The following is a 144,179-nucleotide window of genomic DNA, read 5'->3' on the forward strand; positions in this document are numbered from 1 at the left end:
ACTGGTTTCCTTCCCCATTTTCTCTCTTCTGGCTTCCATAATGCTCCATACCCTACCTCCTTTCCTGGCTGTCACCTAACCCTTCCTTCCCAAGTCTTCTCTGCTAGTTTTTCTTCTGCCCACTGAGTGTCCACTAAGTATTGGTGTTCCTCAGGGTTCTCTCCGTGGTGACGTATTTTTTTCCTACGTGCTTGCTGCTTCTTTCAATTCCAGCAAAATGTATTAAGTGCTTACTATACCTCGGATTATGGGATAAATGCTCAGGAGATAGAAGACAAAGACAGGATGCTTCTCCTCAAGGGACAGAGCTGTTGTTTCAGACCCCTATAAAGAACTGATCACTATACCTCTCTGCCTTAATGACCTACAAGAACCTCAAACTCAGTATTAACCTTTCCTTCAACGCTATGTTCCTTCTACAGACATACCTGTTTTATTGCTCTTTGCTTTACTGCACTTCACAAATACTGCATTTTTTACAAACTGGAGGTCTGTGGCAACCTTGTGTCCAGCAAGCCTATCGGGGCCATTTTTCCAACAGCATTTGCCCACTTCACGTCTGTGCCACATTTTGGTAATTCTTGCAATATTTCAAACTTACTATTCTGTTTGTTATGGTGGTCTGTGGTCAGTGATCTTTGATGTTACTCCTGCCAAAAGATCACAACTAGCTGAAGGCTCAGATGATGGTTAGCGTTTTTTAACAATAAAGCATTTTTTAAAATTAATTTTTTTGAGTATAGCTGTTTTTGAGTAATGTTAATTCCTGCTGTGTACAGCAAAGTGAATCAGTTATACGCATACACATATCCCCTTTTTTGGATTCCCTTCCCGTTTAGGTCACCACAGAGCACCGAGTAGAGTTCCCTGTGCTCTACGGCAGGTTCTCACTGGCTGTCTATTTTATACACAGCAGTGTATGTGTGTCAAGTCATTCTCCCAATTCATCCCACTGCTCCCGCAACAAAGTATTTTTAAAGTGTGCACATTGTTTTTCAGACGTGATGCTACTGCATACTTAACGGACTAGAGTGTAAACATAACTTTTATACGCACTGGGAAACCAAGAAGTTTGTGTGACTCGACTTATTGCGATATTTGCTTTATTGCGGTGGTCTGGAACTTAAGCCATAGTATCTCTGAGGTAGGCCTGTATATTATCTTGGTAAACAGCATCATCATTCACAATTACCCAAGCCAGAAACTAAAGAATTTTATGATAATCTATTTCTCGCATCTGAACCCCTCTCTACCAAATCCTCCTGACACTTAAAATATGCTGCATTTGTAAAAACTAGTTGGAATCCATAACACTCTCCAGCTACCATTCTACCTTCTCTTTCACAACCAACTTTCCAAAAATAGGTGTTTCCACTTGCTCTCTACATCTCTCAAAACTGGCTTCCGTTCAAACTATGTAATTGCCAAGGTCACTGATTACTTTCTTACCACTAAAGCCAGAGGATGCTTTCCATCCTATTTGTCTCATGATTTTTCCTATCTCTTAATCTACTTTTAAATACTGAGTTCCTCGGAGTTCAGCCCTGGGCCCTTTTCTATACACTTTTTCCTAGCCAATCACCCATTCACAAAACTGCTCCTCTTCCAGTCTCACCTACCTGAACAAATGGTATTTCTTCAACTACTTATTCAAGGCAAAACCCTGGAAATCTTCTCTACTTCTCCCCTCCTCTTCCTTTCCCATAACTCATAATGATCAAGTCCTGTCAAATACTTTTGGTCTCTCCAGTCCATCCACCTTTCTCCTTCAGCCATCACCACTCCACACCGACAGTATCCTCTCTCCCCTGGATGACTTGGACAGCCTTAACTGGTCTACTTGAATTCCCCACTGGAATGCTCTCACCAGAGTGAACTTTTAAAACTGCAAATGTGGGGCTTCCCTGGTGGCACAGTGATTAAGAAACCGCCTGCAGATGCAGGGGACATGGGTTCAATCCCCTGGTCCAGGAGGATCTCACGTGCCGCGGAGCAACTAAGCCCGTGTGCCACAACTACTGAGCCTGTGCTCTGGAGACCGCATGCCACAACTACTGAGCCCGTGTGCCACAGCTACTGAAGCCCGCACGCCCTAGAGCCCGCACGCCACAACTACTGAGCCCGCATGCCACAACTACTGAAGCCTGCGTGCCTAGAACCTGTGCTCTGCAATGGGAAGCCACCACAATGAGAAGCCCGCGCACCACAACGAAGAGTAGCCTCTGCCCAAAAATAAATTTAAAAAACCCCACAAAACTGCAGATGTAAGAATCTTATTCTTTTGCTTGAAACCCAAATGTGAACCCAGGATAAAGTCCAATACAATTAGGTCTAAGACACAGTGTGATGTGGTCCTTGCTTACCTTTCCTTGCTCACTTCAAACGCTATCAGTTTTGTTTTTTTTTTACCATTTCCTCAAAAGTTATTCCCACCAGTTTTTCAGTTTCCCCTTAGTCTGAAGCTTTCTCTGCCTTCCTTCCTCCAATACCTCCTTCTTTAGTGAAGTCTTCATTAACTGCTTCTCCTCACTACAGACCATGCAGGATCATATTCTCACCCTATTATATATTCTTACAGTACCCCTAGAACTAGTAATGATAGTAATTGTGTACTTCTGAGCTCCATGAGAGTTTGAGTCAAGTTTTCTTCAACTTCCATTTAAGCATTCAATAAAATTTTACTACTGCTAAGTACCTATTATGTTTAAGGTACTGGACTAGGTGCTTGGCATAAAGCAGTAGGTGATCTAACTAGAAAGATTTCTGCCCTTGTGCAACCTATAGGTTGGTTTTGCTGCAGTGGTGGTGGTGGCGTGAGATTTAAACACAGCAGAAAAAAAGCCATTACAACTCAAGATGAATGTTATCAAGGAAGTTGAGTGCTGTAATGGAGTAACTGGCCATGGGGCTAGAGAACCTAACTTGAGAAACCTAGGTAGTGACTTCAGAGTACTGAGAAAGGAATAGGTTGAAGGCGGGGTGGGGAAAATGACTTTGATATGACATGATATGCCTAACTATGAGGTAGGCAGCTGAACATGAAAGCCTGGAACTATAAAAAGTTTGGTCCTAGGGTTATGTGTTCAGGTATGACAGGTACACTGATAATACTAAGCTCCACAGAATGGAAACCATCCAAAGAGAGTGTAGAGTCACACAAGGAGCCAAAGGTCCAGGTCCTGGAAGAGCAACTAGGATTGGAGTCAGTGATGGAGCAGCCAGAAACGGTAAGGATAAGGAGAAAGCCAAGAGACAATGCCAAGAAAACCAAGAGAAAATACTTCAAAGAGGAAGTCATCAACCCTACTGAATGCTCCTGAGGCAGTAAATGAGGGCAGAAAAAGAACCTACAGGTATGACAGCATGGAAGAAACTGGTGATCCTGATGAAAGCAATTTCAGCAAAGTTGTAGGGACACACAAAGTGGTAGTAAATGAAAAATGGAGGCAATTCAGATTAGTTATGATGGGAACTAAATAAAAGGGGTTATAGTTGGATGGGATCAAATGACCACTCTCCACACCCCTTTCTTTCAAGAACAGTAGCTATTAGGGACATATTATGAGCTGTTGGAAAGGATCTAGTAAAAGATTGATGAAACAAGAGTAGTTAATTCCAAGTTTTTGAGAAGGTGAGGAGGGATTGGCTTTCAACAAGTAGAAGAAAGTGCAGATATAGATGGGTTTGTAAATTTAGTGATGAAATTTGAGAAAGTTCCTGTCAAATTTTTGTATTTTCTCAGCAGAAAAAAAAAGTACATAAATCATTTAAGTTTGTGCAAACAAGTTGTTATAATAAAACTGCAGAAAAATTGCCAGTTTTGAGCCTATTTAAGTTTTGAGATTATAAACCTGCCTGTTGTTAACAATTTTCTCCCATTCAACTGCTCAAGAGTAGACAGAAAACTGTGATTTTTCCAGATCATGACATAAAGGGAGGTGCAGGGGTATGGTCTGAGGATATTTGCAAAGTGGGATCTAGTCTCTAAGCCAGACAAGTTGAGGACAGGGAGTGAACTGATGAATAGTGAGCAAGTGGTAGCATTAACTGTTAGTCGTGATGAGGTAGAAATACCTTTTAATGGAGGTATCTCGAGCAGATGAGCTGGAGAAAGATTGTGGTTGGAGAAAGGGAATCTGAATTCCAGATTTGGAAGTGATACAGGTTTCGATTATGTCAAAGCGTAGGGCTCCCATTTATGGAGCGATCACTGAAATGAGAGGTACCTCTAATGAGCAAGGTCATCAGGAAATAAAACAAATTTTGTTCACTGAGTGGTAGTGTTGGGCGGCATAGATAGTGACAAATATAAAAATTAAAAACACTGGTATGGAGAATGAACATGTGACATTTCATTACAGAGTGATCCGGGTGGCTCTCTGATGAGGTGACATTTAAGCTTTACTATACAAATGGAGGAATAAGCATTCCAGACAGAGGAGTAAATATGTGTAAAGGCCTTGAAGTGGTGGTGTTGGTGATGGGGAAGCTTAGTATGTGCTCCAGAAGATGGAAGCATCTGGAAAATGGGAAGTAGCATAAGAATGTCTGGAGAGGTTGGCAGGGACTTTGAGTAAGGAGACTGGATTTTAATCAAAGTGCACTTAATGTTCAATAAATATTATTTGGATGTAGGGTGATGAAACATTAACAACCAATACAGCAGGAGAATCAATCCAATTGGAATGGATAAACTGACCAATCAGAATATAATCACCACGTGTAAACAGCTGGTACAGGTGCACTGGTGCACACCTGCTGATCATCAGCTCTGGCTGAATGAATGACATTTTAGATGGCTGTTTCCCAAAGCATGTTCCTTAGATCACTAACTTAGTGGGATATACCTAAGTATTAACATTAAAAATTTTTTTAATGTTCACGGTCATTTAAGTCTGAAAAATTCCCACTTTAACAGTTAACATCTTTTCTGTACAGCAGAACCTCTCAGTCTTCAATATGCTGATGTGCACTGGATTCTTTAAGGGGAGCTACAGCATGCAGTTTAGAAAACGCCTTTCATCACTGCCATCACCTTCCCACCCACTGATATCACACTACACTAAACATTTTGAAAAAGGCTGCCTTACTGCTCCACTTCTTAACACCTCTCACATTCATTAGTCTCTTTCTCAACTCCAGTAACATTCTTTTTTCTGGCGCCCATCAATTTTTGCACGGGCTATTTCAAGTCTCCCTGCTTTTAACCTCCAACTTATCCAACCTATCCTCTATACAGTGCCAATTATCTTTCTAAAATCGGTACCTGATCAAACTGTTCAATTGAAATGCATTCAGTAACCACTTAAAAAACAAAACATGATAAAGACTAAATGTGGCAAACAAGAACCTTCACGACCTGGCCCATCAGCCTCCTCAGCTTCAGCTTCTCCAACTCCCTATCCTTCCACACAGACCACCTGCAATACTGCAAACGCACTATGCCGCTTGCTACCTCCTGCCTAGAATTCCCCTTTCCCCTCTGAGCAGCCGCCGACCACTCATTGATCTTTCAAGACCCATCTTTCTAGAAACACTCATAACCACCTACCTCTTTTTCCCTGAAAAACAGAGCATTCTCTCCTTGATGTCTCTAGCTTCCATGTACTTTTGTCTTAATAACTATAGCAACTGTTTGCTAACCTGATGATCAAAATTTGCCTTTGTAAAACTCTGTCCAGCCATTTAAAATAATTAATTATGCTGAATTTAACATCGCTGAAAATTTCTCAAACTGTTATATTTCACTTAATGATGTATTCTGAATAACATGTTCTGATCTGTAAGATTCAAATTCTCTGCATTTAGAAGAGGGAAAAAAATCCACGTTTCAAAGGATGAAAACTTAGGCAAATTTACACTGTAGGAAGAAAATATCTCAAAGACAAGAGATTGCGGAAAATTATACCATGAAAAATACATACTTTTTGATACTTTTTTAATACTTAGGCATTACATTCTGTATCAAATTTTACCAACATGCTGTTGTTCTATAAATTCATTATTTATTTTATACCATAATTTGATTTTTCTGTTCCATGCTAAAAAGCCCACTATTCCATAATTACTTTTAGCATACAGTACCTGGAATATAAAAAAATTAACTCAATGTTGGCAAACTGCCCCCCCCGACATGTAGGAGAACAATTACAGAAGTTCTAGTGGTTAATTTTCTTAAGCTAATGAGCAAAAGAAAAGCCCCAGTACACTGGCATTTTCCCTTAACAGGCTCTTCACGACATTCATCAGAAATAAACCTACTTACTGCTGTACTACACAGGGCAGTTTGCCAAATGCCTACCTTTAAGATCTAGGTCAACTTCTAAGAAAACTGTACGGAAACATTCAGTTGTTAACAAAAATTTAATATTAAAATGACTCAAAGTTAAGTTATTATTAATTTAGAAAAAAACATGTATTAATCACCCATAAGAACAACTTTTATTTTAATAAATAACAGTGGGCTTACCAAAGGATAGGGATTTTAATGTGTCAAGTTTTATGCATATTGGTAATAAACCTTAAGGAGGTGAAACCAACTATTCAATATAACCCATTCGGCCCTAAAAATAAAACTATAATACTTTAATAATAAAACTTAAAAAAATATTTTCCAAAAGAAAATAATTCACTCCTTGACCATGCTTATTTATTCAGAGTACCAGCAATTTCAGTGAATGTTAAGTGCTTCATTTTTCCTGCAAGTCTGATGTTGCAAAGAGAATATACACATTTTCAGATCACAATATCTCAGGCTAATAATATTGTGAATGCAACTGGTTTATAACAAAGTCAAAAATCAATGCTACTATTTATGGCAAACAGAAACAAAAGTAAATTTGAAAGGATGTTTTCTTTTGTTTCCAGTACTGATTTTAATTGGAATTCAAAGGAAGGTCATAAACTCTCCTGAAATAACCTCTATCTCTGGCCGTAAATCCACAGTATAAATATGGTGAATAAAGCTAATCTATAAGAGCTAACTATATACTGAATAACCAAAATAATCAATTATAACAACTAATACTGCTCTGAAAGACCAATCTAATGAAAAAAGTATCATTAGATACGGTGGGAAAATACAGACAAATCTGTACAATCTAACATCTATAAACAGTAAAATCAAAACATCCAACTTCCTTATAGAAAGTGTTTCATCTATGTAATTATAAATGTTTAAGGACTCTTGCATTTTATAAACACAAGATGGGCTCACTTTGATGATACCAATTTTAAGATTTATAAAAATGTTTAAAAAAATCTTTCCACAAAAGTTTATACAGTTTAAAGCTATACACCAATCTATAAATCTCAGAAAATGGGGGGAAAAAAAACAAATAAAACCCAAAAACCTTTATAAGATCACATGTATAAAACAAGAAATGAAATGTGATTTTATTTAAGGCAATACTGGGCTACTTCACAAATCACCACCTCAAATATTTACACTGCTCCACACTACTAGTTTCTATCACATTCACAAAGGATTTTTTTTTAAATACCAAATGTTTAAAATCTTTGATGTAGTAAATTCTTTATTCACATTTCCATTATATTTCATGGAATCATAATAACTATATCCAATTAGAAGCACTGAAAAGAAAACTGCAGCTATAGGAAACTGCTGAAGAATCTGCTTTAATTTCACATGAGTACCACCCAAAAAATCCTGGAGGGTAAATTTACAAAGCAGAGCAAGGTGTTGATATAATGTGCCTACTTCGTGAAAAGTAATTTTTTGAGATAGTCTTGTAAATAAATGTTTTATGTAAAAATCAATGAACTATGGCAGAGTTTCTAGTTTTAGTTAAAAAAATTCTTAATTTAAAACAATAAAAGAACAGTTTTAAAAACTTGATCACTTAGTTAAAAATTAAAATTCCAAATATAAATGTGTCATTTAATAGTTTAGACTTACACACTGCTGGTGGCAGCAAATGATTTACAATAATAAATATATACAAAAAAGGTATCTACAAACAGAGTACTGTTACACATGAGCAGTGACCCGGTGAAACATATCAATCACACAGACAATTCAGTTTAGTTCATGGAAAGGGCAACTGGCTGATAGAAATTTGAGGTTTAGCTCAACTATTTACAGTAACTGAAATACTGATTCTGTTCCTCAAGTCCCATAGGGATAAAAAAAAGTTTTACATGACAAATGTCATGTTGATTTTTTTTTCCTTTTCTTTTTTTCTTTTTTGGCCAGGTTAATTCATGTCAGCAACAACAAAAGAAAAACAAAAAAGTTACACAATTCTAGCATGCTTGATGGCTTCCTATTTAAAATAAAACTGTAAATAATGTATTAATAGCACATGTGTTATTAGTTCTGCCCTCTCCCCGTGGCTTTGCCCATACTGATTTCTTTCATAACAGACACATCTGGATCATTTGAATGCACTTCAAGTTTTTTCAGACTGACGGTAGGTTTCATTTCCTGAAGTTGCTTTAAGACAAGCTCAGTGCAATCTTTAAGAGTCTTGTCTAAAACAATTTTTACATTATCACTGCACTGAAGCTGTGATGGATTGGCAAACTGTACAAAGGTTTCACTTTCTTTACAAGAACATATATGATTTCCACTAGTCACAGCAGTCTTGTCAACATTTTTTCTTGCATTTGAATGGGATCCTTTTTTATTCCCACTATTTGGATGGTCTTTGTCAGTATTTTTCTTCTGCTTCACTGCAGACTCCTCAAGAAACTTCAGAAATGATACTTCGAATCCCATTGGTTTAAATGAGCTCCAGTCAAAAGATGCAGGATGCTCCTCAGTGGTTTGTATTGCAACAGCGGTTTCTTCTTCCTTGTGCATACTACTCAACTCAACTGCCAGTGCTGGTTCAGCTTTTTCAACTTTCCTCTTTTTATTTTGGGAGACATTTTTTTCTTTATTAACTCTCTTCAAATTACTTGCTTTTTGTTTTTCTGACTGGCAGGGGTTATCTTCCTGAAAATCTTTACTAACATTTGAAGAGGTCTGAGCTTGGGTCTCCACACTTGTGTTGTCTTCATTTATTAATTTGGTAATAAATAATTCTGTTAGCTCATCCACTTCATCTTTTTCATTTTTTTCAACTTCCTTCTGTGGAACTACAGTTGTTCTTGAGTTATCATTGCTCTCTGATATACCTGTGTCAGAATCTTTCACATCACTCTTTTCAACTTCTTGCTCAGAAGTTTCCTTTAATTGTGAGTTACAACACCGTTTGAAGACAATGAGAAGATTGCGGTGTTGTGATGTAAATGCCTTAGATAATTTATGGCATTTATAATGTCTAATTATATTGCTTTCACTTGTAACAACTGATGTACACCCCTTTATCATACATGGATACTGGGTGACAAATCTGCTCGTACACTCAGATAAGGCATCATTTCTAGCCTTTATAGAATATACATGCTTTCCACGTTTCAGAGAATAAGGCTTATTTTCTTCAATCTGCACAATCTTTGCAGTCTTGTTTTCCAAATTATTTTTTTTCTTTCGTTTGGTCTTAGGCATTTTGGTTCCTTCCCTTCCAGATCTGTACTTTGTCCCCCGATGTTTAGACTTTGTCTTTTCTTGGTTTGCCTTGCTTGATATATTTTCCTGACCAGGTGTTAATCTTCTTGGCCGAATCAGATGAGCTTTATGTTTGTCATTATGCTTATTAAAAATGTGTCGGAGGAGATTAGACCGGGTTGCATATATTCGGTCACAGCCTTCACAATCACACTTGTATATGCCATCTTCTTCAGTTTTACTTACCCTTGCCCCAATTCCATGATCTGCCTCAAGATGAACAACATAGTTCAAATATGTGGTAAATGAAGATTTACACTCTGACTGATCACATGGAAATTTCCCAACATCCACCGAAGCAGTCATACTTTCAATTTCCTCAGGAGACATCTCGTGAAGTTTCATGTAGTGTTGTATTAGGCCAGTAATTGCTTGGAAAATTCGAGAGCAGTCACTCACCTGACATCGAAATTCTTTCACAGTTTGTTTAGTTTCAATTTCTTCACTTTCTTTACCAGCTTCGCTTTCCTCTTCAACCTCTGCAGAAAATGCAGGTAGATCTGATTTGTGCACAGCCTGGTAATGCAGAATTAAGTTTTGCTGTATTGTAAAGGCGGCAAAGCAACCCTGATGAACACATCGATAAGGTCTGTAGGGACTGTATCTTGTGGGAAACTCAAGAGATTGAGAAACTGGCTTCTTGCGTTTTCTCTCCTCCTTTTCTTTTTTATGTCTCCTAACTTTCCGTACTTTGGTTTGTACATTTGTGAGAGAATTTGTATTACATTGTTCTGAAGTAACTGTAATCACTTGTGAAGAACTTTCTGTTTTTTCAGGATTTTTTTTTTCTAAAAGTTGTTTTTCTGGGATCACTGCTATATTACTGAGGGTATTTTCTTTCATTGCTCCCAATTCTAAAGCAGGCTGGAATTCCCTTTTATTTTCCTCTGTTGTAGCTAGCTGTCTTTTTACTTGTGTAATTCGTGGGGCTGACGAATTTTCACTCTGAGATTTTCTTCCATAAGGCCTTTTTATTTTTAACTTTACCATTTCTTCTGTGGTAAAATGATGTACCAACTGACAGTGTGCCCGGAGATTCGAATTTCTTGTAAATGTCTTTGTACATGTAGGTACTACACATTTAAATGGAGCAAATTTCAACTGATTCTTCTTAATTTCAAGAATCATCTCTGGAGTGTATTGATGAATTTTACCATAGTGCTTAAATAGTGCATCTTTTGTCATAGCACTGTAATTACAGCCTTGGTTTTGACACACAAAGGGTTTATTAACTCTGTCATTAAACTGAATGTTGCTTATCATTTCAGAAACTGGCTGAACAAGTGTGACATTTGGAATTGATTTAACAGGAGTGGGAGTCAGTGTCACTGATGTATTTATCAGTACACACTGGGGTGCTGGAGAGGACAGGTCGTTTTCTAATTTTAATTTCTGTAAGCCTTCTAAAATCTCCTGTACTTGATCCTCCTTATGTAATATTTCAGACTGAGGAATGTTACTTTTTGTCGGCATGACACCTATGAAGGAGGAAAACTGAGAAGAATCAGATAATTTGTTATTTTGTACAGTGTTTACTGAAGGAAGCTGAATGTTATAATTTATTTGAGCATTCTGTGATGTTTCACCAATACCCTGAGATCCACTTTTTACCTCAAGTATTTGAGAATTCATAGCACTTTTAATAATTTCAAGAGTCTTTTCAAAGTTTTGTATAACATTGTCTTCAGAAATCTGCAAATCAGAAGTTATTGAAGGTGTGCATGAATTCAAAGCCATCATTTGGGAATCACCATTTTCAGTTTTTAATGTTAAGGGAGCTAACACTGTATGGGACTCAAGACTGGTTTTAAAGTTTTCTTTCACATCAGTTATAAACAACTGATTGTCAACATTATTTAATTTCTGTGTTAGATTTTCCACCAAACCCTGAGGTTCACAATTGGGAATTACAGTTGAATGAAGGTTAGTAGTTGGTATCTCAATCCTCTTTGCTATAAGTCCCATTGCCGTTAAGTCACTTGTTACCAAGTTTTGGGGAGCATTAGGGGCAATTAGCGGAGGAGCAACTTTCTTTCTTCTCTTAGAAGCACTGTTTCCCTTTTTATTTAAATGACTAGACCTTGTGTTCTGAGGACCACTTATAACGGAAACTCGTGAACTGTTACTGATAAAATTTTGTGATGGCCCACTAGAATTAGGGAATGAACTAGAGCACAGACCATTTTCAACAGTCTTCAGTAGTAAGTCATTTGCTGGAAAAACAGGCAAACTGTTGCATTCCTCAATGGAGGAAGTTTTGGAGTTTCGTGTCCTATTCTGGTCTGTCAGCAGGGGGTTTGCGTGGCATACAGTCTGCAGCAGGGATGGCACAGGTGGATTTGGCATCACCGTTGCATTTACTGGTGCTGGGTCTGAAACACAACCTGGGGGGACATGAGAGAGCACATCAGCACCCTCAAATGTACTGGGAATGCCGGCAGTTTCCAAAGCCTGTTTAATAATTTCACTTCCCTCTTGACTAACACTTGTATTAAAGTTAGTCACACCACTCCGAGGAAATGTATTTGGTAAAAATGCTGAGGAGCGATTTTCAGCAGCAAGAAGTTGCAGGAATGATGGATCTTTAAAGCATGCTCCTGGACCGAAGGCAGACTGCTGCGGCTGCTGTGAGTTTACCGCATTTGTGGAGAGAATCATGCTGGCAAGAAGGGAAGGCTGCCCGTTACTCTGCAGAAGTTCTTGAGCAATTTCTGCCCCGTCCAGTGGTTTACAGTAAGATCGCTTAGACAAGTGTCCACCCAGAGATCTGGGGTTAGTAAAAGCCCTGTAACACCTGCTGCAAATAAATTTCCCGTCTCTGATAATTGCCGGCCACTTAGCCCTTTTGTTGTGCTTGGGTTTTCTTTCCTTCCCATTTGGGCCCTGCCCACGGTCTTTTTTCACTTTTTCCAGTGCAGACTGTTGGGCACTGGTGCCACTGAAGTCATCTGCAACATTGACTTGTGCAGGAAAAACTGCATTCTCACCATTACCTCCCTTTAGAAAAGGGGAATTAGTGTTTCCTTCAATCTGTGAGGAAAAATGATTTGTATTATTTTCCAGCTGGGAAAAAACAGAATTAGTCCCACTATCTGCTGGTGAAGGGAAGAGAGACATTGAACTACTTTCTGCAGGTAACGGAAGGAAAGGATCTGAGCCGCTGTCGATATTCAAAGGCAAAACTGTTTTGGTTAGATCTTCCATTTGTGCTGGCAAGGTAGTACTAGATAAATTTTCCATTTGGGAACATAACATACCACCTTGTTCATTTTTATCCTGAGAAGGTATATTTGGATTTATGACACTTTCCACTGAGGGCAACAGTGGAGCTGACACATTTGCTAAATGAGCTGGGAAAATGGAAGGTGAGACGTGCTGCAACTGATTAGAACAAGTAGGATTCCCATTGGCTTTGGTCTGTGGTGTAAAAAATGCATTATTAGAGCTGCTCACCTGTGATGGCAAAAAATAAACAAACTTTCCATTATTTGGTGTACTTAAGTTGTTAGCCTTCTGACCCCTTTTGCTTTTGCGCTGCATTTTGAATGCTGCATACTGGTCGGGGTGTGCTGTCTTCATGTGTTTCCCAATACTCTGTGAAGAGTTATAGGTTCGAGTACATCCCTCAACCTGGCAACTGAATTTCTGAACTGGTGCTTTTGGAGGCACTGATGGAGTTCCTAAAGAATTACTGAGGTTGGGCTGTGGTGGAACAAATGTGATACTTTCTAATGTCTTCAGAGGTAAATTATAAAGATTGGACGATGTTTTAACATTACCTCCACATTCAAACTTGGCAGTTGGTAAATTGCTTTGAAATCCTGCCTGATTTTGCACAGAAAAGGTCATCAGGTTGTTCACTTGTCTTTCTAAGTTTTGTGGAGTAAGGTCATCTATTTTGAGGGCTTCCGAATCTACTAAAGAATTCTGAGTAATCTGGGCTTCGTTAAAACAATCCTGTTCTTTTCTCTCTTGGAAACCTGTATGACACAAATCATTACAAGGATCTTCAACTGGTGTATGTAAGTTTGTGACCAGTGATTCACCAGTGCCTTGCACAGCTGAGTTTTCTTGCTTTCCAAAGTTATCCTCAATCCCCTGATTGAGGGATACCTTAATGGACACAGCGACCTCACTGGCCTGAAGCAGAGGAGCAGGAGCAGGGTTTTCCAAACCATCTGGCAATGGTCCATCAGCTTGCCTGAGCTCTGAAGCAGAAATCCGGTCTTGTCTGGTCACAGGTGATTCTGCCTTGCTTTTATCCCAAGCATCACTTCTATCTGCTGGGAAGGTGTTTTCAATGTTATTTTCTGAAGGAAGCACAGATCCTCCTTTCTCAGTGTTCCCTTCTGCGTTCTGATTCACTCTGGAAGGCTGAACAGAATCTCCAGATGAATTAAGTTGGTCTTCAGGAGGCAGCACTTTTTCAGGAGTACTGTGATCATCCAGATGCTTTTCTAGTTCACTCTGAGAACGATAAACTTTACCACAACCTGTGAACTTACAAGTATAGGTATTATAATGTTGCGCTTCATGATCATATAGTAAATAAGCTTCTGAAAAAATTCTGCCACATTTAGGAAACATGCACTTTGCTCTAAAAACTTGATGCTCCTTTCGGTGGGTTAAGAGCTCTGCGTAACTATTAAAACCGGCCTTACATTTCATTTGTATACAGATATATGGTTTACTGCCACAGTGCATTTGTAAGTGATCATTGAGATGAGTAACACTTACAAAATGCCGTCTACAGTACTGGCAAATAACTTTTTTGCTTTGCATTTCAAGAAAGCGCTTGGCATCTTCATTATCCTTATGTCCCTTTACATGAGCAATTAAATTTTTAAAGTACTTAAAGCCCTTTTTACAAAAAGTTACAGGGCAATTGAATTCATTAACAGGTACTGGTTTCTGGACTGGGATCACCTCTGGCTCATAAGATTTGTCTTTGTCATCAGTTTCATCATCTGAACCATCATTATCATTAAACACTATGAAGTCTGTTGAATAGAGACTATTCTTCTTGATAGGCCGCTGTTCCTGCTTGGCCACAGCATTAGTCTTCTGATTCTCGTTGGTAGTTGTGATCTTAGGAGGCCTTCCCAACCTCCTTAATGGTTTCATAGCTGCTAGTCTCTCTTTACTAGATTGTTTAACATGCAATGTGACGTGAGGGACAAAAGTTTCTTTAGAATTAAAGTTCTTTGCACATATGGGGCAACTGTAAATCCCATCTTTGTAATGTTTTTGAGCATGTCGTACTATTCGATGACCAAGGAATTCTTTGTCACACAGCACACAATACTGCATGTAGGCTTGCCAGTTCCTGAACCTAGCAGATATAAATCCCCTCTCTCTTAGTTGTTTTATCTCTCTCTTTTTCTGCTTTTCATCACAAATGTCTCTAAGAAGGCCAGAATTAGCACCAATTCCACCATTCATGGAAGTTTCTTTACTCTCTTCCTGATAGTCTGCTACTTTCTCATAAACCTCACTGTCATTTAGTTCATCTATTGAAGACACAATGGATGCTTCTTCTCCCATTAATGCAAGACACTGTCGTTTTAAGGTTTTCCAATCCCAGAATTCTGGATCAAAGGGCCACTGAGTTTTCAATACAAGTAAGAGCTCACAGCGTAGAGAATTTGGTATTGGAAGATTCTCTTCATCATATTTCTGGTCTGGTTGGTTATACAACATTTCCACAGCATAATATGCATCTACTGTAGGCTCAATAAGAAATTCACTCAGTTGACAAGCACGTTTAACTTCCAGATCATCAGGCAACAAGCACGAAATGGTCTTGCAAATAGATATTTTCACTTCAGTATTTTCTGTAGATTCCAGGCGAAGAGCTTTTACACATAGTTCTATACAAGTGGCAAGTCCAGCCCCTTCAGTCTGTGAAAAAGCAAGTGAGAAATGTTATCTTAATTTACACTCATCAACACAGATTCGAGAATTTAGTAATTTTAAAACTGAGGTTTGCTTTTCTCAAATTTTGCAATAGCCAATATATGCAGATACCCCTTCCAAAGCATTGTAGCTTTGTGTGTGTGTGTGTGTGTGTGTCTATGTGTGTAATGAACTGTAGAGAATAGCAGAAAAAGCATAAACTTCGGGAGCTAAGTTAAGACATGAGTATAAAATCATCTAACAGCTAGGCAAATTTGGACATTATTTAACTTCTCTGACCTTTCATATCACAATATAAAATAGAGATCAAAACAACACAAACTTCATGAAACTGCTGTGAGCATTAATAGATATCGTGTATCTAAAGTAGTTGGTATAGTTTAGTATCATGTCTGGCACACAGTAAGTGATCAATAAATATCATTAACTTTATCACAAATTTCATTTCCTAAGTTTATATTTACAATCCTTCTGAAACAAAACCCTTAGTCCAATTACAAAACTGAGAATGTCCCCATAATTCCTAACTCATTAGTAATGAAAGGAGATTTTCACATTTAAGAGAATAAAGTTATTTGTTCCTTAATATTGGGAATTCTAGTTCTATCATAAATTTGAATGCCAAATCACCTACCTCATGGCTGGACCATCTATTTTTTTTTTTAAGATTTTGTTTGATGTGGACCATTTTTAAAGTCTTTATTGAATTTGTTACAATATATCTTCTGTTTTGTGTTTTGGTTTTTTGGCTGTGAGGCATGTGGGATCTTAGCTCCCTGACCAGGGATCGAACCCACGCCCCCTGCACTGGAAGGCGAAGTCTTAACCACTGGACCACCAGGGAAGTCCCTGGACCATCTTAAGAATTAGTAGTAGCAGGAGACACAATAAACTTTTTTCCTTTTGAATTAGCATCTTGAACTATTATTATAATATAGCAGTAATAAAGGTAAGACTCATTTGAAAGATACATGTAATGAAGAAATAAAAATGGGTTTTAAAAGGCTAAAAGAGAACAAATATATGAAAAATAAGCCAGTCACAAGATGTGGCCACATTCATGGGAATGAAATATGTGTGACATAAGATCAAAGGGCAAGAAAGTCAAAAAAAGTCCAAAAAAGCTGAGAGGATCTGTATTTTTACAGGTTAAGAAGGAAATAAAATATTTTACTAAAACAGAAGCTTAGATTTGTGGGCCAAAAGGAAAATGAGTAAAAGAGGCTGAGATGCTGAACTGGCCATCTTAATGTTATAAATACATTTGAAACCTTAAGAAATAAGGCTAACAAAACAAACTATGTTAAAATTTTTATTCTTCTGAGTTTTCATCTTTGTGTGTGTGTGATTGAAAATTAAGTTTATAGGTAATATTCAGATCATAAACTGGTTATGTAACAACTGTTTTTAAGAGTTGAGTTTGAATTCACAATTTCCCATACGTACAATGTGATTAAACAAGTAATTAGCCCATAAAAACCTATTTAGTAGTATCAGTTAATAAAAGTACTGATAGCACCAGCTTGAATTTATGAGTCACTGGAGCAGAAACCTAAGTGAGATCCATTCAGAGAAGGAATAGAGACTCATCCCCCTCTCTAGCACAGGCACAGCAGCAGGCAATCTTCTGAAAAATGCAAGGTTTTATCTTTGGTACCCCCCTTTTCTATTCCTTTCCTCTGGGCTGCCTAATATCCTTGACCCAAAGCTACCCAAGGCTTACATGCTGATATTCCTTCCCCATTAACATCCCATTCAGCTCTTCCCTATCCACCCACAGCATCATGGCTTACCCTGCTTTAAAATTCTTAAATGGTTATTACCCGTGTCTTTCAGAATTAAATATAAACTTCTTAGCACAGAATGAATACAAAAGGGCCCTCACAATCTGACCTATGCCTCATCTGGTCTAGCCTCATCTTTTATCTTTTCCCTACCCAAATAGCCTACACTCCAGGCAATGTGAACTGTAGTTCCCCAACTACGCCATTCTCTCACGTCTTGATACAACTTGTGATATTGTAATATACTGCTAAGAAATATATATTTTGGTCTCCCCCCACCCCCAGTTCCCACATAGCTCCTAAAACCTTTGTAATTTCCTAAGTAATAATAGCTATAGGGGCATCTTTTGTTCCCAGCTTTTGAAATAGGTGAAATGAGTGTTTTTTGGTTATTCATAATAAGGCCCTTTCGATCACACTGGAGTTTATTAATGAGATGATTTCTGAAAGCCCCTAGATAACCACAGGCTGGGGGCTGGCTGTCAGGGGAACCAACCTGTGATCAGAGGGTTGAAACTTTCAGTCCCCCTCCTCTCCCTCCAAGGAGGAGAGAGAGGATGGAGGCTGAATCTATTACCAATGGCCAAAGAAGTCTCTATAAAAACCCATAAAGAACTCGGTTCAGGGAGCTTCTGGGTTTGTGAACAAGTAGAGGTGGGGGAGAGTAGCTCACTCTCTCCCCCATACCTTGCCCTGTGCATCTCTACCATCTGGCTTTTCCTGAGTTGAATCCTTTTAAAATAAACCAGTAATCTAGCTGGTAAACTGTCTTCCTGAGTTCTGTGAGCCACTCTAGTAAATTAATCAAATCTGACCAAAAGTTGTGGAAACCTCTAATTTATAGCCAGTTGGTCAGAAGCACAGGTGACACCCTGGACTCAAGACTGGTAGTTGACGTTGGGGAAGGAGGGCAGTCTTGTAAGACTGAGCCCTTAACCTGCGGATTCTATGCTATCTCTAGGTGAACAGTGTCAGAGTTGAGTTAAATTGTAGGACACCCAGCTGGTGTTCGGAGAATCAGAGGACTGCCTGGTGCGGAAAAAAGTCTCCACACACTTGGTGATCAGGAAGTATTCAGTGAGTAGTGAATAGAGGAGAAAACAGTTTTTTCTTTACACTACCTTTCATTCTTTTTCTGTTACTAGGAACACTCTCCCTCTCCAGCTTTGTTTAGCCATCACTATTTGAGAGTCTGAACAGACCAGCGGGTTAGAGGGCCCTCTTCTTTTATTCAATCAGCACCTACTTTATACCAGGCACTATGCTCAGCAATGTGCTCTCCCTCTCAGGAGTCTCGATATTCCACTATATTTGAGAGACCCATATTACATTGCAACTGTTAGTGTGTCTCCATCAATAAATATGAGATCCTTAAGGGCAGGGCTATATTTTTCAACTCTCTGACTTCAGGGGTCTAGGAAAAAGCATAAATAAAATGATGAACCAAGCTATCTGCTCCATTTCCTTTGCAGATCTCAATTAGAGTTTAAGAAGGAAACAATTATTTTAGGTAATATGTGAGTAGCTAGGCAATAATTTTCAACAACTCCTGGAGTTTTGGGGAGAAAAAGGGGGGGGGCACCAGTTAACTCAAATCATCAACCTTGAGGCTAAATTTCATCATGTTAAAAAATGAGGAGTTACACTAGAATGCAGTCACTACAACATAACTTTAAGGTCTCTTTCATAGTCCTAAAACAATAATCATCTATGAGTCTACTTTTAAGATAAAACCTCTGTTTGATCAGATTTCAGAAAATAAAAACAAAGGGAGACATTTCATGCAACGGGAACCAAGATTTTGGGGCAGAGCAATTACCACATTGCACATGATCCTGCTCCCCTGGACAACTTTCCCAAGCTATTCACGCTTTAAGTGCTTTCTTATGTGCTTTACTTCTGAGCCCAAAGTCTCTCTAGAAAAGCACTACTCAATAGAACTGTCTGCAGTGATGGACATGTTCTTTATCTGTGCTGTTCAATATGGTAGCCACTAGTCACACGGAGCTACTGAGCACCTACAATGTGGCTACTGTAGCTGAAGAACGGAATTTTATATTTTACTTAGATTAACTAGCCATAAGTGTCTGATGGCTACCATAATGAACAGTGTAGCTCTTGTCCAAGATTTTTCCCCCCTCTCCAACAAGGTCTCCTTGTGAGCAGGGTGTAAGGTTGAGGGAGGAGAGTCCCTTTTACCTAACCTCCTCAATTCCACTGATTAAGAAATGAAATCCAAAGTGGTTAAGGTTACCAGGTGGTCAACAGCAAGTCAAGATTTATACCCAGTTTGTCTGGCTTCTAGTTTCAAGTTCCATCTACTTTGCCATGCTGCTCTTTAAGTTAGATATAAAGTAGTGGCACAACCTATATTTTAAAATTACATAGTAATTTTCTAAGAAACTTATTGTTAAGTTTATTTTTTAACTGCAGCGCTACGACATATAAAATGAAAAAGCAGGATGAGTTAACAAGGTCAATAAAGAAAAACTGGAAAGCAGAAGGATTCATTCCTGTTCTTTACTCCTGAAAATGAAGAGAAATTATTTCAGGAGAAAAAAAGCAAAGATACATATAATATTTTCTGACCAGCTATAGATCTTAAAAGACATTTTTTAAAAAGAATAAGAATGTCTTTTGGTTCCTACTTTCAAAAACAAAATTCAAGGATTCCTAAGACCTGTCTGGCATACCATTCCATGCAGTGCTAGCAACTTTGGAAAGTGACTTCCATGTACATTTAAAGGGGAAACCAAGTGCATCCTACAAGGGTTACTATAAGAAAAATTAATTTTGTAAAAGTTGGATTCTGATTTTTGCTAATAGATAAATGGAAACACGCAATCTCTGCTCATCACTTCCCTTTTGAATTGTGTCTAATCTACTGTTTAATCCATCTATTAAGTGTTTTCATTTCTATGACTATGTTTTTATATTTCTAAAAGTTCTTTTGATTCTTTTAAAAATCTGCTTGGTCATTTTTATAGGACCTCTCTTTCTTATACTTCAATTCCTTATTTTATATCTTTAAATATATGTGTTTTATAATTTATCCATAACTGTATTATTTAAAGTATTAGGCAAATAATTCTATCATTCTTTCTGTCTACTGAAATTCATTCATGTCAGACTGTTTCATATGTTTAATTGAGCTTGAGGTTAACTTATTTATGTCTTTAAATATATGTAATTTATCATTTTTATCCTTGCATGTTTAATCCTATTGTTAGTTCTCTCTGTTAAAATTCCCTCATGGCAGACTGTTCTATGTTTTGTAAATCTTGATGGTGAACCCATCTTAAGAAGGGTTTTATCTAAGAATCCTGTACTGAAGGTATGTCCCTCCAAAGCAGTTCTTCATTTGCTTCTGCCAGGGATCCCAGGCATTACCAGCTCAGGACTCCATCCTTACCTTCTTAAATACCACTTACGTAAGGGAGCAAAATCTGCCACCACCAAATGCATCTCTTTGACGTGAGGATTATGTTAGGCTGATTACTTTTAAGAAACAGAAGACTAAGGAAGTTCTTCCTGTTACCCGCCACCCCTATCCGTTACTGCCTAAAAGAATTTAGACAGAGGGCCTGTTCCTGGAATAGAGCTGTCACCAGAGATCTCTGCAAAGAATATGGACTAGGGGTGGTGGGGAGAAACTCTGCAGGGCCGAGAGATCAGAGTCCACTGTGTCCGGTAGTCTCTGCATGGCCCAGCACACCACTGGTTTACCAAACATTGTTTTTCCATCTTCATGTGAATTGCCTTCCTCCCCTCTGAAGTCCTAAACCACTACCCCCAACATCCTCTTGTCTTTAGCTGAAGATGGTATTTAAGGTGAGAGTTTCGGCCATTTTGACGAGTTACTCAATTTTCCTGGGTCTCTCCCATGTATACATGTTATTAAACTTTTGCCTGATCTTCTCTTGTTAATCTGTCCTGTGTCAGTTTAATTCTTAGACCAGCCAACATAACTAAGAAGAAAAGGGAGAGGAAAAGGTCTTCCTCCCTGACACTCACTTGGTGTGGGGATTCCTGGTTATATGGAAGGGTAAATGTGGACCCCAAATCGTGTGAGGGCAGACCTATGGTTACAATTTATTAGGGAAAACATTTTCCTCCTCTGACCCACAGTCCAGTCGGACATGCACACGGTTCCCTATCATCATCTGTGTTACAGAGTATAATATTTTTCTAGTCCACTTTTCAATGAAATTATAGTACTTCAAAAGTTGGTGGAGGGAAGAAGGGGAACACGGAACTCAGTTCTAACTCCCCAACTTGAAAGGGCCCAAGATCCCATCTCTTACCTTATCCCTGTGTGGATATAAAAACTCAACCCCCTTAGTAACATACCCCAATCCTCACCAGGTTAGGAGAATCCTAGCATCAGCTCAAATTTCTACTCCAGTTTTTAGGTTTCTCTTCTTTTTGAGCCTAGGGATTTCCCCAATATTCTTGCAATCTCAGCTGCTATACATTAAGAACAATGTTTGTTTTATTTTATCAAGTATTTTTGAGTCTTTTGTAGGATTTTTAGATACCGTAATCTGCCAGCCTGCTAGCAAAGGAAGCTATCTCTATATTTCTCTTTACACTTTCTAAATTTCTATAGAGCCAAATTATCAAAATAGTATAACACCTGGCAGTAAAAATTGTGGAATGATAAAATGCAAGTATTAGGTATATTGCTTTTCTTCAGGCTAAGAGCAAGCCCCTGGCTCTCATTTGCATTTTTAAGTTTCTCTGTATCAAGTATCATCAGGACTAATAAGAAAATCAATGTTCAAAGCACTAAATGAAATAAACAAAAATCACTGGAAGAGGTGCCAAAATAATAAAGTTAAAGTCTTTTATTAAAGGTAATTTACGTATTTGAAATTAAGATACCTGGATCATTCTTACCTCTGAATTAATAACTTTAATCAGGAAGAAAATGTGATATACCGTCTTGGTTAACAAAGAAAGTTGACGACATCTTTCTAGGTACACTTGTATAGATGGTTCTACTCTTTGCTGTAATTTACTCCAAAAGAGAGTGAGTTCCCTTAAAAAAAAAAAAAAAAAAGTAAAAAAGTAAGCTGGAGCTATAATGTAAAATCACGAACATGTCAGGCTAGTAATTACATGTGAAATTAAAACTGGTTATAGATTCCAATTCTATATGTGGAATGAGGTTTAAAAGAAAAAAAAAATCTCAAATTTCTGAAGACTTATTAAATAAAAATCAAGATATGACTTATCATTTTACTGATTAAGATTTCTGAATCTCAGAGAAGCACTCACTACCTTTTACTAGGAAAGCACCTGACATTTAAACAAGTTATACAAATGGTAACTTTGGGCCACATCTGAACTTTAAAGTAATAAGAAAGTGCAAAATGTGTGTGTATATATAAAAAGCTTCAATGGCATAATGATTTTTAAAAAGCATTTAATTTTTACCTTCTAACTTAAATTTAAATTATTAGATAATGTTAAGAATCAAGGATGACACAGAGCCCAGAAGAAAATAACTAATCTGTGCCACAGCAGTGGAAAAAAAAAGAAACTTTGAAAAATAAACTTTGAAATTTATTTCAAATGCAATTACACTATATTTTCTTAGAAAGTAATCCTACTGAACTGATGAACTTTCCTCCCTTTTACCTATTGTCTTATTTCTCTTCTGTCCTCCATAGTTAACTTCCACAAAAATCTTCTTCCTTGCTTCAACTTCCCCCCTCAAGTATTCTCCTCCATACAGGCCTTTCCTATTAATTCCTCAGGTTCCACTCCTAGAAACTGTGCCCTTTCTACCATCAACTTGAATAACTTGCTCATTTACTGGATTTTAACCTTCATACTGAGGACTTCAAAATCTGTCTCTCCAGTCTTGGCCACTTTCACCTCTCTAGTTCTTTATAAGACTTCCCCACTTTGATCTCTTCTGAAACCTGAAACTTAATATATGAAAAAGATGATTAACATTCTCTCCAGCTCACCGTTCTTCTAATTTAATGCATCATTATCACTGATCCTATCTATCAGCCTCTGCTTTTTACTATCCTCAAGACTGTTATCTTCAACATTTCTCTCACCCCACCCCACATCCACAGGAAACCTTCGTAACTTCCCAGCTGGACTATTTACTGGCTTTCTAGTTGATTTTCCTATCTCAACTCAATTACCTGTACTGCCACTTCCTACCCCCAATTGGCCCTCACTGTTCAGGCTCCAATCCATTCTCAACTGTTAGTCTTAAACAGTGTTTCTTGAACATAAACTTCTATTTTGCCCTCCTTCTACTAAGGGCTTTTAATAGACTGCTTTTGCTTTTCATATAAAACCCAGACTTTGATGCCTTTTGTAAACCAATATAACACATTAATTTCTTAGTCATCATTAATATTTATGTTATATAGAAAACCTACTTGTCCTCAATAAATACATGTTATTTATTCTCCCTTCAGAATCCTTCTACCTGCCTTTTATCTCAATCCTCTCTGTATTGCATATACAATTTTTCCTTCATAACTGAGCTCAACTGTTCAGAAAACCTTTATAATTATGAACTTTAGTCTTTTTGATTATACAACCATTTATTTAGCTTGCCTGTTCTATATTCATTTATATGACGTGTGTCACTTGGTAAATATCCTTAAATATCAGAACGTTGTAAACTAAATTTTCTTTTGTTTTTCCACAATACCAACACAACACTGAAGACTAATAATGCTGTCGACTGACCACATAAATTGTCAGTTTTAGCTAACACTAACTTAAGACAGTTGATCTTAAGTTTTTTGAGTTAACTGAAGTCATCATCTCCATTAGCTGTGTCCTCCCAAAGGATTATATATAACAGGTTTGCCCACTAGGAAATGTACTATGAAGTTAGTGAAGTAGAATGATACCTCACAGAAATGAACTATATTTCTATACATAAATGACTAGCAGCTAGTTATGTAGTAAAAAAGTCTGCAATATGCAGAGGAAAAATACAAACATTAAATCAGAGGTTGCTTACATGTCTGAAAAAATTTTTATTGTGGCATTAGACATAAGCCCTTCTTTCATCTTCCAACATTTAAAAATTAATCATAATTGATCATTATATGATCATTGCTGGTATACTAAGGAGTTGTGTGGTCCTTAATATAAAGTTTTTAAAGTTATAATATGAACTACTTGATAATCAGTTTGCACAGCATATAATATCTGAAAATAAGCTTTTTGTCTTTGTAACACTAAAAAGATTTTTAAAAATGTGTTCTTAAGCTATCTGCACAACCTATCCTGTAATCTTATTGAACAAACTTCTCTCTTCAAAATAAAATCAACTCACCAAGCACAGTACATATCTCCCTGTTGAAGCTGACGTGATAAAAATGCAGTGCATAAGACAAGAGCATTTTTTTCATCACCCTCAGATTCTAAGTTACAGATCATTTCTAGGGCATCTTTGCAATCAACTTCTGAAATCTACAGGGAAAGGATATAGAAATATGCCATAAAATGGTTTTATGTTAGAATATATAGTAATATACTTTACAATTTTTATTAGATATTTACAGATCATGTTCATCAGTAAAACCTCATTAACTCATACACTATCAATTCACAGTTTGTCATGACTAGGCTGCAGTTTAAAGAAATAATCTTTCTTCAAGTCAGAGAACCAACGATTTTCAAGACCTTTATAAGCATTCATTTACATGTAAATAACTAATGCTAATTATAAGCAACCTCTACCCATTAAATCAGGTCTATAATACTGAAAAAGAAAAGCTGCTACTTGTATTTCTTCTCCTTTACCCAGTAATTTAAAAAGCATTAGAGGGCTTCCCTGGTGGCGCAGTGGTTGAGAATCTGCCTGCTAATGCAGGGGACACGGGTTCGAGCCCTGGTCTGGGAGGATCCCGCATCCCGCATGCCGCGGAGCAGCTAAGCCCGTGAGCCACAAATACTGAGCCTGTGCATTTGGAGCCTGTGCTCCGCAACAAGAGAGGCCGCGATAGTGAAGAGGCCCGCGCACCGCGATGAAGAGTGGCCCCTGCTTGCTGCAACTAGAGGAAGCCCTCGCACAGAAACGAAGACCCAACACAGCCAAAAAATAAATAAATAATAATTAAAGGTGCTAATAATTAAAAAAAAAAAAAGCATTAGAATCAGCAAAAAGACAGAAATGTCTACTGGATATAGACTAAAAAAACAAAGTGTCTATTTATTGGAGGGGAAAAAAGTATAATATGAAACATTTTATGTAGCTATACCACTTTTAAATGAAGCTCACCTCAGTTTTCTATAAATCTCCATTATTTTTCTTTTCATATAAATTCATTCCATCTCAAAGCTTGTCAACAGTCATGCATGCATAAGTATAACCTAGATGAAGGCAACTTGCTTCATTTAATTATGCACTTACATCTAATGCTTTTTTTTTAAATTAAAATTTATAACCTCATTACAATGATTTACTACATAAAACAAACAGAATTTACCTATGATCTCTACAAGTATTTGCTGTAAGATAAGGATTTGACAAACAGCAAACAGTCACAAATCACTGGTGTTCCACAGAATTAGAAAGATTAATTCCAACATGGTACAACTGACAAATGGCAAAAAGAACTGAAGATTAATACAGGCCACTAGCACCCATGTACCACAGAGGTAACTATACACCTCCTTGTTGACTTTCTATGTCTCCTCATTACTTTTTGAGTACAGGAAAAGTGTGTGTGTGTATGTGTAAAATGTAACGTGTTTAGGATTAAACAAGTGTCTGAATGGGAATGAGGGTAATCTTGAGGTTGATCTTTGATAATGAGGATAAAGATTGCATGGGGATAGATTCAGAGGTTCCATTTTTTACATTACACTGAGCTAGAAAACACTAAGATAAGAAAAGACCCAACTCCAAGTCTATGTGTTTAACAACAATGATTTCTTAAAGGAAGTATGAAGTTAAGTGTCAGAGTTACGACTGAAACCTAAGTCCTGGAACTCCCTGGCACGGTACTCTTTCCACTACTCCTCTGTCTGCCTCTTTCTTACAAATCTTTATCTCTAAGTGACCCTATGTAAACAAACACAAAAAGGGCTGAACAATATATATTTATACAATTAATATTTTCAAATATCTACAATAAGTTAAATGCATTGTTAGACATTTTATATATGTATGTAATTATTATTTAATCATAACTTTTCTACTAGGTAGGTATCATTAACATTTTATACATAAGATGTCAATAAACACAGTAAACAGCAGCTACTATTATTCATTTGTGTCAGCTTCTTCAGAAATAGCATTGTTAATCAACATGATAGCTTGCCTGGTAAATACTGTTTCTTTTTAGGGATAAGGCTCAGAGAGGTTAAGTTACTTGCTCAAAGTTACATCCTTAATTAGCAGAGTCAAGATTTCAACCCAGGTCTCGCTTCAAAGTCTGTGCTCTTTCTAGAATTCTACATGCACAAGCATATTGAGGGTCTTTCTTGCTAGATATTGATTTTACATGTTCAGGTTTAACAAAAACTCTTACATCTTGTAAGTCTGATTTATTTTGAATCAAATATTTTTTTGTTGTTCTTCTAAAACCTAAGTCATTCTTACTGAATTCTCATATAATGCAAAATGTGTACATTATATATAAGGAAAGAAATTTATTTTCCCAATGATATTACCTACATTAGCCTATACTTAATAGTTAAAAATATATATTTGTATCTATGTAAGGTAGCCTCTATAAATTTATCCACTTATATACAACATACCAACTGAAACATCTGCTATATTCAATACTACAGAAAACCTCACTTTTTATAGGTATACTAAGGAAACAAGTTTTACTATGTGCTATTTGACAGCCTTCATTCCCGATGTGCCACTAGATGGCCCACTTGGAAAAAATAGGGCACTAAAGCGAAAATGAAACCTCAACTAATAAATGGCTTAATTAAAATTGTGCAAGTGAAATACAGGTCAAATTTAGCCATCAGTGAGCAAGAATTATTTTTTATAATCCAAGGCAGCATAAAGTAAGGATTACCAATATATTACCTATATAAGAACTATTTATACATTATAGATAGCTATTTTGTATTGCTTTGAAAAATGAGTAAAAATCTAATACCAGAAAATTTAGAAATATGAATAAAATTTTTAAAGCCAATTAAAATGATCTGTTTGTTAAAGATATACTATGCTAAATCCCTTTGTAAAGCATAAAAATCATTTCAAAAATGTGAATAATGACTTCCATGTCTTAATATGGCTCTTTCTGCAAGATATTCAAAAAATAAAGAACACTTCATCAATATTTTACATACATTTACCAAGTGTACTTTTAAAATGTATTAGCTTTAACATATTTTAGGAATAGTCTTTTGCTTATCAAAATGAAATTGCTTTCCGTCTAGAAAAGGACTTAAATGGTAAACCTGTCACATTAAAATAATTAGCTAATGGTTTTTTTTTTATACTCTCAGGGTAGCAAAATCTTAGGCTAGATTTAAAAGACGAATAATCTATAGCGTTAGGAAAGAAAAAAACTTCATATACTGTTTATGGGAGTATACACTGGCATAATCTTTTTTTGGATGGTAGTACGGCCCTATTAATTAATTTAAGATGTGTAGGTTCTTTGATCCAGCAATTCCACTTACAGAAATTTACCCTACCAGTATACCCCCAAGAAGAATGAAAGGATGTATGGACAAGGCAACAATTTAAATGTCCCCTAGTTTGGCTAAGATATTATTACAAATCTATACTATGAAATTATGCAGCCATGAGAAAGAATGAGGTTGATCTATAAGAAATGATATGGAAAGATGTCCAAACTAAGAGGAGGAAAAGTGAACAGCAGCCAGGGTATGTGTAAGTATGTTTAAAGTGTGTGTGTGTATATGTAAAAATATCAGAAATATCAAATTTCACACTTAATGATTAGTCAGAGGAGTATTAAACGGGGAAATAATGGTTAGAGAGACAGAAGGTAGAAGATTTTACTTTTTTAACATCTATGTGTTTATTTTGACGACAAAACCAATAGAAATACTGGATATAAAATAAACAATGCTAACTTCATTTTTACACCTACACCAAGAATCCAGGCCAAAGTCCATTCCTTCTATAGAGAAGCCAGATAAACATTCATCTCAGTCCCATTCCTCTGCTACCTCTATCACACTGAAAGGGTCCTGAGAAATAGTCAATCCCTTGTCTACTGGCTCACTTGGACAAGGATTTCCTCAAAAGGACTACAGATCCAGACCATGGTTGACTCTTTCCAATATCTATTCCTGCCTACTCTAAGGAATGGGTAAAAACCTCAAATGTTTACAAGAACCAGACAGGTAAAGTGAATGTTTGAAGTGGGTCATGTAGCATACCTCTTCTGAAGGGGGCAATGTCTGGGCAATTGTTCCAAAGTGATTACCTTTCCTTGGGGCAGAAATAACGAGACAACTTACTCCACTTGCAACAATGAAGAACCAGTTTCTATATGTTTGTAATAGAAACATAAAAGAGTAATCAAACAATCTCTAAGCAAAAAGGGATTTTTAACAAGGAATGTGTAGACTTACACCTATCCCATCCCGTTCTACACTATGTGATCTAGTTTTGTTCCTGGGGTGGGAAAGAGGCTTTAGTGAACTCTGCTTAAAGAACATGAAATATCTTAATTCCACCTGCTTAACAAGAGAAGGAAAAAATAATTTCATATGACATCAGAGATACCCAGGGTCCTCAGAGAGGATTTTTCTGAGGCTCTCCCAGAGCAGGCTGGGCTGCTGCTACTTAACTCTGGATAATTAGACCAAAAGGGAATTTAGGTTCAGTATTGCAAGATTTTTTGATTATTCAAGACAGCTAGAAATAGAGATTTTTCCTGGAGATTACAAATTCATAGTCTTCAACTTCAAACAGGACTTTCAAAGTTAACCTAACCACCCTGTCTTTAGATAGATTCCTACTAGAAGGCATGCTTCTTTAGGGTAGGACCTATGCCTTACTTTTAAATCCCCTCAGTGTTTAGACAGCACACATCTAATCTCTTACTTAATAAAATCTGCTGAAGGAAGGATGGACGGATGGACAGATTGACCTAAGGGCTGGGACTGAACTGATAATGAAAACTTTAGTGGAGCTGAAAAATATCTAAGATGCAGCATTACAATAACTAATTTATTTAAAGACTAAAAAACAATGTTACACACATTTCAAAGGCTGTTATCCCAAGAAACTTGATACATCTGCCAATGAACTTGTCTACAAAGTTATCCTGAACTAATACGAAAATTTCAATCTTCTATTTAGCTCCTGTTATACAGCGATTAAAAGGCCATTACCTGAGACAAAAGAGAAATATTAAAGAAAAAAACAGCTAAGGTCTAAACTAATGATATCTCCCCTAAGCTAGAGCCCTTGGCTCTACTCTACCTGGCCTAGAAATTACCAGGCATCACTCTCCCAGTATCCTCATTATCCTCAACATACACAACAGGCTTATTTCTAATCTCAGTCCAAGGCTATCATCTTCCTCTTTATTTTCTATTCTCAAGAAAAGTCAATCACCATTATAATTACAACCTCTAACCTCATGTGGGCATTTAGCTTTCTGTCTGAGGTTATCCTTCTTCTGGACTCTGATTACAATCTCTCTCTGACTACTCAGGGGATCATGCATGCTCTGTTAACTGTCTTCTCTGGTGTTTATCTCAGCTTTTCCCTTTGTATATCCTAAAATCTGTCCCACAATCCCTTTGTTCTCCATTCTCTATTGCTCTGGAATCGAAAGATACTTATATTAGAGATATAAGACACATGTACATTAAATGTTCACACAACACTGTCCAATGTATTATAGTTTATCTATACTCTTTATATACATATTCCCTGTTTTTTGATCAACAGCTTTCAATTCTCCTACCCTGTCTCCAACTTCATTTTGGAATTATGAGTCCTCCAATTGCAAAATTCCCATTTGGATCATGATTCTACTTTTTGAATTCTGTAGTTTAAAATACACAAATACATGAATACTATGCTTTATGCCAACTAGAAGTAAAAAAAAAAAAAAAAAACCAGAATCACCTGTCTTACAAAGAAAAAGTTTTACATTAAGTATGCAAATAAAATATTTATATATATAGATAGATAAAGAGAGAAAGATATATATAGAGAGAGAAAGAGAGAGAGAAAGTACTCCTAGCAGGAAGTCATATAAATTTTTTAAGTTACTTAAATTAGCCAGTTAGAAAAAAATCTGCAAGTATCCTGAAGTCAGGTAAAACTGAAATTAAGGCCCAAACACTAATAAATATAAACATCCTAACTAAATTAAGCTACCACCATCTTTCCCATAATTTAGCCAAAGCAGTTAAAAGAGCCAAACTATTTAAAATAGAAGCCAGATGAAACGTTTACGTATAACTCTGAAAGCTGCTTAGAATCACTATCTAAGAGCACACCCCAGATTTAAGACCGACAACAACGGCTCTTCACTAAGAGAAAGGGAAGTCAAAGACATTCTAATCTAATTAAAAATTATTTTCTTGACTTTAAAAAATAATTACTAACAAAAGAAAAGATACTCACCTCTTCGATTAACTTTTCATTTGGTGATGATGTACAAAGACAGACAAGGTAAGTTTGCTTAAAACTACCTTTTGTACCAATCTCTGGATGGTCAGAACACAGCTTTGCTAGAGCAGTTGCTTGACTTAACTGATCTGTTTTGATTAGATGTTTAATTCTCATATCCAACAAGATGGGACCCTCAAAAGCTAAAAATTCATTCACTTTAAAAAACAAGACATAATAGATTATTAACATTTGGTAATAGTTCATTTGCAATACAAATATTTATAAGGAATATTTTTTTAAAGCACAGAAACTAAAACTCCTTTTTGTTGTTGTTGCAGTTTCCTATTAGTCTCAGGCTATCACAAAATACTTGACCTTATAAGCAGAAGGAGTTATGCTGCTAACTTTTTAGAGCTGCATTAAATATTTTTGCCCCTGAAAGTACCATTTACAATGAGGCGAGTTAAATTCCTGATTTTAAAAATAATTTTGCATTGAATTCTGAAACTCAGTGTTATTAAAATTATACTAAATTCTTTTCCCCACAGCATTTATTCTTGAATACCAGGTGTTAGCATTTCTAGAAATTTGCAGAGTTAGGACATTACACACTTACATGGGAAACCACAAAAGGATGTTTGGATATTCAAGAAGATGAAATTCAGCTAATATTGTGTTCAATACTGTTGATGTATTTTTCATTTTACAAAGGTGAAGTCTATCTTGCCTTAATGAGTGTTTCAGAACAAATTTAAATATCTCCAGAAAAATAAATAAGGGGGTGGGGGTAGTCTGCTGAAAGTTCTGTGGGTTTTTAAAATACCAATCAACAAACCTCAACACTTGCATAATAAAATTCTATTCTGTTGAAATCTTAAATTTCCTAGTGCTTGTTTGATCAACTACAAATAAAAATTTAACTTTTTTTTTTTGGTGAAGGAGATTTTAAATTTTAACAAATGCAAATTTAAACTTTTCCCTAAGTTTTCTTTACCAGGATGAAAATCGTGTTTAAAAATTTACTTGGTGATGGCTAGCTGGAAACCTTTGGAAGGCTTTCAGTAATAAAATTTTAAATGCCCTATAAATACTATAAAATACACAATTTCTCACTTGTGAACAGACTGGAAGACATGTCTAGTAAGTAAGTTGTGGGTTAGAAGATGGAAAATAAGAGATGTTCTTCCCTTCTTTAAATATCCTTTGCTACCCTCTAGTACCTTTATTATTTAGATCTAACTGTACTCCACTATGAAAATGCTCTTCTATAAAATAGTATGATTACGGCTCCTCAGTATTAAAACCATGAGCATGTAAGCAATTTAACACAGGATCACAAATTTCATCCTTTTCTTGAAGTCTAGACCTTTGTATCTGCTACTCTCTATTCTTTACATATTAAACTAAACCAAAAAGTATAAAGACTGAACACAGATAAATAACACTATCTGCATAACCCTCTGGTGCCTCTGATGATATGTCTGACACATACAGGGCATTACTTTTCTTTTTTTAATATGACACGATCCTGGTTAAGACAGTTATATGGCAAATACCTTTTCACAGTTTAGTTCAATGGCCAAAGTAAAATCTGTAAAGATTTTCAATGACAACTTTAAGGAAAGAAGAGTTAAAACAAAGTTATTCCGGCTATAAGTCACAGACTTTAAAATACAGCTTGAGTTTCCAGGAAACTCTAGCAATAAAAAGTCTGGGAATTATTTCAAATACTCCCACAAAAACTCATAATCAACAAACTCTGAAGATCATGGCAAAGACATTATTTAAAGGTGGCAAGATTTTTAACAAAACTAATGACAATTGTAATAGGAGGAATTTCAAATAGTCCCTAAAATCTCAAAGAGCAGCATGTATAGTTAGAACAACAAATTATACAAAATAATTTCTGTACTAACAAGTATAGTAAAATATATGCTATTATTATACCTTCCAAAAACATACTTGTGTGTGTGTGTTTTTAAACAATGGGAAACCTTTGCCACACTTAGGGCAAAATTGATTTCAAAGAAATACAGAATATTAGAGCAGAAGGAACTTTATAGATCATTTTGTCCAGCTCCATCATTTGGCAGATGAGTAAACTGAGGCTCACAGAAGGCAAGTGACCTTCTAGGGTCATAAAGCCAGTTAATGACAGAACGAGGACCAGAATAAGGGGGTCTTGCAACTTCCGCCTTAACACAGTGGTGTGATGAGAAAAAAAAAAAAAATCTTATTTAACTAGTGTGTCTACTAGTTATCAGAACAGCACTACACAGCAGTAAAGAGCTGTGAAGTAGCATTAGCTTTTAAAGGAAAGTAATAATGTATTCTGAAGCTCATGTTTCAAACAGATCAAAATTAGATTACATTCAACAACACTCAATTCAGAACTTCTCCCTCAGGGGAGGGAAACTCACTCCCCTCACTCCCCCTCTCTTTTCTCCATTTTTCTTTTACTGCTTTCCTTGTCCCAATTCCTCTGTATCTTTCCCTATTTCTCTCTACTCCAGGACATGTTTTCCTTACAGAGTTATAATAGCACATCAAAGACTACCAGACTTATGAAACAAGTTTTCTTATCTTTATCCTTGAGTACCTAGTCACATAAAATTTCACTCCCTACCCTGCTTTACCCATCCCCATCCCAGAAAACGAAAAAATACTTTGAATTTTACTTGTGTAGCCTTTTTATCTATTTTGTCTGTATTTATGTACTTGGGGGAAAAAAGCAGGTTTTACTACATTCAAGCCTATCGAGAGCTGGATGACATAAAATGGCAATGTAAATGAATGATACCCAGCCAGTTCAATTAAGAAAGTAATAATGGCCTTCTTCCCATAAAATGCTACTTACATAATAGTAAAAAAGAAAAACATGGAAGATAATTTTAAATATATTACAATATGTAAGTTGAATATTTGTGATAAATCTTTATCCAAATATTAACTGATCATGTACCATGCACCAAAACTTAGGACTAGGTCCTGGATTCCCCCCCCCAAAGTGGAGTCAACCTGTTTACTGGGTATATATCTCCACACTCAGATTTGCTCACAATTCCCCTTGCAGTATCTCCGGGTAGCTGTTTCACAAGCATCTCAAACTCTGCATACAAAAATCTCTATACCACAGTATGTGGTATCTCAACCCAGAACTAAGAGTTGGCATTAAAATTGTTCTCTTCTGCCTCCTCCTCATCCTAACCTACAATCCACCATATAATCCTGTCACTTCTAACTCCTAAGTACTCAATCCTATTCATTTTTCTCCATCCCTACGCCAACCACTCACTGACCCCCATCTCCCAGCCCAAATCATTTATCTATCAGACCACTTTGTTGCACTCTACTAGTCTTCTGCAGCCACTCTTCCTCTTTCCATCACATCTCCACTAGGACTGAGGGTGCCTTTTCTTTTTCCTAAAGCACACACTCGACTGTCTTCTCCTAGTTAAAACCCCCAAGTGGCATCCCTCTGCCTTCAAAGGGTAAATTCCAAAATTACCATCATGGCCTACATGAATCTGCATCGCCTATTTCTTTTTAAAAATACAATTTATATTTTCTTTTAAAATTTATTCAGCAAGATTGATTGGGCAAGAAATAAAAGGCATCCAAACTGGAAAGGAAGAAATAAAATCATCTGATTGCAGATGGCATCATCTTATAGGTAGAAAACCCTAAAGATTCTACCCAAAAAACAAAAAACTATTAGAACTAATAAACGAATTTAGCAAAGTTGTAGGATATAAAAATCAAAACACAAAAATAAGTTGCATTTCTATTCACTAACAATGAACAATCTGAAAAGGAAATTCAGAAAACAATTCCATTTATAATAGCAACAAAAAGAATAAAGTACTTAGGAATACACCTAACCAAGAGAGTGAAAGACTCGTACACTAAAACCTACAAAACATTGCTGAAAGAAATTAAAGACGACACAAGTAAATGGAAAGATCCCCATGTTCATGGACTGGAAGACTTAATACTGTTAAGATGTCCAACTACCCAAAGCAATCTACAGATTCTATGTAATCCCAACAAAACTGCAATGGCTATTTTGTAGAGATAGAAAAATTTATCCTAAAATTCATATGGAATCTTAAGGGACCCCAAATAGCCAAAACAATTTTGAAAGAGAACAAAGTTGGAGGTCTCACACTTCCTCACTTCAAATATACTACAAAGCTAATCAAAACTGGCACACAGATAGGCATGTAGGCGATGCAACAGAATAGAAAAAACCCAGAAATAAACCCTCACTATATGATCAAAGAATCTTCAATGAGGTGCCAAGACCACTCAATAGGAAAATGATGGTCTTTTCAACAAATGGTGTTGGGAAAACTGGATATCCACATGCAAGAGAATGAAGCTGGACCCTTATCTTACACCATATAAAAAAACAAACCTGAAATGAATTAAAGACCTAAATATAAGACCCAAAACTATAAAATTCCTAGAAGAAAACAATGGGGAAAAGCATCAAGATACTGGATTTGGCAATGATTTACTGGATATGATAACAAGGTATAAACAACAACAACAAAAACAAATGAGACTACATCAAAGTTAACTTTTACATATCAAAGGACAGAAGCAACAGAGTGAAAAGGCAACCTACAGAATGGGAGAAAATATATGCAAATCATATATCTGATAAGGGGTTAATATCCAGAATATATAAGAACTCCTACAACTCAACAACGACAACAAAAATCAAATAATCCAATTGAAAATGGGCAAAGGATTTGAATAGACATTTCTCTGAAGATTATATACAAATGGCCAACAAGCATATGAAAAAATGCTCAACGTCACTAATCACCAGAGAAACACAAAGCAAAGCTACAATGAGATATCACTTCACAGCCAAAAGAATAGCTATTATCAAAAACAAAGCAAAACAAAACAAAAAAACAGAAAATAAGTGTTGGTGAGGATGTGGAGAAATTGGAACCTTTGTACACTATTGACAGGACTATAAAATGATGCAACCTCTAAGGAAAACAGTATAGAAGTTCCTCAGAAAATTAGAAATAGAACTACCATGTGGTACAGCTATCCCACTTCTGGTTATGTACACAAAAGAAGTGAAAGGAGGGTCTCAGAGAGATATCTGCACTCCCATGTTCATAGCAGCACTACTCACAAGGGCCAAGAGGCAGAAGCAATCCAATGTCCATCAATAGATAAATGGATAAACAAATGTGGTATATACATATGATGCAGTATTATTCACCTTTAAAAAAGAAGGAAATCCTGTCACATGCTACAACACAGTTGAATCTCGAGGACATTATGCTAAGTGAAATAAGCCACTCACAAGAAGGTAAATACAGTATGATTCCACTTCTATGACATATCTAAAGTAGTCAAAGTCATAGAAACAAAAAGTAGAATGTTGATTAACCAGGGGCTGGGAGTGAAGGATGGGGAAAGGGGGCAGTTGTTGTTTAAAACAGGGCTTAATTTTGCAAGATGAAAAAGTTCTGGAGATCTGTTTCAAAACATTATGAACATACTTAACACTACTGAACTGTACACTTCGAAATGATTAAATGGTACATTTTATGTTGTTTTTTTACCACAAGAAAAAAATGCATTAAAAATCAATTCAGCATTGTTAGACAAAAAATCCAAATTCAGAAATTTAATAAAAACATAACACTTGGGGCTTCCCTGGTGGCGCAGTGGTTGGGACTCTGCCTGCCAATGCAGGGGACACGGGTTCGAGCCCTGGTCTGGGAAGGTCCCACGTGCCGCGGAGCAGCTGGGCCCGTGAGCCACAACTGCTGAGCCTGCACATCTGGAGCCTGGCCTCCACAACTGGAGAGGCCGCGATAGTGAGAGGCCCGCACACCGCGATGAAGAGTGGCCCCCGCTTGCCGCAACTAGAGAAAGCCCTCGCACAGAAACGAAGACCCAACACAGCCAAAAATAAATAAATAAATAAAAATAAAGTAACTTTCATCTTTAAAAAAACACAAAAAAACACATAACACTTTAAGCTCTACATCAGTGGTTCTTAACCCTGGCTGTACAATTATCTTGACTTCTAAAAAGTACTAATACCAGGGGCTCAAACCCAGAGACTCTAATTTAATTGGTCTGTGGTAGGCCTCCAGCACAGGTATGTCTAAAAACTCTCCAGGCGATTTAAGCACTGCCAGGATTAAGAACCACTGCTCTAAGGTAAGTATATTTCAGCGTTCAAATTACCAGTTAGGGACAGTCTTAATCTTCACCTGACCTCTCACCTTTTCCTGGAAGAACAAGCTACATACACAAGAAATAGAATTTTCACTTGAAGATTTCAGAATTTCTTAAATCATGTTGCTTGCTTTGTCATTAAGTCTGAAACATTATGATCATAACTGATTCTTTGACATGACTGATATAAATCAGAATTTTTAAACATTAAAAAAATGTTCCATAATATAGATGAACCTAGTAAATATGTAACCCTAAAATTTGTGTGAAATAAGACTGAATTATTACTATTACATTTGATTAAATTCTGACAACTTTATCCATGTAACATCATTATGAAATACACTCATTAGAACAGAAATAATGAATTTTTCTAGGATGTTTAGAAAAGCCAATTAGTGTATGTTTTAAAATCATTTTTAGTAAAAATAAAATCTTGGTGGTCACCATATTATATCTCATTATGTAATAGTAGAATATTATTAAGGTTAACAAAATGCAAAATAAAGCATAAGCCTGAAATGGGAGAGTGAACACTTTCACAATTTTACTGCAGTTAAGTTCTATCAGCTTAATTCTATCCAGAGTCACTGATCCTCAATGATCTAATAAGGGTTATACACAAGTAAAACCTAAACACAAGGCAATCTAATTTAGCAGTGATTTTTAAAAATAAAATCTAAAATGCTCCACTGATTTATTTTTTATAACAAGGTCAGTTAAGAGCAAAAGGGAGAGACAAGGCAAAACAAAAAGACAACCAAATAGAAACAAGTTAAGAAAACTGTATTTCTAAGAGTACTAAATGTATATAGTCGATAAGGTGTTCTTTTTAGTGACTTTCTGTAAGAAATGTCCTAACACACACAAAAAAACCATCAACAGATGTAAGTCTAGGTCTCAGAATCACCCCTTTTGGTATTCTCTACATAGACAGGTAAAGATATAAACACACACATGAAAAATATAGGAAAAGTATCAATGAGCAAAAGAACTGGAGATTTACTATTAGAAAACAAATTCAGCTGCATGGAATCAGATCTGGCCTCACACTATTTACCTGGAAATTATTAGTTATCATTTGTTCTCTCCTCCCATCTCCTCTCCCTTTAAAATATTATTACATTTTACGTATGTTAATATCGGGTAAACCTAGCAGCACTTTTTCCCTGCTCATTTTAAAATGCAAAGTTTATTACTGAAAAGAAGACATTTTCTCACAAAGCTCTGGAGGATTTATAAGTACTGTGGAAAAGCTGAAGCTTTAGAAATTTCCTTTGAAAACCAAGGGGTTCAAAAAAAAGAGAGAGAACCACAGGGCTTAGGATTCAAGAAAGAACAGGCAAGCTGATAAAAATACAATTTATGCAATTGCAAATTATTCCACAATGGAAGTGGAAGGGAAAGGGCTGAAGGAATTCAGTGTGACTGTTAATAGGGAGCTCTTTCAGAGTTTTAGATTTTACAATAATGACATATACAAAAGAAGGAAAAGCAGCAGGCTCAGGACCAAGGATGCGTGCACCATGAGTGTCAGCACCTGGTACTAACCTATGCGAACTGTTATTACAGCTAAAACTCAAGATGACCCCTAGCTCACCAAAAAAGTTGAATGTGATCAAATTGGTGGAGATGGGTAACTTCTTCAGAAGGGCCTGCTCCTTGGGTTTGATTATGTATTATTTATGATGACAGAGAAAAAGAGGATTCCTTTATTCTTATGGTGGTTCTGATAAAAAAGCTTTAAATTGAAAAGGTAGAACAAACAATGGAGAAAATGGAAATAGATGGGAAGATGTAATTTTCAAAATGGGGCTTAAGGTACATTTTGCAAACTGTAGACTAGAGGAATAGATATATTCCTAAGAGTCTCAAAATTAATATATTAAAAACATGGCTTGTGAGTGGTCAGGAAAAAAAGCATGACTGTTAAGAGCCAAGACAGATTCATCAAACATAAATTAGGTTACACTTTTATAAAAGTTAATTCAAAATGTATCACAGATCCAAATATAAAATGCAAAACTATAAAACTTCCGGGAGAAAACAGGAGAAAAATCTATATGACCTTGGGTTTGGTAATTATTTTTAGATAAAACACCAAAAGCACAATCCATGAAAGAAAAAAATGATAAGTTGGACTTTATTAAAATTTAAAACTTCTGCTCTCTGAAAGGCACTGTAAAGAAAAAGGACAAGCCACAGAGTAAACTGAATATATCTGCAAAACTCCTATCTGCTGAAGGACTTGTATCAAAATATAACAAAGAACTGTGACTCAACAATAAGAAAACAATGGATGGACCTAGAGATTGTCATACTGAGTGAAATAAGTCAAATATCGTATGGAGAAAGACAAATATCGTATGGATACGCTTATATGTGGAATCTAAAAAAATGGTACAAATGAACCTATTTACAAGACAGAAACAGAGTCATAGATGTAGAAAACAAACTTATGGTTACCAAGGGGGAAAGGGAGAGCAGGGATAAATTGGGAGATTGGGATTGACATGTACACACTACTATATATAAAACAGATAACTAATAAGAACCTACTGTATAGCACAGGGAACTGTACTCAATACTCTGTAATGACCTATATGGGAAAAGAATCTAAAAAAGAGTGGATACATGTATATGTATAACTGATTCACTTTGCTGTACAGCAGAAACTAACACAACATTGTAAATCAACTATACTCCAATAAAAATTTTAAAAAAATAAGAATACAACACAATTAAAAAGCAGGCAGAAGATAAATGGATGCCTCTCCCAAGAAGATATACAGACGGCAAATACTCATGTGAAAAGATGTGCAGTATCACTTGTCAGTACAGGAACACAAATTAAAACAACAATGGGATATCACTACACACCCATTAGAATGGCTGAAATTCCCAAAATAGACAACACCAATTGCCAGTGAGAATGTAGAGCAACATGCAGAATGGTAGTTTGGCAGTTTCTTAGAAAGCAAAACATAGTCCTACCATATGACCTAGCAATCTTACTCCTAGGTATTTACCCAACTGATGTGAAAACTTATGTTCACACAAGAACTTGCATGCCAATGTTTATAGCAGTTTTATTCATAAATGCCCCAAACTGGCAGCAAACAAGATGTCCTTTAATAGGTGAATGGATAAACAAACTATGGTACATTCACACAATGGAATACTATTCAGCAATAAAAAGGAACGAGCTATTAAGCCACACAAAGACATAGATGAATGTTACATGCATATTGCTAAGTGAAAGAAGCTAGACTGAAAAGTCTATAATTATATGACAATCTCGAAAGAGCAATACTATAGAGATAGTAAGTGGATCAGTAGTTGTCAGGTGTTCTGGAGAGGGCTGAATCGGTGAAGCACAGTTAATTTTTTTTAGGGCAGTGAAACTATTCTGTATGATACTGTAATGGTGGATACATGATACTATGCATTGGTCAAAACCCATAGAACTTTACAGCATGAAGAAGGACTCAAGGTATGCAAATTAAAAAAAATATTTAGGAGGTTGGGAAGCCCAGGATAGAACGTAGAATATGGCAAAAGAATCTGTCTTACAAATGTAATGAAAGAACTTCACTGAAAGAGGTGAGAAAATGGGGTGCTCATCTAACTTTGGATGAGTGGAGTCAGCAAGAATAATGGAAAGAGGAACCGTACCCACAGGGGTAGAGGTTATCAATTCTGAAACCACTATACATGTATACTAGGATTGATTAAGTATATGGATGGCCAATGGTAAGAGAAGTAAGTCTGAAAAGGCTACATACTGTATGATTCCAATTATATGACATTCTATTGAAGTGAGAGGTTACAGGTAAGCAAGAAGAGAAGGCTAGAATGATACATGTGATATAGATTAGAGTTGGAGACATCAGTATAAACTCTCACATTTAGTTTAATATAGATACAGCTGGTTACATATAGAAACATTTATAGATATGTGTACATACACAAATTAGTTATACTTACATATATTTTCTTACTTTGTCTGCCGAGAGGTCCTAGAGGCAATGACATCTCAGTAGCAATGAGCACACCCAATTACCAGGTCTTGGTTTCTAATATCAATACTATTCTCTAATAAAAGGAACTAGGGTTCCTTGGAGAAATAGCTGATTCTAGGATTAGGGCAGGAAATATGCACGATAAGCCTGGAGCATCTTCTAGTGCCAGAAAACAAGGAAGTACTCAAACAAAAAACATAACTCACAATGATGGGGATATGTCAAAGGGTCACAGAAGTTAACTCAAAGAGTTCTTGGGGGCCAAAGCTGAACTATTTGAGCAACAAAATAAAGTAGTACTGGATTATCACCAAAGTATAAAATAAATATTCATGAGTCCATATTGACTAAACAGATAGATAGACAGATAAGGAAGAAAAGACAAATCTCCTGTGGAGAACTCCAAATAATCTGTGTAGATACTGCCTCCTCGAGGAGGTGGAGCTTAACTCTCCACCTCTTAAGTGTGGGCTGTACAAGGTAAGTTCTTTCCCAAGAGTACAGCATGGAAAGGGGGGGAAAAAAGTAATTTCACAGTGGAGAAACCTGACAAACACACTGCCTCAGCCAGGTGACCAACGTGAAGACCAACAGTGAGAAATCATGTTGATTATATGTACCTTTGGTATGATGTGATGACAATGGCACTTTACCTCTGTGGTCTTTCTCCCCTAGACCCATAAGCCCAGTTCTAATCATGAGAGCAGCATCAGACACATCCCAATTGAGGGGATACAAAATACCTGACCAGTACTCCTCAAAACTGTCAAGGTCATCAAAAACAAGGAAAGTCTGAAAAACTGTCACAGCCAAGAGGAGCCTAAGGAGATATGTCAACTAAATGTAATATGGTATCCTGGGTGGGATCCTGGAACAGAAGAAGGACATTAGGTAAAAACTAAGGAAATGTGAATAAGGTATGGACTTTAGTCAGTAACAAAGTATCAATATTGGTTTATTAATTGTGACAAATGTATCATGCTAATATAAGATATTAACAGTTGGGAAAAATGGTTGTGGATTATTTGGAAACTCTTCACAATTTTTCTGTAAATCTAAAACTATTCTAAAATAAAAAGTTAATTTAAAAATTAATTAGGTCAGACTAACCTCAATATTAAACAATCTTACTTTAATACAACTCTAGCCAAATACCTCTTGTGGTCTTTCACCAAATCCTGATAGACAAAAAGAAGAGCCATGGACCAGACATAAGGAAATAGGTTTATTTGATGAAACAACCATAATCAAAGGGCACTGGCTAAAAGACTGAAGGTAAGCAAGAAGATTTCTGTAAGTACCCCATAGGGTAGGTTTTTGGATATGACCTTTTTAATGGTTATTATCAAGAACCTGGATGCCAGGCTTCCCTGGTGGCACAGTGGTTAAGAATCCGCCTGCCAATGCAGGGGACATGGGTTCGAGCCCTGGCCCAGGAAGATCCCACATGCCGCGGAGCCACTAACCCCGTGCGTCACAACTACTGAGCCTGAGCACTAGAGCCCGCGTGCCACAACTACTGAAGCCCACGCTCCGCAATGAGAGAAGCCACCGCAACGAGAAGCCTGTGCACCACAACGAAGAGTAGACCCCGCTCGCCGCAACCAGAGAAAGCCCACACACAGCAACGAAGACCCAACGCAGCCAAAAATAAAAATAAATAAAATGAATTAAAAAAAAAAAAAAAGACCCTGGATGCCAACAGAGTGTATGCTAATAAGATCTGCTTAAACAGGGAAGGACAAAAATCTTGAATTAACAAAACCAAGATTTTAAATGATATTGACAAGTTGCAGAGGCAGAATGGATCTAACAGTGAAATTAAGAAGAAAAAAAAAGACTACTTTGTGTGCCAAAACACAACATATAAAAATGTAAATAATTTAAGAGCAGTTTTTTTTTTTTAATTTTTGTGATTTTAGTAACCTCATTGAGTTGTGAGAGTAAGGCCACCCAAAAAGGTAACGTCATCTTAAGTCACACTAAGATGAAGGGGATGAGAGTACCAATGACTTCAGAGCCTGCCAGATAGCATTTGGGGTACACATAAGTTTTGAGAACTACACATGAGTGAGAACAACAAACAAAATGCACTAAAAGGTCAGGAATCATGACTGTAGATTTAAAATCATGCCACACCAGGACGGCTTTTAGTCTTTAGAATAAAAGAAGACTAAGTGTAGACAGGATGACGATCCTTAAGCATCTCAATTGCTATGGCACGAAAGAGGGATTTGTACTTTGTTAGGTATGGCTTTAGGGGTAGCACTAGATCCAAAGGATGGCAACTCTAAGAATGTAGTTTTTCACAATTTACACAATGAAGATTATCTAATAGCAGGCTATGAACGGACTGAATTACATAGTTACCATTCTCTAGAAGTCTTCAAGCAAAGGCCCATTTATTTATCAGTGATGTTTTAGAAGGGAGTTAAAATTGGGTAAAAAATAAATGTGCATTCAGTGCCTTTCCAATTCTGAGATAACTAAAGAAAAGCAAAAGTAATATGTAAGCCTAAAGATCCTGTGATATTCAATGGACATCTACTTGAATTATGCTGATTTAGTTACTAGAGTTATCTTATTCTAGGATACTAAAACCTTAAGGTGAAACCAGCATTTTTAATTTAGTCCCACACACCGTCAGTCCCTAAATCAAAGAGCATTTCTTGGTTTATCTGGGCTTTAGTAGTTCTACAATTAGTCAATAAAAATTAATTATTTAAAACAAATCAAGATTAAGTGGATCATCTACTGTTCAAATAGTACATCAAACCTTCAAAGGCTTTGCTATAAACAAACTAATGAGCACAGCTTATTACGGTGTACTGATTACTGTCTGAGCTCTAGCTCTTCTCATCAAACTTGCTATAGCCTAGTGTAGGTTAAACCAAGGGGCTGGATATATCATATAAAAAGCTAAAAGTTCCACATGCTGTAGAAGCATCCAATTTGAAAATATAAATCAATTAGCATGTATGTGTAAAATGTTAATTCCCTTCAAGTTTTTTAAAGGAGGAAATAAACATACACTTCTAGTCTATGTGATTACCCACAGACTAACTCCCATCACAGAAGTATTCTAAATAATGGAGGACCAAGTAAAGATTATGGCTGCAGAGTCTCTCAGTCATGTAACATCTCTCTGGTTGCTTCACGAGTGGTACTGAAAGCTGGCTACCTACAATCCATCTGTTATTGTAGAAACTCCTTTTGCCTGCACAGTCCAAATTACTCCAGTAGCTATGCCATGTGAAGACCATGGAATAAAGCAGCACAGAGATAGGCAAAGACATTTGTTAACAGAAACAATGTTAGGCACATTTAAACAAATAAGGAAACTGAGCACATATTCTTTTAAGGTAAATTTTAAATCTCTGCTAAGGTAAAGGTTCCATTTTCCTGCGTTAGCATAATGTGTGAGTTTGGCAAAGACAGTCTTCAGAAACCGACAACAGAAAAAAGGATTTAATTATTTAAGCTAGGTGCAATTTTATTTTATTAGGCTGGGTGCAACGTGGCATAATATAAAAAGGAGAGAAGCTGGGGACCTCACTTCAATTCCTGGCTCTACCTCACATCACTGACAATGTGATGTAGAAATGACAACTAATCTTTCTGAGCCTCCATTTTCTCACCTGTAAAACAGGGACAATAAAGATCCCACTTTTTCCCCAGGATCAGTGTGAAGGCTAAATGAAACCATGCACATAAAAGCACATTTCAAACTGTAAGGAACTATACAATGTAAGTTGATATTATTATTAATATATTATACATCCAATATTTCCAAAGCTGGGAAGACTAAAAAGTATAATTTGGTTAAAAGAATAAAAACATGGTGGTGGTAATATATTGTGGATAAAAAACTAATATGCCAAAGGCAAAACAACCTCTAAGATTCTCAACTTTTAAATGTTGTTGTTGTTCTTCTTATTTTAAATAATGAGGGTCTGAGAACAATGTAGCTAATCTGTGGATATACACAAAGGAAGGGAGGTAATAAAAATAAACTTTTGGTGAAAACTAAGAAACAGATAACACTGCTAAAACTATCCAGAAATGCGGAGAAATGTTAAGAGGGGAGTCAGGTAGGAACAACCAGCTTGAAGAGAAGTTTCGAGATTAGCTGAGAAGCCTTTTGGTAAATATCAAAGTACCAGAAGAGTTAACAAACAATGAACCTACACTCCTTTCTCAGAGCCTTCAGAAATTGCTATCATATAGCAAAATACCTAGAGTTTGCCATCAATCAACAAGAAAACATCAATAAACAATGGAAGAAGCTTATTTACTTCTCTAGTTAAATATCTTGGGAAAACTTGGGGTGAAATCTGGGCACTTTCCTAAATAATCTCAAGAAAAGTACCAAAGACAATAATTGTGCTCTTCTTCGTAGCACATACAATTTTTGAATTCTGAACATTAAGTGTTATACATATTAGTGATTTAGCCATCTAATTCTGATAGGCTACCTGCCAGTTTGAGTTTGACTGGGATCTTTGTTGCCTAAGCTCATACAATAATAACAAAGCAGGATAAAGTAAGTCTGAGAAAAAAGCTGTTTGAGAAAGACTACTAATCTCAGAGACAGAAGATTGGAGAGTTCCCGCATTAATTTCTTATGCTGAGGAAAATCATTTCACTACCCTGTTTCTGCTTCTCCATCTGTCAAATAAGTTAGTTATCAAATATAAGCTAGATTGCCACCTGTCAGGATGTTGCAGAGGGAATTCCTCTGATAAAATAATGTTGAGAAAAAAACTGTTACTCTAAGATTATATAATCCTATAAACACATCTTCCCCCAATAAAAAAAAGGTGAAGGGCCTTAAGCACCTCACATAAAATTTAATTAAATGGTCCTTCTTGGAATATCTTGAGATGAATTATATCAAAACAGTTTTAAGTACTTATTTCTAGTCTAATGATTCTTTTTTTTTCTCTCTGCTCTCTAGAAAATTTACCTTTATCCTTATCCAATGGTTCCTGGGAAAGAATAGTGCACAGTACCGGGTTTTTCCACACCCCAGTCTCTTGAGCTAGAGTAGCTAAAAAATGCAATTCACAGCTGCCATTCTCCATCAGCTTTTCATGAGCTACCTATAAATATTAAATAAACATCCAAAGAATTACAACAGATTTTCAAAAGCAAGCTTATCAGGCTTTAAATATAATACTAAACTTTTGAAAAATAAGACTTTTATCTTAAAATTTTTATGTCACATTACAAAGTGCTGAATCCTTTACTTCTGATTTTTAAAGATGAATCTCAAGGATAAGAATTACATTAATTATAAATTTTAAATAAATAAAATGTATTTCTAGAAATAAGTTCATATTATTTTCTCCCCAAAATCTAAACCAAGAGCAAAGTTATTTCTCAAGGAAGCTATTAGAGTATCCATAGCATGAAAGACCTTACACGTTTTATATCCTCTGTGTTAGTAAAAAATTTTCCAAAAAAACTTCTATCATTAACAAATGACAAATCTGCATCAAGGCCTAAGTGACAACTTGTATACACATATTTCAATAAAAGGGACTTATGAAAAGAAAACAACTAAATGTATGATTTTTCATTTATTCATGATATAGCCTTACAACATCCTATTAAAGCTGACACTGAACCTTGCTTACTTGTTGTTTCCAAGTGTTCATGCAATTAGCATATTCTTCAGGTCACAAAAGACCAACAGTTTTAACTCAATTCAGAAAATGTTTATTGAGAATTTCTATGGGCAAAGTATCAAGGAAGAGAGCAACTAATCCCTGCGTTTATGGGGCTTATCCTCTAGTGGGGTAAAGAGATGCTTAAAAACAGTTAAAACACAGGCAAAATAAAACAAATGCTGTTAAGCAGGTAAAAAATAAGCCTGAGGAAGCTCTGAAATGAAAGCAAAGTGTCATGGAAACTCTTAAAGCTGCACGCTGTATTTGTATAAAAAGTCTATTCCTCAAAACCATAAAAATCTCACTGAACAAGTTCAAGTGCTTTAAGAAATTTTCTCTGAGCAACTGCTGAGAGCTCCATACTGGGATTTAAAGAGTTATTTCCTCCTCATTAAACCATATGAAAAAGTATCAAGTAGTGCTATTGTTTCAAAAAAGAAAGTTGAAAAGTTTACCTTATGTTGACAAACAAAATTAATATGAGGAATTCAGTATTATATTTGTATATAAACTATTTATATAACTAATTCTGTGGTAGAGTGTATCTGAGTGCCAAACAATGAAAAAAAGTTCTGAGATAATCATTTACCTAAAAATAATCACTTGCTGGAAAAAAAACCTGAGACACGTTACTGATATGCTGAAGTACAAATTGCATGATCAAAAAGTTAGCTGCAATGTGACAAACAGGACAAGACACTTTCAACAGTTATTAAGTATCTACTATGTGTAAAACTCTATGTTGAATCTTTTGGAATAAAGATATGAATCCTATCTTCAAGAATTTTGCACTTGATGTAATTTTAATATTTAATATTAAAATAGGAAAGTTGATTTCGCTGCCTAACTATAGTTTATTTCACATGCTTCTAAAGTTTGAGACTAATCCTCTTTTAATATCTCTTCTATGGAAGAACATAAGCCCAAAAGATATTTTAAGAACTCTGGCTAGAGGAATAGAGAGACAACTATACTTTTTGAGACTAGCTGGCAGGAACATTCTTTTTAACTAACCAATTAATCAAAATTTACTTGAAGCTATAAAATATCCAGCACAATCTAGTGCTTAACAAAATTTAACATTCTTGAAATACTCCAAAACAACGAAGTGCTAAACTATGTAGTACTTTTATAAGTAGAATAACAGCCCTAAGTAACAGAGATAAAGCATGTGTTTTCAGATATAGGAGAAAAAGTATGGCCTATGGGGCAAAGAATCTTGGTTCAAATAACTACTCTGATATTAGCTATACAAGTTTGGGCAGATAAGTATTTTAGAGTTGAGCCTCAGTTTCCTCACCTTTAAAATGGGAAAAATATACCTACCCCCACAAAGTCTACATAAGGATTAAATGAGATATGTTAAATTCTTATAAAGCATATTGCAATTTTCAACAATTAGTTAAACTGTTTCTAAATACAAATGAGGGCATTTTCTTTTGTGTTCCCTTACTGCTCTGGCAAAGTTCTAATTATCTGATCTTAAAGAACAGTGCAATATTCAACCAATCTACTTAAATGTACATATTCATTTAGCAAACATCTATTGAGCACTGACTATATGCAAGACATTAATGTTAATAAGAACAGCAATTAATGTTTGTCATTACTTAAATCATTTAAAGTTTAACCAAATAATTTATTAAGAATAAAGAAAATCACCATAAAATATACCTATATTAAATCTAGTAGGTAAATATTCTCACCTGCACCAGTGTCTGAAATTGTTCCCACTGTTTATCAGATAACTCAACAGGCAGACACAGTAAAAGTTCAACACAGCTTCTAAAACACAAAAAGTTGGTAAGGATACAAATAATTACTAAAATTCAAAGTAAAATAAGATGAATAATTCTAATATCATCAGTATACTGTCCATAACTAATCTATTTAAAATTAAACTATCATAAGATCTGAGACACAGAGTTAAAAACAAAAAAGCTAAATCTAATTTTTTATTTACTCAAAGGTCTACTCACAATGCCAAGCGTTCCAGAACCAATGCTACATTTTCACATTCAGAGGTAAGATAAGGTCGGGCTTTAACATAACTTTGGATAGCCACTGTGTATACCTCCAATAAAGGTAAAGGATCTTCTGAAGTTTTCCATTTCTCTGCATATTCAAGGAGTGTCTGTTTGGAAGTAAATAAAAATACATATTGATTAATCAACTGTTTTTCTTTCCTCCCTAAGAAATTTTGAAAAATAACTTTTATTTATAAAAACAAAAAGTAGTTTATACTGATTAAAACATTGAAAGTAATAAAGCCGTAATCTTATTTCCAGCAGCTCTTTGTAGGAGACAAGGTTAGTGTTAATTCATCCAACAATAGCATGTTTTCATGAAGTCTGGTGTTAAATAGTGAAAGCATTATCTCCTCTCTTTTCAAGTCAAAATCCACCCTTTCACCCACAAATTTCTAAGATTTAAAAGTTATTTTAAAAAGAAGACACCTGGGCAAGTAATACTTGACCAGGCATGCAGTGAAGAATTTCAAATATTTATGTGTTCTATTTTTCATGCAAGGAACATAAAATTCAACACTTAACAATAAATTAACCACATACGGTCAGAAAAGACATGTAATTTTTTCAGTTAATAAAAAATAATACTACATAGTATATTACTGGTTTTTATGACGAGCTTTATCATTAAAAATATCATCTAAAGATGTTCAACACACATAAAATCACTATTAAAGAATGATTATAAGGTCAAGAAATTTTTGTAATAAAGTGTTTGTTTTTTTGGGTTTTTAAAAATTTGTTTATTTATTTTCATTTTTGGCTGCGTTGGGTCTTCGTTGCTGTGCGCGGGCTTTCTCTAGTTGTGGCGAGCGGGGGCTACTCTTTGTTGCTGTGCACGGGCTTCCCACTGCAGTGGCTTCTCTTGTTGCCGAGCACGGGCTCTAGGTGTGCGGGCTTCAGTAGCTGTGGCGCACGGGCTTCAGTAGTTGTGGCTTGCGGGCTCAGTAGTTGTGGCTCGCGGGCTCTAGAGCACAGGCTCAGTAGTTGTGGCGCACAGGCTTAGCTGCTCCGCGACATGTGGGATCTTCCCAGACCAGGCCTGGAACCCGTGTCCCCTGCATTGGCAAGCGGATTCTTAACCACTGCACCACCAGGGAAGCCCCTAAAGTCCTTGTTTTTTACAATAAAAAACTCTTCATCAAGAAAAACAAAATGCTGTTTATCCTACAGAATGAAGAGATAGAAGAAACTGGCAACAGTAGTTAGACACCTATGCGTTCTACAACTACTAACATTGTGAGTTACTAAAAACTATCTAAAAGGTTCTACTATTATGCTAAATGAAGTAGAACTCTAATTAAATGTTTTCAGAATATAGAAGACTGCCACAATTAGTCTTTCTCACTCTTCAAGGTTTAAGACTCATCAACATGTGGCAAATTCAGGTGTTATTTCCTAGAAAAGAGGTATCTTGAAGGAAAACTCCGTAAGGCCTTGCTTGTATCCTCTGGCATACAGAAGCAGCTTTCTACAAATGTGCAGGTAGGAAAGTAGGAAGGGAGGAAGGTAGGAAGGTAGGAATGAAGGAATTATATTCTACTATCAGACACTCAAAAGAAAACACTTATTACCTTCTTCTCTCTACAACCCTCTAACTACTAGTAGTAGTAAGTGATCAAAGAGAATATGGAAGAAAAGAAGGATAGAAAAGGTAATCTGGTAAATTAAAGAGCAACATAGTAACAACTTACTCACTGAGTAGTCATATATTCACAAACCCTGACTCTCTCCAAGTTGGATTGAAGGCCCAGTACTTGCAACTGGCATCTGAAGTAAGGGCAGTCTTGTGGGACTGAGCCCTTTTAACCTGTGGAGTCTGAGCTAACTGAACTGTGGGACACCTATTTGGTTGTTGGAGACTTTGAGAAGTGGTCCTGGAAAAAACACCATGTGTTTGGTGTCAGCAGTACAAATATCTCTCAACAGGACTTAAAGAAAAATCTAAACAAAACCTACCAACTGAAGGGGAAAATCTGCATTCTGGAATTGTTTTGGGATTATCCCTCTACTTCTAGGAATAAAACTGGTGATATGATGGAGGATGACCTCACTCACATCTTCAAGGTTTTTGGAATTAACACCAACTATGCATACAGTTCTTACTTTAGCTAGCACCTGTCTTTCTACATAAAATCATTAAATATTATTTTCCTTTTCCTGGAAAAAGAAGTTTAGGTGTCTGGGGAATTTCATGCCTGGCCAATGTACCCAATTTCACGTGGGTTCGACTGAAAGCTTAGGTTTCCCCTATTAGTACTCTTGCAGTAATGAATCAATTTCCCATAATAGTTTTAATTTTTCCTGAAAAAGAAAATATATTGTAGTGATTTCCAAAAAGCTTTGAAATTATAAGCTTCTTCCTTTCTTGTCTCCCAACACCCCCCAAAAAAACCCTAAATGTTTTAGATACCTCTTATATACTATTGCAGATCCTCTAGGACTCACTTGTCTCATTTCACCTCTATGCAAACCCTCATGCAGGCATAACCTAGCAGCTTCATCTCCTGTCATTCTGCAAGCCCTTTGCTACCTGCCGCAGGGCTTCCATGTGACCACTGCTCTGGGGTCCACTCAGTGCCCAGACCCACACATGTGCAACCGGGAAGAATAGAGGAGTTAATAAACTCAAGTGTAGGGGAGTTAGTGCCCTTTGGGGAAAGACTTTGATCAATCCAAGATGAGAACCAGTAGATAAATTCTTCCTCTTCCTTTCCCACCCTCCCACCCCCGAACCCTAGGGGTGATCCTGAAATGCAGTTCATATAGCTTCTAAGAGGTTCAGTCTGATAGATTTAACAGGTGGCCAGCTTGATGATGCATTGTCATATTGGCTGACATATTCCTTCTTTGCTTTATTTCCCTATTCCCTCATTCCTGCTCATTGTGATTGGATTTCTTATTAAAATAATATTACATGAAAAAAAATCATATATATCTACATGTATGTACATATATCTACATTTTACCCAAGCTCTACATTTCTTGATATGTCTAGCTCTGCAAAGGGTACTTATACATTACTTCTTTCCTTTATATAATTGAGTTCTACTGTCCTCAGGTGAAAAAGTTTTTTTGTTTTTTCTACTAAATTTATTTATTTATTTAATTTTGGCTGCACTGGGTCTTCGTTGCTGCACACAGGCTTTCTCTAGTTATGGTGAGCAGGCGCTACTCTTCGTTGTGGTGTGCAGGCTTCTAATTGAGGTGGCTTCTCTTCTTGTGGAGCATGGGCTCTAGGCATGTGGGCTTCAGTAGTTGTGGTGCAAGGGCTCAGTAGTTGTGGCTCGCGGGCTTAGTTGCTCCGCGGCATGTGGGATCTTCCCGGACCAGGGCTCAAACCTGTATCCCCTGCACTGGAAGGTGGATTCTTAACCACTGAGCCACCAGGGAAGTCCGAAAATGTTTTTAAACTTACCTTTAATTATAATCAAAGATGATTTCTTTTGGGTATAACAGAGTCTGAATTGATGAGAAAAATAATTGACAAGTTGCAGAATGTGAGAACCATAAAGCACCTTAAAAATGATATACTTTCACCTCATTTTATAGATGAGGAAAGAGGAGGAGAAAGCAGATTCTGGTGAAAAGCACACCTTTTAGGTGGCTTTTTAATGGTCTGGGAATAATGTAACTAGGGAAAGGGTAGAAGAAAGGGATCACAGCAGATTATAAGAGATGGTAGAAAAAGAAAACTAATGACACGCTCATACTGACTACATATAGGAGAATAAGCTTAAAAGTTGGGTTAAGTATCTATTTTTATAAAGGTATGAGTTGATATTCATAACCAGTAAGTGTATTGATAGTAGAGCTTCCCTTGTTTCTCAAGACACTAAGATTAGTAGAACCATTGTGAAACTGGAAGCATTCCTAACATGACTAGTTAATAAATTATGCTTTCTTCAACTAAAAAAGTTACTTATTTATATCTACTACCTTAATCTATACAAAGGCTTTCAGGCAGGAATTCCAGAACAATCAGACTCATATTTTTTACACAGAATCAGAACAGACCTTAAAGATCACTTAATTCTGTTTTACGAGGTCCAGGGACCTGCAATTCGAATATTAACTGAACTGGTAATCAGCAAAGCCAGGCAGCCTCCTCACTCTCTGTGAAACACTCTGTCCACTACAAATACTCTTTGTGGTAATGTCACAACTATAAATCTGTAGATTACTTTATTACTTCAATTATTCCTCATAGCTCTATGAGGTTATGTACTATTTATCTAGTTTGCCAGCCACAGTAGAATTAAATAACTTGACCTCTTTATTGGTTAAGCTTATTTCAGCTGAAAGTAAGAAAATCCAACTCAAAGCAGCAGAAACAGTAAGAAAGGTTTCCCATATAATAAGAGATTAAGAGGAAGAGCAAGTTCTGGGATTGGTTAGTTTAGCGGCTCAACAACGTCCTCAAGGACCACCCCTGCCTTCACTCTGCCTTCCTCAGGTGGTGCCCCACCCAGTCCCCAGGTCTCAGCAATAACCAGAGAAAAGATGAGACTACCACTTCATGTACATCTTTTCAAGCAACAAAGAAACCCTTCCCGGAAACCATAAACCCAATTTCTATCAGTAAATTTCTCCTCAGGTCCCAACGGCCAGAATTTCATCAGACACCTATGTCAAAAATCACACAGCCATAAAGGAACTCCATGGTTGCCCACTCTCCAAGGTTTCTCCGAAGCACAAAGCCATGCTGAAGAAGGAAAATGTGTGAATAAAATCAGGGTTCTATTAGGAAGGTGGGGGAGGGGCCTAAGCCTCACACTTTGGTTGCCTCTTCAATGGTTTTCACTCCCACATGTGTTCAAGAATGAGTAAGTTAATGTGTGTGTGTGTGGGGGGGGGGTGTTTTTATATTTAAATACACATACACAAATGAACAAAAATAAAAGTCGTTGTGATCTGGTTTGGAGAGGGATATGCGAGGGGATGGTATAGAGGATAAGATATAGGAAAAGAAACCTATAAGTCTTCCTATGAGGCACCAGATTGCTTCCATTAATGAGTAAACTGTAAACTAAGTATAGTAAGAAAAGTTAAAACTGTGTTCTATAAAGAATGATTAATGGAACTAAGGACGGGGTGCTTAATCTGGACAATAAATAACATTTACTGAATATTTACTATATGCTAGGCACTGTTCTGCAAGCTTTACAATACCTATTAGCAATTAGATAAATTACAGTAATATGCTTATATTAAAATGGACAAAGGCATAAAATAGTTAAAGTAACAAATAAGCCCCAAGAGCACAGAACTAGAGGCAGAGAGGAGATTCAAACCTTAATAGTCTGACTTCAGAGCCTGAGTTCTTAAATACTATGCTCTACATTTCTAGAGAAATAAAACTTTGATTCACAGCCAAATTAACAAATCTGAAGACTTGTCACATAAAACAAGAGTTAGTCTTACTCTATGTGCTCTCACAGGACAAACCAGCACCACTAAGTTAAAGTTTTAAGGAGATAACATTTCTGCTTCCTATGAGACTGCATCAAGCAATTACAGTTAACCAAAAATTGAACAGGTTGGCCTCCATCACTGAAGTTACTCAAGCAGGCGCAAAATGGCTCTGAGTTCAGAATGCAGTAAAGCAGTCATATTTGGGAGACACATTCCATCCCACCAGAAGAGACTACACTAGTGGGGGTGGCTCAGAGAGGTTTTGCTTGGTGGGCATATTGTTTAAAATTATTTTAATTAGTTTCTAACACTTAAAAATCATAAGTTTACACAGAACTTGTATTTCTGACTTTTTTTTTAATTTGGAAAACTTGGGTCCGTATTCCGGCACTGAAATAACTGGCGGGAGCTGAGGCACGGGCTCTCTGTGTGCGGGAAGCCTTCCCTAGCTGCCTCCCTCTTTAAGGGGCCTATTGTATTCCTGCGAGTTATCTGTCATCACCACCTTTCCTATAGTGTGTATTACGATCAGAGAAAGAAATACAAGCAAAAGAAAGGTTAAAAGATCATATTCCAGCAGGATCTCTACAACAGTGTTTCTCAACCTCTTTTTCATTTTCATCCGCTCCTCAGGAAACTTCTGACTTTTTTCCCTAACTGTCCCCCACCCCCAATGAAATTTTAATACCACAGATGTACTGTCTATGTTTATGGGTCACAAGCTATTGTAATATCTAAGATTCTTTTTGCTCCTTAAGAACCAATTTTCACCCCCTTGGGAACAAAAATGCACGTTTAATATTCTGGCTGTTAAGCTGATTTCTCATTATCTAAATCAGCAGAGACTAGGACATATATACTCTAGGGAGGAAGACAGTATAGATTAACTTCCAGAAGCTTCCTTTAGTTCCTCTAAGGATTATTAGGAGAGAAAACGAAAGAAGAATAAAAGGGGAATAAAACCACAGGGGTGTTAAATTTAATAAGCATGAGGATTAAATGACATTATTGCCCTACATAAAGGTAAGACTGGAGTGTTTGATATGTTTATACTGTTACACTCATGGTCCAATTCCAATTTATAGCTATGATTCTCTAGACTGGAAGTTCTCAAAAGTTTTGATCTCATGACCCTTTCTTAAAAATTACTGAGACTCCCAAAGCGTTTGTTTATGGGGATTATAACTATTGATTTTCACCATGTGAGAATTAGAAATGAAAACTGAGATGTTTAATTATATACTTATAAATGAATTTAAAATAACAACAAACCCATCACATGTTACTATAAACAGGGTATTTTTAATGAAAAAAATTGTTTTCAAAAAAATTAGTGAGAAGAGTGGCGTTTTTTACATTTTTCAAATCTCTTCAATGTTTGGCTTAATAGAAAAGAGCAGGATTCTCATATCCCTGCATTTAATCTGCTGCAACATCACAGATCATGTAACCTCCAGAAAAACTCCACTGTACAGGAATGAAAGAAGGCGAATAACAGAGTTTTGACTTTTTTGTACCCACTGAGCCTTTGGTGAGTGATACTCTTTTATAATTTCAAAGTTACTAAAATTTATTTTAAGGTTTTGCGTAAAAATGGTGGATTGGACACATACATTTTGCACCTTGTTCTCTCCAAACCTCACTAAACCAACAGTAATTTTTTTTTTTTTAAACTGGCATAAACCCACAAGGACTAAGAAAATAGGAACAGAGGAAAGAGAAACAAAATTTTAAACACTGGAAAGCATATGGAAGATTGGCACTCTATGGAAAATGACTCCAAAGTAGGCTTTAGGTAAAGACCTAATTCTGAAGAATCACGGAAGGGCTCAAGAACTGGGAGCACGAGGTGCCTCTGGAAATGGGGGCAAAGGTGAGACTGAGAATGAGAGGACTGGCTGAAAGTCTATTTAAGCAGTTGGCCTCTCTTATTTCTGCATCCCTCTCCACAGCTAGGTGACCAAAGCTGGGCACTACTCCTCTCTATCCCCAGCAGTTTATTCTGGAGAGAAGTATAGAAAAAAAGGTGTCTGCACAGAGATAAGGGGAGCATTAAGTCAACTTTACATACTGACTATAGAGACAGCTTCCTTTCTCATGTCCTTTTCCCTCCAAAATTGCCAGAACCTCCTTAGCTGAGTCCTTCTCAGGAAATTCAAAAGAAAAGACCCAAAGATTCTGACACCAGGCCTTCCCCCATGAAAAGAAAACAGCTAGGTCCCCCTATAGTGAAGACCACAACAAATCCCACTCATGAGCTTGGAGCTCTCAATCAGTTTTTCAGTGGTATACCTTTAAATATGGACAGCCAAGGACCACTCAGGAGGTTGAAACAAATTAGTTAAAAAAAAAAAAAAAAGAAAGAAAGAAACTTGGAGCAAGCAGAGACTATACAGGGAGAAGACAAAATTCCAAGAAACTATCATTAGTATTCTAGAGGGGGTGTGTGAGTGTGAGAGAGAGTCTATTAGACCTATGAAAAAAAATACCATATTATAAAAGAATATTTATTTTAAAAAGATTCAAATTAAAAATATAATAGCAGAAATGAAAACCTCAGTTAAAGAGGTGAAAGATAAACTGAGGAAATTTCCCCAGAAAGTAGAGTAAAAGGGAAGGAAAGAAAAGATAAGAAACTTTGGAGAATAGTGCTAGAGGTCTCAAAATCAACAAGATGAATTCCAGGAAGTTAGAGAAATGGACGGGAACAAATCAAAGAACTAATTCAAGTTAATTTCCTAGAATCTAAGGACACGAATTTTAGAATTGAAACACCCACTAAGTGCCCAACACAATTACTCAAACTAGACCTATACCAAGGTACTATTTCATAAAATTTCAGAGCTCAAGGACAAAGAGAGGATCAAAACAAGCTTGGGGGGGGGACCAGGGAGCAGACTTCTCAACAGCAACACTGGAGCCAAAGGAAAATGAAGCACTGCATTAAAAACTGAGGGGCGATTATTTCCATCCAACTATCGTAAGTATTAAGACAGAAAAGTCATTTTCAGACATGCAAGTTCTCAAAAATTTCAACTTCTAGGCATATTTTTTCAGGATGCTACTGAAGAGGGAATTTCACCAAAATGAGGGAATAAACCAGGGAAGGAGTGAAAATGATATCTAGGAAAAAGGGAATCTAACACAAGAGACAGGAAATGAAGAAAGATTCCAAGAAGACAGCTGTGCAATGGGCCTGAAAAATAACTACAGCATATCAGATGGTTCTAGGACAAATTTATTCAAGATGAAATTGACAAGACTACCTAATGTGCCTGAATAAGCTGAGAGGAGATTTATACAACTGAGGGAGAGTTTGGATTGAATTAGTGATATATACATAGAATATTCAGCTAAGGAAATAAGATAATTTAAGTACATTAACCTGCACTCAGCAATTAAAGAATGCACATTCTTTAAAAACACAAAACACTTACAAAAACTGACCATAAACTAGGTCACATAGTCACAAAAAATAACAAAGAATTAATATCATAAATTTCACATTCTTTGAACATGATGCAATAAAGTCAGAAACTATTAACAAAATACCCTTACAAAGAAAACTACAAATTTAAAAATTTTTAAGCATATTTTAAAAAAATTTTTATTTTATATTGGAGTATAGTTGATTAACAATGTTGTGTTAGTTTCAGGTGTAGAGCAAAGTGATTCAGTTATACATATACATGTACCTATTCTTTTTCAAATTCTTTTCCCATTTAGGTTATTACAGAATATTGAGCAGAGTTCCCTGTGCCATACAGTAGGTCCTTGTTGGTTATCTATTTTAAATATAGTAGTGTGGATTTGTATGGAAACACAAAAGACCCCGAATAGCCAAAGCAATCTTGAGAACGAAACATGGAGCTGGAGGAATCAGGCTCCCTGACTTCAGACTATACCACAAAGCTACAGTAATCAAGACAGTATGGTACTGGCACAAAAACAGAAATATAGATCAATGGAACAGGATAGAAAGCCCAGAGATAAACCCACGTGCATATGGTCACCTTATCTTTGATAAAGGAGGCAATAATACACAGTGGAGAAAAGACAGCCTCTTCAGTAAGTGGTGCTGGGAAAACTGGACAGCTACATGTAAAAGAAGGAAATTAGAACACTCCCTAACACCATACACAAAAATAAACTCAAAATGGATTAAACACCTAAATGTAAGGCCAGACACTATCAAACTCTTAGAGGAAAACATAGGCAGAACACTCTATGACATAAATCATAGCAAGATCCTTTTTGACCCACCTCCTAGAGAAATGGAAATAAAAACAAAAATCAACAAATGGGACCTAATGAAACGCAAAAGCTTTTGCACAGCAAAGGAAACCATAAACAAGACCAAAAGACAACCCTCAGAATACGAGAAAATACTTGCAAATGAAGCAACTGACAAAGGATTAATCTCCAAGATTTACAAGCACCTTATGCAGCTCAATATCAAAAAAACAAACAACCGAATCCAAAAATGGGCAGAAGACCTAAATAGACATTTCTCCAAAGAAGATATACAGATTGCCAACAAACACATGAAAGAATGCTCAACATCATTAATCATTAGAGAAATGCAAATCAAAACTACAATGAGATATCATCTCACACCGGTCAGAATGGCCATCATCAAAAAAATCTAGAAACAATAAATGCTGGCGAGGGTGTGGAGAAAAGGGAACCCTCTTGCACTGTTGGTGGGAATGTAAATTGATACAGCCACTATGGAGAACAGTATGGAAGTTCCTTAAAAAACTAAAAATAGAACTACCATAGGACCCAGCAATCCCACTACTGGGCATATACCCTGAGAAAACCATAATTCAAAAAGAGTCATGTACCAAAATGTTCAATGCAGCTTTACTTACAATAGCCAGGACATGGAAGCAACCTAAGTGTCCATCAACAGATGAATGGATAAAGAAGATGTGGCACATATATACAATGGAATATTACTCAGCCATAGAAAGAAACAAAACTGAGTTATTTGTAGTGAGGTGGTTGGAGTTAGAGTCTGTCATACAGAGTGAAGTAAGTCAGAAAGAGAAAAACAAATACAGTATGCTAACACATATATATGGAATCTAAGAAAAAAAAAAAAAAAGGTCATGAAGAACCTAGGAGCAAGACGGGAATAAAGACACAGACCTGCTAGAGGATGGACTTGAGGATATGGGGAGGGGGAAGGGTAAGCTGTGACAAAGTGAGAGAGTGGCATGGACATATATACACTACCAAACGTAAAATAGCTAGCTAGTGGGAAGCAGCCGCATAGCACAGGGAGATCAGCTCGGTGCTTTGTGACCACCTAGAGGGTTGGGATAGGAAGGGTGGGAGGGAGGGAGACGCAAGAGGGAAGAGATATGGGAACATATGTATATGTATAACTGATTCACTTTGTTATAAAGCAGAAACTAACACACCATTGTAAAGCAATTATACTCCAATAAAGATGTTTAAAAAAAATATATATATATATATATATAGTAGTGTGGGACTTCCCTGGTGGCACAGTGGTTAAGAATCCGCCTGCCAACGCAGGAGACACGGGTTTGATCCCTGGTCCGGGAAGATCCCACATGCTGCAGAGCAACTAAGCCCGTGCGCCACAACTACTGAGCCTGCGTGCCACAACTACTGAAGCCTGTGTGCCTAGAGCCCGTGCTCCGCAACAAAGACAAGCCACTGCAATGACAAGCCCACGCACCAAAACGAAGAGTAGTCCCCACTTGCTGCAACTAGAGAAAGCACGTGTGCAAGCAACGAAGACCCAACGCAGCCAAAAGTTAATTAATTAATTAATTAATTAATTAATACATACACACAGTAGTGTGTACATGTCAATCCCAAACTCCCAATCTATCCCTCTCCCCCCTTAAGTCTATTTCTAAATCACGGGTGGAAGAAATCATAATAGAAATCGGGGAATACTTAGACTTGAACTATTGCAAAAGCACATCAAAATTTGTAGGACACAGCTAGAACAATCTTAAGAGGAAAATTTATAGATGCAAATGTTTATACTGTTATGCTATAGCTTTGAAAAAAACATGCAAATTTGTTCCAACACAGTATGAGCAAAACATTAATTTCCCATTTGCCTATGTGTGATTTTTTTGGTGAGAAACATTAGGTGAAAGCAGAAAACTATGCCCAGCTGAACTAAACTTGCAGGAAAATACAAAATGCACACAGCTCAAAAACATGTTATCAGCTACATCAGTTCACCAGGTGTGTGATGAGCCACACCCATCCACACGTGGTTTTACAACCTTCTGTCCAATTTCAGAGAACTCTCCTTCCACCACCTCACAATAACTCACAAACTGCATCCCTTCTGACACCCACTCCTACAAAGAAAGTACAAGTCTTTTCCAAGGTAAAGCACCACATTTATTTTAATAGTTATGTACATCTTAACCACTAAAGGGGTATAAAATTGTACTACAGTTTTTATAAGGTTCTGTGTGTGACACTGATGAAGTTTTCGAGTGTTGTGCCTCTAACCCCATTTTCCCCATAAGCCTTGTGATTTTTGTTGTGCAATTTTGCATAGCAAGGTTTTTTGCTAGGGATACTTATGCTGTGATAAAGCAAAACTGGCTGCATTAGAAAAAGACAAAATGAAAAAGTCATAGAGAATATTACTGGGACAAACAGAGAAATCTGAACATATATTGTAATTAGATAATATTATTGTGTCAATGTTAAAATTTCCTGAGTGTGATGCCTGTATTTTTGGACTTAAGAGATAAATACAAGTCCAATTTTTGGACTGAGGCAATGTCATGATGCCTAGCTCTAAAGGATTCACAGAGAAAAAGAGCATTAAAGCATGAGACAAAGCAAATATAGCAAAATGTTAACACCGGTGAATCTTGTAAAAGGTACATGAGTATTCAGTGTACTATTCTTATACTTTTTCTATAATAAAAAGTTTGGAAGAGCAAAATATTGGGGATGGCAAGTGTGGTAGACTGAATTCCTCACCCCTCCTTGTATCCACGCCGTTTTTCACATGACTTTGGAATACTTCTCATAGTGGTAGAGAATATTTTCCTACCCCATGTGACTTGTTTTGACCAAAAGAATGTGTCAGAAGTGATGGTAGGTCATCTATGAGTTTAAGAATCTTGCTCCTTCGTATGCTTCTACCATCAAAAGGAGAAGATATGTCCAGATTAGCCTGCTGTTCCCAGGAAGATGAGAAGATGCCATCCCTGTTGCTCTAGTTGAGGCCAGCCTATACCAGGCAACATCCAGCCAACCTTAAACCTGTGTATGACTGCAGCCAACACCAGCAGATTGCCTAGCCAACCATGCCCTGACTTCAGATGAATGAGCAATACATACTTGCTATTAGATGTCACTAGGGTTTTGTGGTTGTTACACAGAATTTTGTGAAAACAGCTGAGTTAAGTAGCTAACTTAAGTTAGACAAAGAGAATAAATTCAAAGAGAGTTTAAAAATTTTAAAGTAGTAAAAACAAGAGCAGATATATTTATATATGAAATAGAAAATGAAGATACAACAGAGAGGATCAACAAAACCAAACACTGGTCATTTGAAAGACCTAAAAAAAAAAAACCAAAAACCTTTGGCAAAAATAATCAAAAAAAAAAGAGAAGGCACAAATAAATAGAATTAGGAATGAGAAAGGGACCAAAACTACAGAATACAGATTTTTAAAAAATCTTAAGATAATACATTGAATAACCTTATTCCTTATTTGAAATAGCTTTAAAATCTTTAACTGTTTACTTGTTTTTTAATGAAACAGCTTAAAAATCTGAATGAAATGGGTAGAAATTGTTACTAAAACTATCTCAAGAACAGAAAAAGTCCTTTACCCACTAAAGAAACTGAAACCAATTAAAAAAAAAGAGAGAATCAAGTTGGTTTTCTACAGGAAAATCCATTAAACGATCTTTGAGGAAACAGACAGACAGACAGTATTATAGAAACTTCTGGAAGAAAGGAAGGGAAAAAGGGAGGGAGGGAAACTTCCCCCAATTCATTGTTTGAGGCTACTATAAACTTAAAAACTGGGTAAATGTGATATGAGAAAGGAAAAATCACAGGCCAATCTCTCTTAATAAACAGATTTTAAAATCCCCAATATTACCAAACCAAATACGGCAATAAACTTTAAAAAAATTTTTAAATATTTTGAAACAATCACAAAGTTACAGAAAGTTGGAAATACAGTATAGAGAAAATTTTTTGCTGAACCATTTGGGAGTTAGTTGCCAACCTGGTGCTCTACTGCCTTCAAATATTTTAATGTGTATTTCCTACAAACAAAGACCTCCTACATGATCAGAGAGTATGACCACGAGAATCAAGAAAAAAATACTGGTACATATGCTACTACCATTTAATCCTCAGACACCACTCAAGTGTGCCAATTATCCCAATGATGTCTTTCACAAAAAAGGATACAGTTCAGAACCATGCCTTGCATTTAGTTGTCATGTCCCTTCGGTCTCCAAGTCCTAAGTGAAACTTTAAAGACTCATTTAGGACCCTTACAATGTCAAAGATTACAGGCCAGTTATTTTGTAGAATAACCCTCAATTTAGGTTTGGTGTTTTCTCATAATTATATCCATGTTATGCATTTTGGCAGGAATACCACAGGAGCAATGATGATTTCTGCTCACTGTATGCTATCAAGCAGTACATGATTTCAATTTGTCCCATTATGGATGATGTTCATTTTGATCATTTGATTAAGTCAGGGCCTGCCCTCCTCACTCCGCTTGGGCTCAGCATGCTGGAACTGGCTGTCTCTCCAGGTAGTTCCCCCTTCTCCCTCTGCTTAGGCGCTGACATCCTCTGCCAGGCTGCCCCTCTGTGGAAATGTCCCCCTTCTGAAGCCCCACACCAGGCTGCTCTCCCCTCCCCCACCCCACGGGCAACCTACTCATCTCACTTGGGCTCTAAATCCCCACATGCAGCCACCCCTGCCAACTCCCTGTGGAGCCCTCCTCACCCTAATTGAGCTCTGGCTCCTGCACCACAGAGCTGCTACTCATCCAACCTGGGCTTTGACCCTCACTCTGGGCCTATGCAACACTCCTGCTCCCACCACAGACACCTACTTTGTCCCCTCTACATAAGGAGTCAAGGACTGAATTATTCAGGAAGGGAAGAGGAAGGGCTGCAATGTATTTTTTTAAATGTATTTTGGACCCAGAAGGATTTATCTTGGCAATATGAAGACAGTAAAAAGATTTCTCTAATTTTAAACTAATTTATCATAGTAACAGATTTAAAGGGGAAGCTATATGATTACCTCAATAATTACTAAAAAAAGGACATGATCAAAATAAAAACCCATTCAACGTAAAGAAAAAAAACAAAACCTTTTTTTAAATTTATTTATTTATTTATTTATATTTATTTTTGGCTGTGTTGGGTCTTCGTTTCTGTGTGAGGGCTTTCTCCAGTTGTGGCGAGCGGGGGCCACTCTTCATCGTGGTGCGCGGGCCTCTCACAGTTGCGGCCTCTCCCGTTGCGGAGCACAGGCTCCAGACGCAGAGGCTCAGTAGTTGTGGCTCACGGGCCTAGTTGCTCTGCGGCATGTGGGATCTTCCCAGACCAAGGCTCGAACCCGTGTCCCCTGCGTTGGCAGGCAGACTCTCAACCACTGCGCCACCAGGGAAGCCCAAAACAAAACCTTTTTGCAACAATGAATAGAAGGAAAGCTCCTTAACTTGATGAAATGTATTCAGTAAAACCCACGGCAAACCTCATACTTAATGGTGAAAAGTTAAAAGCATTTCCCTTTAAAGTCAGAAACAAAACAAAAACATCTGCTATCACTGCTTCTACTCAACACTATAGGCCTAATCAGCACAATGAGAAAAAGAAATGAACACAATAAAGGCTGCAAAGGAAAAATAAAAATGTCATTACTGCAGAAAATGCATACATAAGTCCAAGAGAATTCAAATTAGTTGCAAGATATAATCAGGATATAAATCAATTCTATTCACAAGCAAGTAGAAAATATAACTGTTAAAAAGATACCACTCACAATAACTAAACCCATGAGGTACCTAAGAATAAATCTAACGAAATATATATAAAATCTTCAGAAAAAAATTATGAAATTTCACTTAAAGACATAAAAGAAGGCCTGTATTAATGGAGATACTGCATTCATGGATGTTAGAAGACAAATTTTTAAAATGGCAATATGACCCAAATTTGATATATAAAGTCAAAGCAATGCCAAAGAAATTCCCCATAAGGATTTTTCATATAACCTGACAAGTTGACTCTAAAATTCACACAAAAAGCCAAACCAATTTTGAAAGAGCCAGGTGGGAGTACATACCCTCATCAGATAGCAAGACTTAAAGAGATGGAAATTAAAAGAGCATGATATTGGTACAGGCATAGATGACAGAAAAGAATTAGAGAGAGCTTTAAAACAAAGCTAAGTATATATGGGAACTTGGGTATATAATAGATGTGCCGTTAGTAACTAGTGAGAAAAGTACAGACCATTTCATAAATAATGCTTAAACAACCAGCTCTTCAGGAGAAAAAAACTACAACTATTCCCAGCATACAACAAAATTATATTCCATATGGATTAAATATCTAAATATCTAAATGTGAAAAGCAATACTTTAAAACTTTAAGTACACAGGAGGAGAAGATCTCAAGATCTTGAGAATATTTCAAGGGACAATGAAGGATTTCTTAAACAAAACACACAACCATAAAGGAAGACACTGACAACCAAAGCTACATTAGAACTTAATATCTGGTTCACCAAAACCCCACATAAAACCAAATGAGGGGCTTCCCTGGTGGCACAGTGGTTGAGAATCTGCCTGCCAACGCAGGGGACACGGGTTCGACCCCTGGTCTGGGAAGATCCCACATGCCACGGAGCAACTGGGCCTGTGAGCCACAACGGCTGAGCCTGCGCGTCTGGAGCCTGTGCTCCGCAGCAAGAGAGGCCGCGATCGTGAGAGGCCCGCGCACCGCGATGAAGAGTGGCCCCCGCTCGCCGCAACTAGAGAAAGCCCTCGCACAGAAACGAAGACCCAACACAGCCAAAAATAAATAAATAAATTTATATTAAAAAAAAAAACCAAATGAAAAGCTATAAACTGGGAAGAAGTATTTGCAACCCATATTCCCAGGAATACATTTTAACATGTCCATAATAAAAGTTTCCTCTGACTAGAATTGGTGAAGGAGGTTACTCCCAACTACCAAGCTAGTCAGAAGCCTGACTTCAAAGAACTGATGTTCATCTGCATCACTTGCACCTCCCAAGTCTGCCTCAGCATCTCAGGTTTGAGCTTGTCCCTTACTGTACTTTCTTCTGGGGCTGCTGCTTTTGTATCATCTTTCTCCTGAACAGTGAGAATTCAATGAGTCTCTCTCATTTGTGATGAAATCCAATATTATTTCATAATCTTACTTCCACATTATTCCAGATACTTTGTTTCCCCCATACCTTAGTCTTTTGTCCTTGGCAAATGGCCCACTGTTGTAGTTATTTCAGTGGCACTGCAGCATTTTCAAAGAAAATCAATTATGAATTTGACATAATTTGCACTCTCATACACTCATTCTAGGATGTGAAGTAATCATTCAGAAACTGAGCTTCTGATAGCTTAAAATCCTAAATAATCTCCGATATGGATGCTATAATTCTCCAGAATTTCTCAGAATCCAAGGCCTACTTTCTTTGCAGCATTTTGGTGGCATGAACATCATGACCCCAACATTTTCTCTTCCCTACCTTGACGTGGTGTGGCCCATTAATTTCTCTAGTTCTTATAATATATCCTTTGCTATAAACAACTTTTACAAAAGCAACCAAATGAGTTCCTTAGTGTAGACCAGGGGTCCCCAACCCCTGGGTACCCCTGGTACAGTTCCGTGGCCTGTTAGGAACTGGGCCACACAGCAGGAGGTGAGTGGCAGGTGAGCGAGCAAAGGTTCATCTGCCGCTCCCCATCGCTCGCATTACCGCCTGAACCACCACCTAACCACCGCCCCCCCCAACACCCCCCCCATCCATAGAAAAACTGTCTTCCATGAAACCGGTCCCTGGTGCCAAAAAGGTTGGGGAGTGCTCGTGTAGAGGGTCTCAATCTTGGACTAATATGAACATGTTTGACACTAACCTGTTCACAATGCCCACAGGTGATTCTAATTTCCTAAGAAACCTGATGTAATAGAGATGAAAAGTAACAATGTCTAGTACATTGTAACCTAGAGAGGAAGTGTTTTTAGATCCCATCCATTGAACTAATTCTCATAACACTATGTAACTGTTTCTGCATACAGGACACCCTAAAAATGACAATTTTTTTTTAAAAAAATTTATTTATTTTTGGCTCTGTTGGGTCTTCGTTTCTGTGCGAGGGCTTTCTCTAGTTGCGGCAAGTGGGGGCCACTCTTCATCGCGGTGCTCGGGCCTCTCACTATCGCGGCCTCTCTTACTGCGGAGCACAGGCTCCAGACGCGCAGGCTCAGTAGTTGTGGCTCACGGGCCTAGTTGCTCCGCGGCATGTGGGATCTTCCCAGACCAGGGCTCGAACCCGTGTTCCCTGCATTGGCAGGCAGACTCTCAAACACTACGCCACCAAGGAAGCCCCCCAAAAATGACAATTTTGACTTCAGTTTAGTCTCCACAATATTTCTAACTTTGTACGTATACTCTAAGAACCATGACAGCATGTGTCTGGATGACCTGTACCTTTATATTGTGACTCCAAGAGTGAAGCAGTCATAGTGAAGGTAAACACGTGGTTCAAGTCTAGAGTGATAATTTTATTCCAACATACAGCTGAATATCACATGGGAGGTCCAAAATCCTAGAGAGGAAAACCTCCACAAAGACTGTAACCTTAATATCTCCAGGGACCCACACACACAGTATATATACATAATCATACTCAAATAAGCATAGTCAAAATCCCAGAAATAATAACAGCATGAGTCTCAATCTCAACTTGCTAGGGTTCAGCAGAAAAGGGTACCATAGTCTACTGGGTATGTCTCTCTATCGTGGGCCAACTGCCACAAATACGACATTCCTACTGATATGGACTAAATATGTGTGTGCCCCTCAAAATTCATATGTTGAAATAATAACCCCCAGGTGATGGTATTAGAAGATGGAGCCTTTGAGAAGTGATTAGGTCATGAGGGCAGAGTCCTCATAAATGGAATTAGTGCCCTTACAGAAGAGGTCCAAGAAAGCTCCCTTGCCTCTTCCATCATGTGAGACATGGTGAAATGGTGCTGTCTATGAACCAGAAAGTGGGCTCTCAACAGACCAGATTCTGCTAGTGCCTTGATCTTGGACTCGCCAACCTCCAGAACTGTGAGAAATGAATTTCTATTGTTTATAAGCCATACAGTTTATGTTATTTATGTTATAGCAGCTCAAACGAACAAATACATCTACTTTAGACGTGAAATATGACAGCAGGAAGCCTAGCTTAAAAGGTGATCAATTCCCTTCAGTTCTATAATTTACAACTATCTTGGATGGTAATAAAATTCAACAGAAACTAGTTTTTCCTTGGTCACTTATATTATATCCACTGATCCACAAAAACTTTGATTAAAAGCAAATGAAAAAAATTACTTCTTTTCCTAGGAAAAATGTTAATACAAGCTGAACTATGAGGGGATGTGATCCATTCTCAACATAACAAATGGTATTGGGATAACTGGATAGCCACACACATAAAAATGAAATAAGACATTTACCTTATATCACATGCAAAAAGTAACTCAAAATAGACCATATTTAAATAAAGTGCTAAACCTATAAAACTTCTACAAAAAAAACATAGGAAGAAATCTTAGTGACACTGGATTAGGGAAAAAGTTCTTAGATACAACACTACAAGTATGATCTATAAAAAGAAATTGGACTTTGTCAAAATTTAAAACTTTTGCACTTCATAAGACCTCATTTAGAAAATAAAAAAATACAAATTCAGTAAAGTTGGAAGATACAAAATCAACAGAGGAAAATCAGTTGCATTTTTATACACTAACAACAAACTATAAGAGAACAAACTATAAGAGAAATTTAGAAACTATGAGAGAACAAACTATGTGTCTACAAAAGAACAAGCTGTAACAGGAATTAAGGAAACAGTTCCAGCTTTTAAGAAAAGCTTCAAAAACCGTAAAAACAAACAAAAAACACTGGAGTAAATTTAACCAAGGATGTGGAGAACTGTACACTGAAAACTACAATATTGAAAGAAACTGCAGAAATCACAAATAAATGGAAAGATATTTCATGTTCATGGATCAGAAAAATTATTATTGTTAAAATGTCCATAACTACCCAAAGCGATCTACAGGTTCAATGCAATCCCTATCAAAATTCCAATGACGTTTTTCACAGAAATTGAAACAAAAATTTGTACAAAACCACAAAAGACCCCAGTAGCCAAAGTAATCTTGAGAAAAAACAAAGCTGGATTCCTGATTTCAAACTATATTACAAAGCTACAGTAATCAAAACAGTATAGTACTAACATAAAAACTGACATATAGACTAACAGAACAGAACAGAGAACCCAGAAATAAACCCATGCATATATAGTCGACTAATCTCTAACAAGGGTGCCAAAATACACAATGGGGAAAGATGGTCTCTTCAGTAAATGGTGTTGGGAAAACTGAATATCCACACACAGAAGAATGAAACTAAACTCCTATCTTAAACCACACATAAAAATTAACTCAAAACAGATTGAAGACTTAAATGTAAGGAAGACTTGAAACTGTAAATCTCCTAGATGAAAACATAGGAAAAATAGGAAAAAAACCTCCTTGACACTGGTCTTGGCAATGATTTTTTGGCTATAATACCAAAAGCACAGACAAGAAAAGTAAAAATAGACAAGGAGGACTACATCAACCTGAAAAGCTTCTATACAGCAAAGGAAATAATTAACAAAATTAAAAGGCAGCCTATAAAATTGGAGAACACATTTGCAAACCATCTATCTGATGAGGGGTTAATATCTGAAATATATAAGGAACATAAAACAAGTCGATGGGAAAAAAAAATTTTTTTAATGGGCAAAGAACCTGGCAAAGACAACATACAAATGGCCAACAGGTACATGAAAAGGTGCTCACCATCACTAATCATCAGGGAAATACAAATCAAAACCATAACAATGTATCACCTCAGACCTCTTAGGATAGCTATTATCAAAGAGACCAAGTAAGTGTTGGTGAGGGTGGGGCGAAAAGGGAACCTTTGTGCACTGTTAGTAAGATTGTAAAGTGTACAGCCATTATGGAAAACAGTATGGAGGATCCTCAAAAAATTAAAAATGGAATGTATGATTCAGCAACTCTACTTCTTGGACATATACCCAAAGGAAATGAAATCAGTATCTTGAAAAGATATCTGGACTCCCAGGTTCATGCAGCATTTTTCACAACAGCCAAAATATGGAAACAGCCTATTAACAAATGAATGGATAATGAAAATGTTGTGTATATACACAACAGAATATTATTCAGCCATAACAAAGAAAAAAATCCTGTTATTTGCTGCAACTTGGATGAACCTGGAGGACATTATGCTAAGTGAAATAAGCCAGACAGAGAAAAACACTATGATCTCACTCGTATGTAGAATCTTTAAAAAAAATAAAAAGTCAAAATCATAGAAGCAGAGAGTAGAACAGTGGTTGCCAGGGACTGGGGGGTGGGGGAAACAGAGAACTGCTGGTCAAAGGGTACAAACATTCGGTTATAAGATAAATAGGTTCTAGGGATCTAATGTACAGTATGGTGACTAGAATTAATACTGTATTGTATATTTCTAATTTGCTAAGAGAGTAAATCCTAAGTGTTCTCAATACATGTACTCTCACACACACACACACACGGTAAATATGTGAAGTGATGGATATGTTAAATCAACTTGATTGTAGTCATTTCATAATGTATATGTATATAAAATCGTCATCTTGCACACCTGATATATAATTTTATTTATCAATTCTCAGTAGATGTGGAAAAAATTAAGCATTCATTAAAAAAAAGAAACAAAGAAAGAAAAAAGAAAATGAAAAGACAAGGCTTAGGCTAGGAGAAAATGTTTGGAAATAATATATCTGATACAGGACTTGTATCCAGAATACATAAAAAAACTATTACAACTCTATAATAAAAACACAAGTAATGACCTTCTCCCAAAAATGGACTAAAGTTTTATATGGACAGTTCAGCAAACACAACAAATGGCTTAAAAAGCACATGAAAAGATGCTCAGGGGCTTCCCTGGTGGCGCAGTGGTTGAGAGTCTGCCTGCTAATGCAGGGGACACGGGTTCGAGCCCTGGTCTGGGAGGATCCCACATGCCACGGAGCGGCTGGGCCCGTGAGCCACAATTGCTGAGCCTGCGCGTCTGGAGCCTGTGCCCCGCAACGGGAGGGGCCGCGATAGAGAAAGGCCCGCGCACCGCGATGAAGAGCGGTCCCCGCACCGTGATGAAGAGTGGCCCCCGCTTGCCGCAACTGGAGAAAGCCCTCGCACGAACCGAAGACCCAACACAGCCAAAAATAAATAAATAAAATAAAAAAAAAAAAAAGATGCTCAATATCATTAGTCATTAGGGAAATGCAAATTAAACCACAAGATACCACTACACATCCACTAGAATGGCTGTAATTAAAAAGACAGACAATACCAAGTTTGGTGAGAATATAGAGAAACTAGAACCCTCATGCACTGCTGGGAAGAATGCAACATAGTACATGCAGAATGTAAAATGGCACACACAGTCACTTTGGAAAAATAATCTGGCAGCTTCACAAAAAGTTAAACATAAATTCACTATCCAATTCTACTAGCAAAGCACCCCAACAAATATAAACATGTTGACAAAAATAAATGTATATGAATGTTCATAGCAACACTAACTGGCAACAAGCCGAATGTCCATTAAATGGAGTGGATGGATAAATAAAATGTATTATATCCATATGGTTGAATATAATCCAATAAAAATAATAAAAAGGAATGAAATACTTCATAGCTTTTACTCCACTTAGAATACTCATATATCTTGCTATGTGTTTATGGGATGCAACCCAAAGCCCCTCTGAAGGTATTGTGTAAAATACAGTATATGCACCATATAGCTTTTCAGAAAGCCATAAAATTCTGAATTCTGAATCACATCTGGCTTCAATGGTTTCACATAAGGACTGTGGAATTCACAGAGAATTAATAACTTTCCCAAGCCCTCCTAATACATTCAAGTATTTTATACCTTATAATAACCTATATTAAGCAACATCCATTTCCCAACTACAAATTAGTTCTTGTTTTAATATTTTTTAAATGACTGAACATGAAGCACACAGTTAATGTGTACTATGTAATAGTGACTTATTTTAGAATTTAAATTTTAAGCAAATTAGTGTCATTTAAGACATAGATCTCTAGCTGTCCGAATTTCCTCTGATTTAACCCATCAAATTCACAGAATCAATTTGAAACTAATGAAAAAGAAAATACCGATCAATATATATATTAAACATTGCTTAAAACATTAATGGCTCAAAATCATGTTACTTTTTCCAGAAAATATTAGCTACAATTCAGAGATACCTGATATAAAGGTTTAAAAAATGCTTCTAAAATAGAAACGATCTGAAAACCACTTTAACTGTAGTACCCTAATAACCCAGAATCAGAGATGGAAAACAAAACCTTCTGAAAGCCTTTTCCAAGGCAAAGCACAGTCTATGAAAAAGGAATTTTCAAACCTCCCCAGCTGTCAGGAATATAAGATTAAAGGCAGCAAGGAGCCACCAATTCACTCTGCAAGATGGCAAAAATTCCAAAACCTTAAAAACAACCTGTGTTGTAGAATGTTTAGTACAGTCTTTTGGAGGTCAATTTGGCAATACAAACATTTTACATGGGTACACCACTAAACTAAAGATTCTGGTTCCACAAAACAATCCTAACCAAATGCTGCCACACATATGCAAAGACACTGATACAAGGGTTTTCTGACACTTTCTGTAATCCAAAATATTGGAAACAACCCAAATGTCACTAGTAGAAAATTGTTTAATAAATTATGGTATGTGCACACTATAAAATGTTTTATTTAAAAAGAATGAAGTAGGGCTTCCCTGGTGGCACAGTGGTTAAGAATCCACCTGCCGATGCAGAGGACACGGGTTCAAGCCCTGGTCCAGGAATATCCCACATGCTGTGGAGCAAAAAAGCCCACGCGCCACAACTACTGAGCCTGTGCTCTAGAGCCGGTGAGCCACAAATACCAAGCCCAAGTGCCACACCTACTGAAGCCTGCACGCCTAGAACCTGTGCTCCGCAACAAGAGAAGCTACTGCAATGAGAAGCCCGTGCACCACAACAAAGAGTAGCCCCCACTCGCCGCAACTAAAGAAAGCCTGCACGCAGCAACGAAGACCCAATACGGCCAAAAATAAAGATAAATAAAATTAAAAAAAATTTTTTTGAATAAAAAAATAAGAATGAAGTAGTTCTGAATTTACCGACATGGAATGATGATCAGGATATATTATCAGGTGAAAAAAAATGTACAGCACAGAACAATACGCATTACATGATTCTGCTATTTAAATTTGAACATATAAATGAATTACATTTATGTGAATGCACAGGAAAATGTCTAGAAAGATACTCAATTTTTGTAACTAGTTACACCTCTGGAGTGAAGAGTAGAACAGGATAGGGAGGATGACACCTTAGTATTGCTTGTATTTTTAAATAAAAAGAATGCCATTTTTATAACTTAAAAAAGGAAGTAGTTAAAAAATGGAAAGAGACTATTAATACTATGTTCTGGAGAGTTAAAAAAAACTAATCACATAGAAGTGTTTTATCTATCTGACTTAAAGAATGTTCCTACTACATAGAAAACTGTGTTAGAACTGACTTTCAGGGTATGCTAAGGACAATTATATTTGTATGGATAATTAACACCAGTGACCCCACCCCAAACAATGACTTCACTGGCTCCTAGTAAATCAAACTCTACAGAGAGACTATATATTAGAGTCCAATTTCTAGAAATGAGTTTTATATCATCAAAAAATATTAAAGTTGATCAAAAATAAAATAAACATGTTTCAAAGATGTTTATTAGCTATTTAAATATTCCTTTGAAGGAATTTTTCTGCAGTCTTAAAAATATATATCCACTGGCCTAAGAGACCTCCATTTTCTGGTAAATTTTCCTGTAGCAAGCATAGGCATTTTTCACTGCTTCAAGAACTTCAAAATCTTCTAGGATCTTCTATCTTGACAATGTTTACTTCCAAGGTAATGTTCACCAATGCCTCTGAAAGTACCTGAATAAAGAATGCTGAGAGTAGGGCATAACAATAATAGTGGAATTTTGTTAGTTATGGAGTTTTAGGGTTAGCAAGAGAGTAAAAATGGAAAGATTATCTGTATATAAAACTTAACCTCGGGCTTCCCCGGTGGCGCAGTGGTTGAGGGTCCGCCTGCCAATGCAGGGGACACAGGTTTGAGCCCTGGTCCAGGAGGGTCCCACATGCTGTGGAGCAACAAAGCCCGTGTGCCACAGCTGCTGGGCCTGCGCGCCTGGAGCCCGTGCTCCGCAACAGGAGAGGCCACTGCAGTGAGAAGCCCGCGCACCACAGCGGAGAGTGGACCCCGCTCGCTGCAACTAGAGAGGGCCCGCACACAGCAACGAAGACTCAACACAGCCAAAAATAAATAAATGAAAAAAAAAAACTTAACCTCTATTTAAAAATTTTTCTTCTAGATAGAAAGACTTACTGTGCTAACACACAAACACACACACACGCACACACACACACACAGAAATGGGGGGGGGCAGTAATCCAAAGGAGTCCGTCAACTGCAAGAGCTCCCAACAGCCAAAACAGGAACAATTTGGGCAACAAAATACAGTGGTGTTAAATTATAACACAAAGTATAGAACAAATATCCATGAGTCCAAACTGATGTAAATAAATGACTGAATAAATAAATGTGGGAAAAGAGACAAACTTCCCATGTAAAAGAATCATGAATAATTTATCTAGACACCACGCTCAAGGAGATAGAGCATAACTTCCCACCTCTTAAGTGTAGTGACTTCCTTCCAAAGAGTACATCATGGAAAGGGTGAACAAAGAGTAACTTTACAGTGGAGAAACCTACAAACACTACTGAGCCAGGTGATCGAGGTCAACATCAACAGTGTTCCGTCACACTGTTAACAGGTACCCTTAATGTGACTGTGATGACAACAGCACTTTACCTGTGAGGTCTTCCTGCCAAAAAACCTTAGCCCCAGTCTAATCAAGAAAAAATCATTAGACAAATTCCAATTGAGGCATTTTCACAATACCTGACCAGTACTTCTCAAAACTTAAGGTCACCAAAAACAAGAAAAGTCTGAGAAATCATTACAGCACAAAGGAGCCTAAGCAGACATGACAACTAAGTGTAATGTGGTATTCTGGATAGGATTCTGGAACAGGAAAAACACTAAGATAAAAAAACTGAGAAAATGTGAATACAGTATGGACTTTAATGATACTATATCAATATAGGTTCAATTAACTGTGACAAATGTACCACACGAACGCAAGATGTGACTAATGTGGGAAACTGGCCCTGGGGTACATGGGAATTCACTGTACTGTCTTCACAATGTTTCTGTAAATCTAAAACTATTCTAATAAGAAATTTGTTCTAAAAAACATTTTTATTTGTTAAAATCTTTCATTAATATGTTAATTTTCAAACTTGATATTTGGCTATTTTTAACAAGTGAACTTTCTAAAATAAACAAAAGATAATACAGCTAGCCATGTATTAATCTAAACTTCAGAATTTTTCTTAGATAATGCAAAGAATTAAACAAGAATACTGACCTTTTTTTTTTATTAATGTGATCTGTTTTTTTTTTAATTTAATTTTATTTATTTATTTATTTATGGCTGTGTTGGGTCTTCATTTCTGTGCGAGGGCTTTCTCTAGTTGCGGCAAGTGGGGGCCACTCTTCATCGCAGTGCGCGGACCTCTCACTATCGCGGCCTCTCTTGTTGCGGAGCACAGGCTCCAGACGCACAGGCTCAGCAATTGTGGCTCACGGGCCTAGTCGCTCCGCGGCATGTGGGATCTTCCCAGACCAGGGCTCGAACCCGTGTCCCCTGCATTGGCAGGCAGATTCTCAACCACTGCACCACCAGGGAAGCCCAAGAATACTGACATTCTAAAACCTAATTTAACATAAGTATATTTTTAACTCTTTAATCACTCAAGTTTCAAATTAACACGGTTGCAAGCTAGTATTATCTGATTTGTTCTCCTCTGTCTTTCCACTGATACACTGATATAACCACCCTTGGATATATACAATGTTTAAACAGTTCTGGAAACTTAGAATACTGGTTAAAAATCTGTCCGGCCTCAGGATAAATTAAACAATGCATAGAGTCCTATAGCAGAAATACAAGACCAGGAGGATGGTAAGAGATTTCTTAGGTATCTGCCAATAGGAATCTTTACCTCAGAGAGCTCTCTATTCTAAAGAAGGTGCGAAAGTAACCTGAGTTGTTTCCCTCCTCTTACCGTATTAGCCATCTGTACATACCTCTTTCCAGATGCATTCAGGAGACTAGTTTCCAGAGATGCAAATGAAGAAGGAAAACACATGGACAGTGATGGAATCATAACCAAATCTCAATCTGGGGTAGGAGTTTTTCCATGTACTGTTTCTGGCAAGCTACAAACCGCTCAAAATATCCAGGAATAAATTTAAATTCCCTGGACATGTTTTGCTTGGCTCACACAATGTTTTTCGGGTTTCCCCACCTCCCTCCCCTGACATTTTGAATTAGATGCCAATATTTCAAAATTGGGACAATGCACATAAAAATCTGGATTTCTAGTTCTTCTTGGAAGACTCAGAAGATCTAGTAATACTGGGTCAAGAATCCCACGTAGCAGTGATAAGCAGGAAGGTAGCAACTGGGAAATCAGGGAAGAGCTCTCTGGTTCTTCACTGCTCCTTCCCTACCCAAGTGCTTCATTTATTTGACATTCCTGGGGTTTACAGGCATCTAGTGTTGTCACTGCTAGCATAGACAAACAGTTAAGTAGTGAAAGCAGTTTTTAACGCAGGAGCACCAAACTACATTAGGTCATCGGTAAATATCAAACATTTGTCCACAAAATAGGTTCATCCAACAGCCCTTCAGCTGAAGATCTGGCTACGGACATGTACATTTTCCAGTACTAAGTGGCCACGCCTCGGAATCCAGAGATGTAGTCAAGAGAGTTATTGGACAAGATGATTTTTTCCTTAAATTTCACTGGTATTTATCATGATTTATCTGGACCCATAATTATCTGTATATTTTATGTATTTAAGTCAGAGAGGACTGACAACTTGCTACATTTTTTTAAAAAATATTTCAGCTTACTTTTTTTTTTTTTAACTTTTGGGTTTTATTTATTTAATTAATTAATTTATTTATGGCTGTGTTGGGTCTTCGTTTCTGTGTGAGGGCTTTCTCTAGTTGTGGCAAGTGGGGGCCACTCTTCACCGCGGTGCGCGGGCCTCTCACTATCGCGGCCTCTCTTGTTGCGGAGCACAGGCTCCAGACGCGCAGGCTCAGTAATTGTGGCTCACGGGGCCTAGATGCTCCACAGCATGTGGGATCTTCCCAGACCAGGGCTCGAACCCGTGTCCCCTGCATTGGTAGGCAGACTCTCAACCACTGCGTCACCAGGGAAGCCCTGCTACATTTTTGTAGTTAATTTTTCCCTTAAAATTTGGACTATTATTCGTATTAGGATTAGAAAAAAAAAGTAATTTATTTGCTCGCATAATAACTGGAAAAGATTAGAGTGTCTGATGACACAACTGGAATCTTGAATTTACAAAACCATACATACCAAAGGCTCCCATCTTACCCTATTCATCTACCCCATGAACCTTTGCTGTAATGTAAAAGTAGTTAGGAAAAAGTTTTTTGAGTTCAAATTTTCAGAGCAACTATGAGTTCAGGAGTACAGAAACAGCTCTTAAAAAAAAACAAAACAAAAAAGACTGAACTCAGATAATAGCAACAGTGTGGTCTGTCTCTTTGAAGACCCTTCTTTTCCAAATTATCCTTCCCCAAATTACCCATATTTCCCCATTTTTATTTATCTACTCAAAATCTTATCTTCTTAAGATATACCCACACATTATCACATATTAGTCTAGATGTTCCTTAACAGGTAGTTGCATTTTCCCACACTGATGAAATAGAGGGTTTGAGTGAGGATGTAAAGTGGGGCTCACAGAAATATGAGAACAGTGGCTACTTGGGAAAGAGGGCAGGGAAGGGAGAAGGAATGAAAATGAAGTGTTAAGGAGCCCTCCTCCCACCCTCCCCCCCAAAAAACTGCTCACAACTATTATTTCTAAATTGGACAGCAAGCTTGCCTACTACTCAGAAAAATAATAGGAAACCCTTCTTTCCTCCATGGCATCCTGTTCCTAGAGTACAAAATAACATTAAAGCATACTCTGTGAATAAAAAGACTTTTTTGATTAGCTGGGAATTTACCTCCACTAACAACACAGAAAAGTATGCTTAAAGTTCTAAAAGAATACCAAGGGTACACCAATAAAATTAAAACAATTACTGTGTTAATTAAATTGCCATACTGTTGTCACCTGAAGGGACCTTTTAAAAAAAGTAACTTGTCGGGCTTCCCTGGTGGCGCAGTGGTTGAGAATCTGCCTGCTAATGCAGGGGACACGGGTTCGAGCCCTGGTCTGGGAAGATCCCACATGCCACGGAGCAGCTGGGCCCGTGAGCCACAATTGCTGAGCCTGCGCGTCTGGAGCCTGTGCCCCGCGACGGGAGGGGCCGCGATAGAGAAAGGCCCGCGCACCGCGATGAAGAGCGGTCCCCGCACCGCGATGAAGAGTGGCCCCCGCTTGCCGCAACTGGAGAAAGCCCTCGCACGAACCGAAGACCCAACACAGCCAAAAATAAATAAATAAATAAATAAATAAATAAATAAGAAAATCCTTTAAAAAAAAAAAAAAAAAAAGTAACTTGTCAGTAAGTTACAATATATACAATATACTTGAATTTCATTTTAGTAAGATACAACATATACTACATATTTCAATTTCATGTTATATTTTCTTGCAGGAGCCTACCAGCGGAAAAAAAATGTATTTGATAGTAATATATATTATAAATTTTTTTCCTATTATTTTTACTGTTGCAAAGAATTCTATTTTCCTTTAAGATGACGAGACTCACCTCTTTGTAATTATAATCTTTCTCTAGTACATCACACCTTTACTGAATGTCACGTCAAAGACTTAAAGTACCATTCTTTCCACTGCAGGGGGAAAAAACTCCTATTTGTAACTTTATTAAAAAGCACATTTTTTTCTTTTCAAAAGCACTCACTGTATACATAGTAATTATAAGCTAGATTTTTTTAAGAAATCGGCTCCTCTACAGGAAATATGATTTGCTTTTAAAACTTTACTTAATATACTAACTGGATAAATGCTCCACTGGGAAAATCATCATCTACAGAGTCAGGGCCATCAGTTTTATCTTCAATAGTATCTCTACTCAAAGCTGTCACAAATAGTGACGTTAAAGCAGTAGGACCAGGAAGAAACCCCTCAAATAGGATTCTGGTGTCCTACTGTTTTATTAACTTTTAAAAAGTAATGTAATTTATTTAATACACTATGCAGACTCATTACTTCCATACCAGTGTAAAGGTTACTGAATATAGCAAAATTATTTCCTATAGAATCAATAATCTGATCATTAACTTTTATTCTTTTCTCCTTCAACTTCTGGAAACATTATCATCATCCATTTTAAGTACATATCACTGCTTCAAAGAAAAAGCTAGAACTAGGGCTCACAAAAACCAAAGTGGAAGTCAGAAATCCAGCAACTGGAAAATTGAGAAAACTTCCTGGGAATGAATGTAGTATTAATAGAATACTTTAGTCAACCGTACAGCAATAGCTGCAGACATGTGGTAAATGTTATTAAAGACATGAGAGGAATCTTAAAATCAGCAAAGCTACTGATTTTAAATATCCACAAGAAAACTCAAATATGAAAGTATTAAACAGAATCAAATTCAATGTCTACAAATAAACCATTTAACAAGTGAGCACGACGAAGAAATTAGTCAAAATAGCACTTCTTTGTCTCCTTGTCTCAACAGCTCCACGTCCTCTGGGAGTGTGGGTGTGCTTTTCTTTTAACCCAACCTCCTACTTGGGGAATTTTTTTTAAAAGATAACTCATGCCTGTCATTTGCTAATTTACCAAAAAAAAAAAGACCAGGTGGAAATTTTTTGAGCAATAAATATGCCAACAACTTAATAGGATAGAAAAGTTCTCACTTGATGTTTCCTGACTATTTAAAGTATGAGAGATATTTAACTATGAAACACAATGACTCCATTCCCTTACCTCAACAATTTTTGGGACCAATGATTTTTAAGGACCACTACTACATAATTATAATCCCACTAGAATGAAAACCTGAATTTACAACCATGGTATTTTTTTAAATACCAAAGCTAGTTTCCATGGACTAGCAGGTGAACCAAATAGGCAATGTGTATAAGGCAGAAAGTATTGATACTAATCTACATACAGTTTTTACGCTCAGTATGTACTTTATCTCATTTTAGCCCACTGCATCAGATAGGGTCAAACCAAAAAACTGGGAACCACACAGTAATTTGAACAGGGAAAGTTTCACATAAAGAATTATTAATTTTAACAGGGGAGTAACACATATAAACAGGTAAAGAGCACTCTAAAGCAGGGGTCACCAACCCCCAGGCCACAGACCGGTATCGTCCGCACAGCAGGAGGTGAGCGGTGGGCGGGTGAGCGAAGCTTCATCTGTATTTACAGTCTCTCCCCATCACTCGCACTACCTCCGGAGCTCTGCCTCCTGTCAGATCAGTGGCAGCATTAGATTCTCATAGGAGCGTGGACCCTCCTGTGAACTGCACATGCAAGGGATCTAGGCTGCACGCTCCTTAGGAGAATCTAATGCCTGATGATCTGAGGTGGAGCCGAGGCGGTGATGCTAGCGCTGGGGAGCGGCTGCAAATACAGATCATCGTTAGGGGAGAGGTTTGACTGCACAGAGACCATAATAAATCGACTGCGTGCAGACTCATATCAAAACCCTATCAGTGAGAGGCAAGTGAAAACAAGCTCAGGGCTCCCATTGATTCTGCATTATGGTGACCTGTATAATTATTTCATTATATACTACAATGTAATAATAACAGAAATAAAGTGCACAATAAATGTAATGTGCTTGAATCACCCCTCCCCACCCCCATCCGTGGAAAAACTCTCTTCCACGAAACCAGTCCCTGGTGCCAAAAAGGTTGGGGACCGCTGCTCTAAAGAATACCCAAGAAGTGAGAGAGTACCAGAAGGAAAAAAACAAACCTGAAGGAGGGCTCTTCCCCAAAGCTAGGATCTGGACCTTGTTGGAGAAGGTATGGTTACAGCCTACTGGATCGCAAAGAGGTTTGCCAGGTTAGGTTGCCTGGAACTAAGTGGCTGGTAGGTGAGTCTGCAAAGGGAGTTGAGGACCTGCTTGCAAGCAGTACCTGCGTGGGGAGGGCCACAGGAAACAACCTTGTACAGCACAAGCAGCCGTGCAGGGAAAGTGGGGTGCTGGTGGCCGGGGTGTGCAATGTCCGTGGCAGGAGAACTGTGGTGAGGCAGTCACAAAGTCGGGGCTAGGGCTGTGAGCTCACGAAGAACCTGTCCACTCGGGGCACTCATCTGGAGCAGAGGACCACTGGATGTCCCCCTATCTGTGCCACTAGCAGTCATGCAGCAGGAGCAAGAAACACAAACAGAAGCCTCTTCTTTATGTAATGGCCCTTCAGCATCCTCTACTGACAAAGCTTAACATCGATCAACAAAGAAATGCTTAAAGGGCCAAGCTCCAATATCACAGAGCAAGTAACAGAGTTGATTCAGAGCTAAGAGAGAATCTGGTAACAGGCACACTCAATACTCAGGAACGTTCATAAAGGGTAAAGCATGACAGAAACAATAAACTGGAAATACACAATACATTAAATTTGCCTAAAAGACAGTATGAAAAAAAATTCTGATTGAGTCACTGCTGTCATTTCTCCAGTACACTATGAAAATGGGGAAAATAAATCCAGCACTTATTTAATAACATATTTCAGAAACTTCAGCTACTCACAGCACTATAAACCAGAGGTTTCCAAACAGAGTGTAAAATGCAGTACAGAGGGGGAAGAAAACTTTTCCTATGAAATCTATCTAAAACAAACTTTATAATTTAACAGACTCAAATAACTATATAAGCTGAAATAATACGCATGTGCACACGGGTGTGAAATTTATGAGGCATTCCCATACTGAGAGTTCCTATTCAAATGTTTACTGGTAGGATACCCAATTAAAAGCAGCTTAAAGACCACTGATGACCTACTTTACCCCATGGATTTTAGGTACTTCTTTACATCACATAAAAAGGCCAAACACAACACAAATGCAGTTTTTTTCTTATTCCAATGAAATAAAGAATTGATCGAGTTATATTCGGAGATTAGTAACAGATTTCTTCAACAAGTTGCCCTCATTGTAATTTATAAATATGTATTGATTACCCTTAAAAGACCTATACATTACTCAAAGAAATTCAACACTAATAAGATTCCCACTACTACTAAACAAATAACTTTACTTAACACACTCTTAAATAAAACTATTACTCAAATTCCACTACAATAACTGCTTATATTCATTGCTCTGCTTTCCTGAGGTTTAGTTTCAAATGATTAAATTTTACTATTGTAAATTCTCTTTGTGCCCTAAAAGAAATTTCAACATTAACACTTATATATTCCTCCCAAAAAGAAAAAAAAAATGTTTCACTTAGTTTGGGTTTTGCCTTTGTTTTTTAAAAATTAAGTCTGAGTTAACTGACTTGGGCAAGTTACTTTACTTCTTCGTGCCTCAGCAGTCTCTCATATATAGGGATAGTAACCACCTACTTCAGAGGGTTGTTGAGGATTACAATGAGTTCATCTCTCTCAATCTCTCTCCCTCTCAAACACACACACACACTTACACTTAACAGTTCCTGGCACACAATCAGCATTTAATGAACGCAAGCTATTAAGAGAGCTACTACTTATCATTCATTCATGTTTGCTTTATAAAAACTATACATATTTGATCAAACTGAATCCTTGCCTTGAACACAGAAACGCAATGTCAGAATTGAGATGAAACAACTGCGGTCAGAAGAAACCTAATTTCAGGAAGTAATGGCCTCTTATGAGCACAAAATTCACCCCACAGTTAAAACCAGCCTATTCAAGCAAAAAAAGAGGAGACAACCATTTAACAGATTTAATCACTTATTAAGGCATGGCCCCTGCTTTTAAGGAGCTCCAATTTGGGGAGAGGGCGAGGAGACAATCTTAATATAGAAAAACTATGATAAAAGCCAGAAAAAATACAGTTCAATAAGAAGGATGGGGAATATGCCATTAAATCCATTTAGGAGTACAGGAAAGCCTCATGAAAAAGATAATAATACCTCATAATCTCATCACAGATTGAAGGAAAGAAATATGGAGAAATGGGGTTGATAAAAGAAGGAAATCCTAAAGGGGAAAGCTGGAGCCAAAGCACAGAGGTGAGGGAAGTTATGTAAACTGCAGTATAAGAACAGACTACAAACCCCTAAGGCTCTATATAAAAAAGAAATGAAGAGATATGGCTGCCAATCAGCCAGGCTGGCATGCTAGGTGTCATGTCATGAAAGTCCCTGAATGTAAGGCTAGTGAGCTTGAATTTTATTTTTCATGGAATAGCATTTTATTGGTGCTTACTAATGTGGTGGGTGCTGTGCTGATGCCTCATTTACCTCACAATACTACCATCCTCATCTAATATATTAAGAAACTGAGCCCATAGTCAGTAAATGGTAGAGCTGGGATTTCAACTCATGGTGTCTGAGCTCTTCCACATTGTGCTACCTTCTAAAAGTCTTTAAAAATATGATATCCATGCTTTAAAAAGATAACATAATCTTAGCGACAATGTAGAAGAAGATAGATTAGTGGAGAGAATGGAGAACAGAAAAGTACCTTCATGAAAAAAAATGTCTGTTGAATTTTTTGTTGCAAGAAACTAAGTGGCCACTAATAGCATATCACATCTAACCAGAGAAGGATACAGGAAAGAGTGCATGAATAAAATTGACAGAACTCAGTGACTGGGCTGTGGAGGTGAAAGGCGGCGCTAAAAATGACTCAAGATTTCAAAACCTAAGTTTGAGGGGGAGGGGAGGAATGTCACCAATACCAACAGGCTTTCTGTTTGGTGGGGAGTAGGGAGTGGAGAGGAGAGGAGATGAGTTCAACTTCAGATTTGTTTAATTAGAAGTACCTACTGAACCTCACGAGGAAGAGTTCCACAGGTGGTTGGAAGCAGGAGTCAAGAGCTAAGAGTGGCAAGGTCCAAGAGAATGGACCCCTGGAAATCCTATCCAGAGTGAGTGACAGGAGATGCTGTCAGAGGGGGTGCCTGCTGAAGATGAGTATGTAAAGCACGGACTGTTACCCAGGGCTCAAGAGCCCCCTTCTGATTAGAGTCCTGTCTCAGAAACGTTGATGAGATACGGAAAATGGTTGAGGGTCATTAATGAGTGAAAGGAAGAAAAGAACATTGAGGAAATGCCACAAAAAATTTCAGAAATGTTGTATCTACTCTGTTTAAATATATTAATACTAGCTAATAATTACCATGCATTTCCAGCGGTGAAAGGAAAAGTCAGTGAAGACGACTAAGGAGCAGTCACAAAGGTAGGAGAATCAGGAGAGCAGTGTAAATAAACTGAAGGGAGATGAACTTAAGATGGGGTCACAAACACTTTTAAATGCCAACAGGGGCTGAGCAGGCAGCCACTTCAGCCTGTAGCCATGCATGAGTCCAATATTGCCCGATCTTCTGATTTTCCAGGAAAAGCCAAACACTCTCATTTCAACATGAAAGCTTATGATTTTTAAAATGCTAACAATTAAATTTTATTAAACACAATATGCAGGTATATGAAAGTCTGAGCTGCTGGATTGTTACTTGGGTCTAAATTTAATAAAGTATTACAAATATGCCAAGCAGTGACCTTCAAAAGAGCGTCTTCTTTAGTGTGGTGAAGGGTAGAATCCAAACTGCAACAGAAGGTATGAAATGAAGGCAATGTATAGGGTACTTTTCCAAAGAAGTCTGGCAAGGAAGACTAGAAAACAAGAGTTAGAGAAAGACATTTTTAGGATAGGAGACATCTCATATGTAGAGAGAAGGGGTTAAAGAAAAGGGAGAAATCTGAAGACACGATCAACATAGCAAAAAGATGAGAAAGACACACACACATCTCTACAGGCTAAAGGACAGAAGTGATGGAAAGAAAAATGTGAAGAAACAGGAAAGTGGAAAGGTTCTCTGAGAAGGTGCACAGACGAAAAGATCCACTTGCCAGGGAACAGCCACTTCTTTGGAAACACAAGGAAGAAAATAAAAGATCTAGAGAAAACATGAGATGAAGATTTGAGGGAATATATAAGATGGCTTAGGTCCTCTCAACAAATTTTCAGAAAGAATTAAACATAAGCACTAAGTATATCTGTGGGACTGTTCCATGCATAAGTTTCACTATTATTTAATATTTATTGTTTCTCTGATAAGGTACAGTTTCTCTATTTAGACATATTCACATCAGTGTCATGCTTCCAGAGAAGCAAATTTATTTTAAATCTTAGGTACCAAAAAATGAGTTTATTTAGTGTGCCTTGGTATGTAAAACAAAAATAAGCAGCACAATTAAAAGTCTTTAAAGATAAAATATATTCAAGTCTTCAGTGATGGCTTTATTATGCCTCTAAGACAAGAACATTCATTATCTTTTGGGAGAGTGTAGAAAAGCAGTAGAATGAAGGAAAATAAGAAAAAAGAACCATTTGAGAAGAAAATAACAGCAGAAAAGAACTCTGCTTGAACTCCCTTTACAACCCCTAGCAATAGCGTTGTTATTTTCTGGATTAGTACTGTATTTGTCAAACTGTTCTGCAGCAGTAACTTTTCTGTTTTATACACAAGATTTCAAGTAAGACTTTGGGGGGAAGGAAAAGGGAGTTCCCCTCATTTTTTTTTTTAAGTTTGAAAACCACTAGATGATAAGAAACTAAAGAGTATTTTACTAAGATTAATATTCTTTTTATTTTTTTTTTATAAATTTATTTATTTATTTTTGGCTGTGTTGGGCCTTCGTTTCTGTGCAAGGGCTTTCTCTAGTTGTGGCGAGTGGGGGCCACTCTTCATCGCGGTGCGCGGGCCTCTCACTGTCGCGGCCTCTCTTGTTGCGGAGCACAGGCTCCAGACGCGCAGGCTCAGTAGTTGTGGCTCACGGGCCCAGTTGCTCCGCGGCATGTGGGATCTTCCCAGACCACGGCTCGAACCCGTGTCCCCTGCATTGGCAGGCGGACTCCCAACCACTGCGCCACCAGGGAAGCCCAAGATTAATATTCTTTTATGAGGGAAAGTTTCAGACCTAGTCCCTGTAAATGTATTAATAGCTAACATTTGCTGTGTGCTTCCAGCATCATAATATACAAAGTGCTCAACAAACATTATATCTTAGTCACAACAGCTTTAAGGCAGATATTATTCTTACCTCCAGTCTACAGATGAGCACACAGACACAAAACCAAGCCTGAAATCCCACAGAAGTAAGGGAGCTGGAATTCTAATCATAGTTCAAAATCTACACTTTTAGTTACTAGGTAAATACTAGCTTTTCTCATCCCAGCCTCTCAAATCCCAGGTTTAAAATTTTGGACAAAGGAAAGATTTTAATTGCAAAGTCAATAATCTTCTCCTGGCACATTCACACACATTGAGTAATCTGCATGCCCCCCATGACAAAAAGACCTTTCATAAATTATTATAAAATCTAATCCTGCCTTCTCTAAAATGTAGGCTTTAAACAAGCTGGTTAATCAGTAATCTAATGCTATTTTCAAAATGACGATAATAGATGACTTCAAAATGATAGAATTATTAATGTAATAACATTATGCTAGGTCACTATCATGTATAAAACATCAAAGGTGTTTCCCAAGTAGTCTCTAAATGTAAATGAAAATGTTACTTTATATGACAACAATCGTTTTAAATAATCATGCCTTTGATCCATTCTTATACCAACAACCAGCAAAGTCTGTAGCATCTCCATGTCAAGGATAAAAAACAAACAAAAAAACCCCAGGAAAGTCTTAAGTAGCATGCCAAGGGTCACAATAAACAATTTCATGAAAATTAAAATCAGTGTCCTTAGAATTCCAATACTTTAATTCACAGTATCTAATGAGCTGTCAAGCAAAGTATATATAAAAGAATCTGGAGGGTAGGTTTTCTTCATCAAGTAAAACAAGATTTATAAAAGATAATTCGGTGAGGAGGGGCACCAAACACCACAAGTGTTTTCATTCAAGATAGGTAAATCCTCAAAGGTCTTCTGGTGTTAAAAATAATTTCTCTTTAGGCAGCATTTACAACATCAGATTGCCTTTTCAGAAACACTAAATAGGTCACAATATTAAATATACTAAGTCTGACTCATTCTTGCCAACATATTCAGTTTTACATACTAGAGTTCATTCTGAATTACTAAGGAGCAATAGTTATGACAAGCACTCAGAAACCCTTCCTAGAAAATATCTTCACGCAGGGAATTCCCTGGCGGTCCAGTGATCAGGACGCTTTCACTGCAGGGGAGTGGGGCAGGGGAGGGTCAATCCAAAAAAACCAACGAACAAAATGACTGGGATGGTGATCAAGTCAATTAATTACTACTTTTAAATTTAGATTACCTCTTTCTAAATGTAAACTCTGTATCTAGGAGTGATAAACTTAAAACATAACATTGTCTATACGTCAAGCACCAATAAGGATGCCAAATGTTCCACACGAATATATTATCCATATATTTGAAATTCATTTTTTAAGAACTGTTTCATTTTAGCCATTTAACCATATATCTCAGTCTTCCTAAACAAATGCTTAATAAAACTGAATATTTTCTGATAAATCAATGTCATACTGAACAAGTATTATATAGCAATGATGAGGTCCTAAGAGGCAATTTGGGTAAACAGACATTTAAACAGACTAAACGCTTTTTAATCCTATGATCTCACAAGTCTTCAGATTAAACAATTCATTGTTAGTAAAGCCTAACAGTGCCTGTTTTGAAAATTAATTCTCTTCCTCTTCAATCTGTTTGGTCTAGACTCTAACTCCAAGGTTCACCCTCACCCCAGACAAAGCATGAGCTAAAATCTTGTCTTGATTGTTGGGGACCTCCTATTTGAACCCAAAGCCATTTGACTTTCCACTGCATAACACTGCTCCTCTGAACAAAGTCACAAAGGCAGTAAAATGAGGAATGAACAATTTAGATGGAGCAGAAAGTTCCTGCTGAACAGTGAAAATATAAAAAAAAGTAAACAATAGAGCACGGAGACCACTGGGCTCAAGCTTAAATTTGGATTTGATCCTATGTACCAGTATTTCTCAAATTGATTCCATGGACATATGCTGGGTTTTTAGCAGTCATTTAAAATTGTATTTTAATTTTGATGCTCCTCATAAATAAAACCGTATGAATTTTCTGAATCAACTAGACTAGAAGGCCACCTTACAACTTAGGACTACCTATGTTTGTGCTTATTACTGAATTGAGCCCATTGACTCCCTATAAGCAGTGTTTTCCAATTTCTTGGTTATGACGTATTAGTGGATCATAAAATCAAGAGCAGCTTTTAAAAACAATAATAGTAAATGAAAATAGAATGCATCACACACAGTAAAGATAAGTATTTTTTTGTGATAATTTTGTTTCAGTGGACAACTAAGTGGTGATGTAAAAAAAGTTACATCTTAATCTTACTCTGAGATGAGTAACTCAATCTACAGACTCTCTTGGGTTTCTGCAAACACAAATTTGAGAAACACTGTCATGAGTACTGGACTGCCACTGAGATAGAAGGATAAAAGCAGGATGCTGGGGGAATTTCACAAACTGAATGGAAGGTTAAAAGCAAGTTCATCAGTTAAAAGGAAAAAGAAGTTCAAATATTAGGACAAGAACTAGAATGTTATTACTAAACTGTACAAGGTAGAGACAACACAAAACACTACATACAGACCAGGTTTAATATTAAGGTAAAGAAGCACGGCAAATAAGAGGTTGTTCCACAAACTTTCCAAAGTTACAGTGATGGAGTGGGATGCCCTTCTTCTATTTGGAGATTTAGATTAGAAAGCAGGAATAGAAATGCCTTTTGCCAATCAAAGAGAAAAGGGGCAACCAGATGTGCTTTGATGACAGAATATGTGTGACAAAAAAGAAAGCAGAGGTGGGGCTATAGAAACAAAAAATTAAAGTCTCACCCAAAAAAGTGCACGGAATTGCAGTGGAGAATAAACAGAAGCGGGATATGTCATAGACTGTTATAAAATTGGTCCCTGAAGAATCACATCTCCCTGTACCCACGAAGAGGCTGGGTATGACTATTTGTTGAGCCAATGGGACAATGGCGAACATGACACAAGCAGAGGCTTGAAAAGCAGTTGTGCTACAGAACTGGCTTTTCCTGCTGCAAAGTAAAGAAATTCAGGCTACGTTACTAGAGGGTAAGAGTGGAGCAGAGATGAGCCAACTTAACTGGGGCCCCTCAACCAACCCACCAACCACAAGACATATGAGTGAGACCATCTGGGATCATTCAGCCCCAGACAACCTACCAGCTGACTGCAGAACAACCCAAAACACCCATAGACTTGAGAACAGTAATAAAAATGGCTGTTCTTTTAAAGCCACCGTGTTTTTGAGTAGTTTGTTACATGGCAGTAACTGACACAGGATACTTCAAGAAAAACCAAAGGCCCTAACATTCTGAACTTTTTAAAATTTCAATGCCTCAATCTTGGAAGGGTAAGTCTTTAAGAAATGTAACCATATATTATCTACGCTTACAGGATTAGTTAAAATTCCTTGGTTTGGATCTTTAACCCTTAGTCTGGTTCTAATCTACCTTTTCTATCCTATTTTTCATCCCAACCCATGACATTTTTCTCCAAGATGCCAGTTTGAAAAGTTGTTCCAGTTCTCTGAGGTTTATTCCCATCCTTCCCACTTTAGTTATCCACATTCAAGACCCAATGTAAATAGTGTTTTCCCTTCCTTTCCTTTCAATTTCTAGCTAATGTAAGTAATTTTAAAATGCTCTAGTTTTCTTAATTCACACTCTACTTATTGTATTAATCACTAGATACTTTACTATCTAATAGTATTACTTAACTATTAATATATGTATCAGATTTTGCAAGCTCTATCCATGCCATAATTCTCCATAGCTCCCTTAGTGCTCCCATATAAGAGGAATTTCAATATGTTTAAAATAAATTAAGATGTAACTGACTGAACTTTCACAAATCTTCTTGGCTAAATACATGTAAGGTGAGAAAAGGTAACATTTTTTCCTATGAGGTGCACTGTGCAACTCTAAATGATAAGAGAAACAATGAATCAAGAGGCTCTCCTGGAAAACAATACATAGCTAAAAGTTACACAGCATATCTGACAAACACATTAATAAAAAGTAAACTTTCCATTTTATAAGCAAGGCTACTCACACATTGATTGGTTTATTTTATGAACTGAATTTACGTGTGGGAGTTGGGAAAAATAAGGTAATTTCTCAGCTTTGACAGAATCTCCAGGAAAATAAGTACAGCAGCAGTTTCATACAGTTAAGACCATACATTTTCAAAAATCCTTGGTTTTGCAGATTAGTCATATAAAATATCATGAATGGCAACTGCAAAATACCTCTTCCCTTCCCCCATTTTAATTTAGGATCAAGAAGTGTTAAGAAGGAGGCAAGCAAAATTTGGTAAAGTTTTCCTTTGCTAAAACTGGTATAAGTATATTCTGGAAAGTAGAATTTAATATCTCTAGCATGCAATCATACTAATTACGAACACTTAATAAATTATTTCCCCTGAGCATTACCTAAACTTTTAAAGTTTAAATGACTTATTACTCCCTCAATACCTAAAGTAATTATCACTAATTAACAAGCAAGCTATCTTTTCTTCTGATTTGAAGTGACCTACAAATTAACTTAAGATAGTCTCTAATAATCAAAAGAAAGTCGAGTTTCTCAAGGAAAATATTTAAGTATTTTCAAAATTCTTGCCTCTGCAATTAAAGCTAAGCAAAACGCACAAACAAAAGAATCAACTTGTATCAAATAGTTGAAAGAAATATATACAAAGATATACTGTAACTGCACAATTTAAACAGTAGCTCTCAACAGTTTTCATTTCATTTGTTTCTTATACCAATAAGGCACTAAACACAGTTAATAAAGGCATTAAGGTCTAGGTCAAATCCTACCTTTTTAGTAAAGCCTTCTGTCTGATACCCCAGCCTGATGTGCTTACTACCTATTCTGAACTCTACTGAAATTACTACACATAAAATTAACTTACTCTTCTAAATAACCACCAACAATTAACTGATTAGACACAGCTGCAGACTAGACTTACTACACAGTTTAAAACAGAAAGCCATAGATTTAGGTGGGCAGCTACAGAATGATCTCAAAGATACCTTTTTTTGGTGAAGAAAAAGATGCAGTATACAGTATGTCCTGATTTTTTAATTAAAAAAAAAAGTAAACAGCATTTCTGGGAAGATGCATAAAATACTATTACGGGACTGTCTTTGTGGAAGGTGACTGGAGGCCTAGGGTGGGAAGGAGAGCAAGTTTTCAGTGTATGCCCTTTCTCGGTCTTTGAATTTTTAAAAACCATTTTAACGTACCACATTTTTAATTTTAAAAAGGAGAATAAAAAATAAAGCAAATATGTTAATGATACACAGCCTTTTGACATCTCGTCAGCTGTCATCTTGAAGTGATATTTAAATCTTATCTTATTAGTTTATATCCTACTAGAGTCTCCAGTATCTTATATTCCCTAACATTTAAACCTAGTCCTTGCATTAAATGCTTTCTTAAGAGCACAGAATTTCAATTTTTATCAAAAGGTCAAATCTCTGCTTTAATCAGGATAACTAAGTATGCTGACTTTGCTACCCTCCTTAACCTAGTAAAAGTGAATTGTTTTAGTTTAAGTAATTGCTCGTAATTTCTGCTAAGAAAGTAGAAATTTTCAAGTTCAATGTGCACTGAAGCTCAGTGTGTGCATTTATACATGGTTGAAAAGCACTGACCTGGATCTGCTCCAGATTAACTGCATTTCTTAATATAACTCTATTAACATGAAAAAGCATAAGGACAAAAAAAATCTTAATATATTCTTCTTTCTGGTCACTGTTTCTCAAAAGGGCACTTGTGGGTATTTAGGCAGAGGGGTAAATTTTAATGGGGTGGGACTGTCCTGGTCACTTCAGAAAATGTAGTATCCATGGCCCATGGGCACTAAATGCCAGTTATCACATCCCCAGTCACTGCAGTAACCGAACAACTGACCCCACGTGTTTCTAAATGTCCTTAAGAGAGAAATGCAGTGGGAAAAAGTATATGCCTAGTTGAGAAGCTGCTTCTATGAATTAATGTATGAACAAAGGTAAGAAGCGTGCGTGTGTGTATGATACACAACCATATTTCCACAACTGCAATTCTACCTTTTAAAATAATTATGTCACCAAAAGGTAAACAACCATAAACAGTCACAACTCATGTATTAATCAACGAGTCATCCAGTCCAGTATGTAATGCTGTCAACAAACACCATGCTCCAACAAATCATTCTTCAACTATTACGATGGCTTAACTTTTTAAATGAATAATCATTTTAAAATCCTTTTAGAACAATTTTCCTATTGGAATGCTTCTGTTCAAGCTCCCAAATAAATAACCTTCCATATAAAAGATATAAATCACAGTTTACTACAATTACTTGTCTACCTTCCTCCAGAGACTGTAAGATCCTTGAAGCCAGGGACCATGCTCATGGTTGCCTGGCCCTCGGTGTAGGTATTCAATAACAATGCTGAATGAGTGAGTGAATCCTGGCCTAGTCTAATACAATAAACAGTCCCAGAAGTTCCAACTACAATCTGTTTTTATATAATGATACTGAAACAAATAAATGCAATAAATTATATCTGGTTATCCTATATTCTTATTCTAATTTGCTTTTAGGAAAATTAAACATTATCCAGATTACGGCTAGCTTGTAAAGATATAACGAAATCTAAGATTTTCTGACAAATACTCCCATAAGCCCATCCTCTACCACCTTCCCTTCCTCCTACTCTTAAGCTTTAAGCAAATGTTCATATAAAAGTGGGGCATGCTTCCAGGAAGCAACCTAATATAAACAGCAAAACAATACAGCTAACAATAAAAAAAACTTAAATGTTTTTCATTTCTATTTTACTTCTCAGAACTCAAGAAATCTGTTACTATCCTACACCTCACTGAAAAGGAAAGAAAAATCTATAAACTAGAAAGAGTAAGCAACTTTATTTCTGTAGGTTTCACTACATTCTCCAGAAACTCACCTTTTGTTGAAGTAAAAATTCAGAATATAAACTAATTCACATTTAAAAGCACTAAGCATCAACACTTGCAGACTATTAACTCTGAAGCACACTAACTCTGACAAATATTTATTCATCTTTGCCTTCTTGAAGCATGTGAATATCCCAGTTTTACAGGAAAAGCTTAGATAGAAAAAGTTAAATGATAATCTCCAGGTTAGAAATGTAGATACAATTTCTAGCTCCTAGTATTTCTAGCACTGTTCTTAAACTGCTCCAATAAATTCTGTAATTGTTAACCACTGCTCTGCTCAACTTGTAGCAAAATGTTAATAATAATGGCTATGATACAATTTTAAGGAAACAACTGTTTCAAGTTACCTCCCATCTGGCAAGACCAAATTGGAAACTTATCATATATATATATATATATATATATATATATATATATATATATATATATAAATGTTCTACAGGAGATTTTAAACATCAGATACACTCTACTATTCGAATAATGGAGATCATTTTTAAATGCATTTACATTATTGTGGGATTTTAGTGCATGCAATATGTCATTATTTTTGAAATCCACAAACCCAGCATTTGTTTTATTACTATTTCATGTAGCACTGGTCAATAAAAACAATTTACATGTTGTAAGACTAATCACTTAAAACTAACACAGGAAATTACCTTCATGCTGACAAAAAGAAATACTGTTTCATACATTAAAAATAATTTTAAAGTGATAAATATCTGATGTTGCACACCCTCCAAATTAAGTCCAACTTGTATGAGATTCCACTTTCCCAGAATTATTAATCCTGATTATAAATATTGCTGGTCAAGATTATTTACAGCAATAAGCCTTAAATCCATCAGTGGAAACTGTTACCTGAAAAATGTCTTTCAGCAAAGCTAGACTTTAATACTTTTCACTGACTAAAAAGCTAACTTTAGTTACAAATGAAAGAGTTCCTTTCATGAGCATCTTATTAAAGTTTTTTTTTTAATCTACGATAAATTTTTAAATCTGAAAGACCAATTAAGAATGAGTGGTTACGGTCAGGATGGTGAAATTAGTAAATTTCAACAATTCTTTAAAACTAGGATTCAAAGGAATGATAGAGTCTCTAATTATGCCATAGGTATTCACCAGACCTATATTACCTTAAGTGGGTGGCTTTCACCTTGCATTTATTCCCAGACAAGTCACCATGCAATCTCACAGTTTTTTTGTTTGTTTTTGGTTGTTTTGCTTTTTAAGATAATGAACCGCCATCAAATAATTTGCGACAATAAGGTGCATAGAACAATGGAGAATTTCTGGTATGGGATCAAGTATCCCTGATCTTATAAAGAAAGATTTCAGAACTTGGAGGCCAAAAGTTAAGTGAAAATGTGATCTACTCTGAAATGCTAAAACGGTCCACCATTGTTCAACCTCAAGTTCAGTATCTTAATGAAACAACTTCTGTATCATGACATGTTCACAAGCTAACTCTAAATGTGACCCGTATAAATTCTTTCTCTTCCTCAAGAAGATAATCTAACCAAAATCTTGACCACAGCCAGCAGCAGCACCTTGAAATTTCAAACGTAACTGGAGGGTAGGTAATCAAGTCCAAATGTAGACACAAACTCCCCGATTTCTATCAAGCAAACAGTGCTATTAACATTCCAAAACCTGGTTAGAACGCAGTTACTGGAAAGCAGTGTCCTTGTGCAAGAAAAGGAAGGAAAGGCCTGAAACTGACCTGAGCACGGGTCCACATGAACCTCAGCCTTCTCTGTTCCACCGGGAGGCCAAACAGGGAAGGCTCCAAATAATAGGGGGGTGGGGAGACGGGAGAGGAAGGGCAGAGAGGAAACCACACTCCTCCAAGGGTGAAGGCAAAAGAGAAGCGGACTCTGGAAAAGCCGCTGCACAGGGACATCCGACCCTAGGATACACATACAGGGACAGCTTCTCTCCACCGAGGAGAGCAACCTTTACCATGGAAGAGGTGCTCCTAGCAAGTAAAGGCAGGAAGGGACAACCTCCACGCCGCCTACCCCCGAACGTCTCGCCCAGCTAGAAGGGGTCGGCGGGGACTGCTCCTCGGAACATCAACAAAGGCCCCTTCAGTCCTAAGGCGAAACTCGAACAACAAAGGCCCGGAGACAGCGAGAACGGGGCCGGGGGCGGGACGGATGAAAGCAAAAGGAGGCAAAGGAATCAAACCAGTGGGGGCGGAGGCCCGTTGGAGTGGGAAGCGGGGGCGCAGAGGCGGGGGGCGCGGTAATCCCCAGTGTACAATAAGAGGAGGAGGAAGGGGACCTGGCCTCCGTTCCCCCCTTACCCTCTCCTACGGCGGAGAGGGCTCCAGTCCTCGCAGTTTGCATCTCTCGGCCGCGGGGACCGCGCAGTCCCGAGTTCGGGGAAGGAAAGGGGAGGGGGGATTTTCCGCCCTGACCACAACTCCCTTCCCCCAGCCGGGAGCCGCCGACAACAACCGCCACAACGGCAGCCACACAAAGGCGCCTTCCTCGTACTCCCCCGCTCCCGCCCGGGCGGCGGCGCAGACGATGCCAAGGCAGCGAGGACCACCGCACGGCCGCCAAGCGCTCGCTCGCCCTCTTCCCCCTCTAGCAGGGGGAAAGGGGGAGGGGACCCCAGGCGCCCTCACCTGGCACAGCTGCTGACAGTACTCCGTGGCCGCCTCCACGGCCGGCACCCGGCTCTCCCGCAGCTGTCGCTCCAGCTCCTGGAGCCGCTCACCCAGGCGCTGCAGCTCCGCGGCGCAGCCGCCTCCGCCGCGACTCAACCTCTCCTGCTCGGCCTCTTCGTCCGCCATCTTCACACCCCGCTCCGTCGCGTACGCACCTGGGTCACGTGATAACACAATGCCACGTTCGGCGGGGTCACGTGCCGGGCGCGCTCGCACGCCGCCGAGCACGTACAAAGGGCCCGGTGGGGAGGATGGGGGGCGGGGAGAGTGGCGCGAGGGAACCCGAGGGAGGTGAAGGGAAGGGGAAAGGAGGAGGGCGGGGTTGGGCGGTGCGGAAAACCGCGGTTTACTTACCCCCAGCGGGAAGTGGGCAGCAGCGGACGAAATGGGCGGACCGGTGGAGGCCTGTTCTCGGTCACGTGAGCGCCGCGACGCGGGGAAAAGCCTGGGGAGGGGCTGTCTTCTCGACCGTCCGGATCCCGGCGTGGGTTCCCCAGTCTCCGAAGCCTTCTACGGACATATGCCCCAGTTCCCCAAGAGGACGGGTGAGGGAGAGCTCTGGGTGGGCTGGGGCAAGGGCTGCATTTGCGATTGGCCCGAAGGCAGGCCAGAGGCAGGGGAAGTGGGAGCAGGTAAAACCCACCCATGGACCAAGAGCGTGAGAGCCAAAGCGGGACTATGAACTGTCAAAATTGTCTCTGACTTCTCACCAGGAGGGGGAGGCGGGATCCAGTGCCTGAGGTACCAGATCTCGTCCCACTCCCCTCCTCGTCAGTCCCAAGAACGCCTCTCCCTTGGAAACACAATCTCTAGGGGGTTGAGGCAACAAAGAAAAATAACAATTGGGTCAGAGCAGAATGAGGTCCAATCCTCAGTCTGGAGAACGGAGCAAACTCATGAAAAGCATAGCTTAAAAGATTTCAGACTGTGAAATTGTGGACGTTGGAACCAGGTGATTTTTAAACCACGAAAACATTTCTGGAATAAGTGATAGCCAACTAATCTGTTCCGGCGCGATTTAAGACTCTCCTACACACAACAGAAATCACCGCCACATAAAACACGCTCTATATGAAAGCTCTTGAAAAGAAAGTAGGTCAAGAAAAAAAAAAAGAGCAATAAGGACTCCATTAAAAATCACAACTGAGGGGAAGTTGTTAAAATAAAAGAACAGGGTTATCGAGAGTTATTACAAATTCAACAGCATTTTTTTCCTGGTGCTGCAAATAGAGATGGCATTCTGAACCATGTTTTATTTACAACGTGGAAAGAATGAACACTTGGCACTTGAACAGAACAGTAGAAGTAGTACAAAAATTCAAGTGCTTAAGCCTAAAGTTCAGAATAAAACATATTTTGTTAGTAGTCAAAAATTAGACAAAAGGCTAATCTTTCTTACAACTTGTCTACAGAAATTCAGAAACAATGATAGTGATGAGGCATCTGGAGATTTCTAGTATTAATAGAAAATGTTCTAGACAGTATGTTGTCCAGAATGAATGTTTGTAATGCATCAGTGATGGCGATGTTTAAGTGCCATTATATAAGATGAGTGGGCACAAATGAACCCCTTATAAAAGCCATTATCAGCTAAAATAATAGTACAGCATATGTGTGCTGATATTACATATTAACAATACAGGTTCTTCAAATAGTTACAAATGGAAGAGGCTGGGGAGTACACTCAAGGGCTAAGGAACAAAGATATAAAAGTATCACTGAGAGCTTAAAAAGCAACGATTAAGGCAGCTAATGGATTTTAATATTTGCAGCTCACTCTCCCAAGTGAAGTATTTTAGATGTCCAAACAAGATTTCGCCAATGTATGTTATCTTAGGATAACCGTTAAAATATAAAAAATGAGAAATATGAGATTAGCCACATATACCAGTAAATTCAAGGACATCTAAGGCATCAAAGGCTACCAAGACACATTTTCACTTCAAGTATAATGGTTTACACCACACCTGATCTATAGAAAGAAAGAAAAAAAAAAAAAAGAAAGGAAAATATATCCAAAGAGAAATGTATCCACTTATTGATTAAAAAAAAAAGCCCGACTGTAGGTCATTTCCACTTCCTGCCCATGATAGCCCTAAAACCAAAAAGATTTGATTAGCAAATTGATTCTGAGCATTATCACTGTCTTGCAAATGTCCCTCAGCTTGGACGACTAAGTCCTTCACTTTTATTTGGTATCTTTCCCCCCACCTTACCCTTCCTGCATTCCTCCGTATTAGAATCTATAGAAAATGTAACGACTAGGAGTGAGTGGTGTAATTCACGACCATTTATTGAGTATTTATGCGCAGGCACTGCTTGATATGGGGAAAATCAAAGGTGAATGAAAACTGTCCCTGCCTTGAGGAAGCTTACAGTTTTGAGGAAGAGTGACCTGCAATGGCAGTTCGTATGACAAGTGTTCTATTATGAGAATGCATGCAGATTCAATTCGCAACACCAAAGTCGTCTAAGGTGCTAGCTGGAATGTCCATCGAATCACTACAGAAGTGCAGGTTTAATTAAATGAGGGCTGGAAATACTTTCCCTTGACAAGTCGACCTTGTCTTCGAGACCTCAGAAATTTCATTCTTATCCATTAAAAAAGTGTATCAACAAGTACACATGACGTATTGTACTTACATCCATTTGTTCTTGTAATAACACTGTCAGTTCACGGGAATCATTGCACACACGCGCACACACACCCCTACTTACTGAGACGTTCCTGGGGGAATTCGGAGGCCCGTTCCATGGAGAAAACAAGCATAAGCCCCGGGGCCAAGAGACTTGGCGTCTCTGGGGACCTCAGTGTCTGCGCCGCGAGTGCCCTTGCCCATTTTGGACACAGAGCGACTGCTATGGACGTGATACAATCATATGGACCTTCAGTCCCAAGGGACTCGATTTCAGAGTAAATCTGGGAGACAGAAAAAGCCCTCCACTCCACCCCTGCGATCAATAAAGCCGGGGAGACCCTTAGGGGACAGAGGTCGCTGCATCCAGGCCGCGCCTGCCTGCCTGCTTCGCGAGTTTCCCGGGCTGCCCCGGCCCCCAGCTCGCTAGTGCACTTTTTTTTTTTTCCCCTAAAATTCTTGAAATAGCAGGGCCTGGGGGCAGGAAGGGCGCTGGGCTGTGCCTGCTAACAGAGCCAGAGGGCCGCGCCAGGGATGCGGCGGGCGCGGCGGACGGCTCAGGGCTGAGGCTGGGCACATCCTTCCGACCCGGGCGCCGAGCAACCCCAGCACGCGGGGAGAGAGCGCGGGCCTCAGGGGGCGGAGAGCGCCCCGCCCTCCCACCGCCGTTTCTCCCTTCCCCGGCTGTCTCCCGGGGCCCCGGCCACCGGGAAGGTGTGCGGGGCTGGAGCCGGGCTGAGGCCGCCTCCGATCTGCTCGGCTAACCGTGTCCTCGGGCCCCCACTCGGCCGAGGAGGAACGGGACTCCCCTGGCGCGGCGCGGCGCTCGATCGCCTGGCAGCTGCGCGGGTGCTCGCGCTCTTCGTCCGGGGGCCGGCGCTCAGCAGCCCCAGCCCCGGCATCTGCCGGCACGGCTCTTCCACCCGGCGCTGTGGATCGAGGCCACAGGGCGGCTGTGGCTCGTGGTTCGGGAGCCGCGGGCGCCCGGGGCCTCCAGGCCGAGGGATGCTGGAGCCTCTCCAGGGCGCGGCGGGGCTCCGGGGCTCCGGAAACCGACAGGGCGGGGATGCTAGAGTCTGTCCTGCGGAGGCCGCGACGCGGGCACGGCTGCTGGGTCTCGGGCGGGTTCTACCTGCTCTCATCCGAGGGGCTGGGCCGCCAGGCCCCAGACAGGCCGCCTGCTGGATCTCAGAGGTGAGGGCCGGAGTCTGTCTGGGGATCGGTCCAGCAGAAAGTCCCCCCGGAGTCTGGGAACCACTTCTGTGTCCGCAGACACAAAGAGGGAGCATGGGTTGAAGGTCTATTGGGATCGGTTAAAAACACACCACACTTTCCCAAGGAAAACATCTTTCATGAGAGGAGCAGCGAATGGAGTCCAATCAAAGTTGAAAACACGAGGCAGGTGCTGTGCCACATATTGAAATGATTCCAAAGGCCCCGGAAACGCTGGGCCCGCATTTAAAACGATTAATTCCAGTCCTTGCGTTCTTCCCAGAAAGAAGATAGCATGTATATTTAAATAAACAGGTAGTTAAATGAGGAGAGATATTTGTATTGCCTATTCGGATTTTTTTTTTCTTTCCATGAGGAAAAGCCAGGTGCAGATGAGAAAGAGTAATACCATTCTAAGGAAAATGCTTTTAATAGAGCCTCAATTATTCAAACGTAAATTAACCGCGAAATAAAGCAAAATAAATCTTGGAAGCATAAATGTGGCATACGCTATCTCTGTAGAGAACCCCTGAGTTGATTCACAGCATCTCTCCCAAGAAGAAATATAGAAATTGCCTTTAGAAAGGCAATATAGAAGTGCCTTTTTCTTATATTTCTAAGTTTTCATCATTGTATCTCATTTACCTCATTGGAAACCCATCAGAGAGTATCACTTTTGTGGTATCTGGATTTTAAAAAATAGGGCTGTCAAAGTGTGTTGAACTTGGAAATGCACAGGTCTCTCTTCCCATTTTAGGACATCAACTTCTTAGGAGTTTTGCTGATTTCTGTGATTCTTTTTTTTTTTAATTTATTTATTTTTGGCTGTGTTGGGTCTACGTTTCTGTGCGAGGGCTTTCTCTAGTTGTGGCAAGCGGGGGCCACTCCTCATCGCGGTGTGCGGGCCTCTCACTATCGCGGCCTCTCTTACTGCGGAGCACAGGCTCCAGACGCGCAGGCTCAGTAGTTGTGGCTCACGGGCCTAGTTGCTCCGAGGCATGTGGGATCTTCCCAGACCAGGGCTCGAACCCGTGTTCCCTGCATTGGCAGGCAAATTCTCAACCACTGCGCCACCAGGGAAGCCCCCTCTGTGATTCTTATAGACGTATTCGTCAATATAACAACAGTGGCAGTAATAATAATTCAATTAACATCAATTTGAGTGTTTAGTGTTCTATTCATATACTGGACCAGGATCAGTCCCACCAAGCACTTACCCTCTATCGTACCTTTACAAAAATGTTCACTTGCTCACTATTCCTCACTCCACATCCTCACCCTCTTGACTTCCTCTCTAACCAGGGCTCCTCTGTGAAGTCTTCCTTTGTCTTCCTGGTGGAGTGAAGTCTGGATACATCTGTCACCAGAGTAGAGTTGACTGATTTGTTCTGCTTTCCCTTAGCCCACCACCCCCCTTCCCATACAGAAATAACCACCCTTTAAAACTCCTGTAGCTTCGATCTACTACTTACTGCATTTTATTTTTTTTAATGTCATACCATTTTTTTATTGGAGTATAGTTGCTTTACACTGCTGTGTCAGTTTCTGCTGTACAGCAAAGTGAATCAGCCAAACATATACATATATCCCCTCTTTTGGATTTCCTTCCCATTTAGGTCACTGAGTAGAGTTCCCTGTGCTATACAGTAGGTTCTCATTAGTTATCTATTTTATACATAGTAGTGTATATATGTCAATCCCAAGTCTCCCAATTCATCCCACCCCCCACTGCATTTTAATTCAAAATCCCTCATCTTGCCTTTTATTATAGTTAGTCTATAGATGAGCCTTGCTCATGAGCTTGTAAGCCCTTTGAGGGTAGACACTGTGTCTTATATCCAGGCTCCCTTCTCTAATATTCCTTGGCACATTTCAAGGTAAAATTAAGTAGTCAATAAATGCCCATTGAACTAAATTCAATTCAGTTTATTTTTGACCGTCATAGATATAGATTTACACTTATCCTCATATTATCTAAAATATCCTAGACTCTACAGGATGAGCAATGATGCTCTTTAAACTTTAGGAACTTATTTACAACTGCCTTTCAAATATTTTGGGGACTCTACTTTTTATCAACAAATTATCTATAATCAAAAGTTATAGCAAGTAGACTCAAAAGAAGGCAAGATAGATGCTCAGTTGTTACACTCTATCAGATGAACTGCAAAAACACAGGCTCTAGCTTTCTCTTTCACAAACTTAATCTGTGCTTTAGATCTAATTTAATTTTGTCTTTTCTCTTACATTTTGTCACAATATTGATTTTTTTTACTGTCTTCTCAAGAGAGTCTAAATTTCCAGTCCAATTGTTTTCTTAACATAACTGAATCTTTTCTCAATTTCTTTACCACGAGTTTACCCACTAACATCTACTGCATGCTTAATATGGGACCTTACTACCATCCTAGAAATCTAAGGAGAAAATAAATGTAAGATTACCTCTCAGTCCAGGTAGGGCTTATCCTTCAGGATCTGAATTATCTTACAGCAGAACCTCTAAAACTTTAGTGTGCATAAAGATCACTTGAATAATTTGACTTAAAGGCAGATTCCCAGGCCACACCTCTAGAAAGTCTGATTAAGTAGACTGGAGTTGGGCCCTAGAAACCTGCTTTCTAACCATCACTTCGGGATCCTTCAGATCATACTGTTCTAGACCTGTAGTTGTCTAATTTCTGCCTTCCCTTCCTTCCCTCTGACTCATGGCCCTTGTACCAATTTTGTAAAAAAGAAAGAAAGAAAGAAAGAAAAAAAAAGCCTAAACACCTTCCTTCTTGCTCCACCCACGACCAACGGGCACAAAGCACTTAAAAAAAAAAAGTTCTAGCTAACTCTTCATAATTTGTTCTAATCATCCTGTTATCCAAAGCCTTTGTTTTGTGAATCATTTGACTCCTAAGCCCCTAGTTCAACGTGCTCCCATGTGCAGCACATGGGAGGTGTGTTCTCAATAAACGTGCATTTTTCAACCTGTTCCTCATGCATTCCCTAGCCAGGCTACTTGTTGAGCAGAAGAATATGATTACTTCTTAACAGCTCTATCAGAAGTGGTGTGAAGGGGTAGGGGAAGAGAGTTCAAAGTTTTGTCTGTATTGGACTTCCCTGGTGGTCCAGTGGTTAAGACTCTGCACTCCCAATGCAGGGGGCACGGGTTCAATCCCTGGTCAGGGGCTTAAGATCCCACATGCCTGGTAGGGGAACAGGCCGAGCGGCCAAAAAAAAAAAATTCTCTCTGTATTTATAAGTCTTAATGACATGTATTTTTTAATACATATAAGGGTAAGTGGACAGGGAAGAAAGACAATGTAAAATTTGATTTGTAAATTCCAAATATCCCTGGTTCTGAGACTTCCTAAAATTGCTAATTAGGTGCCATTAATTTTAAAATTATAAATTTTATAAAATTTTCAAACAGCAAAGAAAGACATAATATAGAAAATAAACGTCTTCCTCCATTCCTAACTTCCAGGATCAAGTCCCACCCTGCTACTTGACTCAGCAATGGTTTATTTATTCTTAAGAATTTTCTTCTTTTCCCTGGCGGTCCAGTGGTTAGGACTCTGTGATCTCACTGCCAAGGGCCCAGGTTCAATCCCTGGTGGGGGAACTAAGATCCCATGAGCCCCACGGTAGCAAAAAAAAAAAAAATTTTCTTCTGCACATATAAGCAATATGTGCTTATCACCACTGCTTTCTTAACAAATCTACCCATACCACTCAGCTGGACAGTCTTCCACTTTACTTTTTTCTCTTAAAAATTAATTTACAAATTTTCCGTATCATCATTCTTTGTAATGACCCTAAGATATTCCATGGTATAAATGAAGGTAATTTAATTAATTATTTCATGGATGAACAAGTTGGTTTTTTTCTCTTTTCTTTTTTTTTAACTATAAAAATGCTGCAGTGACCTTCCTTGTGCATATATTTGATTATTTGAGCAAGTAAGTATGTATGGGATAAATTCCCCAATGAAGACTTGCTGAATCAAAGCAATTTGTGATTTTAATTTAGTCAGATGTTGCTAAATTGCCCTTCCAAAATATTGGACCAGCTTATAGTCCCATCAACAGTGTAGAAAAGGACCGGTTTCCCAGGAATTCTTAGTAGATCTATGTTTTGTCAAGCTTTTAAAACAATTTCATAATTTAAAAATAATAGCTCATTTCGATGAGCATTTCTTAAATTTGGGGACAAACTGAGGATCATTCTTAAATTGAAGTATAGTTGATTGACAATATTATGTTAGTTTCAGTTATACAGCATAGTGATTCAGTATTTTTTCAGATTATATTCCACTATAGGTTACTACAAGATATTGGATATACTTCCCTGTGTGATACAATAAATCCTTGTTGCTTCTCTGTTTTATGTATGGTAGTTTGTATCTGTTAATCCCGTACCCCTAAATTTCCCCCCCCCCCACTTTGGTAACTGTAAGTCTGTGACTCTATTTCCGTTTTGTATATACATTCATTTGTATTATTTTTTAGATTCCACATATAACAGATATCGTATAGTATTTGTCTTTCTCTGTCTGACTTACTTAACTAAACATAATATTCTCTAGGCCCACCCATGTTGCTGCAAATGGAAATATTTCATTCTTTTTTATGGCTGAGTAACATTCCATTGTGTGTGTGTGTGTGTGTGTGTGTGTGTGTGTGTATAGCACATCTTAAGCCAATCATCTATTGATGGGCATTTGGGTTGCTTCCATGTCTTGGCTATTGTAAATAGTGCTTCTATAAACATAGGAGTGCATGTATCTTTTCAAATTAGTGTTTTCGGTTTTTTCCGGATGTATATGCAGGAGTGGAATTGTCAGATCATATGGTAGTTCGACTTTTAGTTTTTTGTAGGAAGTTCCATATTGTTTTCCATAGTGGCTGCAGCAATTTACATTCCCACAAACAGTGTAGGAGGGTTCCCTTTTCTCCACACCCTCTCCAGCATTTATTGTTTGTAGATTTTTTGATGATGGCCATTCTGACAAGTGTGAGATGATACCTCACTATGGTTTTGATTTGCATTTCTCTAATAATTGGTGATGTTGATCCTCTTTTCCTGTGTCCTTCACTTTTTTGCAAAATTTTCCATTGCGTTGTGAGGTCTTGGAGCTTCCAATCAAGTCTATATCATTCTCTGCAGACTAAATAAATTATAAATTTAACTTCACTCAATATCCGTATTGCTTTTAGCAAACTCACAATAGAAAATTTCAGATCTTTCTATAAATATTTATTGAAGGGGGTCTATGCAAGTCACAATTTGCAAGAATGATGAGAAAATATAAAGATGATAAGACACTGCTCATGCTCTAATGATCTTATTTTCTGAGACATTAACCATCTTTGGAGCATCCTACCCTGAATGGACTTGCTCTGAGAACTGCCTGGCACACTGTCCCAGAAATTTGGGATTGGAATGCAGGGTCATTTGATCTGTGTGTGGAACTAAATGGATGGAAATAACAAGGCATATCTCTGGGAAGTGTGTTGCTGCAGGATTTAAGGAGAAGCAGAGAAAGCCAATGTTGGGGCAGGAAATAAAGCTGACGTGTAGAAAAAAGTGGAGCCCTTGTGATCCCAAAATGCTTGTGACCCAGGGAGTGGCTTCCGTGAAACCTGACAGCCTTGTAGTCCCCACCTGGCCCACACGTGTGAGTTAATAATTTCCCTCCTTTTTACTTACCTTTACTGTGAAAAGAGTATAGGTCAGTTGTAATTAACAGAATGTTGACTCAGACAGGGAAATTAAATAAATAGCTATAAGACAAACGAGAAAGTAAGAAGCATCTTAGGTAAATGAAATGTGTAGAGAACGGTTCAGCGTGCATGACTGAAAAGAGTTTGTGAAGGTCAGTAAGTGGGATTCAGCACTAGAAAGGTAGGTTAGAGCTGCACCATTTGGTGGACATTATGACACCACTGACTGTTTTTCTTTTGGCCGCGCCGCGAGGCTTGCGGGATCTTAGTTCCCCAACCAGGGATCCAACCCGGGCCCCAGCAGTGAAAACGCCGAGTCCTAACCACTGGACCACCAGGGAATTCCCACCATAGACAATTTTGAACAGCAAAGTGACATGATAATAATAACTGTTACCATCTATTGAGTGCTAATAAAGTGCCAGGGAAAAACATTTTATGTGCATATTTTCATGCAATTGCAACAATTATAGTTTGTAGAAATTATTAGGATCCACAATACAGATAAGAAATAGGGAATGAAAGATAAAGTGGCTTAAATAATCCTCCACCCTTAGCTCACTGCAGATTTGGGGGCTCAGCTCTTCTAAATTACGTTGCCTTAAAGTCAGTGTTGTCCTTTAGAAGAGCAGCTCTAGCTGGAAATCCTTAGCACAAAATAGAAGAAGAGGCAGAAGGTAAAGAGGCTAATTAAAAAATCTTTCTCTCGTGAAATGTCTATTTAGGTCTTCCGCCCATTTTTTTTTTTTTTTTAATTGAGCTGCATGAGCTGTTAGTATATTTTGGAGATTGATCCTTTGTCCGTTGCTTCGTTTGCAAATATTTTCTCCCATTCTGAGGGTTGTCTTTTCATCTTGTTTATGGTTTCCTTTGCTGTGCAAAAGCTTTTCAGTTTAATTAGGTCCCATTTGCTTATTTTTGTTTTTATTTTCATTACTCTAGGAAGTGGGTCATAAAAGATCTTGCTGTGATTTATGTTAAAGAGTGTTTTTCCTATGTTTTACTTCAAGAGTTTTATAGTGTCCAGTCTTACATTTAGGTCTTTAATCCATAGGGAGCTCAGCTCGGTGCTCTGTGATGACCTAGATGGGTGGGAAAGGGAGGGGGAGGGAGGTCCAACAGAGAGAGGATATATGTATACCTATAGCTGATTCACTTCATTGTACAGCAGAAACTAACACAACATGGTAAAGCAATTATACTCCAATAAAAAATAAAAATAAAAAAAAGAAACCCTTCTCTAGGAGAGATTTATGAGAGCTGCTGCGGGATGACATTGGGAAGATAGAAGCTATACAAAGATTTCTTTGGCCAGTCTGAACAGCTGATGGCATGTAAAGAAAAGGGGAAGCAGAAAGTCAAAGCTGAACTCAAGGCTTGGAACCTAAAACTTGGAAGAGCAGTAATGCCCTGAACAGAAATAGGAAAATAAGAGAAAGCTTAGCCTGGGACTTCCCTGGCGGTCCAGTGGTTAAGACTCCGCGCTTCCGCTTCAGGGGGCACGGGTTCCATCCCTGGTCGGGGAACTAAGATCCCACATGCCGCGCAGCGCAGGCAGAAATAAACAAAACAAAACAAACACACAAGAGAAAGCTTAGCCTGGGTGAGAGCAAGGGTGGGAGGGGACCTTGATGAATTCGTTTTGGGATGGAGATACCAGCAAAACATCTAGGTGACGCTGTCCGTCAAGCAGGTCGATGTGTGAAGGGAAAAGTTCAGATTGGAGATATTGATTTGGGATGAGATTGCCAAAGTAGAGGATATAATGAGAAGGTTGATGGCAGAAACTTAGAAAGATATTTAGCGTCCAAAAGGGATTTCTAAAGAGGTCTAAGATCCAATATAACAGAACCGCGTTATGTCGCTGGAGGCAAAACAAAGAAAATAATTATCACTCAATATCAAGAGCAATTAAGACACAAGTTCAGGTCTTAAGGATCTGAGAATATATACCCCCAACCCAAGAAGTAGAAATTTAACAGTGACAAAAGTGTCAAAGGAAGTTATTTTCCAAAATAATTGTGCAGAAAATGGCTTTATGAGATCAGAGGTGGAAATGAAGAGCTTAGGCTTCAGTTCATGAAGGTCATCACTGCAGATATTCTGGGCATCCTGCAGACACACTGCAAGGCACATGTATTACACTGCAGTCATCTTTAACAGAACAAGGGAACCTAGTTCCCCGACCAGGGATGGTACCCGTGCCCCCTGCAGTGGAAGCATGGAGTCTTAATGACTGGACTGCCAGGGAATTCCTGGGCCTTTAGTTTTATTACTATGTTTTGAAGGGAAAGTATTTGGAGTAACTGAAAATTCTTAGTGCAAAAACCTTCTACAGAAAAGTAATGGTGGGGCCTCCCTGGTGGCGCAGTGGTTGAGAGTCTGCCTGCCAATGCAGGGGACACGGGTTCGAGCCCTGGTCTGGGAAGATCCCACATGCCGCGGAGCAACTAGGCCCGTGAGCCTCAATTACTGAGCCTGCGCGTCTGGAGCCTGTGCTCCGCAACAAGAGAGGCCGCGACGGTGAGAGGCCCGTGCACCGCGATGAAGAGTTGCCCCCGCTTGCCACAGTTGGAGAAAGCCCTCGCACAGAAACGTAGACCCAACACAGCCAAAAATAAATAAATAAATAAATTAATTAAAAAAAAAGAAAAGTAATGGTGATCGGTTACCCTTTTAAAGTAGCCTTTTGCATCCTATATATATATAGTTCAAGTATATGAAAAATACAAAATACTCCAAAAGCTTGTTTGTCATAAAACTAGTTTTCATAGTTATAGCCCTACAACCTCAAATAAATCTGTACAGAGTAGTTTCTAATAATTCTGTGAGGAGCGATACATATTGATCATTTGGAAGTTAAAAAATAATGTTTTGACTGCAACCTTGAAAGTTTATTTGAAGCACATTTGATTCATTTTTAAGTCCTGCTTTTACTCGTTTGACAGGAAATGCAAGCAAAAAGAAAACATAAATTTCTCATGGTTTCTCTTTTCAGCTTTACTCCCCTGCTGTGTTGTGCCAGTCAGCACTCAGTAAGAAATGATTCTTACTTTCTAAATGATGCACCAAAGCTGCAGACAGTTGAGTGCTTGTAAGTGTTCAGTTACTTTCTACACTTGACATAGGGCAGAGCACCAAAGAAGGAAACCCTAGAAGAATGGAAATGACAGCAAGACCCTGGCATCCTGAGGCAGAGGTAAAAGAAGTTGCCTCCTTGGTTCACTGAATATTTCATATAAAACGAGTAACTCTTACTAGAAATCAAGCCACTTATCATTTGTCACTAATACAAAAGTGGAATAGTATACCAGAAAGCCATTCTATCAGCAGAAATATTAAATAAGAAGGAAACATTAGCTCAGTCTTAATATTCCTTTATTGATGTAAGAGAATAAGTTTTCCGCTTAAGGGTATCTTTTAACATCTAAATTAATAAACAATTTCAAACATAGTATATTCATGGAATTTCATATTAATATTATACAGAGTTAACAATTGTTTAAAACTGTGTCTGGGGCTTCCCTGGTGGCGCAGTGGTTGAGAATCTGCCTGCCAATGCAGGGGACACGGGTTCGAGCCCTGGTCTGGGAAGAACCCACATGCCGCGGAGCAACTAGGCCCGTGAGCCACAACTACTGAGCCTGCGCATCTGGAGCCTGTGCTCCGCAACGAGAGAGGCAGCGACAGTGAGAGGCCCGCGCACCGCGATGAAGAGTGGCCCCCGCTTGCCGCAACTAGAGAAAGCCCTCGCACAGAAACGAAGACCCAACGCAGCCAAAAATAAATAAATAAATAAATAAATAAATATTTTTAAAAAAACTGTCTGATTTAATTGAATAAACAAAATAAGAAATGAAAGAGGAGAAATAAAAGCCAATACCGCAGAGATACAAAAAATCATGAGGAACAGTTGTATGCCAATAAATTGGACAACCTAGAAGAAATGGACAAATTTCTACAAACATACAGCCTGCCAAGATTGAGTCAAGACGAAACAGACAATGATATCACTCATATGTGGAATCTAATTTTAAAAAATGATACAAATGAATTTATTTACAAAACAGAAACAGACTCACAGACTTAGAAAACAAACTTATGGTTACCAAAGGGGTAGCATGGGGAGGAGGGATAAATTAGGAGCTCGGGATTAACATACACACACTACTATATATAAAATAGATAACCAACAAGGACCTACCGTATAGCATAGGGAACTTTACTCAATATTCTGTGATAATCTATATTGGTAACAGAATTTGAAAAAGAATGAATGCATTTATATGTATAACCAAATCACTTTGCTGTACATCTGAAACTAACACAACATTGTCAATCAACTCTACTCCAGTTAAAAAAAAAAAGAAGAGGGCTTCCCTGGTGGCGCAGTGGTTGAGAATCTGCCTGCCAATGCAGGGGACACGGGTTCGAGCCCTGGTCTGGGAAGATCCCACATGCCACGGAGCAACTGGGCCTGTGAGCCACAATTACTGAGCCTGCGCGTCTGGAGCCTGTGCTCCGCAACAAGAGAGGCCGCGATGGTGAGAGGCCCGCGCACCGCGATGAAGGGTGGCCCCCACTTGCCGCAATTAGAGAAAGCCCTCGCACAGAAACGAAGACCCAACACAGCCATAAATAAATAAATAAAATTAAATTAAAAACTAAAAAAAATAATAATAATATTTAAAAAAAAAAAAAAGAAGAAACAGACAAATTGAATAGACCAGTTGCTAGAAATGAAATAGAATCTGTGATTTTAAAAAATCCTTGCAAACAAAAGTCCAGGAGTAGATGGCTTCACTGAGGAATTCTACCAAATATATAAAGAAGAACTTATACCTACCCTTCTCAAACTATTCCAAAAAATTGAAGATAATAATAAATAATAAATGCTGCAGAGGGTGTGGATAAAAGGGACCCCTCCTACACTGTTGGTGGGAATGTAAATTGGTACAGCCACTATTGAGAACAGTATGGAGGTTCCTTAAAAAACTAAAAATAGAGTTATCGTATGATCCTACAATCCCACTCCTGGGCACAAATCCAGAAACGATGAAAACTCTAATTCGAAAAGATGCACGCACCCCAATGTTCATAGCAGCACTATTTATAATAGCCAAGACATAAAAGCAACCTAAATGTCCACTGACAGATGAATCAATAAAGAAGATGTGATATATATATATATTTGAATATTACTCAGCCATAAAAAAGAATTTACAGCAACATGGACCTAGAGATTATCATACTAAGTGACATAAGTCAGACAAAGACAAATATCATATGATATCACATGAATGTGGAATCTAAAATAATGATACAAATGAATATGAAGATTGATTCGATGCGAGAAAGACTTGATTAGCCATTGCTGGCTTTGAAGATGATAGGGAGCTACCAGCCAAGGAAATCAGGGCCCTCTAGAAACTGGAAAAGGCAAGAAAATGGATTCTCTCCTAGAGCCTCCAGAAGGAATGCAGCTCTGCCAAAACCTTGATTTTAGCACAGTAAGACCCTTTAGGACTTCTGACCTCCCGAAGTGTAAAATAACAAATTGGTATTGTTCTAAGCTACTAAGTTTTGATAATTTATTACAGTAGTCATAGGAAACTAACACAAGTGCTAATGTCATAGAAGGAAGGAAAATAGTTTTTAAACTGATTAATTTTAGTATAATTAGGATCAACAACTTGAAATTTTAAAGTAGACATATTATAGATGTTAAAAAAAATAACAGTAATTTGACTTAGATACAATGTATCAAAGCCAACTGCTAATGTGTTAGCAGTTGGAGGGAGGTCTATTTAATGTAAAGGACGTTATATTAAATAGACTCCAGATTCTTGATGCAGAGGGCGTTTCCGCGTTTGTTCAGTGGCATGATACTCAGAAGCCGAGTAAGCCTTTCAATCATGTTATTTGTGCTTTGTTCCCCTTTACTAAAATAAAGCATACTAAGAGGAGGCATATGCCCATTAGAGTGTGTTGAATTCAATCAACATAGCTGGATTTGGAACTTTAATTTCACTAGCAGTATCAGAAGGTTCACCTGTACCCATCTCTCTCTGGGGAAGATTGCCTTCCTGTGTAGTCTGATTTCCATAGTTACATAGAATGAGAACCTGGCCCCCTGAAAACAAGGTATTGATCTGGCCAGAATCTACCTTGTTCTTATTCATAAAAGCTATTTTCAGTTATAAGCATTTAAGGCTCTGAAAAATCACCCTGTTCTAAAGGAATATTAACTAAAGCTTGGAGTGATGGTTGTTGCCCTCATTTTTCTTCTCATATTTTATAGATTACCACATACTCAAGTATCATATTCTGCAAAAAAAATATTAGCCTTAGAGAAGTTGAGAAGACTTGGACCTGACCAGAGGCCCTGCCTTCTCATAAACTGCAAATTTTAAATGGGCCTTATCCCCTTTTTGTTTTTTTAAATTTATTTTATTCATTTTTTAGTTTTGGCTGTGTTGGGTCTTTGTTGCTGCATGCGGGCTTTTCTCTAGTTGCAGCGAGCAGGGGTTACTCTTCATTGCGGTGCGCGGGTTTCTCACTGCGGTGGCTTCTCTTGTTGCGAGCACGGGCTCTAGGTACGCGGGCTTCAGTAGTTGTGACATGAGGGCTCGGTAGTTGTGGTGCACGGGCTTAGTTGCTCCGCCGCATGTGGGCTCTTCCCGGACCAGGGCTTGAACCCATGTCCCCTGCATTGGCAGATAGATTCTTAACCACTGAGCCACCAGGGAAGCCCTCCCCTTTTGGTTTGCTGGTCCTTTTCAACAAAATACCCCTGACTCCAATTTATAAACCAAAAGGTGGGAGAAAGGGAAGAGGTAGACCTCTGAGAGCTTTTATGCAGAGGACAGATTGACTACAGAAGGGCCCAGAGATTTTATGGTTAGATTTACAATATCCCCAGTTTCTTGCAGAGATTTATTTCTAATTGCTAAATTTTATTCTCTACAAAGTGTTTACTCCTTTACTCCTTTCCTTTCTTTTCCTTTTCTCAACTATCTAAACATTCCCCTGTGGGTGGTGGGATGAATTGGGAGATTGGGATTGACATATATACACTACTATGAATAAAATAACTAATGAGAACCTACTGTAGAGCACAGGGAACTCTACTCAATGTTCTTTGGTGACCTAAGTGGGAAGGAAATCTAAAAAAGAGGGGATATATGTATACATATAACTGATTCACTTTGCCGTACAGCAGAAACTAACACAACGTTGTAAAGCAACTCTACTTCAATAAAAATTAGTAAAAAAAAAAAAAAAACAGGAAAAACAAAACATTCCCTAAGAAGTTTCCTTTACAACCGTATACATGCATATACATACAGCATTGCCATTTCAAACAATACTGAGTTCAATTTAGTGAGGATAACGCGTAAAAATAACGGCTACAAGTTTCTCTAGGTGGAAGGAGAGTGCTCCTAGCCCTGTTGACGCTGTGCCATGTTAATATAAGTGAGAATTATTCTTTGGTAAACACTCAGCCATCAAATTCCTCCTGACAGGTGGCAGAAACCCGCAGGTGGGTTCCAGAACGCAAAGAAGTACTGCAGGTTGGACTGTGATAGGCTACGATAAAGGAAGAGGTAACCAGATGATGGAGGATTATACGAGGAAACTGATGTACAAAAAGTTTGCGGTCCTGGCATGACAGCTCATTTCTGTCATCTCTGGATCTTTATACCTGGAGTTGTCTGGTTTTCAGTACCTGCACCCTTCATTGCTAGCTAGATTCTTTTGATCTGTAGGTCCATCCGTACACATATTTTCAACTTTCCTTAATGTTAACTATATATTTTCCCTTCTAGTAGTATTTAGTGCTATATTCTAACTCTAAAGTGCTACAATCATTTTAATAATTTGATCCTTATGTTTTTGACTTGTTTTAGTTTCATGACTTGGCGGTAGGTAATATAATCAGATAACCAAAGGCAACTTCATGGGTTTTTTTTGCAGCTTTTCCTCAAATTTATTAGTTTGGTTTTGCCTTCCTGGAAAGCAAACGCTCTATCTTCAATCTCCTTTTAAGTGAAGGTTTGCTATGTAAAAATTACATAAAACCAAATTAGTCACAAAATATCCTCCTCTACTGTATTACCAAGGCAGAATGAGTGTGGAAGAAAAGGGTTCCAAATTTTCATGTTCCAGCTATGTGCAGTAAATGATTTTTTTTTTCTGAATTACATTTCCTTAAATCTTTTGTCAATTATTATTGAGGAGTGCATCATTTTCTCAGTAAAATAAACCAGAGCCTCTAAAAGAAGTTTCACAAAATACAATAGCAAGGATGAATTCAAACTCAATTTCAGTAAGTGCTGTGTTAGGTCCTTGGGGTTTTTGATTGATGATAAACCTGTGTATAGTACTTGTTAAATGTCTATTGATTTTTTCAGCCTCATGGTAAAAATCATTGCTTAGTGGAAAAACAATAGCAGTGAAATAAAATGAAAAGCAATATAATATTTATTTTTTTAAAGATTAATGGGAATACAATGAATGTAATAAATTCCTCTTATAACATAGTTGAGTAGCAGTACTAAGAATGTAGAAAATATTGGGAGAAGAATGTAATATTAACCACTTAATAAAAAGCTTTATAACATATATATCTTCAGCAGCTAAATTTACTTTCCTGCAGCTCTTTGGATATAGATAATTTTCACTCATACAAACCTTTGCATTATTTACAATCAATTCAAAGTATTATGGTGATATAGAATTCAGCAAGAAAATATTAACTTCCTCCTCTGAATCTCCCCTGAGATCAACAGCTTGCAAACACATTCTTTGTTAGGGATGCACAGTCTCCATTTTTTTAACACCAAGATAACAGCTACTCACACAGCTATTCCCTTACTTGATTAGGGGCAAAATGTCACCTTTGCTGAAAGCAAACCACTGCTTTTCACAGCAGTCAAATGATCAGAATTGCTCCTTACAGATATAAATTGTTAATGGATTTCTGTAGAAAAAAAAAAAGTTGTTGATAGGGTAAGTTGTGGCTTGAGCTAAGAAATGGAGAAAACTGCAGGAATCTAGGACAAACATAATTTTATGATTCATTTTAAAATAAGTATTTAAATTTATTACTAAATCCTGTTTCTCAAATGTATTCTTTTAATAAGTCCTTCAATGATTATTAGACTACCTTAGATATTGAACCAAATCACCATAATCTGCACCCAAAAGATGTTTCAAAATAGGAATGGATGTGGTCCCCTCTGTTTTCTTTTGTTTCCCTAGCCCATCCCCAATAGTGCTGTGGGATGGAAGTTAGGCCAGTGACATCCCAAGGATAATGGAACTAGAGAACCAAGGCAGCAACTTTCTTTTCTTTTTGGCCACGCCCTACGGCTTGCAGGATCTTAGTTGCCAGACCAGGGATTGAACCCGGGCCCTTGGCAGTGAAAGCACAGAGTCCTAACCACTGGACCACCAGGAAGCTCCCAAAGCAGCAACTTCTTGTTTTTGTTCATTTGTTTCCTTGCTTTTAAAGTTTGAATCTCCAGGACCAAGTATAAGGCAGAAAGGTTGGAAAAAATACTTGATAAGTGAGTTCCACTTTGCCCTGACCTCCTTTCATTCCTACCTGAGAGCTGTGAATGAAAAACATTGCCTGCCATATCAGTAAACAAAGGATGTCACAGCCATCAAGCCATCCCATTACAGCCACCAGGATGGAGAGCCCTGAGGCAACTCAGGATAGAGGCAGGGTACCCCCCAATCCCCCAACTAGCAGTCAGCCACTGCAGGCACTCCCAAAGGTACACCCTGAGGACACTCAGGATGCGAAAGCACAGGCTACTGGCCCCAGATAGCTTGCATATCAAAGGGATGATTTCAGTGAGCCCAGACTTTGCATCTTCCCGTACATAGAAAAGCACTAAATTCCTTAACTTGAGATAATCTGGTTTTCCTTAATTCCCAGTAATCGTTTGATGTTCCGACCACCTGGTCTTTGTTGCAAAAACTCCTGTCTATCCTGGCTCCCCCTCTCTTGCCTCCTCCGAGCAGTCTCTCAGAGTTATCTGACATGCTGTGTCCCAGGTTTAAGTCCTCAGTTTTGTCCGCCGAATAAAACATAACTCTCACCTTTTAGGTTCTGCATTTTTTTCAGTCAACAGAGCAAAAAGTTTCTTAAAAATTTGTTGTTCTTTTTTTTAAAATTTATTTATTTATTTATTTTTGGCTGCATTGGGTCTTCGTTGCTGCGTGCAGGCTTTCTCTGGTTGCGACGAGCGGGGGCTACTCTTCGTTGCGGTGCGTGGGCTTCTCATTGCGGTGGCTTCCCTTGTTGCGGAGCACTGGCTCTAGGAACGTGGGCTTCAGTAGCTGTGGCATGCGGGCTCAGTAGTTGCAGCACGCAGGCTCTAGAGCACAGGCTCAGTAGTTGTGGTGCACGGGCTTAGTTGCTCCGCGGCATGTGGGATCTTCCCGGACCAGGGGTCGAACCGTGTCCCCTGCATTGGCAGGCGGATTCTTAACCACTGCGCCACCAGGGAAGTCCCTAAAAATTTGTTTTTTATCCTGCACTGGGAGAGGAAGAGTAGATCGGAAAGAAAGCAAGAGTTAAATGTTGGTGAGTGGTCCCTTGAAAGGAGGCCTCACCTCTCCAAACAGAAGTCTGGGTTGGGAGAGGGATGATGTTGATAGACTATCCAGATCCATGTGGGCATCCAAGAGTGGGTATGTATGGTGTCCTGCTTTCTGCCAGGTGGCCCTGTGGATCAGATGAGATGCTTTGGGTGGCATAAACCATGAAGAGGCTTCCAGGAAGAAACTCAGTGGCACACAACTTGCTCTCTCTCCTGTTCTCACTCTCTTTTTAAGAACTGTGTAATGGATACCTAATTAATAGACTAGAAATATTTATAAAGAATATCAATGAATCAATCAAATGTTTATTGAATATTATGTGTGACCACCTTAGAAAACTATTGAGGAAGTGATTGTGCAGCCCATACAATGCATGTTTTTTGTTGTTGTTGTTTGTTTGTTTTTAATATTTTATTTATTTATTTATTGGCTGCTTTGGGTCTTCATTGCTGCGCACTGGCTTTCTCTAGTTGTGGTGAGCGGGAGCTACTCTTCCTTGTGGTGCGTGGGCTTCTCATTGCGGTGGCTTCTCTTGTTGCAGAGCACGGGCTCTAGGCGCCCGGGCTTCAGTAGTTGTGGCATGCAGGGTCAGTAGTTGTGGCGCACGGGCTTAGTTGCTCTGTGGCATGTGAGATCTTCCCGGACCAGGGCTTGAACCCATGTCCCCTGCACTGGCAGGCAGGACTCTCAACCACTGCGCCACCAGGGAAGTCCACGATACATGTTTTAAAAGCCAGAAAAAGGAAAAATTCAGAGTGGAATGAAATAAGATTCATGGAGGAGGTAGGTCTTGGGTGGAAGGCAGAGACGTATTGGTTATTAGTAAAAATAAAACAAACCCAAAACACAAAAACCAAGCAAGGAAGGAACAGGTATTCGAAAGGATAATCTTTTATTTCTGGAATTCCCTCTAGGCTAAATCCAATCACTGCAGCATGGATGCATGCAGAAACTGAAAAGAATTAAGAACTAATGATAAACGACAACAACTCCTTTTTTCCTTAACTGATTCAATCGCGTAATGGGCAAAGAAGTGCTCTTTCTGAAGGTTCAGTTGTGGATATAGATATACAAGGAGACTTTCCCTTCAGCAGGCAAAAGGGCCTGGGGAGAATGACTGATCCTTACTTTTGTTTCTCTGGCTAGTCTTCAGGTGCAATTGTCAAAAAACACCCCAAATTATTCTGAAATGTAAATTTCCCAAATAGAAACAAACAGGAGAGTGCATTGTTGCTTATGTTCAGAACCAAGCACTGCAGTCTGGGGAAATTTTTCAGATGTCATGTTGTGAAATTGTGTGTGGGCGTGGTGTGGGTGTGTGCATGTGCACGTAAAGTTTACGATAAAGCCCTTGCACCTGTACCTCTATTGCTACATCACTTCTTTCGGGTGCTTTTCCCATGGAACTTAGCCTCTGCATAACTACTTCATTGCTTGCTTCGAAAAGGTATTATGAAGCTGTTATGGACTGAATTATGTCCCCCCCAACCCCGAAATTAATATGTTTAAGCCCTAACTTCCATTGTCATGGTATTTGGAGATAGGATCCTTGGGAGGTAATTAGATTTAGATGGGGTCATCAGGGTGGGACCCTCATGATGGGGTTAGTGACTTTTAGGAAGAGATGCCAGAGCTTGCCCTCTTTCTCTCCACCACGTGGAGACATAGCAAGAAGGTGGCAGTGCGCAATCCAGGAAGAGAATCCTCACCAGAACCCAACCATGATGGCACCCTGATCTTGAACTTCTGGCCTCCAGAGCTGAGAAAATAAATGTCTGCTGTTTAAGACCCAAAGTCTGTGGTATTCAGTTATGGCAGCCCCAGCAGACTGAAGCATTGGACTTGCCAGCATGAGGACGTTTTTCTGAATGTCAAGTGGTTATTGACTTTTAGTCTGCAGGAATGCATTATGATGAACATAACTGTAGCTTCTTGCTTCTTATGTGTCATGATGTCAGGGCTGGAGCTGGGTCTAGTCATAAAGTGCCAGTGACAAAGAGACACCAACTGTTACTTACTTGAGAGAGTATTGCTGAGAGAACAGAACTATTCACAAATGACAGAGAAGCCCTTAATGTTACCTCAGGGATTAGGGGTCTCACACCTTCCTCTGTTAGGGCCATGCTTTTACAATTTGTACAGATCACAAACTTTCTCTGCGAGTCTTGTGGAAAAATCATTTTGTACCCCTAATTATTGTCACATACACAGAGCTTAAGATTTTTTACTTGATGTGTGCCTAGTTTAATAAGTAGAGAGTCTAATGCTTATGATTTGAACCATCTACCACAGCAAATGCCACAGTCTTGAAAAGTGTGGTATAGAGAAACTTTAGGATGATCAGCCTGAAAGATTAAACTAATACCAGGTTGGTCAACAGTTTGCTTTTTGTTTTTTGTTTTTGGTCACGCCATGCAGCTTGCGGGATCTTAGTTTTCCGACCAGAGATTGAACCTGGGCCACATCAGTGAAAGCACGAGGCCTAACCACTGGACCGCCAGGGAATTCCTGGTTTAAATTGGGTCTGAGGGCATGTGCAGGAGAGAAACTGCTTGAGTTATTAAGCCATTTATTAACTGGGACCATGAATTATCAGTCTCATCTTTTGGGAAAAGTCACATTATCCCATAAATTATTGTGACTGTGGTGCATATATAGAGAATCAGGGGCTGTCTGCATGAAAGGAATGGCTAGAAATTATAATCAAAGACTTGTAAAGCCAGCAATCCTTCCCTAAGTGCAAGTTCTCTTTATATGAAATTCTAATATACTTAATTTTATTTTTGCATGCATTTTGGTTATCATGAAAAATTTATTTCCAAAATAGGTGAATGATTATTTTGGGGTCAATTAAGGAAAGGAGAGAATTGGAAATAGAAAAGAGGAAAATGACAAAAGTATTCATGGCAAATTACAGAAACAGGATTCTAGAAATTTTGATCTAGAGAAACAAAGGTGAAAAAAAGTGTGAATGTTGGAACCAACCTGTTACATCTGTTAGAAAAGAGGACACTGAGATGCCCCTAAGGGGCGAATGAACCAGAAACTCCCTTCAGTGGGATTCTGGGGGCACAAGTAAAATTCCTGGGTAATAAAAGGAGAAAGGCTTTAACATTTGGGTAAAGAAGCAGAAACATGAAAAGGATAACTTTTAGGGTCTATATTATTATCTCCAGAAAGTCAAGCAAGTTTACCAGCATTTTCTTGAGACTGTAAGTGAAGGAGATTTTAAGAAGTCTCTAGTAAACAGGAAATGGTAAATGGAAATTAGTTGTATGGTGCCCATTATTACTCATTTAAAATGTTTCCAAGACCCAACTTCAACGCCAGTCCCTACCTAATAGGTCAAATGCATGGTGAAAGAAAGACTGTGTATGATAGATGTTTTTATATCTCTTCAGGTTCACAATCCCTTGGGGACTGATGTGTTTCAGAATTCAAAGACTTTTTTAAAGTCTTAATTTTAGAAAAATTGTATCTATCTATGTATATACACATATATATGTTTTACTGAGAAATACTGAAGTGCTTGATTACTTGATTATGAGTTACTTTCCCAAACTCCACCAAAGGCCAGATAGATATATAGAGAATATAATAATTATACATATTATATATTTTCTCTATACATATTATATATATATATTTTTTAAATTAATTAATTAATTAATTAATTTTTGGCTGTGCTGGGTCTTCGTTGCTGCACATGGGCCTTCTCCAGTTTCGGCGAGCGGGGGCTACTCTTTTTTGCGGTGCACGGGCTTCTTGTTGCAGTGACTTCTCTTGTTGTGGAGCACGGGCTCTAGACGCACAGGCTGCAGTAGTTGTGGCACGCAGGCTCAGTAGTTGTGGCGCACAGGCTTAGCTGCCCCGCGGCATGTGGGATCCTCCCTGACCAGGGCTTGAACTCGTGACCTCTGCACCGGCAGGCGGATTCTTAACCACTGCTTCACCAGGGAAGCCCCATATCATATTTTATATATAATAATTATTTACATACATATTCTGTCCCTCTCTCTCCCTCTCTCTCTCTCTCCAGATATATAAAGTTGATGATAAAGAGGCTAATTGAGCAATGAGAGTGAGTGAGCAGGTGGTACAGAGTGAATGGAAACAAAAGACAGAGCTCCAGGGCAGTGGTCTTCATGATATTTTCATAATAGATGTGCCCAGTCTATTTTTTAGGTTATAAAAAAATTTCGTGGTAAGTTTAAGTAGTTGCAAAGTGTATAAATTCCTCCATATTCTAAGTTAGATACATTTATTTATTAATAGTTTAAAAATTGAAGTGTAATTGACCTACAACACTATGCTAGTTCCAGGCACGTGACATAGTGCTTTTTTTAAAAAAAAATTATTTATTAATTATTTATTTTTGGCTGTGTTGGGTCTTCGTTTCTGTGCGAGGGCTTTCTCTAGTTGCGGCAAGCGGGGGCCACTCTTCATCGCGATGCGTGGGCCTCTCACTATCGCGGCCTCTCTTGTTGCAGAGCACAGGCTCCAGATGCGCAGGCTCAGTAGTTGTGGCTCACGGGTCTAGTTGCTCCGCGGCATGTGGGATCTTCCCAGACCAGGGCTCGAACCCGTGTCCCCTGCATTGGCAGGCAGATTCTCAACCACTGCACCACCTGGGAAGCCCAACATAGTGCTTTGATATTTCTATATGTTACAAAATGATCACAGGTAACTTTGATATTTTACATTAAAATGGTTACATCACTCTTTAAAATGTATCATAATCCAAATACTATACCACCTTGATATGTATCATAAGCCATTTAAAAAAATACATAAACAAACTCTCCTTTAACTTCGGAGTTTTACATTGCTGCCTTTTCTTTTCAGACTTATTTCTCTTGCACTTCCCCACATACTTTTTATCCTAATGTAATATATCCTAATGTTTGAAAATCTTTAGTAGATAATTCTAACATACTTCTCTGCCAGAAAAATTATTTTCAGGGCCAATTTACCAAAACATACATATATTATGATTTGATAAATAATTATTAACATAAAACATTTTGGAAGTGCATGTGGAAATAGCTGTGATTCATATGATTGTCACTTCTATGCCAACTACAGGGCTAATAATGATAATAATAATAGTTAATGTGTATTGCTGTTGATTTTTTTGCCACACATGGTCTGTGTCCTTTTTGGTTAGTTTATTTACTGTTCACGGCGGTCCCATGATGTGGCGACCCTTACTGCTCACATTTTACGTGCATCTATGGATAACTATCACATAATTAGAAGAAGATGGAATTTTCAACATCAATTCTATTCAATTTTCAAAAGAAATTTAATGATGTACGCTCTGAGAAATCTTTATTCCCGTAAGTAATGGGAATGGAAGAAGTTTTATTGTGGTAATATTACTCAATTTTTAAAACCTTCTTTCAAGTTATGTGCTAAAAATACAGCAACTGACAGCTTGATTAGGTGCTCCTTCAATTTTGTTGAAAGCACAGAATTAGAAACCTCCTAACTTGCAAAGTATTTGTTACTTAGTCATTAGAATTCTCTCATTTCTGCAATCTCCCAATAGGGCTTCACTCAGAGTTATCAAATGAGTATTAGTTACTCTTACCTGCTTACTTAGAAGCATATCAATTTACCCAGAAAGGGTTGGGAAAGTTGAAAAATTGTTAATGTCAATTCCCTTTTGCAAACATATTTTATCTTATTATATGTGATTTACTTATTTTTTCCTTAAATCCTTGGATATTTACATTTAGTTCATTCAATCTCTGGAAAATATCTGACATGTAAAATAGTTGATCAAACCAGCCCTTTTGTCAAACCAATGAGCCCAATCGCACTTACTTTCCATCAGAAGAAATATGGTTTCATTTTCAGATCAAAAGCAAGAGTTAGTGTGCCTCCCACCACCTATCTTCTTCCTTCCTAATTCTAATGCCAAGGTATTTACATAAGTCATGGAGCTTTGCCAGGAGTTTGTTACTGAATGAACTAAAAGACGGCTACTTTGTCTTACTGAGGCTCTTTTTTTTTTCTTTTTTTTTTGCTCTCAGAAGAATCTATCTCAGGGGCAATACATTTTGTGATAATAGGTAAAAATTGGAAGGGATGAAGTTGTTGAGCAAAAAATTGCCATGACTTCTACTGCCCCACTATGCCATACATCTAAGACTGAAACACCCCAACAGAGATATCTAACACTTTGCTTCAATCGTAACAGATATATATTTAAGACAGAGAATGGTGCCAAGGTCTATTTGGGTTTATGGTATCGTTACCAAGGCTGTTGCCCCAGAATCATTCCCCTGCCCCTCTCTCAAATGGGAACCAATTACTTTTGTCTTAGTTTCAGGAGGAAACTGCAAAGAGAAGAAACAAGACCTGATTAGAACTCACTAGGCCCAAGATGGTAGAAGATCTGACCTCCAGTTGCCTTTAACCCTCATTATACACTCATTATAATACATTTGCATGTTTCAATGACACACCCACCAGCACCATGACGGTTGACAACTGTCATGACAACAACTGGAAAAGCCCATACAAGCACTGAAAAGGAGTGTTGCCTCTGTGGGTCTAAACCACACTCCTGTTCTCAGATAATGTGTTCTCTTTCCAATTCCCTCTCTTTTACTCTGACCCTCCTATATATTTGGTGTCTCTGCTCCAGTTGGGTTGAGAAGTTGATTTGCAAACTAAGTTCCCACTTTTTCATTCTTTGGCCATTGACTAAAACTTGTGCTGTTCCAGTCTCAGCATCGGTTTTGTTATTGGTTGTGCGAATCTGAGGGGGAAAGAAGCTACCTGGCAAAGACAAGGGGTATCAGCCCAGCGAGGGTCTAAGTCAACCAATTCAGTAACAGTATCTTAATTAAAGATGGCTTTATCAACACAGATATTTAGAATTCTCCTTATGTTTTCACTCTGTGGTTTTTACTCTCAGAGCAGTACAATATAGTAAGTTTGGGGATGCATGAGAGACATGTCTTTATTTTGTAATGTGGGGAAATGCAATTATGAAAGGTGAGGGAAGGTGGGCAAGGAGAACAGGCATGATGTCTTGACTGTGGCACATTCTCAGGCAGATCAAGTCTAGAAAATAATGCCTATGGAATCTGAGGATTTGGAAACTGATGGTCCAAAAACTATTTGTAACAGGGAAGAGCAAAATCTGACTCCATGTTGGAGCTGTTTCTTTTATTTTGAACTTTGCTTTTCATTGCTTTTGTTATTATAACCATACATAATGGCCTGCTTCAGGGAACCCTGCCCCTCTGCCTGAATGTTAAACTAAAGTGCCTTTGTTCAGCTCACAGGGAGATAATCTGACCCTGCCCACTGTGAATGGCTGCAGAAAAGAAGAAATTAACACATCCCCTCCCAATGCTGGCCAAGCCAGGAGATATTTTGCAAAACAAATGGCTTTTTTACTTTACTTCCTTACCTCCTCCCCCTCTCTGTTCTATAAAAGAAACTGGCATCCAGACCCCCCACTAAGATGGTTTTTGGGGACACTAGTCTCCCATCTTCTCAGTCTGCCAGCTTTCCAAATAAAGTCATTATTCCTTGCCTCAACACTTCGTCTCCTGATTTATTGGCCTGTAGTGAGGCAAGCAGAGCGAGCTTGGACTCCGTAGCATATTCATGCCATTCCATCTCCCGAAAAGTCTTAGAGTACCCCCAGGGGCATGCAGGCTCCATTTGAAGACTGTGCTTTAAAAGAGGACAGATGGGGCTTCCCTGGTGGCGCAGTGGTTGAGAATCTGCTTGCCAATGCATGGGACATGGGTTCAAGCCCTGGTCCGGGAAGATCCCACATGCCACGGAGCAACTAAGCCCGTGAGCCACAACTACTGAGCCCGTGTGCCACAACTACTGAAGCCTGTGTGCCTAGAGCCCGTGCTCCTCAACAGGAGAAGCCACCACAACGAGAAGCCCGCACACCTCAATGAAGAGTAGCCCCAGCTCACCGCCAACTAGAGAAAGCCCACGCATAGCAACAAAGACTCAATGCAGCCAAAAATAAAATAAATAAATAAATAAATAAATAAATAAAAGAGGACAGATGAATCCTCTGAATTAAATGTCAGAGAAATCCCACAGACACTGGTTCTCAACCTGGGCTTGTGGAAGGGCTCCAGTGTGCTACAAAAGCCACCCTAAAATTGTGCTAAAATTTTTTGTGTTTTTGCATGGGGGGGATTTTCTTAATTTTCATTATAGGTGACTCTTACTAAAAAATATTTAGATTCCATATCCCTCCATTTATGGAGAGAATATGCCAGGTCAAATTTCCTATAACTAACGTCTACTTTCTTATGAGTGAAATTGGAAAGATTGTTTTATATTTTGTGTGGTTCCAAGGAGGTTTTAATAGTTTATAAAACTACATATAATGAAACAAAATCAAACTTTATTTTAGACATGTGAGAGAACCAGAATAGGTGGAATATAGGGTAGGAAAATAACATAAAGCTAAGAGCAAGATAAGAGCACAAAATGCTTCCTGAAAGGGTCTCCATTCCCTTATTAAGGTCAGACCATGAATGTGGTTATGTGCTTTCCAGCAGCCAACACAGGAAGTACATAATCACCTAACTCACAATATCCATGAGATGACTATCTATTCCTTTCACTGAGACCAAGGAGAAATCCTCCCATGGCTTTTTTTTTTTTTTTTTGGTGAAGAGATTGCTGTGGACAATATCCTCAATAATACCCTTACAGTTTGTATAACAGTGATCTTCATAGAATTTCTCCTTAAAGTAGCCTTCAATGCAATAGTTATACTTACTGAGTCATTACCATGTGAGAAATACTTGACCAAAGTATTTATTTACATGCATTACATCATCCAATCCTCACAAAAACATTGTGAGATAGAATAACTAGGGCTAAAGTGATGGTGTGTGACTTGGAGATAGGTCATAAAAGGCACTGTGATTTTTCTGTCTCACTCTGTCTCTCTCTCGGTTCACTCACTCTGGGGGAAGCCAGCTGCCATGTCAAGAGGACACTCAGGCAGATTATGGAGAGACCCACTTAAGTGAGCGACTGAGGTCTCCAACCAACAGCCAGTAAAGAACTGAGGCCTCTGACAATAGCTATGTAAGGCAGCTGGGAAGTGGATTCTCCAGACCCAGCTGAACCTTCAGATAACTGCATCCTCTGATTGATGCTGAGTCAAAGCACCCAGGCAAGCCACTCCCAGATTCTGAACCCACAGAAACTGTGATTTAATAAATACTTGTATTTTAAACCACTAAATTTGGGAGTAACTTGTTATGCAACAACAGATAACTAATAGAGGTGGTAAAGGTACAAACCTCTCTGATGCTCTAGTCGAGATCAAAGAAATTCCTTAGAAACTCCACAGCGAGGGGTTTTAACCTATGTGAACATGTTTGAAGCAAACCCTTTGGAAAATCTGATGACAGTCATGCAACTTCTCCCCAGAAAACGCACAAACGCACATGCACAACACTGAAATACGTCAAGGAAATCACAGTCTTCCTGAAGCCTATCCAGCAATCCACGTACCCCAGATTAGGAATGTGGTTTACAGTGGTGCTTCTCAAACTTTACTGTGCATATGAGTCTTGTTAAAATGCAGATTCTGATTTACTAGGTTTGAGTTAGGGTCTCAGTTTTTGCAAATCTAACAAGCTCTAACAAGACGCAGATGCTTCTGGTCTTTGGATCACACTTTGAGTAGTAAGAGAGAAAGAGGGGTAGCCTGCACATTCTTTGGGCAATTGTTAATAAATATTGCTTTTCTCTCTGGGAGTTTTGATAGGGATGGACGGGTAGTAGGTTTGGGGCTATCATCCCTGACATGTGTCTGGAAAGCAGCACTTATTCAGCGTGTAGAGCCACAGGGCTTGGCTTTTAACACCAAACTGGCTGGGATCACAATTTAGGGATCTCATAAAGTAGTCACCTCACCTCTGCACACAGATGGCTATGGTGGCATCTTTAGGCAGGGCAATATTCTTTTCAAAAAGTAATATTTGGTGAGCTCAAAAACACAGACAAATGAGCTCTCAGAGGTCAAAGTTCTTTACCCTGATCACGTACAAAATCATTTCATTCTGGAAAAACTTTAGAGCAGCTATAAGGAAACACTGACCTTGGCCATAAAGCTATTTCAGTAAAGGACCCAGAAAATGTATACCTTTAAGAAATATAATTTTCTGGTGGACATATTAAGTTAAACTGGTTGTAAAATATTGATAAATGGATTTATGGAGTTTTAAATTATGAACTCATTTAATGTTGGGTGATACTGAGCAAAAATAATGACTTTAATTCTAGAATACTTGGTCGCTAGGCTTTTTTGGGGAAGTCATGTGATACGGAGGTCGATTCTATCTTAAAGCCAGTCTTGGAGTGTTTCAATAGACCTGTCATCTATATATAAGAGAATGTTTATCTTTCTTTGTAGTGGGGTCATGCATCCAGATCATGGAAAAGTGCTGTCAAATCACAAGGGTAAAACTAGAAAAGGGGGAGGGGCATTGCAGAGGCCTATTTTTCCTCAATGGAAATTGTTAGCTGGCACATCAAGAAACCACTCTTTTTTTTTCATACTGTAATTCTTAAACTAGTTCAAATAGATACAGATTATAAATGAGCATAAAAGACAAAACAGTACAATTTAAAAAGGGTTTCTATGTGAGTTCATGCAGCTTGACCAATAATTTATGCTCTTCTCAAAGGACAAGAAAGATGAATAAAAGACAAGAAAATTATTATATTATTCGCGGGAGAAACAGTAATGCTCACCAAATGTTCCATCTGCTCTCCTCCATTTCTCAGCCTCTTTATAGTATGTGAGCCCACGTGACTAGTTTTGGCCAATGAAATGGGAGCAAAAGTGATCTTCAGACTGAAGCAATAAACAGCCTATGTATAATTTTCCAGCCTTTCTTCTTTCCTAATTGAGGAAGTTATGTGTTCCATATGGAGCACCTACAAGTTGGTGGGGTCTTGGTCAGCCTGGGTCCTTGAATGGAACAGAGACTCTTGCTGACCTGTGATAGACATGTAGGATGAGCGAGAAATAAGTCTTCATTATGTTAAGCCACTGAGAATTCAGGATTAATTTGTTAACACAATAAAACCCAGTATATCTCAACTACTGCATTTTTGTGATAGATTTCTCCACAAGATAAAAGAGTTTAATAATGTTAATAGGAAAGTGGCTTTCTCTAAAGAATGCCTTCTCTTCACAGTGAACGTTGGTTTGAGAAAGCCAGCATTAGTTTAAAAAACACAGAACTGGCATACACACTGGATGAAAGATGTAGTAAATTAGTAGTTTAAAGAATTGCTCTTTGGAAAGTAAGATTAAACTATTGTTGGGATCTAAACTGACAGATTTATATGTGTAGAGTTAATGAAGGCAAACAATTTGGATGCATTCAAAACAATGCTTAAGGCTTAACAATTCCAAAGTCAGAAAATTGTGTACTATTATTTATTTAGGTTGAGATTTTAAAGTCAACGAACAATGAAAACAATACTGATATGCAGTCAGAGAGTGTCCTGGGATGTGGAAAGTTTAGTTTGGGTTTAAATGTTGGCTCTACTCTTCCTAGTTTTCTAAGTGTCTTTTCACTCATTTGTAAAATGGAAATAAAGGTTGCTATCTTTCAGAGTCGTTGTGAGAAATAATTATGGCAATATGATGTATATTAACTACATAGTCTGGATTCTGACCCTCAGAAATCACTCATAACTGTGATAATAAGGATGATGGTTTCATCAACCAAGATCTGAGATTCTACAACTTAATTCACAAATTCATACCTTGAGTCACTTGGCCCCAGAAATTGCCCTCATGATAAGATCTGATTTGATGGTTAAACTCAGATTCCATTGTAATCCAAGACTGTATATGTGTACCTGTGTGTATGTGAGTATGTATGTGTGTGTGATTTCTTTCCCCTCTTTTAAGAAAGACTAAGGAGATTAAACCATTTGTAGGGAATAAGGAACCAATAGCATCTTCCAACTTCTTTCATATGTCTTATTAATTGTGCCTTTTTTTCTTTTTTTAAAAAAATTAATTAATTTATTTATTTTTGGCTGTGTTGGGTCTTCGTTTCTGTGCGAGGGCTTTCTCTAGTTGTGGCGAGCGGGGGCCACTCTTCATCGCGGTGCGCAGGCCTCTCACTATCGCGGCCTCTGTTGTTGCGGAGCACAGGCTCCAGACGCGCAGGCTCAGCAGTTGTGGCTCACGGGCCCAGTCGCTCCGCGGCATGTGGGATCTTCCCAGACCAGGGCTCGAACCCGTGTCCCCTGCATTAGCAGGCAGATTCTCAACCACTGCGCCACCAGGGAAGCCCCCAATTGTGCCTTTTTTGACTTCTGCAATCTTTATCAAACTCCTTGCTGGGAGAGAGCCCGTTTGCTGAGAGGCAGCAGCGTGCCTGTGGTCAGCAACCCACTGATAGCAGGTGAGCGGGACAAGCTCGCCTTTGAAGCAGCAGTGCTGAAGTTTAGAAGTCATTGTATAGCAAGAATCCACCCATAAAATCAGGAAGATTCCTGATCCCTTTACCCTCTCCATAGCCTTAATTTTTACCATCCAATCCCAAGTGTAAACAGCTTCTTGGTAAACTATGGAAAGGAATTTTAAAAAGATAAAAATAATAACTTTAGCCCAGATATTCAATTTGAGAGAAAGAGGGGAGGAAATAAACAGGATATCTTCTGTAACTATATCCACGGTAGAAATACAGCCAAAGCTTTTTCTAGATTTATCTTACTTGCTACCTTTCAGCACACACATGTGCTTAAATACATTTAGAGAGAATTTTTCCTTTTAGATACATATATTTCTATTTTAAAGACAGGCTCGGGGCTTCCCTGGTGGCGCAGTGGTTGAGAGTCTGCCTGCTAATGCAGGGAACACGGGTTCGAGCCCTGGTCTGGGAAGATCCCACATGCCGCAGAGCGGCTGGGCCCGTGAGCCACAACTACTGAGCCTGCGCGTCTGGAGCCTGTGCTCCGCAACGGGAGAGGCCGCGATGGTGAGAGGCCCGCGCACCGCAATGAGGAGTGGCCCCTGCTTGCCACGACTGGAGAAAGCCCTCGCACAGAGGCGAGGACCCAACACAGCCATATATAAATAAATAAATAAATAAATAAAAATTAAAGAAAAAAAAAAAGACTGGCTCACCCGAAAGCTCAAGGAAAGGCTCCACAAGAAGTCACCACCAATCCTTAATAGGCTATTTAGAATAAATAAAAGATAGAAGAAAGTAAAGGAGAAGCTATATGTCCAAAATTCAGAGTGGGCCTTTGTTCGGAAATATGTTACATTTACGTAAGGTTGAAAGAGATCAGTGCAGCTAATTCACTTTTATTTTTTGATGGATTATTTAACCTTGAAATCTGAAGAGACAAAAACTCTAAAAGTTCTCTGACTTGTTTCCCAGCTAAATTTCATTTCATATTTTGTCTCCTCTTTGCCTCCAGAACATCATTATGATTTGTAGTTACATATTTATTTGTGTTTATTTAGTATTTATCTCCCCTATTCGAAAATACACACTGTGAAAGCAGAGATCATTTGTATTTTGTTCACATATAAATTTTTGTTTATGATCACCAACACCTAGGTGGACAGTGTCTGGTACATGGGAGACATTCAATGGTAGTGATTGAATAGAGAATTAAATCTTATAATGTTATATCATTATATAGTCTGTTATAAAATTTAGTTCTTTTTAGAATGTATATATTAAAATTATTCAGAAAGTCAACATATTAGAATCCTTACCTTTAATTTACCAACTGGTCATATACACCAAAGAAATCTTAGATGTTGAGGATACTCAAGGGAGTTGAATAGCTTAAACAAATAAAAATAACAATTCCACATCTGTTGGCTCTCTAATGTAGCCTAGAACATAGATACTATTAATGGCTGGTATTGGTCATAGGAAATCAATGTGAGGCAGGCTGTGACTCAAGCTGGACAAATCTCAGCCAGTTCCCTGGCCATATTTGATTGGCATATTAGTTTTCTATTGCTGCTGTAAGGTTGTACCACAAACTCATTGGCTTAAAACCAACCAGATTTATTATCGCACAGTTCTGGAGGTCAGAAGTTCAAAATCGTTCCACTGGGATAACATTGGTGCCAGCAAGCCTGCATTCCTTCTTGAGGCTCAAGGGGAAAATGCATTTCCTTGCCTTTTCTGGCTTCCAGAGGCTGCCTACATTTCTTGACTTGAGGCCCCTTCCTTCATCTTCAAAGCCGCAGTATAGCATCTTCTCTCCTCTACGACCTCTGCTTCTGCCTTTGTCTCTCTCTCTCTTTCTTTGTGTCTCTCTGATCCTCTTGCTTCCCTGTTTTAAGGACCCTTGTGATTATATTGCCTTCACGCACATAATCCAAGATAATCTCTTTCTTTCAAGATCCTTAACTTAGTCACATCTATAAGATTCCTTTTGCCATGTAAAGCAGATTCTGGGGATCAGGATGTGGGCATCTTTGAGAAATCCATTACATAGCCCACCACAATTGATACAGGAGTAAGAATCTGACCTAAGCCAGGCCAGCATCCTTCTGGATTTTTTTTGCCCTGGAACTTGAGAAAAATCACCGATGGTAATGGAAGCTCTGACATACGAGGTTTAGGATCCATCAGCAGTCATATTCCTTGAGGTACAGAATAGGCTGGCATAAAGGAAAAAGAATGGAGTCCCCTGGAAGAGAGACTAACGTGGAAACAGAGGGCTGAGGCCCAGGTGTGCTTTTGCCAGGTGTATATAACTGAATCACATTGCTGCACACTTGAAACTAACACAACATTTTAAATTAACTATACTTCAATAAAAAATAAATCATAAAAAAAGGGCATGTGGGGGCTTCCGTGGTGGCGCAGTGGTTGAGAATCTGCCTGCCAATGCAGGGGACACGGGTTCGAGCCCTGGTCTGGGAAGATACCACATGCCGGGGAGCAAGTGGGCCCGTGAGCCACAATTACTGAGCCTGCGCGTCTGGAGCCTGTGCTCCGCAACAAGAGAGGCCGCGATAGTGACAGGCCCGCGCACCGCGATGAAGAGTGGCCCCCGCTTGCCACAACTAGAGAAAGCCCTCGCACAGAAACGAAGACCCAACACAGCCATAAATAAAATAAATAAATAAAATTTAAAAAAAAGAAAAACAGCATGCAATAAAAGACAGTCTTTACCCTCAAGGAGTCTCATGGGAGGCATTGCAGCAAATCTTCACTGCATGTGATGAGTACCATGGGAGCACTCCTGGGGACACTTCACTCAGGAGTGTGCAGGCCAGGGATGGTTACCAGAAAGCTGATGTTTGGGCTGATCTCTAGAAGATAATAGGAGATTTTGGACAGTCAAGGGAGAGGACGTTCCAGGTAAAGTCACAGAGGCACGAAAGAGTGTGGTAGATTCCGTGCCTCATGAGCAGTGTGATATTATAAGAACAAGGAGTTTGGACTTCCCTGGTGGCGCAGTGGTTAAAAATCCGCCTGCCAATGCAGGGGACACAGGTTTGAGCCCTGGTCAGGGAAGATCCCACATGCCGCAGAGCAACTAAGCCCGTGCGCCACAACTACTGAGCCTGCGCTCTAGAGCCCACGAGCCACAACTACTGAGCCCGTGCTCCGCAACAAGAGAAGCCACCCCAGTGAGAAGCCTGCACACCTCAACGAAGAGTAGCCCCCGCTCGCCACAAGTAGAGAAAGCCCACGAGCAGCAATGAAGACCCAACGCAGCCAAAAAAAAAAAAAAAAAGAACAAAGTTTATGTGGGGTTCTGATGAGAAATGAGGTTAGAGAGCTTGACAGGGCAAAATTGAAAAGGTCTCAAGGCTCATGCTAGGGAGTTAAGATTCTGTTTCCAAAAGCAATTGCACAGTGACTGGCATAGAATATCAACTGTCACATCGCTGATGGTTCTGATGCAGAGACTGCTCACAGTCAGTACAGAAATCAAAAGGCCTGGTCACAGAATTGATGTTTGGCACTGAGACTGTTACACTGACATCTTTGCTCTGGGAGAGAAAAATCAGTGTTGGAGAACTAGATTTTTTACATTTTTAAAATCCAAAGATCAAAGACATGAATATGACTGTGCAGCTTTATAGGAAGGGAATGAGAAGTAAAACTGGAAAGATTGAAAATAATATATACTTAATACTTACTGAAGGCGCCTCTACATTCCTAATACACTAATTGCTAATAGCAGGGATCTTTGCCTGGCGTCTGTTTATGAGCTTGGGACGATTCTGAAAACATCTTGAAGTTTTAGTCAAAGTTTTTTTTTTTTTTAATAAATTTATTTTATTTATTTATTTTTGGCTGCGTTGGGTCTTCATTGCTGCATGCGGGCTTTCTCTAGTTGCAGCGAGCGGGGGCTACTCTTTGTTGCGGTGTGTGGGCTTCTCACTGAGGTGGCTTCTCTTGTTGCAGAGCACAGGCTCTAGGTGTGCCGGGCTTCAGTAGTTGTGGCACGCGGGTTCAGTAATTGTGGCTCATGGGCTCTAGAGCGCAGGCTCCGTAGTTGTGGCGCACGGGCTTAGTTGCTCCGCGGCATGTGGGATCTTCCCAGACCAGGGCTCGACCCCGTGTCCTCTGCATTGGCAGGTGAATTCTTAACCACTACACCATCAAGGAAGTCCTAGGCAAAGTTTTGAGCATGAGTGCATTTGTTTATTTTCCTAAGGATAGGTGTTTTGAATTTTTATCATATTCTAAAAAGTCCTTGTCTCCAAGGTTAAGATCCACTGGCTTCTAGCAGTCAACTAGAACAAAAGGACGTGAAGCAACATTGTTTAGACATTGCATGGTGGATTATAGTGGTAGAAATTTCTTTTGGGGGGAGTGGAGAGTTAGCAGGTAGGCCAACGCCCAGTGGTCTAATAAACAATCTCCCAAACCCTGCTGCCTTATCATAATGACAATTTATTTCTTGCTCACCTCGAAGATCAACGCAGTTAGTGGCGGGAGGTGGGTCTTCTGCACACAGCTGGTTAAGGATCAAGCTCCTTCCATGCTGTGGCTCTACCATACTCAACATGTCACCTCAGAGGCACCCTGGCATCATCCAGGTAGCACACAAGGGAAAAGAGAGAGCACACGGAGAAGGTGCATCCCTCTTAACTGCCTTGATGGGGCAGAGGCACATCCCTTCTCACATTTCATTTACAGGAACTGATCATACGGTCCCTTCTAAGTGCAAGGGGGTTGGGAAGTGTAGTTTATCTGGGTGCACAGGAAGAGGAAATGTATTTGGTGAATATCTAGCTAGTTTCTGCCCTGGGAAGTTTAAAAAACTGGATTCTTATCTGCTGGTCATGGTTTTGGGGTAGCTCTAGGTGAAAAAATATGGAATGAACTAGATATCCTTTCTCAAAGACCATATGGTTGTTCATATGGGGTTTTTAAAAATGTGTCCTTTGTTTAAATAATGTTTTAGGTCAGAAGCACAACCTCAAGAATTCTCTGATTCATCAACACCCTTAAGGGTAGTCACCCACCCAGTAACTCAGATGGAATGCGAGATAAAGGTCCAAGCCTTCAATATGAAGAAAGAGATTGAGGAGTCTATACTATACTCCTTTCTACACTGAAGATGCTAACAGTATTTCAAGGTCCAGAATATTTTATTGTCAAATAAGATTCACTTTATGCTTTCATTCTGATAAGCTCCTTTGTAAAACATTAGTCCAGGACCTTCTTAACTCAAACTGCAGAGCAAGTCAATTCCAGAGGGGAACACAAAGATCAAGTGATGTCAATCATCTAAGAACTGGAGCATATTAAAATGCTTTACTTTGAAAGACATTTTCAAGTGACTACTTTAATCATATAGAATTTTGCTAATTAAACAATTTAAATGCCAGCTCTACTAACTGAATTTTGAGTTACATTTTATTTTAATTGTTTCTGTTCTCTAAAAATATACATCAGAGCTTTTTAATTTTAATTCCACATTTTACACAGCAGTTAACTCTCCCACACAGCCAGCTCCAACAGTCACAAAAGCAGAAATACATGCTTGCTGAGGGTACTGTTTTCCAGTTTTAAGCTTATTAAAAATTCACCTGTTGAACTGTTTAGATTAAGTTCTGCCCTTTACTGCATCTTACCAGTCTCACAAAAGCCAAGCAGTCAGTGTGGTCTGTATGAATATAATCATGGTCGAATTCTGAATTGACATAGTCTTTTTCTGACCTTAAATACTTTCTTCTCCATTAAAAACAGTCTTGCCTCTTCTAATTGATTGCTAAGTCAATTTCCTGGCTCTGTCTTCATTTGTTCATTTAAAAAATGTATTGAGGGGCTTCCCTGGTGGCACAGTGGTTAAGAATCTGCCTGCCAATACAGGGGACACGGGTTCAAGACCTGGTCCAGGAAGATCTCACATGCCACAGAGCAACTAAGCCAGTGTGCCACAACTACTGAGCCTGCACTCTAGAGCCCTTGAGCCACAACTACTGAAGCCCGTGCACCACAACTACTGAAGCCCGAGTGCCTAGAGCCCGTGCTCCACAACAAGAGAAGCCACCGCAATGAGAAGCCCGCACACTGCAAAGAAGAGTAGCCCCTGCTCACTGCAACTAGAGAAAGCCTACACACAGCAGTGAAGTCCCAACACAGCCAAAAATAAAAATGAAAAAATAAAATAAATAAATTTATATAAAAAAATGTATTGAAAATCTTCTTCTTAGCTGTGTGACCTTAAGGCAAATCACCGTGCATTATAGAGCCTCAGATTTTTTATCTTTGAAATAAGAATAATCTCCTAGATTTGTTGAGAAGACCTCAAACGGGATGATGAAAAGGAAGGTGCTTTGAAATCTTCCAAGGGCTGTAGAAGTACCATTATCAATAAAACCACTAAACCTCCTGATAGGTGGGAACAATCATTGTTGCAGAGTTCAGAGAAGGAAGCAAGTGTGACTTGAAGCATCCTGCCGAGAGTGAGAGGGGAGAGTGGGGAGATAGGACTTGTGCTGAGTCATGGTGAAAGAGGAGGACTTAAATATATGGAGAGGGAAGGAGAGGGCAACTCAGTCAGAACTGTAAGATCTGTCCTGACAAAAATGCACACAGGTGGAAATGAACTCAAGTTGGCTGGCTCTGAAGCAGGTTGTTGACCTGGGTGGATTGAGGAATAAACTTGAAAAGTAAATTAGGATCAAGAGGAGAGAGTCTTTTCATTGACAAGGACCTTGAATTGATTTTTGATTAGGACATGGTGGGATGAGGTTGGTATTTTCAGAAGACTCATCTGGCAAAAAGGGTGAGTGACCAGATGCACAAAGACTCGTTAGTGGGCCGCCATGTTCCAATCCTGGTGAGAAGAAATAAAGGCCTGAACTATTATGAGAGCAGTGGGGTAAGAAAAAAATGGTACATGAGAGAAGTGGAAAACCCTGACTGTCATCATTGTACCACTGCTGCCACCACCAAAAGCACAAAAACCATGGCATTGCAAGAGAGTAGCATGGATTTGGTAGGACAGGTAAAGGGAGAAGTTGAGAAAGACTCTAGCTTTGGAGTTTCAGTGACTAGGAAAATGGCATCCTCAACAGGCAAGATGGTACTTTTCCAGGACAGAGGGATGGGGGCTTTGGTGTTGGATATATTGAGTTTGAGGTGAAGCTGGACACATAAGTGAAAAGCTCAGGACTCTGTTACTTGCACTCCTTGCTTTGAATGTTATGCCCTTGAAATAGTGAACTGTCTCTTTCTTGTGTGCACCATGCTGTCGTACTTCCATGCATTTACCCTTGCCCTTCCCACCTTATTTATTTACTTATTTTTGGCCACACCCTGTGGCTTGTGGGATCTTAGTTCTCCAACCAGGGACTGAACCCGCTCCCCCTTCAGTGGAAGCGCAGAGTCTTAACCACTGGACGGCCAGGGAAGTCCCTATTTTTATTATTTTTTAAAGTCAGGTTTAGTGATGTATAACTGACATACAGTAAAATCCATCCTTTCCAGTTGTATGGTATGAGTATCAACAAAAGTATATAGTCATGTAACCACCACTACACTCAGAGAATTTTCTCTGTGTCTCTTTGGAGTCAAACCCCTCACCCCATTTCCAAATCTCTTATCCGATCTCTGTCCCTATAGTTTTGCCTTTTCCAGAATGATACAGATGGAATCATACTGTGTAGAGCCTTCCGTGCCTGACTTCCTTACTTAGCATGATGATTTTGAGATTCACTCCTGTGTTGCAGGTACCAGTAGTTTGTTTCTTTTTTTTTTTAAATGAATTTATTTATTTTTGGCTGTGTTGGGTCCTCATTGCTGCACGCAGGCTTTAATTGCGGCGAGCCGGGGCTGCTCTTCGTTACGGTGTGTGGCTTCTTACTGTGGTGGCTTCTCTTGTTGTGGAGCACGGGCTCTAGGCACACGGGCTTCAGTAGTTGCATCACGCAGGCTCAGTAGTTGTGGCTCATGAGCTCTAGAGCACAGGCTCAGTAGTTATGACGCACGGGCTTAGTTGCTCCGCAGCATGTGGGATCTACCTGGACCAGGGATCGAACTGTGTCCCCTGCATTGGCAGGCGGATTCTCAACCACTGTGCCACCAGGGAAGCCCAGTTTGTTTCTTTTTATTGCTGAAAAGCATTCCTATGTATGGAGGTATCATACTTTGAAGAACAATTGAATTATTGACATTTTTAGCTTTTGGCTATTATGCTTAAAGCTATTATAAACTTTCATCTGCAGGTCTTTGCACGGACATAAGTTTTAACCTCTCTTGGATAAATACCTCGGAGAGAGATTGCGGATCGCAACATAAATATATATTTAATGTTACAAGAAACCAACAAACTGTATTCTAAAGTGACAATACCATTGGTATTCCCACTAATAATGAATGAGGGTTCCAGTGGATGTTTTGGGTGCCTCCTCTCCCTCCCCCCTTCCCCTCAACCCCACCCCCTACCATGTTGTTATGCTGTTAGCAGCCCTATAGAGAGGCCCGTGTGATAAGTATCCTGTCTGAACAAAAGGTAGTGAGGAACCGAGGCTTGCCAGCAACCAAGTGAGTGAGTTTGGAAATGGGTTCTCTGCCCTCACTGAGCTTTGAGATGACTGCTGCCCCATCTGAGAGCTTGGCTGCAATCTCAGGAGAGATCTCGATTCAGATCCACCCAACTAAGATGTTCCCAGATTTCTGACCCTCAGAAAACTCTGTGAGGTAAGAGATGTCTGTTGTTTTAATCTGCAAAGTTTGGGGTAATTGGTTACACAGATAATTAGTGCACTGAACCAAGACACTGGCGTGAAGCTCAGGGGAAAGGTCAGTTCTGGAACAGAGATTTCAAGTGAAACTATGAGAGAGGATGAGTTTTGAATGCTTTGTGCCGAGACCGGAGCTTCCAACCCTATTTCTGGGACCCCATCCAGAATGTCTCTATCTCAAGGATATAGATAATTTTCAAAACAAAATTAACTAAAAAAAAAATACAGTATTTGGGGGGTAGGGAGAGGGGGCCACATACTCAATAACGATTGTGTTGTCTCAGTTCTCTGAAATTTAGACATCACCCTCTATGATGGTTTCCAGCCATCTCTACCCTCATGCATTATTTTTTGGTGGTCTCTTCATCTGGCAATTTTCAGGTATATACAAATTCTTTACATCCCACTCTTCCTCTTCTTTCTCTTTCTCCTTTATTCCCCTGAAACCCAGTTTTACAGAGTGATGCAAGTTAAAACAACTCCCTGTGGAATCTGCTCAGGCATAGAGAGAAATGAACTGGGGGGAACCCTGACACCCTATTCCCATTTGGCCCCCGAATCCAAGACAGTACATTTTTCCTGGAGATGTGAGTATGGGAAATAGGTGGGTGTGGGGAAGGGCTGGAGGGTAGTGGCTGATTCATGCTGCCTCTTCAAGCTGGAGAGTTACGGATCGGTGGTGAGGTGCCGTCTCCCGCTGTCTGCAGCGCGACTGGGACTTGATTGGCCCAGATGAGGCTTAGGCAGTATTTAGATGCTGAGCTTAGACAGAATCCTTCCACCCTCCAGTTCAGCTAGAGCTCGGGGGTGGGGGTTGGTTGGGAATGTGGTGAGAGGGTGTCAGGATAATGTTTGTGACAAGGTCTCCCTCTTTCCCCTTAAACATACTTGCCGTTGAATTGCAGCCAAGATTTTAGACCAGGACAGCCGGCACTGCTGGCTTCTCCTTCTTGAAGGATTCCTGGGGCTCCTCTGAGCCACACTGAAAGCATCGTGCAAAGGAAATCCTTTTTCCTTAATAAAAGCGGCTGTGATTCCCTCCCACCAAGCTCTTCACTGTCTCTAAAGCTGCACATGGCCATATATACAGACACAGAGGGAAAATACAGTTTTCTGAATGTAGCACCCTTACCTCTCACAGCAAAATAGCCAAGCCCTTTAGGATAGAGATGCTTTAGGCAAACCCATATCACATCTAATGTCTCCTAAGACTTCTGCAAAATTAGGGTAGGAAGTCGTTTGGGCTTCATTTTTCTCTCTCCTACTGCACTATAAATCTAACCAAACCACTCTATCAATACAATTGCTTCTTTTTTGATTTTTGCACAAAACCGATTTCTCCTTTCATTGATAGCCCATAAATGAAAGCTTTCTGAAATGGATGTGGGAGGAGACATGTGCAAAACAAAAAGAAATGGGAAAACGTTAAACAAATTACTTTTCGCCTGTGAGATTTTCCTCCTTTTCTCTGCAGCGTTATTTGCCTTCTCTGTTGACATTTCAGACTAGAGGAAGATTATGCATAATTGGAGCAGCAGTTTCTTTATCTCTAACCCTCTGAGGGTTCCAGGGACAGAGGTTGTTAGCCTGGGAAACAGGATGTTTGCATTACTGATTAGGCCACGCTGCTTTGACTGAAATAGTAGAGAATATTCTTGGCGGATTTGCCTGTGTCAAGTCGGCCTGCTTCTTGTCCATCACTTCTGGGGTGAGTTAGCTGCCGCCACGTGTGTCACACATCACGTCTCAGGTTGTTCTTTCAGGCTGTCAGTCATCTTACCTGCTGCTGATGATTAAAAACCTTATCTCAACCGAGAAACTGTCTGCTGCCTGCATTTGTGTCTGTGACCACGGGATAGTTGTTCGGTGCTTTGGGCTATCTTTATCTCAGATTCCTGGTGCTGGGGGTTCCAGCTGTTTGTGGGAAGTAGAGGAACAAATGACTTTACCATTTTCAATTTAGTTGTGCTGCAGAGGCAGCTGAAGATGAAACCACACCGTATTGCTTCCTTAACTACATTGCTGGCTTACTAAACAGTGCTGCACAATCATGGTTTGCAAGCTTTGGTAGGTAAAATGCAAATTTCTCAGCTCAGCTGACAGTGATTTTGATCCAGTAGGTCCCAGATGAGACCCAGGAATCTGTCTTTAAACAAACAGCCTGATAAATCTGATTTAGATGGAACACGGGACAGACTACAAGAAACAGAGCTACACAACGTTAAAGAGTCGAGTGGAGGTTAGGAAATCCGAGTTCCGTTTTAGTAATCTCATGACAAGTCAAAAAGAATGTTGAGGGAAAATCCCAATACTTCTATTTATAGTGACCAGAGTGTTAGCAATTTAAGGATATGATTTATGCCTAATTTCTCTCTCTTTTTTTGACGTTAACTAAATTCACTGTGGTAATCATTTTTTAAAAATTGAAGTATGGTTGATTTACAGTATCGCGTAGAAATAGACTCAGAGACATAGAAAACAAACCTATGGTTCCCACAGGGGAAAGTGGTGGGGGGAGGGATGAATTTGGAGTTTGGGATTAACAGATACAAACTACTATATAAAAAATAGATAAACCACAAGGATGTACTGTATGTGTATATATATATATGTGTATATATATATATATATATATATATATATACATATATATATAAAACTGAATCACTTTGCTGTACACCTGAAACTAACACAACATTGTAAATCAACTATACTTCAATAATTTCTCTTTGGTGATGCACTTTGATACACTTGATAGACACTAAATAATTAAATCTAATACTTAATGATCTTAACAAATTTAAAACATTTATTATCATTTGTTGAACTTTTATTAATATGAATCCTAATAGAGAACCCAAAACTAGACCACAAAATATTTGGGAATTTAGTAGCATTTCAGAATAGTCGAGACAAAAAGGATTGATTAGTCCCTACATGGTATTATAACTGGCTTGTCGTTTAGATTTAAAAAGAGGCCGGATTTCTACTTCACTCATCAACTCCAGATAAATTACAGATGAATTAAAGATCTAAATTGAAAATAAATAAAGCTATATACACCCTAGAATAAAATACAAATACTTCTTTTTAGTATCATTGGCATGACATAAAACCAACAAGTCAAAAAGTTAAAGATAGGCATATTTGACTACCTAAGAATTATTGTATGGTAAAAAATATCATAAAAGAGTCAAAAGTTAAGCTTAAAATTAAAGATAAAATTAACAACTTGAGAAATACTTTTGAATAGGCAGTTATGGACAAATAATCCATAAATGACCTATAATTTATGAAATGATGTTCAACTTTGCTCAGAATTATATAAATGCAAATGAAAATAATATACTCTATATCATCTGTTTCACAAAAATTAACTTATTTCATGACATCAGCTTTGGGGGGTGTGGACAAGAGGGCCTGAGCAATCTCTATACAAGTTTAAAATACTCATAATCTGATCCAGCAATTCTACTTCTAAAAGTGTATCCTAGAACTATAATTGTACACGTAACCAGAACAAGGATGATAATTAGAGCACCGTTTGTAATAGTAGGAAAAACCTGGATATAATCCAAATAATCATTAATAGAGGGCTGGTTAAGTAATTAATGATTCATAATACTTTTTACTTATTTTTTTCTCTTTTTTTTTGCATTTGATGAGATTTTATTTTCAGAAAGGCAGGATTCATTCCGGTTTGTCCAACAGATCACATAATCAATTTTTTTTTTTTAATGTTAATCAAGAAATTCCACTTTCATCAGCAAAAGGCGGGCTATGCTGTCAAATATAGCCAAGATTGTAAGCATACAAATGGCATTAAGTCTACTGGATCTTAAATTATTCACCAGTATCCACAAGAAAAAGGCAAAACTTTGCCCTCCTGAAAAGGTATATCACTTTTTAGGAAACTGGTAGCGCTTCTGAAAGCCTCAGCATTCGTGATTATGCTAATAGCCCTTGCAAGTGTATTTTACACTATCTGTGCTGACTCAGCTAGGAGCCAACAGGCTGAATGTCGGCAGGTAAAACACGTCCCTGCAGACCTGTTACTGTTCATGATGACATTTGGAAATCTCAAATCGCAACCCCAAAGGCTCCTTCGGTTCCATTCATGCATTATACGTACACATATGAAGAGTTTTCCTACCAGTAGCATTTAAAATAAGCACACTAAATAACTGCAGGTCACATGTAACATAGAATATTCAAATGTTTAGTTTTTAACTGTGTGTGACAAAGCTAAGACAGCCTACCATTCCAATAAAAAGGCAGGGAGTGGGAGGGACAGTTTTAACACACCATTAATTTATGCTACTGAGTTTTTCTAGTGAAAGACAGCAAAGCCAATACAAAATTTAGGGACAGAGGAAAACTCAGATTTCAGCCTCTGGTACCTCTCTAAAGGCAAACCTTGTGCTTCCGTGCCCTGCCATCTGGAAAGCTTACCTCCTTCCCAGCCAGACACCTTCTAGCTGAGAATACAACAGTCATTAAGAATCTCTGTTCCTGACAGCCCATACCTGGAACATGCATCATGCCTACCTGGCAATACAGGGGCCATGAAAGGCGAGAAAAAAGCATGCCTTGTGAGAGAGACTTGAAAAGGAGCCCCCTGCCCCAGTCTCCCATAAAAGTACTGATCACATTAACTACATCCAAGGAACCAGAGGGAAATAACTGAGGATTGCAGAGAATCTACTCAAGTTGTCACTGCAAAGAGCAGAGTAAGAAGCATGCAACCTTCCTCAAATCACGTGCGCTTCACTCAAACTTTTTCCCTCAAACAGGTCTTCTCTGCTAACAGGACTGGTCTTCAGCATCTCTCTGAGTTCCTCTCTCTTATCTAAGTTGCTCAAGCTAGTTCTAGTCTTTCCCAACAGGATCCAGTTGGAAAATATAAAGCCTTTGGAATGCAGCCGCACAGGAAATAAGGCATATACAGAAACAGGAGATTTAGGAGAAGCCCTCCTGGTGTAGATTTAGAGACAAAAGCGCCAGACTGCCACCAGCAGCAGGATGCCCAGCAGAGCTGTTTTCCCTGATATACTCGTCCCATCACTTTTGTTACACGGGTTCTCCTGGCAGCAGCGGTACTGAAGTTCCGTTTCGCCTAAGGCTTTCGCAATGGCTTCGAAACTGCAGCGGTCAAACATCCAACACTGGTAGTAAGTTTTTGGTGGCACGGCTTTAACCATGAAACAAGTATCTTGATTATGTGAACAACTGACGACCGTAGTGCAGCCATTAGCTGGGTTAATACAGCTGTAGCACTCCAGGCTGTGACCTACATGGCAGAGGGCAGCCAGGATGAACAGGAGCCCGAGTGGGACGAACCCTCCTTTGCTTCTCATTGTGACCGGCTACAGATTCTTATGGCTCCCATCATCCGCTTCAGTGTGGCTACTCCTGATACTGTACTATTTTAAAAGTATGGTTAGATCTGCATAATATATGGATATGGAAAAACCCACCAAGATACACTGTTAGATTTAAAAAGAAAAAGGAAGGTAGGGCACTAAACAATGTGTATATTATGTTTCTGTTTGTATATAGCAAAACCCCAGAAAATGTGTTTATATACACAGATCATTTCTGGAAACGTTAAGAAATTGTTAAAAATGGATACCTTTGGGAATGGGAGTGAGGATTTTGGGGTAGGAAGAAGACTTACATTTCATTGGAAATACTCTTGTATTGCTTCAAAATTTAAAATCACGTAATATATCTTTGGAATTACTGAAGCAAAAGCTACTTGAAAAAGCAAGGATTTTACATACCTCAGCTGTTCTTCTGATTACGGCATAACGTTTGTGATAATCATACTTTGCTATCAGAAAGATCAAATTATGTCTTATAAAACAAATCAACTAAGCATATGAAACATTTACAAAGGTGGTTATTTTGAAAAAGAATTCAGTATGTAAATGACAAAACGTCATTAGGAAAAATCCATGCATTTAGCATAGCTGGTATGTACTTCACTGTGTCATACCGCTATGCAAAGATGTTCCCGACACCTCCTCGGTACCATGACATGCTTTCAGGACTTTGCCTAGTAAAGGTGGCTATTTGCCTTGTCATCCTGAAACCGTGTAACTCCGATTGGGACTTGAACCCACACACTGGGACACTTGAACCCAGCCAAAACCCAGAGTGGGACTTGAACCCATGTTCTTTTAACTGAGATCACACACCTGGTCTCAGGACTTAATGAAGCTCAGGTTCTTGATGTCTCATCACAGAAAGAATTCGGTGAGAGACAAAGTGATAGGTAAGAAGTGGATTTATTTAGAGAGAAACACACTCCATAGACAGAGTGTGGGCCATCTCAGAAGGCAAGAGCAGCCCCAGGGTATGGGGTTGTCAGTTTTTATAGGGATGGGTAATTTCACAGGCTAATAAGTGGGAGGAGTATTCCAACTATTTTGGGGAAGGGGTGGGGATTTCCAGGAATTGGGCCACCGCCCACTCTTTGACCTTTATGGTCAGACTTGGAACTGTCATGGCTCCTGTGGGTGTGTCATTTAGCTTGCTGATGTGTTACAATGAACATATACTGAGGCTCAAGGTCTAGTGGAAGTCGACTCATCCATCTGCCATCTTGCACCTATGTGGTTCTAATCAGTTTATGTTGTGTCCTCAAACTAGGTCATTCTTTTAAAGGTGGTGCCCTGCCCCCTTCCCTCCATTTCAATCGTGTAAGCAGATAAGTTATGGAGTCCCCAGAGAAAGAGAACCAGGAATGGCTTTCTTGACATAAGAGAAGCCATTTTGGCCTAAGCCGTTGTGTGATCTCAGGTGGGCAGGGCCAGGATGTTTCCCTGTGAGCTGAACAAAGGCACTTTAGTTTAACATTCAGGCAGAGGGGCAGGGTTCCCCAAGGCAGGCCATGATGTATGCTTATAGCTATAGACAGCATCCTTTTGGTGATTATAGCAACAAAAGCAACGGAAAACAAAGGTTAAAGTAAAAGAAACAGATCCAACATGGAGTCAGATTTTGTTCTTCTCCGTCACAAAAGGTCAAAAGGAGAGAGGAGATGCCAGTCCGTTGTCCTACCAACCTCCTAGAATCCTTCTTGCTGAAATCCATCTTGAGCCACGCGTGTGCCATCAG

The 144,179-nt window shown here is 38.6% G+C and overlaps 2 protein-coding genes across 4 annotated transcripts; both read right to left on the reverse strand.

Annotated features, from left to right (window-relative positions):
• Positions 1 to 5,921: 5,921 nt before the first annotated feature.
• Positions 5,922 to 99,168, reverse strand: ZNF292 (zinc finger protein 292). 3 transcript variants are annotated; one of them, XM_007195922.2, is made up of 10 exons: positions 98,365 to 99,168; positions 96,001 to 96,156; positions 95,605 to 95,801; positions 48,740 to 48,894; positions 48,467 to 48,545; positions 46,055 to 46,190; positions 30,860 to 31,062; positions 24,596 to 24,732; positions 22,174 to 22,315; positions 5,922 to 15,475 (listed from the first exon to the last, which is right to left on the reverse strand). In XM_007195922.2, the coding sequence occupies exons 3-10, from the start codon at positions 95,770 to 95,772 to the stop codon at positions 8,333 to 8,335; spliced, it is 8,163 nt and encodes a 2,720-aa protein (XP_007195984.2). In that variant the 5' UTR covers positions 95,773 to 95,801; positions 96,001 to 96,156; positions 98,365 to 99,168; the 3' UTR covers positions 5,922 to 8,332. The 3 variants fall into 3 exon arrangements, with proteins under 3 accessions (XP_007195984.2, XP_057383660.1, XP_057383661.1); XM_057527677.1 differs by lacking the exons at positions 96,001 to 96,156; positions 98,365 to 99,168 and having other exon boundaries at positions 48,835 to 48,894; positions 95,605 to 95,745; XM_057527678.1 differs by lacking the exons at positions 46,055 to 46,190; positions 95,605 to 95,801; positions 96,001 to 96,156; positions 98,365 to 99,168 and having other exon boundaries at positions 48,740 to 48,758.
• Positions 99,169 to 142,042: 42,874 nt separating this feature from the next.
• Positions 142,043 to 142,414, reverse strand: LOC103007056 (CD59 glycoprotein-like). Its single transcript, XM_057527495.1, has one exon. It carries the CDS (start codon positions 142,412 to 142,414, stop codon positions 142,043 to 142,045), a length of 372 nt encoding a protein of 123 aa, XP_057383478.1.
• Between the last annotated feature and the right edge of the window lie 1,765 nt (positions 142,415 to 144,179).

The sequence above is a fragment of the Balaenoptera acutorostrata genome, chromosome 14 (genome assembly GCF_949987535.1).
Source record: "Balaenoptera acutorostrata chromosome 14, mBalAcu1.1, whole genome shotgun sequence".
Taxonomy (NCBI): domain Eukaryota; kingdom Metazoa; phylum Chordata; class Mammalia; order Artiodactyla; family Balaenopteridae; genus Balaenoptera; species Balaenoptera acutorostrata.

Excerpts from the sequence above, each read along its gene's own strand:
- ZNF292 (XM_007195922.2), bottom strand. The coding sequence starts at position 95,772 with ATGGCGGACGAAGAGGCCGAGCAGGAGAGGTTGAGTCGCGGCGGAGGC. Across the intron at positions 48,895-95,604 it reads ACTGTCAGCAGCTGTGCCAG|ACACTCCTTGAATATGCAGA; the intron begins GTGAGGGCGCCT and ends ACTTCCAAACAG. Across the intron at positions 46,191-48,466 it reads AATTTCAGACACTGGTGCAG|GTAGCTCATGAAAAGCTGAT; the intron begins GTGAGAATATTT and ends TAATATTTATAG.
- LOC103007056 (XM_057527495.1), bottom strand. The coding sequence starts at position 142,414 with ATGAGAAGCAAAGGAGGGTTCGTCCCACTCGGGCTCCTGTTCATCCTG.